This window comes from Ovis aries, chromosome 1 (genome assembly GCF_016772045.2).
Source record: "Ovis aries strain OAR_USU_Benz2616 breed Rambouillet chromosome 1, ARS-UI_Ramb_v3.0, whole genome shotgun sequence".
NCBI lineage: Eukaryota > Metazoa > Chordata > Mammalia > Artiodactyla > Bovidae > Ovis > Ovis aries.
Window position 1 is genome coordinate 27,760,157 of NC_056054.1, and position 125,902 is coordinate 27,886,058.

The 125,902-nt window shown below is 50.4% G+C and overlaps 3 protein-coding genes across 27 annotated transcripts; all 3 read right to left on the minus strand.

Moving 5' to 3' along the window:
* Positions 1-235: 235 nt before the first annotated feature.
* Positions 236-5,676, minus strand: CZIB (CXXC motif containing zinc binding protein). 4 transcript variants are annotated; one of them, XM_004001992.5, is made up of 8 exons: positions 5,614-5,676; positions 5,322-5,405; positions 4,248-4,304; positions 3,814-3,895; positions 3,575-3,606; positions 2,224-2,301; positions 1,420-1,485; positions 236-486 (listed from the first exon to the last, which is right to left on the minus strand). In XM_004001992.5, the coding sequence occupies exons 1-8, from the start codon at positions 5,617-5,619 to the stop codon at positions 409-411; spliced, it is 483 nt and encodes a 160-aa protein (XP_004002041.1). In that variant the 5' UTR covers positions 5,620-5,676; the 3' UTR covers positions 236-408. The 4 variants fall into 4 exon arrangements, with proteins under 4 accessions (XP_004002041.1, XP_014947475.1, XP_042104194.1 ...); XM_015091989.4 differs by having other exon boundaries at positions 4,209-4,304; XM_042248260.2 differs by lacking the exon at positions 2,224-2,301.
* Positions 5,677-8,097: 2,421 nt separating this feature from the next.
* Positions 8,098-16,947, minus strand: MAGOH (mago homolog, exon junction complex subunit). Its single transcript, XM_004001993.5, has 5 exons — positions 16,790-16,947; positions 14,161-14,219; positions 11,734-11,844; positions 9,435-9,517; positions 8,098-8,338 (listed from the first exon to the last, which is right to left on the minus strand). Exons 1-5 carry the CDS (start codon positions 16,875-16,877, stop codon positions 8,239-8,241), a joined length of 441 nt encoding a protein of 146 aa, XP_004002042.1. The 5' UTR covers positions 16,878-16,947; the 3' UTR covers positions 8,098-8,238.
* Positions 16,948-20,521: 3,574 nt separating this feature from the next.
* On the minus strand, positions 20,522-102,071 carry LRP8 (LDL receptor related protein 8). Of its 22 annotated transcripts, none has more exons than XM_042248265.2 (22): positions 101,814-102,071; positions 100,910-101,029; positions 66,951-67,073; positions 58,325-58,453; positions 54,489-54,872; positions 53,452-53,574; positions 52,539-52,661; positions 50,638-50,676; positions 49,364-49,483; positions 49,163-49,288; positions 45,816-45,990; positions 43,635-43,862; positions 41,174-41,292; positions 40,774-40,913; positions 39,137-39,278; positions 37,995-38,147; positions 36,866-37,090; positions 35,515-35,559; positions 34,731-34,799; positions 28,675-28,847; positions 27,534-27,594; positions 20,522-25,327 (listed from the first exon to the last, which is right to left on the minus strand). In XM_042248265.2, the coding sequence occupies exons 1-22, from the start codon at positions 101,917-101,919 to the stop codon at positions 25,308-25,310; spliced, it is 2,943 nt and encodes a 980-aa protein (XP_042104199.1). In that variant the 5' UTR covers positions 101,920-102,071; the 3' UTR covers positions 20,522-25,307. The 22 variants fall into 22 exon arrangements, with proteins under 22 accessions (XP_042104199.1, XP_042104195.1, XP_042104197.1 ...); XM_042248261.2 differs by having other exon boundaries at positions 27,534-27,710; XM_042248263.2 differs by lacking the exon at positions 35,515-35,559 and having other exon boundaries at positions 27,534-27,710.
* Between the last annotated feature and the right edge of the window lie 23,831 nt (positions 102,072-125,902).

The window sequence follows — 125,902 nt, forward strand, 5'->3', positions numbered from 1 at the left end:
GGTTCAGCATCATTCCACAGGCTCAGCTGCCCTCTGTAGCAATAACTTGACACCTTTGGTCCCTGGCTCGGCCTGCGCACTCCCCAGGCGGTTGAGAGCCCTTGGGAAGTCTGTGCGCCTGTTTTGCTAGCTGAATCAGGCTATGATTTGGTACTGCAGGAAGGTGTCAAGAGGCCATCAGAGCCCTCCAACATGGAGAGGGGTGGAAGGAGTGGAGTAGCCATGCACCCAGTGGTGTAGCACAAATGGGGACTTTATTGGTGGGGCTCGGGGAGCTGCGGCAGAGCCGAGTGTGCAGGCTGCGAGGGCCTGCACAACTGCCAGGAGATGAGGGACAAGGGGGCCAGCCTCTGCTTGGGGCACATTGTCCCTTTTCAGTTCTTAGAGGCAAGTGTACAGGAAGAGGGATCAGCACTTCACAAACTGGTGGGCGACCTCGTAGATTCCCACAGACTCCTGAGCCTTTTCGTCATAGTCAGTCCAGTCCTGTGGGGAAAAGGGCAGTGTTAGCCTCAGGCAGCCTGGGACAGCGTGGGGAGAAGAGAACTGGGACTTAAAGGCACAGCTCAGGCTCTAACTCAGACTTCAGGAGCATGTCTGACCCAGGACACGGAAAGACTGCTCAGGTCTGAATTCCTCCTCCTCTGGCTTTGTGATTTTTCAAGTCCCTAGCTTTCCTGAATCTTGGTTCTGTCCTGCTTTAAAAAAGGGAACGATAGATTTTATGGTGAACGTTGAAAGAAATGAGTTAACACATGTAAAAGTACTTGGCATGGTGACAGGCACATGAGAGCTCATTAAATCCAGTTACTGTCATTATGCAGATTGAATTTTTTGTCCTTCCTTCTTCTGAGGCCTGACCACAAGCCTTCCTCATCTGCAAGGCAGTAACCTTTCCAGTGGTCCAGTTGACTCTTGGTGTTCATAGTAGTTAATGTTCTATAAAGTCCCCACAAGCATTGAATTAGTGAATATTGAACTCACTGCTTCCAGGGGAAATACAGGTTAGGTTCCTGGGAGCATCTGATCACAATATTTTCCTCAACCAATCAATACATAACCTTGTTTCATGTATGTTTCTGTTTAAAAACACCTTATCTAAATAATATATATGTGTGTGTATGTATGTATGAATATAGTTGATTCATTAAGACTGGACTCATGGCCAACAGCACTGTATCTCACACCTAAACAAAGCTTATCTAAGATGTATTTTCTCCAAAAGGCACATCCCAGCCTTCCTGCATGTGATCACTAGGTAGCCCTTTAGCACCACAGGTTGGGTTATCGTAAAAACCAGAATCACCAACAAAAAGCACAAAGTGTGGAGCCAGCATCTCGCTGAAGAGCCTTGTTCACCAAAAGGATAATTCCCACCAGGTGCTGTATAGCTCCCCACAGCCCCGCCAAGTCCTGTACCTTCTCCTGTAGGTTAATGTCACTGAAGACTGTCCCCGATTCCACACCCTCGGCAGCAAACCCGGCCTGCAGGTGACAGGAAGGCAGCAGTTAATCGGAGGGGAAGGCACCAGTGTGGCAGGTGGGCCTGCCAGGGAGCCCACCCATCTCACAACCCTCTGGCACAGAAGGACACAGACGCAGTGTGGGATACTGTTCTGGAAGCATCCAGATCTTCTGGATACTGAGATCGCAGGGCCTAGCAGCTGCCCTGGGACTAAGACTGGTTTCTCCAAATTAAGAGTCCTGGCCTCGAAAGCAGGAGGTATAGGGTAAACCCTTTCATCACCCCTGGTTTCCTGAAAGACCCCAGGCATGTCACTTCCCTCTCTGGACCTGTTTTCTTATGAAATGCAGATAACAATATAATCTCTTTTGCCTACCTCAAAGGGTTGTGAGGTGAAAATGCTACACACATCTAGTGCCATGAGCACTGGCTCTGGAGTTGGATTGATGTGGGTTCAAATTACTGCTCCAGTGTTTACTAACTGCTTCCCCTGAGCAAGTCACAAAATCTCTGAAGTTCTTTCCTCACCTGAAAAACTGGATGAATAAACCTCACAAGGTTACTGTGAGGATGAAGTGAGGTAACATTAAAAGTAACAAGTCTGGTGTCCAACACAGACTAGCTGTTTAAGAGATGACAATGATTATTCTTACGAAGGCGAATTCCTGCTCCACGGTCTGCAGGAAGCACAGTTCTGTTGTCACTTCCTGCAGTATACACCTTCCCCAAATATACAGGTTCCCTGGGAAGACAGGTACCTGGGGCTGGAAATCCACTGGTTCAAGTCCTCGACACTCAAACTCGACTATTGTCTTGAACTTCTCGTTGTCTTCAGCCTATAAGGGAAGTTTGAGGAGGAGCCAGGATGATCCCACGGCCCCTGTGAGCCCAGAATGGGCCTCAGGAGCTACTCATCTCTCTCTGGAAGAAAGCCACCTTGGCACTGGCTCACCGTGAGGTCTTTCTGAATATGGACTTTCGGGTTGGGGCGCCTGGATGTGAGCTCACACACAGTTGTGCTTCTCTTCCTTTCTGGGCCTAAGATTGTCAGATGGAGCTGAGGAACCCACTACAGCTTTACCGTGAGACTGAACTAGGTGTAAAGTGCCCAGCATAGGACCTGACTCATTGGTCAATAAATGGTAGATAAAATTATCAAAGTAAAAACTATGAGAAGAATACTGAGGTAAAAGGTTTCCAGATCATCCAAAGGGCCTTGGTACACTTAGCTGTGGCCTTTTGGTAACCGTCTGCCATGCTGTCAAGGCGGGAGCTGACTTCAGGCCTTTGAAGTGGGATATGCATGTGGAGGATACTCACCGAGTGGAGTGCTATAACCGAAATTTGTGCCTACCTGACCCTTGGGTCCACACGCCCCAGGGACTACACCTACACATTCATTCTCGTTCACTCACTGTTCACTGTAGAAACACTTCCTGCATGCCAACCAAGTGCCTGTCCTCGGTGTAGTTCTGTTTCCTGGTCTGTCTCTTTCACTAGATTATGATTTACTTGAGGGCAAGTCCTTATGTGATTTTTTAGCTTCAGGACAAAGCTGAGAGTTTGGCATAAGGCAGGCATTTTTCAAAAACACCAAATAAGGAATGGATAAAGAAAGTAATTGCCCTTCTTTAAATACAGACCCAAAGCATACATTCCCTCCCCTCACTTCTGGACTAATACGCTATGCAGTAACATAAATAAATGTCTAATAAAATCAGATAGCAAGGATGGATGCACCATTCAAAGGACTATCCCACCCATGGATGCAGAGAAGGCTCACTAGTCCTAAGATATAGACAAGGCAAGTGTTCCCAGCATTGGAAACTGAGTGGCCAGGTTGGGTCAGAGGTCACGTGAGCTCCCACAGCCCAGCACTTTTAAGAAAGCCCTACAGTAGCCTGGTTATGAGTCTTTTTCCTCCCAGGCATTCAGGCAGTGTAAGGTGAATAAATGACTGACACAATGAATGAAGGAACAAGTTAGCATGTGAGTCAGTCAGTCCCGCAGCTCATCACTCTGGTGCAGATGTAACTCTGGAACACAGGCCTCCTGGTTCCCAGCTTCGATCTAATCCCACCATGCCTGCCACTGCAGCGGGAAACTTACGTTGTAAGACTTGATGGTGCTGCTCAAAATCTCTGAAATGTAAAAGAGAAGACAAAGTTGATTTGAGTCCACATCCTGGCCCTACCAGGTACCCAGATGGTGCTCTGTGCAAGAGTCTACTGTAGAGGCTTGGATACCTCAGGCCTGCGTCCACCCACAGGTAACACGAGCATGCTTTCAGTCTGGTACCAGAAAGCTGTGGGCCAGCCTGGCAGAGGCAGTATCCATGGCCTACCTACCAATGGAGTTTTCCCTCGAACACAGCTTGCACTTCTGGACCATAGAGGCACTGCCACGGCCTCCCTTCAGTGCCACACTGTCCTGGCAAGCAGGAAACAGAACCTCTAGTCACATATCAGTCAGGTGTAAGGGTCCTCAGGAGACCCAATCTTACCACTTATTATCCAGTTAAAGAGATGAAGACCCAGACAGGGTGAGGAACTTGCCAGGACAAGAATCCTGGGGAGGCTTCTTGAGACTGAGAAAAGGACGACCCCTTGATTTTGAACTCTTGCCTCACATCCCAGAGTCTATTGTTCCCAGTGCTGATCACACCAATGCCTGCCCTCCCAAACCACAGAAAGTGGGGTCCAAAGGCCAGAGAGCTTAGGGCCACAGACTCCTGCCCAGAGACCTGTGTTTGTGTGGATACAGTGGTGGGGGGAGCAGTTACCATCAGCCGAATGTACTGCCACTTCTCTGAAATCTCACCACAGTTGCCACATTTCATCTTGAGGAGAGGGAAAAAGAGTATTAGTAAAGTAGTTGGCTCAGCTGGGCAGATGCTGAGGGAAGGGCAAGAACGGGGTGAGGTGGGCAGGCTCACAATCTTATCAGCCATCCAAGGACACAACAGGACTAATCTCTGGGCAAAGTGTTTCTCACGGTGACGGGCCCATCCTCCTCTAAGAAGTGCTCAGTCTGGCTACGGAGTCAAAGCTCATGTGGTACAGAAATGGCTTCAAAGTCCCCACAACACTCACTGAGTTAGGAGCTTCCCCTGTGTTCTCACAGGCCCTGGAGGTTGCTGGTAGAAACACTTATCACTCTGTTGCTACTCTATTTCTTTGTCTCCTTCTCTAAATTTGCTTCTTGAAGCTAGAGACCATCAATTCCTCAAGTAAGACACGGCATTCGGGTTTCAAAAAATTTGAAAATAAACGTGGTCAGAAGGCTTCCTGAAAAAGGGATTTTTTTCCAGGTATTGAAGGATATTGGAATTTAGACAAGAAGGAAAACAGATGAGAAGCTCCGGAATGTGGGAAAGTGAAGGGCCTCAACTGCTCAAATGAGGCGAGGACCTCTGTAGACCATGCCACTAGGGTACCAGATTTACAAATATGGGTTGGGGAAGTAAGGATGGAGCCCTGCACAAAAATAAAACCTAATCAAGAAAAGAGGTGAAATTACTCTTACTAAATAATCACAAGATCCCTGCAAATAGTCTTTCATTTAGTGTCTGTTTACATAACATGAAACATTTAACGGAGACAAAAATTACAAAAGGAACTTCAAGACACTGCTAATTAAGAATTAATCAATAAACTTTTAAAAAGATAACATAAAATTCTACCCAGGAGAAAAGAGAACATTTAATAAGGATTTCTCATCTTGCCCGAGAGAAAGCTCCTGTTCACTACTGAGATCAGGATGGGAAAGTTTTACGCGAGCCGGGCCTTGGCGCCCCCACCAGAGCCCAGAAGTGCCTGCAGCCTAGACGTCTAGAGCCCCGCCCCTCCAGCCTCACCTTCAGGTACCACCGGAAGTCTTCGCCCACTGGCCGGAGGTTGGTGACATTTTCCAGCGTGGCTTTGAGCTGCAGCGCGATTTTCTGAGAGAAGGGGCGCCATGGCGACTGCGTCAACAGCGCCTGCGCAGCCCCTGCCCCGCCCCTGTCCTCCCTTCCCGCACGAGCTTTGCCTCCCGGCTCCTTCTCAGCACAAGCCCTCTCTCCTCCATCCCTCGTGGCGCGATCTCCTGCCTCCTAGGTTCTCGCCACCTGCCCGCTCCTGCCCTGTCGGCGGCTCGCTCCCACTTACCCCCATAGCAGCCCGGCCCACCCAGCGCTTGCTGCGGTCACTGCTTTGCGGCTCGTCGTAAACGGCGGGCGCTGCCTGCGCACCCTCGGTGCGGCTCTGGGCGGGGCCTGGAGGCGGGGGTACGCGGGCCGCTGCTTTCCCAGGGCACCCGGTCTTTTAGGCAAAGCCGTCTTGTGGAGGTAGTCTGAGACCGCAATTAGCCGGGGTTCAGACCCGCGGAAGGCCCCCTCCAGCAATCGGTAATTAGATATTTACTGAACGGCAAGTCAGTTTGAGGGACGTCGCACCAAACAAGACAGTTCTGCCCGAAACCTCTGCCGGGTCCTCACTATTCTGCCTTCCTTCACCCAACCTTGCCCCGGCTCTCCCTGCCTGCCCGCCGATGCATCTTAGATCACGTCAGTTCACGCTGCCCAGGGCCGGCTTCGCAGATTTGGGAGACGATTTTCTTTAAACTGCTCGTACCTCTTTACCCAGGGGACCTTTCGGAGGGTTGTCTCGTGTGCATGTCCTGCCGGTGGTCCGCAAGACTGGGCACTCCCCTTCAGCTTACTCTTCTCTGGGTTCCCGGTTTGCTCTAGCATACATTCACTCAACCTGTGCTTTTGTCCAGGGCTCCTCTGAGACCATACAGGAGCTGTAAGCATTACAAAGAACAGCCTGTTTGAGGCTTTTATAGCCTCCTGAGGTCTAGACTGTTTAAAATTTGGAGCGACTCTTTTGATGTCTACTTTGCCACAAACTTACCTGATTGCCGCCAGGTACCCTTCAATAGCAGAGGGTGCACTGCAGACAGAACCCCTACATCTCAGGTCCCAGATCGGCAGCTAACTTGCTGCCCTTTTTCCATTCCCCCCCCCGCCCCCCGTGATCTTTGGAGGAGGCAAAGTAGGGTGTGTGTGTGTGTGTATCTTTGGGACCCTGTGATCTTTTTTTCTCCCCGGTATTTATTTTTGGCTGTGCTGGGTCTTCATTGCTGCAGATGGGCTTTCTCTAGTTGCAGCAAACAGAAGCTAGTCTCTAGGACTCATTAGTTGTTGGCACATGCGCTTAGTTGCTCCGCAACATGTAGAAATCTTCCCAGATCAGAGATTTAACTCATGTCCCCTGCGGTGCCAGGTGCTAGACCACCAGGGAAGTCCTGGGACCCTGTGATCTTTGAAGGAGGCAAAGTAGGGGCATGTGTGTGTGTGTGAAGGAGGCAAAGTAGGGTGTGTGTATGAAGGAGGCAGAGTAGGGTGTGTGTGTCTGTGATCTTTGGAGTCAAAGTAGGGCATGTGTTGGGGAAACACTTGCTCAGGACTATTTGGGACCTGTCCCAAGTTGGCCACTGGAGAAATGTTGAGCTTAGCTTTATCACCTCCCCTCAATCAAATGAGATTTAGCAAGACGGTGCCCACTATCTGTTTAGTCAGCAGTTTGCCTAAGGAAGCCATGCAACCTAGTAGCAAGAAAAATTTCCTGCAGATCTACCTGCTGAACAAATCCCACTATCTATACCAACTAGGTGCTTCTTAAATGGCTGTTAGAATTCTGACTTTAAAATGAATTATTGGAAAGATTTTGAGACTAGCCACTTTAGAATATATTAAACCAAGTATACATCCCCATAGTGAAAGTTTCAGATGTATCTTTAAAAGTGATTTTTAAAACTCCAACTTCCAGCTTCCCTGGTGGCTCAGTGGTAAAGAATCCACCTGCTAATGCAGGAGACATGGGTTTGAACCCTGGTCTGGGGATCCAACATGCTGCAGAGCAACTAGGCCCATGCACCACCACTACTGAGCCTGTGCTCTAGAGCCCAGAAATCACAACTACTGAGCCCATGTGCCACAACTGCTAAGCCTGTGCCCTAGAGTTCATTCTCCACAAGAAAAACCAGCACAGTGAGAAGCCCAGCGATACAAGAGTAGCCCCTGCTCTCCACAACTACAGAAAAGCCCGAGCAGCAACGAAGACTAGCACAGCCAAAAATAAAAATAAGTGAAAAAACCAAAAAACCCTCCAACCTCAATTATACCTCAGTAAAGCTAGATGAAAAAAATCAAAATATCAACCATACCACTTTACTCCCTAAAAAATTAACATTTCATTAATACCAAATATGGAGTATTTAAATTTTCCTACTGATGGCAACTTTACATTTCCTGAATCATGATCCAAGCAGGGTTCGAACATTGTATTGATTATGTGATTATATGTCTCTCAAATCTTCTTTAACATTCCCACTCCATCTCCATTTATGTTTGCAGCTTATTTTTTTTTTAAGAAATCAGATCACTTATCCTGGAGTTTCCTCTGGTTACTGATTGGATTTCCAGTTATTTTTTAGCATGTTTCTCTAATCTTTTACTTCCTATAAACTGGTAGTTATATGTACAGAGTTGATTAGATTTTTGGCAATACTTCACATAAGAACCTAGTGTTAAAAAGTAATTTGAGACAAGTTCACATGTTCAGGTCTTTATAAAATTTAAAAAAAAATTGCTTTTTGTTATGTATTTATTAAAGACAATCATTTATAGTTTATAAAAAAAATACTGCCCTGATATACACAAAAATGTCTAGATAATGGTAATTAAAAGCAGCACTCCCACCCCCCTTGTGTCCACACCAATGTTCCATCTAGATTGGCTTAATCTTGAAGTGTAATCCAATAAGACTGAAGACCAAACACTTCAGGTCCTGGACAAGATAATAAAATACTCGTAAGCCTTCTGGATCCCTGTAATGCAAGAGGAAAAAGATGTTAAAAAAGCTGAAAAAACTCAGCAAAAATTACCATTTAATAACCCAGATTACTTACGTACCAGGATATTCCTCGTAAGAAGTATTTACAGAATTAAAACTTTGAAAACAACCAAATGTCCAAAAAGAAGAAAAATTCTATATACATTAAAATGGAATATTAAGAAGTAATTTAAAACATTAAGGTTTTTAAAGAAGGAAATGCTTATATTAAGTAGAAAAAAATCATGATTAAAGTAAGAGACTGTTGATCTCAATTCATTTTTTGTGCTTTAAAAGACTTTTTTAAAGCACAGGAAAAACACAGAAATACTTTAATATTAATGGTTATCTAACTGATAATTTTATGGGTGATTTTCACCTTTCTACATTTCTGTATTTCCTATATTTTCTACAGTAAGCACATATTACTTTCAGAATTAGGAAAACTTCCTTTTTAAGAGGTAGTGCTAAGCAGGACCAAGAGACTCACTCAACCTTACTATAGCATAAGTGGGTAAGAACAGGAGACTGTTCATAGGAAGACAACTATGCCCAACATGTACTGAAAGTGAACTATATCTAATCCCAAATCCTCAAAACACAAGAGACAAAGAGGCTGCCAAATTCTAATGATTCTGTGTATAGTGTATTCATGTCTCAATAATTTACCCTCGCAAAAACTAATTTTAAAATTTATATTCTAAATGATTTCAAGTTTCACTAAAGTCAGGCTTTAAGATGTGCAATCTGAATAACCAACACTGAGGAAGGTACCCAGACTCACTGATTTCATAGGTATTTCCAGCAGTTGCTTTTTGTTTTGGCCAGACTCTCCCACTTTGGCTGCCCCTATGGCATTACTCTGTGGGTGCATCACTGAGAAGCGCTCACTGACGACGACTGACTAAAACACCAAAAGCAAACAGAGCAAGCCCTTGAAGATAATCTGGGAGTCTCTCTATTGATGGGGACAAAGCTGGCCAGTTCTTAGATTTGTACCAGATTATTATCTTACCATAAGAGTCTCAATTTGATTATGGGTTTCATATCAGCATGCTCGAAAACAGACTATAAGGATCATGTGTACTTACTTGGATTGATTGACATCAATAAGGGAACCAATTTTTGATGTTGTGAAAGAAATGTGTTCGTCTCCAATGACAATTTCAAGCTCCTAGAAACATTGAAAGAAATATCAATCCGAATTGGTTTTCATCACACAAGAGAAGGGTTCATCATCTTCCAAATCACATGAACTCTAATACAGATGGCCACATTACCAAGACCAACCTGAGCCCTAGACTGTACTGGGTACTAGAAACAGATAAATGGTATGACCTAAATACTGGTTTAGTGCTTGAATAGCTTATACTTAGTTGTGTCTGTGAGGCTCCACATTTGGAAGAATTTACATTTGTGTTTCATATAGGAGTTTTCATTGTTAACAAGGTGGAGTAACATGTATAAATCTGTTTTACAAATACAAGAATCTAACATTTAAGGGCAACATTGGACAAGGAAAGGAATTCCAGACCTTGAGTTAATCCCAGCTTTTTCACTTACTAGTTGTATGCCCTTGGGCCTGAATTTCTAAAGAATGAAAGAAGTACCACAATCTTAAAAAGAAAAAAAAAATCTATTGGGCGGGGAATTGGGGGGGGTCTATGGGACAGATCAGCAAAACCAAAGATTTCTGCCCTTGTGGAACTTACAACCTATTGAGCTCTACTTCTTTTTAAAAAATAGTTATTTAATTTATTTGGCTGTGCTGGTCTTCATGCAGGATCTTTAGTTGAGGCATGTGGGATCTAGGTCCCTGAGCAGAGACCGAACCCGGGGCCCCCTGAATTGGGAGCATGGAGTGTTAGCCACTGGACCACAGGGGAAGTCCCCTGAGTTCTACTTCTTAACATTCAGACTTGAAATGTTAATATTTTGTACTTGTGTCAGTTTTTCAAGACAAATATTATAGTTTAGACCCACCTCCCACTCTATTCTCCTGCCTGCCCAGAAGTTGGAATGTATTTCCACTCATGGTTTTAGATTACATTGCAGTTTTTTGTTTTTAGCCACAGGGCATGGCTTGTGGGATCTCGGTAGTGAAAACGCCAAGTTCTAACCACTGATCACCAGGGAATCTCCATATTGAGTTAAAATTGGTTTGTTACATAAGTACAATATTCTATTTCTACTTCTGTATTATACTGGGCTAACCACCAAAAATTTAAGTTTCTGTCACCATACAGTTGATTCCCTTTACAAATTTTGTACACTCAGCCCCTTCCCTCTAATAACCACAACTCTGTTTTTTGTATCTATGTGGTTCCAGTTGGTTTGTTAATTTATTTTGGTTTTTGTTTATTTTCAACAAAGTTTTTATATGTAGATCAAGTTCATTATTTTTAGATGCTTGAGAATATTCATCATCACGCATAAGGGAAACCAAACAAGACAATTTCAGACAATGATGAATGCTATGAAGACAAAAGCCAGATCTTATTTAAGTGATAAGAAAAGGCATTTTAAATTAGATAGGCTCTTAAGACATCAGTGAAGAAGTGACATTTGAAGACCTCAATAATACAGACAGTCTCAGATAGAATGTTCCAGGCAATATGTAGCAGACACAAAGGTTCTAAACTGAAGAAGCACCTAGGTGAATCTGAGTAACAGAAATAAGACCAATGAGATTTAAATCCAGTGAGAGATGGCGAAAATGGTAGAAGGTAAGCTGGGAGTTCGGATTTTATTTTAAATGCAGTGGGAAGCCAGAGTTTAATATCAGTGGAATATATAAACAAATCTACATTTTAAAAGATTACTGTCACTCCAGGAAAGAAAAAATGGGCTCTACAGGACAAAAGAAGACACAGTGAAATCAATTAGAAGTTGGAAGGCAGCATTAAAGTAGAAAGAAGAATCTTTCCTATTAATTTGGTCAAATATGACAGTGGCTTTTATTTTTTAATTACCACAATGCTTGCAGAATAAATATCTAAGCCAGAAATTTACAGATAGACTTAGTTGCTGGCATGACTTTCCATTACATTGTTGACATGACTATGTTTTATTTATCTTGCTATCTTCACAGTGTTTTGTCCATAGTGGTTACTCAGTAAGAAACGTGGGTAGCAAATACTCTCAAGAAGCGGGAGGTGGACCAGAAGAAGAAATTCAGGGCTGGGCTCCAGGTGGTCCGCAGCTCCACCTGCTGTCCCTGGTCCTCCGTGTGGGCTTCGTGCCGCCTTAGACCAAGGTGCCAGTGACCTGCTCGGTGCAGGGCTCCAGAACACGCACACATACTGAGTACATTCAGTGTCATATGCAGAGCAGGAAGCTTTATCTTATTTGTAAGATTTCTGCACTGTGGGTAGCTGCTAAAACACTCACCTGCCGGCCCACTCGGTCAGGAGGAGGCCACAAAGCATCATCCTCTTTGGTAATTTCACTGTCATCAATTATTCTTTTCAGTTCCTCCATCACACTTTTATGTACATAAGCCTGAAAACAAGTTAAAAAACAGAATTTAAATTGTATCTCTAAGCAGCGTTCTGACTCAGATAGTGATGAAAGATTAAAAAAAAAAAAAAAAAGACTAATGAAGATTTATTTCTGGCACCTCTGTAAAAGTGAAGACATTCCAGCTTGACTTCAGCATGCTAAGAGGACGGCAGGGTCAGAAGAGCCCAATGACTACACCTCAATCCCACATCTAGTTGTTTGTTTCTTGGTATATCCTGTTCATATGGACCTACTCCTTACCTATTTGCACACCTGAGCCCCAAAGAAAGATCTGTGAGTAACTCAGGTTATTTTAAACTAAATGACATGCTTCTGAAGAGCAGACACGTCTTTTACATTTTACTTTTAAAAAAAAGTGAAGATGCTGACATGTATGGGTAAGCTTAATACTGATCGCTAATTAAATATTACAGTATGAAAATATACTATTAAGACATTTTCAAATGTGACAAAGCAATTAAAAGGAAAGAATGGCTTTAATGAAGTTCAATGGTGTGGCAGAAATCACACCAAACACGGACTTCACAAAGGCAGGCAGAGGTCTAAATTCCTGCTCAGTTTCTTACTAGGAAAAGTAACTTTGAACAAGCCCCATAATTGATATATAGGTCTTCAATGTCTTATCTGTAAAGGATATGTAACACCACCCATCATAGAGGCTTACAATAGGGGTTAAAATAGGACTACAGATGTGGTACCTAGTGTCATGACTAGAATCTAACATGCATTCAATGTTAAGTGCTTTCCCACACTCCCCTTTTGCCTACTCAAATGCAAATTAAAAGAGCTCTATTGAGTGCTAGGTACCAGGGAATGCAGATGATACCACCCTAATGGCAGAAAGTGAAGAGGAACCAAAGAGCCTCTTGATGAAGGTTAAAGAGGAGAGTGAAAAAGCTGGCTTAAAACTCAACATTCAAAAAACTAAGATCATGGCATCCGGTCCCCTCACTTCATGGCAAACAGATGGGAGAAAAATGGAAACAGTGACAGACTTTATTTTCTTGGACTCCAAAATCACTATAGACAGTGACTGCAGCCATGAAGTTAACAGACACTTGCTCCCCGGAAGAAATGCTATGACAAATCTAGCTCAGTGCCGTCGCTCAGTCGCTCTGACTCTTTTCGACCCCATGGACTGCAGCACACCAGGCGTCCCTGTCCATCACCAACTACCAGGGTCCACCCAAACTCATGTCCATTGAGTCGATGATGCCATCTGTCGTCCCCTTCTCCTCCCACCTAGACAGCATATTAAAAAGCAGAGACATCACTTTGCTGACAAAGGTCCGTATAAACAAAGCTATTTTTTTTTCCAGTAGTTATATACAGATGAGAGAGCTGAACTATAATGAAGGCTGAGCGCCAAAGAATTGATGATTTTGAACTGGGTGCTGGAGACTTGAGTCCCTTGGATAGCAAGAAGATCAAACCAGTCAATCATAAAGGAAATAAGTCCTGAATATTCATTGGCAGGACTGATCTTGAAGCTGAAGTTCCAATACTTTGGCCACCTGATGCAAAGAGCCAACTCATTGGTAAAGATTCTGATGCTGGGAAAGATTGAGGGCAGGAGGAGAAGAGGCCAACAGAGGATGAGATAGTTAGAGGACATCACCAACTAAATGGACATGACTTTGAGCAAACTCTGGGAGATACTGAAGGACAGGGAAGCCTGGTGTACTGCAGTCCATGGGGTTGCAAAGTCAGATATGACTTAGCAACTGAACAACCACCACCAAGGAATATATCAAACACTAAGTTAGTGACAGGTATGTTTCTCAGATGAAGCAACTGAGACTTATCAAGCTCAACCAGGAAATTTTCCCAAGGTCACATGTTAGTAAAAGATTCAAGGTTCAAAACCAAGATCTGCAAGACTTCAATGATTACCAGTTATTAACTCATCACTATTAAAGAAAAACTAAAAGAGGATTTGAGAAAAACTTTAGAAGCCGTCTACAGAGACATTTATACTTTCCTATTCTTTATCTTTCAGTATTACTCCCAGATTGGACTTCCCTGGTGGCTCAGACGGTAAAGTGTCTGCCCACAATTGCAATGCAGGAGGCCTGGGTTTGATCCCGGGTCAGGAAGATCCCCTGGAGGAGGAAATGGCAACCCACTCCAGTACTCTTGCCTGGAAAATCCCATGGATGGAGGAGCCTACAGTCCATGGGGTCGCAAAGAGTCGGACACGACTGAGCGCCTTCACTTTCATTACTCCCAGAAAGAATAAAAACAGGACACAAGGCTAAATGGTAGTGAATGAAAGGCCCTCAGAAGATTCATTACCTCTTTTCTGATCATGACATCATTTTTGTAATTGCTGTTGTTGGCATATCTCAATTTCCCTGTGAGGGACAAAAAACAAATTCAATATATAATAAAAACATAAAGAAAGCGTCATTAGCCTACCAAGACTATCAGCTATTGCTTAAAATGTATCCTAACTTACCCTTCAAAGTGTCTAATAGTTTTAGTATTTACCCCTCTGGTGTTTCAGCAACACTAGTCTTTTCAGTTTTTCACTTTAGGCTTTGGTGAACAAAAAAATGCCACCTGCCTTGTCAGTAAACAAAGGCTGTTGAAGCCATTAAGCCATCAGCCACTGCAGCCACACCACCCCCAGCCCCTTCCCCAAGGGTGCACTCTGAGGGGATTCAGGATGTTGAAAACAGGATGCTGGTCCTGGACAGTTAAGGTGAATATCAAAGGAATGATTTCAAAGAGCCCAGCATCCTCCCATACAAAGAAAAATGCTAACTTCATTAACTTTAGATGTCTGGTATTTTATTAACAGTAACCTTTAGATGTTCTACCTGTTTTTTGTTTGTTTTGGGTTTTTTTTCCCCTCTAAAACCTCCTATATATCCTGGCTCATCCCTCACCTCTTCAGAATAGTCCCTCAAAGCTATCTGAGAGCCTGTCTCCCAGGCTTATGTCCCCAGTGTTTCCACTAAATAAAACAATTCTCAAACTTTAAGTTATTTATTTTTTTTCCCCAGTGAACACTATTAAATAACCTTCTAGCCAAAACTACAGCTGACAATGATTTACAATTCTTGCAAAAGACAGCTCAGGTGTGATAAAAGAACAGACTCTTGTGACTGGCAAATTGTATCTCAGCTGGCTAATGTCCTCAGCTGAAAATAGGAGTGATTGATAACCTACCTACACACAGGGCCTTCAGAGGCTCAAAAGAATTGTGAAAGTTTCTGAAAACTATAAAATGGTTTTTACATATATTTACATATGACTGTGAAACACTGATCTATTCCTTTTCTAAACATGATAGAAAAGCTGTGGTTTTATTATTGAGCATTTTTGGTATACAAGGCCCTCTGTAACATTGTTCATCAAACAGGCTGATTTGGGTATATATGGTGGATATGAAGAAGATAAAAGGAAATAAAGGAGATAATTTTTTCCCTATAGAAGGCACACTAAAAAGAGTGAAAACAACTGATGCCTTACTGCACTGTGTCTCTGCCTCAAGTCTCTCTCCATTCAGTTCATTCTCCGTAGAGTGGACAGAGTGAAACAGTAACAGATGGATCCAATTGGGTCACTCTAATATTGACATTTTAATACTGACAACGGCTCCCCACTACCTTCTTGATAAAGTCCAAAATCCTCAATGTGGCTTCCGGCTAAGCTGAGCTCATTTCCAGCCTCATTCCTACAACAGGACTCTCACACAGAGCTGGAGTTAACCAAAATACAGTTCACCCGTAAACGATGTATGGGTTAGGTGCCTTCTTTCCACTCCCAGAGTCTTTTCTGTTTCTTTCTACAACACCTTATACACTGTCTTATCATTGTTAACATAACTTTCTCCACAATTTGGGCTTGTCAGTTCATTCATGGGGTCCCAAAGAGTCTTAGCAACTGAACTACAAGAAGCTCATTTTTTATGCCTTCATTTAGTGGAAGCTTTCTGCCATCTTTCACTCCTTTTCCTTCACCATATTGGTCCCTCACCAAATCCTATCAATTGGCAAAGTCCTATTGGTTCTGCCTCCAACTGTATCCTAAATCCTTCTCTACTTTTACTATCACTCTAGTTCTAACCAACATCCTTTTTCTCTTAACAATTGTAACCATCTCCTGTTATAGTTCTAACCAACATCCTTTTTCTCTTAACAACTGTAACCATCTCCTGTTAAGTAGTTTTCATTCTTGCCTATTCTGCACCTAATAATTACAATACTTTCTCAAAAATAGATTACACCTCTGCTTAAAACTTCCCAATTGCTTCCTGCTGCACTTAGAAAAAAAAATCCAAACTCACCAAGACTGTATGAGGTGGCCCCTGCCTACCTAATTGACATCATCTCCTACTATTCTCCCCGGAGTTTTCACTGCTCTTCAGCCACAATGGCCACCTGAAACATGCCTAGCTCATCTCTGCCTAGAATGTTCTTTTCCCGAGCTGGCTCCTTCTTTGTCAATCAGAGCTCAGCTCGAACACCGGCTCTTCAGCGAGTTCTCCAATAGCTATCCTTCCTTAAAGCGGCCCATCAGCAATTGTTCCATCATTTTATTTTCTGATCACTCAACACTATCTGGGATATTTTTTTGTTTACGACCTCCCAGTAAAAGAATACAAGCTCCACGAGAGAGGAAGCTTGTTTATCGTTCACTCCTACACCCCAGATTGTGGAAGTGAGACTGGCACAGATAGGTGCTCAAGAAAGGTTCGTTGAATAAAGCAATATGGTCAAAATCGTCACTAAACAGAAGCCCCAGCACACGGACAGGAAGAATCAGTGGGGCGGACAAGGATCGTTCCTTCCAAATCGGCGCCTCACACCCTTGGTCCCTTCCTCTAGTTTTTCGTACATTACGGATCCCCGGCCCCCCCACTCTCCCGCCCCCAGGCATAGTCCTCGCTCCCGGGGAGCCGGGAGGCTTCTCTCACCGTCGGGCCGGAACTCAAATTCCAGGAATTCGTGGCCGAATTTGCCTTTGTGCCCCACGTAGTAACGCAGGTAAAAGTCACTCTCCATGGCTCGCAAAACGGAGACAAGACCAAACTTTTAAGAGCAATCCGCACCGCCGCTAAAGGCGCCCAACACTGACGTTTACTGCGGCGCGAGGAAGTGACGTTAGGAAACGTCATCGTGCGTCGCGGAGCGACTCCCTCTCTCCTCCCACTTCCGGAGATGGGACCAGGCGACTTTTCCCTTCCCGCCGGAATAAAGCCCCTTTCCCCCGGAGGCGAAGTCTGTTCAGCTCCGCCCCCTCGGCCTGCGACTGGGAGAGGGTGAGGGCTGTTCGTCAGTATCCCCATTGGGCTTGAGGCCCAGGCTCCAGTTTCAATTAGGATACCCAACAGTGTGAGTCGAAATAGGCCCTTCACCGTCTCTGAACCTAGGTCGTCCCATCAGTAAAACAGGGTTAAAGGATCCGACCTCTTGGGAGAACGCAGCGCGGCGCGGCGCGTCTCTAACGTTGGCTCCGACTGAACTCTGCTGTTTAAAAATCAGTTCAAGAAACTTCTCAGCGACGCTTTCCCTAAATCCACAGTGGACCTTGCCATTTTTTTTTTTTTTTTTTTGCAACTAACTCTCCCGCACTTATTCTCCATTTTATCTCTTTCTACCTCACTTTTTCCCCTTTTTGCCTCACTGGTCTCTAGATGAGTTGTTGTGAGTAAGAGTTAAGTTTTGAATGTTTGATCTCCCACTCCATCCGCGCAATTGAATCGCCTCGGACGGAGCACCTAAAAAATACTGGTTCCAAACCAATAAAGCCAAAATCATCCACAGTGAACCTGTGTGTTGGTGTTTACTTTTTCTCCGCAGTTTGAATCAGGACTGTGAACTACTGTCCAGGAAGCTCGTGTGTTTTCAGGCCTAAGTGGTTGACTGCGAATGTTTTCTCGGCTGTGGAAAATTTTTTCCTCCTTGATTAGGCCAAGGGCAACTAAACTCTTATTAGAAACCTGCTTTAGCTCGTCTAAGTTCCAGCCAAATGGAAAACGGATTTGTTTCTAGAGACAGTGCTGAAATGGCATCATTTTGAGGGCCTGCGAAAGAGTCAGACGCGACTGAGCACGCGCGACTATAGCACTATTCTGTCTTCAGGCTGCTTGCCATTTCCTTCTCCAATGCATGAAAGTGAAGTTGCTCAGTAGTGTCCGACTCCTGGCGTCGTCCCTGAATCTCATTCCCAATCTTGCCGTTACTACTTTTCTCCCCGAAAAAGTATTGATAATAGAATGAAGAGTGGGTGCTGGGGTGGTGGGTGGGGGGAATGTCACTGGAGATTTGTGTTAAAATAATCCCTCGTGTGACAGTGATTCACTGTGACCAAAGGTGAACTGATTAAACTTTTTGGACCTCAGGTTTCTTATCTTTAAAGTGAGCATAGTAATGTTCACTTTTCATTTTCATGCATTGGAGAAGGAAATGGCAACCCACTCCAGTACTCTTGCCTGGAGAATCCCAGGGGCGGGGGAGTCTGGCAGGCTGCCGTTTATGGGGTCGCACAGAATCAGACACGACTGAAGCGACTTAGCAGCAGCAGCAGCAGTAATGTTACACATCTGGCAGAACTATTGCAAGAATAAAAAACAATGTCTTGGAAATTGAAAACTACTTTTCAAACTCCAAATTGCTATAAGGCATCTTATTAAAAAAACACTGGATGTGGGTGGTAACAAGGGACTTGTATAAAAAAGATAAGGGAATCACTTAATAAATGTCAGCCCCTAGGCTGAGTGTGTTTAATTTCTTTGAATTTTCTTTGAATTTTCACAACAGTCTTGAGGTGGTAATAGAGTTAAGTATTTAGAGACATTGGGTAATTACCACAGGGTTATTTTCCAAGAGTGAAATTATAAAAATTATAATGTAATTGATGAATCTGGGCATCTGGAGACATGGCAAATATCAAAAAGTGATGAGAAAATTTAAAGGACACCCAACTCCAATCATGCTGTAAGGTAATTTCAGGCTTGGGGGTATGAAACCACATAGTAAAGTATAGCTGAAAGAGCATGGTCTATGTGTCTAATGTGTCTGAAAGTGAAAGTGAAGTTGCTCAGTGGTGTCCCACTCTTAGCGACCCCGTGGACTGCAGCCTACCAGGCTCCTCCATCCATGGGATTTGAGGTTAGCATAATTTACTGAGCATCTACTGTGTGTCATGTGCTGGGAATACAGTGATGGCAGTCAAGGAGCATATAAGCAATTATAATGTAGGCATCAAATTTATAAATAGGGGAAGCACAGAATACTATGGCAGCTCATGCAGGGGCTCCTAATTCAGTCTAGGGGACAAAGTTAAGTCTTCCTGAAGAAAATGTTCCAGACAGAGGGCTCAGAACTTTTTGGTTATAATACAGAAAAAGAAAAAAAAAAAGTTGAGAATATAGTAATTCAGTTGGAGAAGAGGTACAAGACTAATCACAAAGGACCTTATAACCCATGTTAAGGAGTTTGGGTTAAAACCCAAGGCTGTTGGATTTAAATGCAAGGAAAACAGATGAAGGGCTTTAAGCAGGAAAGTGGAAAGGGGTGTTGGTGACAAGACCGGCTGCATTCTAGAAAGATCACTCTGTGCAATGTTGTAGACTGGATTGTAAAATGGAAAGATTAGAAGAAGGAAACTCACAATGGAGATTAAGATGAAGCCAGAAAGGTAGGGGAAAAATCAGGAGTATGGTATCATGGAAACCAAAATAAGAGTATTTTAAGACAGGAGAGCCAACAGTGTTATATGCTGCTTCTAGGTCAAGGAAGAAAAGGATTGAAAGTATTTCCAAGGTTTATAATTAAGGAGATCCTGGGTTACCTTGGTAAAAACAATCTCATTGGCATGGGAGTGAGAGGCAGAGCATTGGAATACAAGTAGGCAAAATTTGTTGTGGAAGCACAGAGTTACTTAACCTTACGAGTTAGGTCTGAGTCTGAGAGAACAGAGAAGGCTCCCTAAGCATAGTACTCAGGACAAATAGGAGTTAAGCCAGATGAAGAGAGAGAGAAGGAAAATTGAGGGAGAGAACACCACGTGTGCTATATGTATTTTGGGGGCACTAAACATAACTTTGCCAACAAAGGTCCATCTCGTCTAGGCTATAGTTTTTCCTGTGGTCATGTATGGATGTGAGAGTTGGACTGTTAAGAAAGCTGAACGCCGAAGAATTGATGCTTTTGAACTGTGGTGTTGGAGAAGACTCTTGAGAGTCCCTTGGACTGCAAGGAGATCCAACCAGTCCATCCTTAAGGAGATCAGTCCTGGGTGTTCATTGGAAGGACTGATGCTAAAGCTGAAACTCCAGTACTTTGGCCACCTCATGTGAAGAGTTGACTCACTGGAAAAGACCCTGATGCTCAGAGGGATTGAGGGCAGGAGGAGAAGGGGACGACAGAGGATGAGATGGTTGGATGGCATCACCGACTCAATGCACATGAGTTTGGGTGAACTCCAGGAGTTGGTGATGGACAGGGAGGCCTGTCATGCTGCAATTCATGGGATCACAGAGTCGGACACGACTGAGCGATTGAACTGAACTGAACTGAAACATAACTGTTGACTTTGGGCGGTGTCTTCATTCTTTTTCTCATCTCTAAAATAGGAATGATAATATTGAGAGTCTTTATCTCACAAGATTGCTCACTCCCCACTCATTAAAGCATCACAGTACTTTCAGATTTAATAAAAGGAATTTAATCTCTCTCTAGAAACAGTGCACCGAGTTTACAAATGTCCACATTTGGTTTTTAATTCACCAAGATGATGTCAGTACAACTAGTGAGATGCAGCACATCACCCCTTGCCTCTGGAAGAGAAACCAGGTTGCAAAAGGGACTGAGTATAGAAGCTAAGGGAACTCAGAAGGACAAGACAAAAAGCAGAATTGGTTAGTGTGACCCACCATTCTAACATGCCTGTTACATCAAATATGATCATTTAGGGGTGTTCAGGGGAGACAAACAAGGAAAATTTATTTGGGTACAATGGGATGGAGTCTGCAAACCAGTACTTCACCTCACATCAACAACAGCTTGTATAGAACAAAATGCTATTTAAAACACATGGTTTGTACAGATATTTTCTCTTGTAATTTTTGTAAAAAAGTATCAAAACCTTCATGTCTTTAAATATATATATATACACACACATATACAGGTGGCTTTTTAAAAATTACTTTTCATAGCACAAAGTATTTGCAAATGCGAGGATTTCTGCTGATTCTCAACTATGCACACGGTGCATAGCCTGAATGAACAAAGCTTCCTGATTTCTTATGTTAACTGAAAATATGAAGCTGTTAATTCCTCCATCTCAAAGTTGTCCACATCCTGAAAATCCTCAATACCCTAAAAATAGTGGGGAAATTCCAATACTCTTTGTGCATTGCCAGGAAAAGAAATGATTGACTCTGGAGCACTGAACTGATAACTCGGTTCTGTTTTGTGAAATGATGAGTGTGTAGCAGGATTGAGGGAGAGGAGTAGAGAGGCTCTCATTCCTGTGCTCTTTCCCCATTCCTTCCAGTACCTGACTGGAGGTCCCCTCTGCGGACACCACGTCTTTCAAAATTTCCAGTTTTCTTTTTCACAGTTGAGAAAGTCCCAGGGGCTCTTGACAACATGGAATGCTTCTGTGAAAATCCCACTGCCCTCATATCAGTCTTCATTGACCATGTCAAGAAACTCTGACACAAATACATGAAAAGCAGCCACTATTGCCCTTTGGCCACAGGAAAGCTTGAGGGTAAAGACTGTCATGTCTGCAAAGTGCTTGCAACACATCCTGATCAATTTTCCGTGATGTACTTGGTGCCTTACACACAATAAATGACCAAGAAAATTTGATTAATTGAATCAGAAATTAAATAGAAGTATTCTATAAAGTGCTTACATTGAACCTATCTTTCCATCCAGCCTCATTTCTTGCTACGTCTCCCTTGAGCCTTTTGCTCATTACAAATTACATCCAGTTCCTTAAAATCCTCATGCTGTTTCATGCTTCTGTGTCTCAGCTCAGTGTGTCCTCTGCCTGAAGCAGCCTGGACACCACTTCTTCATTTCTGAGACTTAGCTTCGGTCTACTTTTCCCACAATGCCTTTCTTGACCCCATTCTTTATCTCCTCAGGTAGAAATGACCTCTCTCTCCTTTGTAATCTAATAGTACTAAAAAAAAACAACAACAACAACAAGAAAAAACTACTCCTTTTTTTTTTGTTTGTTTCCACATATGTCTTCCTCTAATTGCTACTGTGAGTTCCACCAGGACAGAAAGCATTTGATTGACATCTGCAGTACCTGGCACTTTGTTGGTGCCTAGCAAATAGTTTCAGTGGATGAATATCCATATTGCAATCACACAGACAGCTGGAGGGATGGTTCATCCTTATTGCTATAAATTTAAATCCAATCTCATTCTGAGGTTACAGTTTACCTCAATCTGTTTTATAATCATGCTCTCAAGAGTAAATAAATAAAATTTTAGTTTTCTCTGTTTCTGGAAGACCATTTCTGTCAGGGCCTTCAAAATTCCACCAGAAAGATAGGCCCTAAGATAGGTAGCAGGTTTGATACAGTGTTCTGGCAGCCCAAAGTAGTCTCCTGGAAAAGGAAAGGGAGGAAAAGGGCTTGGAATAGTTTCTTTTATATAGATATATCTGATAAATTGTCTAACCTTTGGGCCTTATCTCTAAACGCCCTTCCAGCTCTACTGTCCAGTGACTCTGTGATCCATTATTGGCTGTAGATATATGATGACCCAGGAGCAAAAGGCAACAGAAGTGCAACTACACCTCAAAATGCCTCCACGAATAGGGAACGATGGCCCTGACTCCTCAGACTTCATCTTATTTACTGCCATCCAATACATGAGTATTCCACAATTCAGTGTTTGTTTGTTTGTTTGTTTTGTAGGTTGCGCCCATAACAGCCTCTTCCAAACCACAGCTGTAGCATAGTCAGGAAACATGGGCAGAGGAGCCTGGCGGGCTATAGTCCACGGGGCTGCAAAGAGTCAGACATGACTGAGCACATAGGTTCTTATGTCACAGGAAACATGGATGTCTCCCAGAGAGTTGTGTTTCATTGTCATTTTGAGATTTCAGGCTGAACCATCCTGACCCCACTCATTATTCGTTCTTCAAAGGCCAGGATCTGACTGAAAGTTTAGAAACTATGCATTAGTCACTATTATCATTTCCCCAGAAATTCTGTTTCTTTGGAGGCAGGTTACAGGGAAAGTTGCTTGTTTTGCGTAAATTTCTGTGTTTTTACTTTTGTCATTTTTCTTCAGTCAAAAATAATTTTACTTTCCATTTCTGAAAGAATACTAGTAAGTCATTAAGCTCCACAGGAGTTGCCCCTCTGTTCTTAAAATTCTGTTTGGTGCTGGTCATTCTATGTCAATTGCGTATACCCTCTTGATGAGTGTTTCAGGACTATCCACACATGTATATCATGAAGAAACTGCTTGTTTATGCAAAACTTAGTGCCCAGGTTCCAGGACACAGTTAGGAGACCAAGACCATGAATGATGTGGACAAAGGTCCTAGGAAGAGGGTGACAGAACTCCAAATCCAGAGGGTATCAAGCTGGTGAGACATCCAAGCTTCACTGAGCTGCAGGCAGCTCGCGTGGAGGGGAGGAATTTGCTTAAAAGCATCAAGCTCCAGGTGTGTTCAGGTTAGATACATGCCCTCTGCTCCTACTTATACCACACATTTCCATGTTACATCTTGTCCCTGGTTGTCCAGTGGGTGTGAAGTGGCAGAACATCTGAGTTAATAAAAGACCACACCTTGGATAAGAGTCGACGGGGACTGAATTCCTTCTGGGACTGTAAGATTATCTTTTCAATGGTAGACCCCACGAAAAGAAAAGTGCACTTCTCCCCGCATCCCCCAAGACCCAGGAAAAGCAAAGTAAGTGTCCACAATGAAAAAAAAATCTATACTTATACCCAGAGTTTTCCTTTTATTTACAAAGCAGTAAACCAAATTCCTGTGTGAACATATATATCCAATGTACTATAATATTGTGTATGCCATTTCCTCCTCAAATAGGACTTTAGGTTTGGCCACTTTTTCTGATTTAAGCCAAATAGCAGTTCATCTATATCGACACATGATGGTAACAAACCTATGTATCACCTTTAACTGTTTTCCCACCCTAAGGATGTGGCAGAGAGCAAGGGGAAGGGTGAAATAGAGATTAACAAAACCTATTCCTCCGTCCTTATCCTCACCCATAGGATACTCAGAGGTAAGTGCCTGAGCCAGTCCCTAAAGTAAACTTGGGTGGTTCTAAAAACATCTCCACTTAGCTCTTTCTAAGTAAGGATGGCACCCTCAGTATGCTTCAGAGAAAACAATGAATTCAATCCAAGTGTCCTGAAGGAAAATGAAATTACTTGAAATGCTGGACTTTAAAACAAGGAGTAGCCGAGGTTCAGGAATGTTCTCACCTGAGCTTGCGAGAGCTTTGTGTACTGTGTGAAGTCTGAACACTGGCTTTAGCCACAGAAGAGAAAGCCCAGGTGAGAGCTACGGCAGCCCCTCGTGAGCCGAGGGGCTCTTTTCTGACTGACTGGAGTCCCGGGAACAGCCAGAGGCAGAAAAGACCTGCCTCCTCCACTGCACGTTTGCACAAATCACGAAATCTCTTTTCTGAGCCAAATTTACAAAGGCTTCTCTGGAAACTACAGATACCCCTCTCTTGTGGATTGTTTTAAAATATACTTATCTTTACGTAAGTGAACAACAGCCACAGGTGTGCCTCTTCCCTACAGATTTTTCTCTCTCACTCGCATACATGCAGAAACATAAACGCACACAGAGACCACACAGTGGGCCAGTCACACCGAAAATAAATACTCTCACGTCTCTAAATTACTTACAGATCTAATCTTGGTTTTGAAATATGTTAATAAATAACCTAAATGGGAGAGGGAGTTGACGTGTCTTCTTTTTTTTTTTCTTTTTACTTATGTTGATGGATAGCCACAAAGCATTATCATTCTATTTACAAAAAACAAAACATAACTCTGAAACCTAAAAAAGACCCTCCAAACCAAAAGCCCTCTGTACATATAATTTTTAAATGATGAGTAAGCTACTGTACCATCAGCCCCATTTGGTTATGTACATCATGTTAGTCACTCAGCAGTAGCTAATCCATGAATTCTTCATGGGTAGTGCAACCAGTTAAAAAGTGTATAAAACATTATACATATAAAAATTCTCACATCCTTTGGATGTCTGCAGTTCATCATAACTTTGTGGTTACCTTTCTGCAACATAAATTAAAAAAATTACACACACACTCATACACACACACATACACACAGACTTAAGTACAGAAACCCTTCCATCCAGGCATACACCATCCAGAGTGTAGTGCATGGGACTGAATTCCATGAGGCACGAAGGGAGTGGTCCCATCCTCAGGGCAGTCCATCATCTTCAAGGCTTAATGCCACTCGCTGGGGGAGACAGAGCAAAGAAGTCATCATCAGATCCACTGGAGCTATTTATTGGATCACAACATAACAGAAATTCTATTACTTTATAGGCAGTAGCTCACATACTCTTCTAACTACCTCAGAAGACAGGTTTGTCATATTTATTTTACAGATGAGAAAACTGAGACGCAATGAGCTTAAACAGCATTTGTCCTGGGTCACACAGCAAGTGGGTGAACTCAGTTTGAACCCAGATCTGTATGACTCCAGAGCTGTAGTTTATTTCATCATTGTGTGTTGTCTCTGTAAAGAAGGGGGCTACAGAGATCTAAACTCTCTCCATGCTTCCTGATAGGATTTTAGGTTTGCTGAACTTCAGTGGGTTAGCTTTGCAAATGTTTAATCCCAGGCCTCCTCTAGACAGGAAGGTATTCAGCTGTACCCCTCCAACTAACTGTATAGAATTGGAAGGCAATGGAGGTCAATTATGTTAACCCCTCGTTCCCTTACCCCTACTTTCTAGTCACTAGATACTCGACTTCCCTCTGCCTCAAATGGGTGACCCTAGATGGTGAGACCACTAACCCCTGAGCCAGCCTATTCCACTGAGACAGTAGATTTACATTCTTTCCTATACTGACATGAGATCTGTTTCTTTATTTCTTCTGATGTTCCCTGATTCTCTCTCTTAGACTCAGAGAGTTCTACACAGACAACCCTTGAACTTTTCAGTTTGAATTCCCTTCCCTTTCTTCTGAGCGTCTTCTTCTCCAGGCACATCTAGCTCCCCCCACATGGTCCTGATGTTATCCTGTGCCCCACTCTTCCATTTCCTCAGTACCCTCCTTTGGATAGGCCCCATTGTTTTAAGATCTTTCTCATAGCTTTATGAATTTGGGCTAGCCACTTTATCTCTCTGAGCCTCGGTTTCATCACCTTTTAAATGGGAATAGTAGTAGGACCTATCAAATGAGATCATGTATGTAGAGTGTTTAATATAGTATCTAACACCTATGGGATCCAGAGTATTCCACATCAACCTAATCAGCATAAGATAGAACCAGACTAGCATTTTCCATTTCTGGACATTATACAAATCCACTGCCTTTCAAATCATCTTTGGGTTATTTGTGATTTTGCATGAATGTCATGGCCTTGCTCCACTAAACTTCTTCTAGTCTGTTACCCTCCTCCTCAAGTCAGATCTCCAGGCCAAAGGCAGGTCCCAGCAGCGATAGTGGAGCTACCCAAGAAGGGGCCAGGGGAGAGAACAGGTTCTTGAGAACACTGATTTCCACAGCTTCCAGGCTAGATACTCTGAGATATAGCAGAAAGAGCATAGACTTTTGTGTACATACAGACAAGAGTTTGAATTCTGGTTCTGCCACTTCCTAGTTGTGATCCTAGGTAAGTTATTCAATTTCTCTGAGTCTCAGTTTCCTCATCTGAAAAATGGGGCTAATAATGTCAAGTATGTAAGTTACTGTAAAGACTAAACAAGAAAATTTATGTAAAACACTGGGTAGTGTCTGAAACAGTAGATTCTTACTAAATGTCAATTTCCTCACTGTCCTACTCTATTGCTCTGCAGCTGGCAGGAGCTTATTCTTCAGGCCTTAGTTTCATCAGGAATAGCTCCTCCTGAGTGACTGTTTCCTTCTCTGGAAACAGTGACACGTCACATGTACAGGAAGCTTTATAATTCACAAAGCATTCTCACATGAGCTATCTCACTTGAACTTAGGCCGTAAAGGGAATGGGGGTTATCATTCCCATTTTACAAATAAAAGTGAGCACACAGAAAGGACAGAGGTCACAGGGCTGTGGAACAGTGAAACCGGGAGTCATCTCCTTACTCCAAGCTCAACATTCCTTCCACTGTGCCCTCTCTGATCTTTAAACACTGGTTAAGCAACTGTTTGCTTGGACTGGCCGAGGTTAAGGACCCTCAAGGCCTTCTGCTAACCCTCCTCACTTGTCAAGCTTATCTCCCACGTCTCCCCTTCACAGCTTTAGCAGCCATCCTGTCCGTCCTGCCCCATACTCAGCCATTTCTTCCGCATGCCACTCCCTTAGTCTGCAACTTGCCCATCTTTCCTGTTTGCCCCAGCACCCAGCTCACAGTCTGCAGCCTTCCAGAACCAGAAAGCCTTCAAGGATTGGCTGCACCTGTCTGGTTCATGCCCTCGCTCATCAGCCCCTCAGACTCGGAGTGGCACTGCCCTACCTTGCACTTGACGACAGGCAGCTCGGAAAGAGGGTTCTTCGGGAGTTGGTGCGGCTGTGACCTTGGTTCCCCCGGCAAGACAAAAAGCTCCTTGAGGGCAGGGGCTGGGTCTTCCAGTTCTCTGGTCTCCCCAAGACAGGGCTCTGCCCACAGTGGGTGATCAAAGCTGCTGATTGCCTGACAGGGGGATGGACTGGATGACCTATGAGGTCACACTCAGCCCCGACTCGGCTATACAACCACGACATCTGCTTCGGCCACTGTGTGGTCCTCGCTCCCCCAACAAGCCATGCCCTGTTGTGCCTCTCGGCCTCTGCATGTGCTTCTTTCTGAAATGTCATTTTCCCCCTTCTCTACATGGAAAACTACTATTAATCTTTTAAGGACATAGTTCATCTGTCATCTCCTCTGTGAGACATTCCTGCCTGATTTCTCAAACAGCATTAACAGCTCCTTTGTGGATATTTCCATAGCATTAGTACAACAAATATTTACTGGGAGCCAGCTCTGCTGTGCTAGGTACCAGGGAAATATTAATCAGACAATCCTGCCCTCAAGGAGCTCACAGTCTAGTGGGGAGACCAACGAGTATAAAGGCAAGTAGACTGCAGTGTGACATGTGTTGCGATGGAGAGAGGCAGTGGGAGAAAACGAAACCAGGGAAAGCTTCTTGGAAGAGGAGGCCCCTGGGCTGCCACCATGGCACTTAGCACACAGCTGTTCAATAACAAGTGACTCTCTAACTCCCCCACCAGCTCCCCGGAAGCAAGTACATCCCTTCTTAACTTTTGGACACTTGGCATCTAATGTGGTACTTGACACATAACTGGTGTACAGTGCTTACTGAAATGAATGTGTTTGAACTGAACGACCACAGTTACCTTTCTAGGCCACAGGTTCTGAAAACTTGCTCAGCACAAAGACAGGCCTCTTTACTCCAGGAAGAGCTTCTAGATACAAGGTGGTTCTGATACCCTTCTACCCCAACCACCTGCCCCAGCATTTCTGTGTCCCCAGGGCCTAGAACAATGCCTGGCACATGGTTGGTTCTTGATAAATGTCTAAAGGAGGGAGGGAGGGAGGGAGGGAGTGGGGAAGGGAGGAAAGGAAGGAAGGAATCCTTCCTGCAAGGAATACTTACTGCTGGGTAGACATGGCCAATCTGAGCAGTCCTCCCTATGTGCAGTTCATCCTCCTCCTCTTCTTCGGTTGTTTTCCTGTACACTGGATTGTCGAAATTCATGCTTTTGGTATTCTTCCGCTTCCAGTTTCTCCAGATCAGGTAGCCACTCATGCACAGCAGGGCTATGACCACTGGAGGAGGAGACACATCCCACTGGGTATGTCTGGCAGGCTCCAGCCCGCTGCCCGGACGTCAGTGCGTTTCATGTCACCACTCCTACCTGACTGCCCCTTGTTCCTCAGGCTCTGTTTCTGCATATTCTTTTTCTGCTTTTGGGAAGCCCTTCTCTTAGCTCTTCCTTCAGTAACTGCTCACCATTCAAGACCAGCTCAAATGCTCTCAGCCTCCCATGGTGCAGTCAGTTTCTCCCTCACGTGTGTTTCTAGACCACAGTGTTGTACTTTCCGTGCATCCTCAGCTAGACCGAGCTCCTTGAGGGCAGCGACTATGTCTTCTTTCTCTCTCTATGCCCAGTGCCCAGCACTGAGTAGGCGCTCAGTCACATGCTGAGTAACTGAGTTTCTTCACCCCATTCTTGCTGCTTCCCTAGATTTCTCTAAGAAAACCATTCTTTCCCAAAATTGGAGGGGGGAGGGTAGGGAGGGGTGGGGTGCTTTTTCCCAAAGCTGGGCCTCTGCAAGAAGAGGAGCATCTCTAGAAGGGGACACAGCAGGGAAACACAGGCTCTAAGGTAAAATAAATGGTATACTAACGAGTGAAGGAGGAAATTCTCAAACAGAGCTGGGCAAAAATGAGGCAAGCAGATTCATAAGATATAGTAAGCGCTTACCCTGAGTGAGCACTCAAGTGAGGCTGGATGACAGCCATCCAGGGTGCTAGAGAGGGATTTCCACTTTGGTAAGATTATTATAATCAATAATAATGATACCCATAAAGGAACAGGGCAAGGATGCCTGCTATCGCTGCTAGTATTTGTTATCCCAGTAAGACCAGAGAAAGAATTGAAAGGCACACACGGGAAACAGAGAAAGCAAACTATCATAAACAGATACTGAGGGTCTGGAAAATCTTAGAAAAGCAGATGAAAAACTAATAGAAATAATTTTAGCTCCTCAAGAATCAACATAAAAAACTGGGGCTTCCCTGCTGGTTCAGTGGTTAGGATTCTTTGCTTCCACTGCAGGGGCCATGGGTTCAATCCCAAGCTGGAGAAGTTCTAAATGACACATACTGTGGCCAAAAAAAAACCAACATAAAAAATCAATAGCTTTCTTATTAATCAGCAATAATCAATTAGAAAATGGATATAATAAGAACACATTCATAACAGCCCAACAAAAAACTATAAAATACTTGGGATAACCCAATAGGAAGGTGTAAGCCCTATGTGATCGATACAGTTCTACTGAAGCCCATAAAAGAAGGTTCAAATAAATAGGGAGATGTGTCATGCTCCTCGATGGGAAGGTTCAATGCTGAAAAAATGTAAATTCTCCCCATGTCAATCTACATACCCAAAGTGTAAGAGTTCATCATATTTTTTATAGAATTAACAAGATGATTCTAAAGTTTACCTAGAAGAAAAACGGAATAAAAATAGCTAAGAAAATGTTGTGAGAATCATAATGCCCTATTAGATATTAAAACATATCACAAATGTGCTTCTAGTAGCTAGGAACGGTATATAGAAATTGGTGGAGGAGAATAAGTAGCCTAGAAGCAGATGAAGGTATGTACACGCATACAGTTCATAATAAAGATGACAATTCAAGTCATAAGGGAAGGATGGACTATTCAATGATGGTCTTGAGAAAACCAGACAGGCATGAGAAAAAAACAGTCAAGTCTGTACCTCATGCTGCACTCTAAATTCTGAATAAATTAATAATCAAACACTAAAAATGCTTAAACTATTGATAGTAGAAAAATACATAGGGGGTATTTTAATAATTTAGGATGAGGCAGACCTTCCTAAGCAGGACACAAAACCCATGAGACTAGTGGTATGATATGATACTTAAAAATTTTAATTTATGCATGGCAAAAGAGGCCATCGACATATTTTAAAAATCAAGTCATGGTATGGGAGAAATGATTTATAACATATATTACAAAGGTTTAACATTTATTATATATCAATATTTCTATAAGTAAGAACAAGACAGAATCAATAGAAAAATAAGACCATGAATAGCCAATTCATAGCTGTGAAAAGAAGAGAGGCAAAAGCAAAGGAAAAAAGGAAAGATATAAGCATCTGAATGCAGAGTTCCAAAGAATAGCAAGGAGAGATAAGAAAGCCTTCCTCAGCGATCAATGCAAAGAAATAGAGGAAAACAACAGAATAGGAAAGACTAGAGATCTCTTCAAGAAAATTAGAGATACCAAGGGAACATTTTATGCAAAGATGGGCTCGATAAAGGACAGAAATGGTATGGACCTAACAGAAGCAGAAGATATTAAGAAGAGGTGGCAAGGTTACATAGAAGAACTGTACAAAAAAGATCTTCACGACCAAGATAATCACGATGGTGTGATCACACACCTAGAGCCAGACATCCGGGAACGTGAAGTCAAGTGGGCCTTAGAAAGCATCACTATGAACAAAGCTAGTGGAGGTGATGGAATTCCAGTTGAGCTATTTCAAATCCTGAAAGATGATGCTGTGAAAGTGCTGCACTCACTATGCCAGCAAATTTGGAAAACTCAGCAGTGGCCACAGGACTGGAAAAGGTCAGTTTTCATTCCAATCCCAAAGAAAGGCAATGTCAAAGAATGCTCAAACTACCGCACAATCGTACTCATCTCACACGCTAGTAAAGTAATGCTCAAAATTCTCCAAGCCAGGCTTCAGCAACACGTGAACCATGAATTTCCAGATATTCAAGCTGGTTTTAGAAAAGGCAGAGGAACCAGAGATCAAATTGCCAACATCTGCTGGATCATGGTAAAAGCAAAAGAGTTCCAGAAAAACATCTATTTCTGCTTTATTGACTATGCCAAAGCCTTTGTGTGGATCACAATAAACTGTGGAAAATTCTGAAAGAGATGGGAATACCAGACCACCTGACCTGCCTCTTGAGAAATCTATATGCAGAATTGGACATGGAACAACAGACTGGTTCCAAATAGGAAAAGGAGTACGTCAAGGCTGTATATTGTTACCCTGCTTATTTAACTTCTATGCAGAGTACATCATGAGAAATGCTGGGCTGGAAGAAGCACAAGCCGCAATCAAGATTGCCAGGAGAAATATCAGTAACCTCAGATATGCAAATGACACCACCCTTACGGCAGACAGTGAAGAGGAACTAAAAAGCCTCTTGATGAAAGTGAAAGAGGAGAGTGAAAAAGTTGGCTTAAAGCTCAATATTCAGAAAACTAAGATCATGGCATCTGGTCCCATCACTTCATGGGAAATAAATGGGGATACAGTGGAAACAGTATCAGACTTTATTTTTTGGGGCTCCAAAATCACTGCAGATGGTGATTGCAGCCATGAAATTAAAAGACGCTTACTCCTTTGAAGGAAAATTATGACCAACCTAGATAGCATATTCAAAAGCAGAGACATTACTTTGCCAACAAAGATCTGTCTAGTCAAGGCTATGGTTTTTCCAGTAGTCATGTATGGATGTGAGAGTTGGACTGTGAAGAAAGCTGAGCGCCAAAGAATTGATGCGTTTGAACTGTGGTGTTGGAGAAGACTCTTGAGAGTCCCTTGGAATGCAAGGAGATCCAACCAGTCCATTCTGAAGGAGATCAGTCCTGGGATTTCTTTGTAAGGAATGATGCTAAAGCTGAAACTCCAGTACTTTGGCCACCTCATGCGAAGAGTTGACTCACTGGAAAAAACTCTGATGCTGGGAGGGATTGGGGGCAGGAGGAGAAGGGGTCGACAGAGGATGAGATGGCTGGATGGCATCACAGACTTGATGGACGTGAATTTGGGTGAACTCCGGGAGTTCGTGATGGACAGGGAGGCCTGGCGTGCTGCAATTCATGGGGTTGCAAAGAGTCGGACACGACTGAGTGACTGAACTTAACTGAACTGAACTGAAAGGATGAAATGTAAATGGCCAATACGTTTATGAAAATATGCTCTACCTCACAGGGAAGTATCAGGGAAAGAATATTCCTCTTTCACCCCTCAGATTAGCAGAAATTGAAAATAATGATTGTATTAGGGAAGGTTACCTCTGGGAAACAGCACATGCATGTCCTTCTATAGACCAGAGGATGGCAGGAAAGGGGTTGATTTCTTTTTCACTACATAATGCTGAATATTTCCCACTCACTCCACTCAACATGACCCGGGGTCTCACCATCACCTTTACTGATGAACCTTTCAAGACCAATTCACATGCCACCTTCTCTAGAAGTGCCTACTCCCTACTCCCTCTCCTCCACAGAGCGTCATGCCTCTATCACAGCGCCTTATAATATGCAGTAACTCCTCTCCTGTATCACCTTTTTAATCATTAAGTCTGATTAAAGACTAAAGGCTCTTAAAAGTCGTTAATCTTTTCCTTCTCTGAATCCTTGGTACCTCGCACAGTCCCTTGAGTGTTGTTGAAGTTTTTAAAACATTCACTCGCTAACTCACCACAATATTGGGGATTGCCAGGATTAAAGGGCAAAGTCCTTATCCTTGAGATACTCATAGGCAAGTAGGGGAGATAAACCTACAAATGGACAATCACAGTGCAAAGATCCGACCAAGAGAAAAGACTGGCATGAGAGACAGGATGTGCAGCATACTAAGTGAACATCAGGGTAAGAGAGAATGAATCATCCCACAGGGCTCTCTGCGAGGTTTACACAAATGCTGCCTCCTGGCCATGCTCCACATCCACCCCCCTCCCGCCCTCCCATGCCATGTCCCATGGCTTTGCTTGCGCTGTCTTCACTTGCTTGGGTTGTGCTTGGCCCTTCATTTGGCTGATTTGGCTCAAATATCATTTCCACTAAGAACTCTCCCCTACCCATGTTCCTTCTCTCCCAGTTTCAGGATAAGCACCTCCTCAACATATCTACTGAACTGCCTATGGCTTCATTGTAGGACTTAGCATTTCAGAATCAAATTATCTGTGTTATGTGTCTCTCCAACAAGTCTATAAACTTTTGGAGGACAAGAACCATGTTGTACTTATTTTTAACCACCTTCCCTCCCCTTATCACAGAATCTGGTACATCATAGCTGCTTGATGTGAAAGGGAAAGTCGCTCAGTCATGTCCAACTCTTTGTGACCCCATGGACTATACAGTCCTTGGAATTCTCCAGGCCAGAATACTGCAGTGGACAGCTGTTCCCTTCTCCAGGGGATCTTCCCAACCCAGGAATCAAACTGGGGTCTCCTGCATTGCAGCTGGATTCTTTACCAGCTGAGCTACCAGGGAAGCCCTAGCTGCTTGATAGGCCTTTCCATGGGGCTCAGTGGTAAAGAATCCACCTGCCAGTACAGGAGACAGGGGTTCAATCGCTGGGTTGAGAAGATCCCCTAGAGAAGGAAATGGCAAACTATGCCAGTATTCTTGCCTGGAAAAATCCCATGAACACAGCTGTTTGATAATGTTTGTTGAAAACCAAACAGAAAGAAAGCAAGATAGCATGATCTACTAAAGGAATGGCAAGTAGCTCTACTAATAGTTTTCAATCTATTACTTTTGTCCTACTCATTAATTCAACAAATTTGTTATTTCCTCCCATGTGCCAGCTACGGCTAGGAGCTGGGGAGAGTGGGAGCAAGAGAGACACCAGGCCTGTCCTCATGGAGCCTACCATTTGGCTTCACATGGCTGGCATGTAGAGTGTCAGTGAGGGGTAATGGGGGAAATATCTGGACAGTTGTTTGGGGCGAGGTCCTAAAGGGCCTTGGGTGCCAAGCTAAGGAACCAGACTGCACCAGGACTGGGAGGTGAGCAGAAAGGCTTCCAGGGCAGAAAATTCAGCGAGAGGTCAGTGTGCCAAGTGCTCCGTTCTTCTAACGGTTTTCCCCCAAACTCTGGGCAGGGTTTCTCTTTTCTCCCCATGGATTTGGGGCCACACTCACCCATGGGCACAATGATCCCAATGACAGCAGCTGTGACTGTGGAGCCCATCTTTCCACCTTCATTCCCATCTGCAAAACACAGACATTTGCAGGATGATGCTCTATCACTGCGAGCCCAAGTCTTTCCTTGCTGACCTCATGCAGTAAAAACTACCCAACTGCTTCTTGATCCCGTTCCAAAATGATGGTCCTGCTCAATGCTTAATAATTTAGTCTTTCCAGATCTAATCAGGACAGAGGTCATCTCCATTTCACAGATGAGGAAATTGGGTCTTATTGGAGTTTGGGGGACTCTCAAAGTGGCAAAGCTGGGGCTCAAAGCCGGGACTTGTGACCTGAATCCCTTACCCCTTTCCACAGTGTTTGGGTGGCAGGAAGCTCGGGGCTGAACCCTTAGGTCTTTATGTTGCTGATGCTTGGGGCAACTGCCTCTTTCAGCCAATATCTGTTGCTTTATCTCTCCTTATTTCCACCCAAAATAGAAATACTCTCTGCAGTACTGTTTGCATTATCAGTTTACTTTCAAAAAGTAGTCAAAATGAGACACAATATAGCTTAGTGGAATCCAGAGTACAGGCTTCTCGGTTAGACTTCTAGGGTTCAAATCCTGGCTCTATTCACTCCTTCTGTGACCTTGGGCAAGTTGTTGTATGTCATAAATATCATATTTCTTTACCTTTAAAAGGAGGATAATTATATACCTACTTCCTAGAGATATTGTGAAGATTAAATAAGATAATTCATGTAAAATGCTTACTTAGCACAGTGCCTGACACCGCCTTACCAAGTTCAAAGAGGCCAGAGAGTGGGGTAGGAGTTCTTGTGAGGCCTAAATAGGGCAGATAAAAGCAGATTCTAAACTGAAAAGTGCTTGGAAATGGTACTACGTAGTTTTAAAAATAAGTTGTGCCATCTTTTCCATCTTACACTCATCTTCATTATAATGTCTGTATAGAATTTTTTAGCTTAAAAAGCAGTTTTCCCTTGGATGCTCGTGATAGCCCTCTGAGGTGTGAGACGAGCCATCACCTCCGTTTACTCCTAGACAGGAGACGACTGTCCCCTGGCAACGGCCAGATGCCATCCTCTCAGCATGTCTAGTTCTCCAAGTTACTCTAAGGGAGCCCAATTATTAAGGGGAGAAAGAGCTGCACTGTTTACAAAGTTTTCTGCGGAAATGCCGCTCTCTTCTCCCCCTGGGTCAAGAGAAAACACAGGACAGTGATATTAAAGCCTAGAGTGTGATGAAGCCAGTGGGGAGACCCCTTGGTCAGAGCTCTGCCCAGATAAGAGGAACTGGACTTTACACTGCTTCCATCTGCCTCTCTGAACTCCAGGGTAAGCAAGCGCTCAACTCTGAAAATCCCACTCTGGACCAAGATGGGCCCGATTAGAAAGGTGCTGCCAAGCTGCATAGTTTCTGGGCCATGCACATGTGGGAAAAAAATTTAAAAGATAGTTTATCCTCTTAAACGAACTTCCCCTAGCAGGTAACTCAATTTAAAAGGTATTCACTGGTTAATAAGACAGAGCATTTCTAGCAGTGACAATTACGGCTCCTAATGATTTAATAAGTGGTGAACTTATCCCAGGGTTTGCAGAGAGGCATGAGCAGACCATAGTTATGGATATGACTACCTGGGGAACCTACCTACCTGGGGAACCTTTCAGAACCTCAGTTCTCAAAGAACTGAGACCAGGGCTTTTGAAGTTTAAGTTTCTGAATCTGAGGGTCGCGCCCTCGTACTCGTCAATAGCGTGTAATGTAGACACACCACCAGAGTCAGCAGAGGCTGTGTGCACAAGCACTTCTGTTCACATGGCCTCCTCTGTCTCTCATCGTAACCTTGCAAAGCAGGTAGGGAAGGGTTATTATTTTCCCAGTTTGTAGGTGACAAAACAGGCTCAGAGATAAGTAGTAGCTTCCCTCAAGACCCTCTATGAGGCAGGAGCACCTGTGACTCCAAATTGCAGGCTGGTGCTCTACGTCCCCCTGCTTCCTCCCTGCTGATAACCCAACACTAAAGTCTGGTATGATCTCTTCTTCCCACAGATCCTCCCACCCTGGCTTCCCTAGGACCCCCTCCCCTGCCCCCACCCCACGTCATGCAAGAAGACAGAACTCTTTTCCTTACAGTGTTGGGAGTGGTTGCTGGTTGCAGGGCTTGGGGTAGACGGGCTGATGCTGGGAGCCCTGGGGACACTAACTGAGCTTGGGATCACGGTGGCCAGGCTCGGTGTCTCTGCGCTGTGGTTCTGGTAGGCGGGGCTGTGGATGGTGGTCCCAGGGGCTCTGGTGGTGTCGGCCAGCGTCCTCGCTGTGGTAGAGGCTAATGTCGTAGTTGAGGTAGACTGAGGTGCTGAAGGGGAAATACCATGAAGATCACTTGGACAGAGCACTTTGCTGTTTCAGTGCCTAAATTATTGCTCTATAAGGATACTCGGTGAAGTATAAACTCATCCTCATGGCTCAACTCAAATGCCCTCTCTGAATGGGCTAGTCCTCCTGAATGGGCTAGTCCTCCTGAATGGGCTACGATCTTTTCTTTAGCTGAATGACAAGCATCTTATCTGTTTATACTGTACCTTGATTTTACAAAGATGAGTTATTAAGACAGTGCTGCCAGATTAGGTGTGGGAAAGATCGCTATAAAAGAATGGGAGGAGTGGAAATCATGTACATTGAGAAGGATTTTTTTTTTAATACATGTATACTGTTATATTACTAGGTTCAAATTCTCACTCTACTATAAACAGTTGAACCTGGAAATCATAAATGATAGAGCAGACCTATGCTCAAACAAAAGGCCGTGTGTCTTCATTGAGACTGGGGAATGAATGTGAGTTACATGGTTGAAGTATTCACTGTTAGTCCCACTCATATCACAAAAGGACTTTTGGTAGTGTGTGAAGTTCTGGGTGAGAAACAGGCAGGATTGAAGTCACCTGCATACAAATAGTAACTGAAGCCATGGGGATAAAGGCTTCTTAATTTGAGGTCTTCAAGGGGCTCTGGATCCCCCTGAAGCTGAATTTAAAATGCTGTGTGTATATATGCATCTTTCTTGGAAGTGAGAAGAGACAGCCTTGGAGGGACCCTACAGGACACCAGCATTCAGTGTAGGTAAAGAAGAGCCTACAAAGGCAAAAAGCAGCCAGAGAAGATGGAGGAATCCAGGAACACAGTTTCCCAGAAATCAAGGCAGATTTCAGCAGATGGGTCTGACATTCCCAGGGACCAGCCCTCCCGGTAGCTCTGCTCACCTCGGTAGCACCTCCTCATGTCAGGGCCCAGCCACATTGTGTCAGGACAGGCACACGTGTACTTGGGGGAGTGGCTGGAGATCTGAGGAGCAGGAAGGCACAGGTACTCACAGCCCCCATTGGGCTGGGCACTCAGCTCACAGGCATCTGCAGCTACGGGCACAGAGAGAGATGGCGAGAGAGAGCGTCGGGGCACAGACAGGAAATGCCAGGTTCTCCCTCCTCCCAGGGACGAGGCCCTGCCCACTCAGCTCAATCAAAACACTTTCTCTGCTACTTCTTTCAAGCACCTTCCACCACTGGACTTGCTGTTTTATCCCCACATTTGTTTAATGCTGATGACAACTCTGAGGGCTGGGTGTTATGCCCAGACTGCCCAAAAGAAAAAAAAAAAAGAAAAGAAAAGAAAAAAAGACTGCTTAAAGGGAACAAACTTGTCAAAGCTATGCCTCTTGTAAGTTTGGAGACAATTTAAACTCGGGTCTGTTGGACTCCAGAGACCATGTTTTTTCTCCCTATGCCACATCTCTTTCCTCTTTAAATTTCTAGATCTAGAATCAGGCACCAACCTTATTTCCTTACCCCCCTTTCCCCACCTTCACCCTCTCTGTTGCAGTTAGACTGAGGACACCCTAGTGACAGAGGCGAGAACAACCTAATGGTAGGATTCCTGGCTTTTGTTCCCAACCAGCCAGCCGACTTACTGACAGCCCTAGGATACATTACTTTACACCACTGCCAGGCATGAACAAATGACAAATGAGAAGCAATGGGCTCCTTCACGGCCAAAGTTGCTCTGGAATCAGACAGATCTAAGTTTAGGCGTTAGCTCTACGATCTGCTGACATTATTTCACCTCTCCACTACAGTTTCTTCAGCTGTTAAATGAGAACAGTAATTGCCATACTTTGTAAGACTGACAAAAATGGGACATTTGTATGTTCATTTATTTACACCCAGCCTTAGTTCACCAAGAGTTTGAGGCAAATGAAATAAAATATGTGACAGCTAAGCAGTTCACCAATGAGAGGGATTGTCACCACTGCCTCTGGGGCTGCTGAGATGTGATATGAATGTGAACACAGCCTGCCTATTGGATGGAGAGGATGTGGGCAGGGGCCCTAGCACTGGGGAAGGCTCACCTCTGGGCTGCTTCAGCTCATGGAAGATGACGATATCATGCGGGTTGTTGAGGTTCTCAGCTAGGATGGAGATTTCCAGGCCATTGAGCCGATTTGCACTGAAAATGGCCTCATTCTCCAGGTCTGTCCAGAACACCTTGTCCTGTGGGGTACAGATACAGAGAATGGCCTAGAGCCTAAACCCATGACCTCTGTCTGAGGGCTCAGGCTCAAACCACAGCCACAAGAACTGCTCTGGCATTTCCCCTGAGCTCTCCTGTCCACGGATTCACGGTGGGACTCTCAGCTCTAACCTGTGGCATATGCTGTGGTTTCCTTCTGTCTCAGAGGGTTACTCAGTGATTCTGCACTTTGGCCTAAAGGCTGCTCATTAACGCTGAGCTAGGCCTGCTTCTTGGAGTTCAGCAGAACCAGGGTTGGGTTGGGTCTCTTTAGCTATTACCATCGCTAGGGCCCAGGACCAAGATTGGAGAGGATGTGTGGTTTAGTGAGTATTATCCAGACAGGGCCTCCTCCTGCAGCCTCTGGGTGTACACGCGTGTGGAATGGTTAGTCCACACAAGCCTAGATGCGCATACGTAGGCAAATTCACATTTACAGGTACAACCGTGCACCCTGTGCAGACCTAGACACAAACCCACATGCTCATCTCCATGCCCAAAGGCACACTTGCACCTAAATGAGCTCTTGTCTAGATACTGGTATACACGTTTACATTCACAAGCACTAGCACATACAGGGATGCACATATTTTAGCAGATGCATTCATGTTTACACATGCACACACACATACGTGCCACATATATGCACAAGTACAAACACATGTGTCTGAACACACCTGTCTTTTGAAGCAGAGGCTGGACGTGGGAAGTGGAGCTTTGCCCACAGTTTCAGAGCTGTGCTGGGTGATGTTGCTCCGAGCAAACACTGCCCACACCCACCACGGGCCAATGTTCCCTTGCTTCCCCTCCCCCTGATGGCAGAGCGAGTTATGGGGAAAAGGTATGTGTGTACAAGAACTTGATTGGTTCTGGCTTCCTTATTCCCCAAGGAGGAAGGTTGTCAGGGTCGGAACACAGGAAGGTCTTGGCTCTTCACTCTTCCATGAGCTTCTTTTTTGTTGCTGTGGGGTTTTGTGTTTGTTTTTTTTTTTGGCGGGGGGCGGGGGGCAGGGTCTTTTTTTCTTGAGGGTTAGGATGATGCCTGGTTCACCTCTATGACCCCAGGATCCAGCAAAAGTGAGTGAGAGTGTGTTGAATTGAATAGCATCTATCAGGCCATTTCTAATAGTAAATGAAACTAAGGAAATGAACATTCCTTCTCCTCCCTTTATTGGGCACCTTCTGTATATGTGGGTACAGTGCTGGGTGCTGAGGGTACAAGGTCTAGCAACTTACCTATGAGAAGTGCTCTGGGGGAGGGGCCTTGGGGAGGAAGCACAGGAAAGGCTGCCAGGTGGACAACGGACTGCAAAGCCTCTGTTTGCAGGCAGCTCACATATTGCGTACAAACGAGCCAGTTGGCTTCCCTGTCCCTTTGTTTCCACCTGGACGAGTCTCAGGGAGTCGTCCTGTGTGAACAGCCTTTCCTAGGCTCCAGCTTCCTGAAGGAGCCTTGCCTCCCCTCTCGGGGCTCACCTCAAACACAGCTATCCCAAAAGGGTGGCTCAAGAAGTCAGGGGAGGAAATCAGCATCTTCCTGTTGCCTCCATTGAAGTCAATGCTGGACAGCTGGTGCAGCTTGGAGTCCACCCAGTACAAGCGCTGGTTCAGCAAATCTTGGGGAGGAAAAGGACGAGGGGATCAGTTGCTGAGCCTGCGACTGCAGCCTGGATCTCGGCTCCTTTGTGCCTCTTCCCTGCCCACATCTCCAGGCCAGGCCTCAGGAGGAGGCCAGCCCAGGGAAACCATCAGGAAACAGAGGCACTGGCTCTAAGAGGGGACGTGGAGACAAGATCCATGGAGCTCCAGGCAGTGGTCAGCACCAGGTGCTAGAACAGCCCACTCCCCCGCCCCCATCCAGGAAGGCAGGGCTCACCCAGGGTGATTCCATTGGGCCACTCAATACCATCCGACACCAGTGTCTGCCGGCCCACACCGTTGAGCCCGGACTTCTCAATCTTGGCCTGGAACCCCCAGTCAGACCAATACATGAACCTAGAGGAGAGAAAACCCAACTGAGCTTCTTGACAGGGAACATGACTGGGGCAGTCTGGCTCACAAGGACTCAGTGGCCCTCTGGATCCTGCTTAGTGGGGACTGGAAGTTGACCTCTGAAGTTCAGAGGAGCATCAAATCTTGGAACTGACAGGTGAGCTAGTTTCAGGAGCATAACACAACGATTCAGCATTTGTATATATTGCAAAGTGATGGCCATAATAAGCCAGTTAGCATCCTGCACCACACACAGCTACAGTTGCTTTTCTCGCGATGAGGACTTTTGAGATCCACCACTCCCCAGTTTTGAGACTTTATGATGGCTTCTCCTATTGACCTTAAAACCAGATCCCACATCCTTACCACAGCTGACAAGGCTCTGCATGACCAGGGCCCTGCCTACCTCTCTGGCTATTTCTCCCAGCACCATCGCCCACCTCCCTTACAATCCTCACAGCTGCCCCACAGGGCTTCTCTTAGGTCCTTCAGGGCACCAAGGCCTCCACAGAGCCTTTGCTCCCACTCTTTTGCCATTTACAATGTCTTTTCAGTAGAGAATCTTCCTCTGTTAGGAAGTAGGTTCTTCCTTCCCCTCAATGTAAGCAGGTTCTCCCTGTTACCTTCTCTTAAAGCAGCCCGCTCTTCCCTTCTGTAGCGCTCACAGCATTGTTGACTTATGTTTGCTTTTGGGTGTGGTGTATTTGTTTACTGTCTGTTTTCCCCACTAGTCTACAAGCTCCACTAAGGGAAGGTTCCTCATCTGCGTTATTCCTCATTTTATGCCTGGCAGGTGGTTTGCGTGTGATATAGGTCTTCATTTACTATTTGTTGAACAAACTAGTGTTTTCATTCTAGTCTCACAATTACCCCAGAAGGGTATCATTACTAGTCCCATTTACAGATTAATAAATTGTGGCTCAGAGGGGCTGACTTTCCTAATATCATGATGTGAACAAGCAGCGAAACCAGGCTTCAAATTTAAGTTGAAATTCAAGCCTGCATGCTTAACCTTCCCCATAATGCCTCTGCTGAAGCCTGGTGTCCAGCCAAGCTGGCTCCAGGCTAAGGGGCCGAGTAATTGTTTTGGATCATTTCCATTTGCTGTCTGAATCCCATCGTCATTCTGCTCTGTACAGCAAAAGGCTGGTGCACGTGGGAACCACATCAATGGGCTTGACTCCCTAGCAATCTGGCTTCCAGTTGGATTCAGCAAAATATTGGAGTGGGAAGAGGACAGACTGAGGTCAGGATGTCTATTCCCGACTCTCCCACACAAAGCTGACTCCAACTGGCTCACGCTCTAAAGGTTTAACCGGCCTCAAATCATCTTCATCTGAGTGTGCAGTGGGTTTCCTGCTGGGACCCTGACAGATCCACAATGGACCAGGGATGGGCTGGGTGTAACCACATGGTTTGGGGGATGTGGCAGGTACAGCCCCAGGTCTGTATGACAGCAGATAGGGAACGGGGTTGAGGCAGGGGTTAAATGAGATGACTCAGCATCTGCAGAATGCCTAGGACTGTGCTTCGTGCACCTGTGTGTGCCGAGTAAATGGCAGCTGTCAGTCACTTCCCAGGGCTGCTTAACAATTAAGGAAACAGCAGAAGGAGGAAGCTGGTGATTCTGGTAAGCAATGTGATGCAGCTGCTTAAAATCCATGCCATCTCAGGACATCACTACTGAGGAAGGGAGGGAGTCCTGCTCTGTTCAGAATCCCTACCCCCAGTACAGAGGCATGGCCAGAGCAGGTCAGCCTGGGTGATGAGGGGCCCAGAGACTGTGGGCAACATGGGTGGGGATGGAGGCAGGCAGCCTGGAGCAGAGTAGACCCTGTAATTTTGTTCCTCAAATCTCTCTGTCTGTCTGGAAGGGCAGGGAGGAGACATGCCAGAGGTAACTCCAGAGGACAATCAGAGAGATCTGGGAATGTGAGGAACAAAGATCACTTTCCAATGAGCAGAGCTGCCCCCAGCTGAAACAGGCCGTGTGGGATGGAATGGGCTCCTGTCTCTGGGAGCCTGAGCACCTACCAGATGACCACCTGCAGCGTATGGCAACCTGAGGGAAGACATCCCGCCCCAGGAATATCTACAGTCCCCAGCACCCTGAGATGCTCGGTTCTGTGATATGATGAGTGAGTATTCCAGTCCTGGGAGTGCCCCGGCAGCCAGTGCACAAGGACCCCTGGTCAGGCGTTCATGGGCTGAGCGCCCCGCAGGGACTTTCTCCCCCATTGTCTATGTCTGGGTGGCCCATGGCCTTCTGAAGCCCTCGAGATAGCTCTGGTAACAGACACGTGCAGACTGAGTGCCCAGCACAGTCTGGGGGTGGGAACACTCACCCTCGCAGGGGGTCGACGGCAATGGCCCGGGGTTCGCTGAGGTTGCGGCTGAAGAGGGTACATCGGCGTTTGCCATCGACTGTGGCCACGGAGATGGTCTTGTTGCCAGAGTCGGTCCAGTAGATGTGCTTGTGGACCCAGTCCACCGCCAGGCCCTCGGGAGAGTGCAGCTGCTCGTCAATGAGGACATCCTGCTCCACGGGGTTGCTGGCTTTGTCCATGTAGGCACTAGGAGCAACCAGGGCTGGTGTGGGCAGGCGTGCCACCCCCGGGGCCTGTCTGCAGCTGCCCTTCCCCTCTCTTCCCTCTGGGCCATGGTGGTGCACCAGAGAGGAGCTTGGCTCATTTCCATGCAGTGTGTTCCCTCGGCCACCAGGGTAAGTACACAAGCTAGAGTCAGCCAGTCTCTGGCCTGAAGAAGCTCACTTTAGAAGGGACGGAAATTTACAGCCCAATAATTACACCAATACTCTGTGATTACGGAAAGTATCAGAGGCTGTACCAGCAGAGAAGTGGAAACTGCATCATCCTGGGGGGCTGGAGGAGGCCTTGTGGTTGAGCCCTGAAGGACCAATTCACCAGGAACACAAAGAACAGACAGGTCGGGTTAGAGTCAGCATGTGCAGATGCCAAAGCACGTGTTCTGAAACACTGAGCGAGCCAGTGGGCGAGGGTGGAGGGGGCCGGTGAGGGTGTGAGACGGAGTAGGTAGGAGGGACCACCTCCCGATGGCCCTCGCATATGCGCTAAGGGTAAAACTGAACAGGTCAGAGGACATGGCCAGACAGGGGAGTTAGATCACTGTGGCACCTGCCGAATACGCAAGGGTTTGGAGGGGGAGGGGATGAAGGCAGGGAGACCAGTTAGGAGGCTGTGAGCACGTCCAAGTGAGAGACGAAGAGGGTCTGCAGAAGGGCTGAGGCAGTGAGAAGAGAGAGAAGAGGCCAAAATACAGCAGGCACTCAGGCGGAAACACTAGCAGGGCTTTATGTCTCCCAAATGCCGTTTTCCCCAAGGCTTTCTTCTCCCAGACCCTCTCTTTGCTCTGTTAGTTCCACAGTGCCCACGGCCATCCTGACTCAAATTCTCTGATCTTGACAACTAAGTCTCAGACTATAAAGCAGACTGGCCCCCTTTGAATGTCTCATGGACGCCTTGAATGCAACACATCCCAAACTATTCACCCCATTCCCCTCTTCTCAGCCACACTCAGCCTGCCTAACCCACCACCATCTCTCCCCTCCCGGTCTCATCTCAGAGAACGGTACCCAAGTGCCAGGCAAGACACCGAAACTCTCAAAAATGAACTCTCAAAACGAAAGTGGGAATTCATTTCAACTCTTCCTCCTACAGCCCCATACCCAGTCTGTCATCAAATCCTGCCTCTTTCAGTCACAACTGTTGGACACACACTGCTTGAGCTGGTTCTGGGTGTGTGTGAGTTTGTCTATGTGCGCTAGGGTATGATAGGCACTGGGTTGTCAGTGAGTAGCCACTAGCGTTGCTCCCATCCATCCATCCCACCATCTGTTCAACAGTCCACCCAGGGCCTGGTCATCAGCAGTCCTGAGTCCAAGTGGACCTCAGGACAAAGAAAGGACATGACTACCAAAGGGGACTTGGGCACGCGGAAGCTCCCAGGAGAGAACTTCTTGTGTGTGTGAGGAGCCTTCCTGGGAGCCAGAGCCAAGAGACTGTGATGTGAAGGGCTGGTCTGGGCATAGTGCAGCCCCCAGACCGGGTCGGAGGTGTCCTCTACACTTTTCCTTCATGATCATCACAAGGGATATCACCGTGTTCTGAGTGGGATGCTCCATGCAGGACCAGGTCTGAGTCATCTTTCAGTCCTGAGCATCCAACACACATGTATGTGAGCGGCTCTGAAAGTCCCCGCCAAAGCCCCAGGCACCTTCCTGTGCCTTGCACCACCCGACTAGGCCGCCAGAGGTCAGTCAAAGCCCCCATGTGTGGGCTCTCCCAACAAAGCCCTCAGACTCCGCTGGCCCAGCAGGTGGGGAAGTCCCGGCAGTTCCATGTGCTCTGCGCTCCTGCATCCCCTCCTAAGCCCCAGCTCTGTCCTGGGGGAACCTAGGGGCAGAGGGGGTGCAGAGGCCACCCGTCCCCTCCGCCTTTGTCAGTCCCTCTCCACGCCTTGGCTGCAGGAGCCAGGCCTCTGCTCACCTGTAGATCTTGCGGTAGGAGAGGTCGCACCAGTAGATGCGATTGGTGGCAACTTCAACATCCAGCGCCACGACGTTCTTGAGCATGGGGATGAGCCGCGAGTAGTCCCGCTTTACCAGGTCTATCCTCCGCACTTCGTGCCGGTTGGTGAAGATCAGGGATGGGCTTCTGCCAGCTGCCATGCAGGGGGGGTTGAGAGGGCAAGGGTCAGCGCAACGGGTGGGGGGGTCTAGAGACCAAGGCTCTGCCGCCGGTTTGCTGCGGGACGCCTCATTTCCTGTAAAAAGTGGTGGCAACTCCTACCTCACAAGTTAGAGAAGTGAGATAATGGGCACAAAAAGCATAAGATGCAAAGCACCACACATAACAAGAGGGATTTTTTTATTAGACACAAACTCCCCCAAGTCTGAGATGACTCCATTTCCTCCGGCCTGTATGGGAGGCTTTCTGCAGTGACTCCAGCTCCCTGTTCAGCCTCATCACTCACCCCCCTAACACCTTGGTCCCAGCCACTAGGCTATCTGTCATCATCTCCCCACAGCAGAGCTTTGCTGCCTCAGGGCCTTTGCTCAAGCTGTCCTTCCACCTACAGTGCACTTCTCCCCAACAGCTGCCTCTTCCTCTGCTGGGCCCCACTGCAACATTCAAGAAGGGGCAACAGGAATGTTACATGATTTACAAAGATGGCTGAGGCTGCAGGATGGAGCACAGACCTCAGGGCTGGTGGTGAGGCTCAATGGAGGAGATTCAAGGAGGTCACTGTGAGTCTTCAATTTACACAGTGTGTTTGGGGACACGGCAAGAGATGAATCTGCAGATGCCGGCAGGGACCCAATCACAAAGGATCCTGTGATCTGGATTTGCCTTTTATTCTGAGCCAGTAGTTGGGGCAGGATGTGTATAATATGATACAAATTATTCACATGCAAAGGGACAACACACAACTGGTGTATATACAAACTCATTTTCAGACTTAGGATTAGATTTTGGGAAGAACATCAAAGGTTTAACACTCCTGGCTACTCCATGAGGAAGGTCACTGTCCCCCAGGCCTAGAAGGGTCTAGAACTTGGCACAGGCTGCCACTCCTCCAGCCTGTTTTCAGATGTAACGGGCCAGTCTCAGGTATATGCACTGTCTGAGCGGCAACACCTATCTCTGGAGCTGCCTGGGCCTTCTCCCAGTCTTGTTTTCCAGCTGACGCTTCTGCAGGGCCCCTGGTCCCTGTCACTGCACATCTCTGCCAGGGTAATGTGCTCCTTGGGGGTTGGGAGGGACCAGCACAGAGCCATGTGGGGCCTGGGGCTGAGGGTGTGACCTGTGTGTAGTGATAGAGATCATTTCAGAGCAGGGTGGGGGTGACAGGGAGGGTATGGGACAGAGAACATGGAAAAATACAGCTCCATGTGCAAGGAGAAAGGAGAAAGGCTGGGTTCAAGGCCAATTCTGCCATTGACAATCTGTGATTTTCCTTGCCTGGAGAGTGAAAGTCGCTCAGTCGTGTCCGACTCTTTGGGACCCCATGGACTATACAACCCATGGAATTCTCCAGGCCAGAATACTGGAGTGGGTAGCCTTTCCCTTCTCCAGGGGATCTTCCCAACCCAGGGATCGAACCCAGGTCTCCCACATTGCAGGCGGATTCTTTACCAGCTGAGCCACAAGGGATTCCCTCGCCTGGAAATGAGAGCAAAGATACCTTATCTTCCCGAGGGCAGGAGCTGGGTTAAAGGGTATCTTGAACTGATTTTTACCAAGAGTTGTGACTGTGACAGGTGCCCTGTTTGTTTACGACTGGAGTTTTTGTGGAACTGCATTTTAGATATTGATATGTGGGGGTTGTATATACGTGGGCCATTGTGCGTTGTCTCCACTGCAAGTATATAGTCTCTGTTACACGTCACACCTGTCCTAGGTGGAGGAAGGAACTGGTTGCAAGCTACATGTGATGTGCTAATGTATGTGCTGTACATTGTACAGTTTGGGTGCTGTGTGTTTCGGGTTTGCCGGCTATATATCAATTATTGTAGCTGCTGTATTGTTACAGCCTATAGAGTGGGTATTTGTGCATCTGAATTCCAGGTTCATATATCTAACAGCCTACACAATACTTCCACTGAGATGTCTAAACAGTTTTGTTAAATTTAACATGTCCAAATTAATCCAATATTCTCCCAAACCTGCTTTTACCATCTTTCCCAATGCCTTAAACAGCAATCCCATTTTTTCATTTGGTTAAAAACCTCATGGTCATCTTTGACTCCTTTTTTCAATTTCACACCCTACGTTCAATTCATAAGAAAATCCTGTTGCTTCAAAATAAATCCTGACGTTGAAAATATATTCACATTGTCTACTTTTCATTATCTCCATGCAACACCCTGGTTTAATCCACCATCCCCTCTCTCCAGGCTGACTGCAAAGACCTCTGCAGCAGTTACCCAGCTTCCTCCCCTGCCCCTGACAGTCTGTTCTCCACACAGCCACTAGAGGGAGCTGGTTAAAATGGAAGGCACCCTGTCCCTTTACTCTGAACGGACCAAAGCTTCCTTCCCCCTGACTGATGGTGAGAGTCAGCCCTTCATAATAGTCAAGAAGGCCTTTATGATCGCCCCAAGTCACCTTGTGGGCTTCATCTCCTCCTACTCGCTTCGCTCCAGCTGCACTGGCTTCCTCTTCGTTATCTCAACACAGCAGGCATGCTGCTATCTTTGGTTCCTGCAGGTCACGCATGGCTCACCCCTTCTCCTCCTTCAGGTCTTTATGCAAATGTCACCCTCTCAGTAAGGGCTTTCTTGAACACTCTATTTAAAACCATAAGCCACTGCCCCCTTGGACTGCTCTACTTTATATTTCTCCTGAACCCTAATCACTGTCTGCCATGCACTGAATTTTATTTCATTTTTTGATTTCCTGTCTCACCCACTAGAGTGTAAATCCTATAAGGACAGAGATTTGAATCTGTTTTGCTTACTGTTGAGTCTCTAGTGCCTACAACAATGTTAGGTGTTCAGTGTAAACAAATGAATAAAACAAGTGAATTCCATCGGCTGACCTGAAGATCAACGTCAGGTCTGCACACAGCTCTTTGTGTGGGTTGCCTATGCCATGTGTGGCCGGCATGGTCCAGCTTAGATCTGCCACGTGAGTGCAGTCTCTGGGTGGCTCTGTGCAGGGTCAGTGTTGTGTGCACAGTTGCACTGTGTGTGTGCTATATATTGCAACTTCCTATCTGAGTGTGTGAGGGGGTGTGTGTGCACACCCACTCCTCGCATGTGAAGCACGCTGCTTCCTGGACTCCCTCAGAGCTGCTCCCCTGCCCCCCACCTTGTAGTGTCCATACTGACCAACGGCCTTGCAGTTCTTGGTCAGTGTGTCCATCTCGTAGCCAGGGTGGCACTCGCATTTAAAGTAGCCCTTGTAATTGACACAGATCTGGCTGCAGGCATCTGGGTCCTCGCACTCATCGATGTCTGTGGGGAGGAGCAGAGGTCAGAACCAGCAGGAGGAGCTGCCTCTGCTTGAGGGGCTGGGGTGGGGGTGCTCACCGCCACAGGTCTTCTGGTCCAGGAGCTGGTAGCCTGCAGGGCACGTGCACTCAAAGCCAATCTTAAGGTCGGTACAGATGTGGGAACAGCCGCCATTGTTGTGCAGACACTCGTTCAGGCCTGGGAAGGGACATGGGCTCCTGAGGGTCCAGGAATTGAGACTGGGGTGGGGGAGGGACATGGATGGGCCTGGAGCTGAAGCAGAGACTCAGGGCAGCCTCAGCCTCCCCCAGAGCCTCATCGAGCCTCAGCCTCGTTAGCCAGGTGACTGGGCAAGAGGAGGTTCACAGAGGGTCCTTGCTTAAGGCCAGACACACAGACAGGACAGGGTGGAACCAGAACTCGGGTCCTTTGCCTCCCAGGCCAGGACTCTGTCCATCACCAGCCTGGAAGCAGCCAGGCTGCCTAAGGTCTTTCCTTTCACAAACACATTTCTTACATCTCCTTCCTCATGACCTCAGTAAGCATGTGCCATGTCCAACCCTCAAGTACCTTAAGAATCCCCCGTGAAATGCCCTTGCTTAACTACCTCCAGTCTCGGGAAGCCCACTTCCCCCCGAGGCAGCTGGTGCCACGCAGGGTTGGCCAGAGTCCAATGGCTCCCTCAGCATTTCCTTAAAGCACTGATTCCTGGTCCCCTGCCTTTCATGTGTCTTTCTCTGCATGCACTCCATCTGTCCATGCCCCTCTCTGGATGGGGCCCAGAGCTAGTCTGCCACCCAGAGGGGTCTGAACTACTACAAGGGCTGCCCATTACTGAGCTTGTGGTTATTTAAGACTGCCAGGCCTCTATCTCCATGGCACTGTTGCTAAGTCAGTTCTCTCCCACTGTGAACTATGGTGGACGTTTTCCCCCTCCTCCCCTCTCAGCACCTGTCCCTATTCCTACACTTGGTCACAAGTCTGGTCCCAAGATTACCGACTGCTGCGAGGGATGTAGGGATCTGGTTCCCCCATCCTCCACACCCTCACCACGTCTGGCAGGGTCCTAGTGGAGGTCAGAGAGGCCAGGACCAAGGCTCACCAAGTTCTCACAGCATCTTCTGGGCTTTAGAATCACAGAAGGTTAACTCTTCAAGCCAGGGGAAGGTGCCGTGCCACCCTCTGCCCATTAGACCCCTGCCCCGCCACTCCAGCCAAGCCAAGCAGAGCTGTGCCGAGCCAGCCAGGGCCATGCACACAGCCGGTCTGAGCTTCCCACCCCAGGCCATGCATAGCTGTGGGTGCCCCCCCCCCTCCAGCCTGAGCCATGCTGGCGGAATGTTCCCCTTTACCCCTGGGCCGCCTTCTGTTTCTCTGGGATGTTGGCAGAACTGAAAGAACAAGACCACGGCAACCCCATGACTGGTGGGCTGGGGGTGACTTGGCCAGGCCCACCACTGGGAAGCCCCAGCCCCTTGGGGTGGGCTGGTTTCTGGAGGGCACCACCTGCAGGAATCTCCCTGTCACTCCCAGCCCTCCCTGACCTCTCCCATAGCACACTGCACACTACTGCCTCAGCGCCGTCCCTCACTTGTTCACCTGCTCACTCATGGCCTCAGTCACCATCATTCACTTCCTCCCTCTCCTTCTGCAGGAGCTGCAGTTCAACCACTGTATTTACTGAGCACTGGGTGGACCGGGAGGTGCCGGATGGCTCTGATGGGGGAAGGGGAGAGTGCCATGTGACTTAGGCTTCCATGAAAGACAAAGGCGCAGAGGCCTCCAGGGTTGAGGTGAGTCAGGGTCAGAGAACGGGTAGAGGGTCCCTCAGCCCTGGAGAGCCAGCACGGAGGCAGAAGAGGGGAGTCCCTGGGCCTTCCCAGTTTGGTCTACCCTGGAGGTGAGTCTGCGGGGAGCCTGCAGTGGGGGGAGGGAGGGAAAGTGGTCCAGAGAGGCCCGAGGGGCATTTGGGGTCCCCACGGAAGGAAGGGGCAGTGCCCCAGCACCAGTGCACGCCTGCATGCACACACGCCAGCTCACATGCACAGGCGCATCCACACAGACATGGCAGCCACACAGAGACACGTGACGCCACTTCCTTGCCTTCCTCCGAGAAGGAGTCACGGATACAGACACTGGTCTCTCACCAGCACAGAGACACAAACACATGCGTACATACGTCTCTTTGGAGTGTCATGCAAAAGACAAGAGAGAAGAGGGTTCAGCAGGTTAGTCTCCGGTAGGGCGCCTAGGCTCGGATGTTCCTGCCGCCCTATCCTCTTTTCCATGACTTCCTTCTTCTGGGACTTTTCAGGGCAGAGGCTGGGGGGAGTCTGTCACCTGCAAGCTCAGACGAAGGCCCAGTGACCTTCTCCCAGCTTCTCTTCCTCTCCAAAATCAATTTCCCAATTCTCAACAGGGGCAAAAGTGTGCTGTTTCAGGAAGCTCAAGGGAATGATCTGCTCTGAAGGCCCAGGAGGGAGGGTGCTGGGTGGAAACGGGCCTGCCAAGAAGGCAGGGGAGGGAGGATCTGACCTAGGCTCTGTCCACTCAGGTGTTCTCTGTCCAAGCTGCTGACCTCAGAAATGAACCTTCCTAGAGCCCACCCTGAGTTTCCCACAAGCTCTTGGTGATGTCCGCCCACCTGCAATCCAGACTCTCCTGCCCCTTTTAGCTGGGCACCTGGCCCGACAGCTCTGGCCGTCAGGGCAGCCGCCTCCTTGCTTGTGTCCAGCCTGTGAGTCTGGTCTCCCAGAAAGTTCCTCAGGGCACAGGACGGTGCCACCCTCTGCTGCTGGGTCTGCCCTATCCTTACCCAGGCCTGGCTTGAGCCCAGTGACCTTCATTTGTGCCTCGTCTGGCCACCCGCTGGCTGTTCCCCACCTCTTCCACTGCAGGGTCCCCTGCTGTGGGGGCTGGAAGGCCTCAGAGGCCAGGGCCCTGGCTAGGACAGCAGGGCAGAAACAATGAGAAAGAGAGAAAAGTTCCCAAGTGAGCACACACTCAGAGGTCTGAATCTGAAACAACTGAAGAGAGGCTGTGTTTACGAGAGGAAGCACAATTTTGAGCATTTGGAAAGGAAAGGCCCTTAGATTTGCAGAAACACAGAACAAGAGGCCCCAAAGGCAAAGAGCCCCTTCTGAGACCACGGGACAGCACATGTGCAGAGGGGCGGGTGAGGGCTGTGGCCTGAGGGCCGGGAGGGGTGTCACGGGGGGTTGGTCCAGCAGCCGGACGGAGACAGGTACTGTACCACACTCTTTCAGAGGCTCATCCGACCAGTCCCGGCAGTCCCTCTGAGCATCACACACTTTCCTGCCGTCCACGCACTCGCCACTCTTACACTGAAATCTGCGGGGACCCTCACATGTTGACTCTGTCGGGCCGGACAAGAGAGTGGACAGCACCTGTGAGACCTTAGGCAGGGAGGGTTGGGGTGGGCTGGGCCTGTAGGAGGTGAGGAGAGCTCCAGACTCAGCCCCCACGGGCCTCCAAATGGTGGCCCAGGATTGACAGCTGAATACAGGGCTGGTGGGAGCTCTGTTCACAGGACAGGACCTCAAGGATAACCAGGATCATGGAGGTGGGCAGGGTGTGGGGGTCTACTTCTGAACTACCACCATTAGGGACCTTGGAGGGAAATGCAGCCCCTCTTCAGACACCCTGAGGGCTGCAGGGACCATCTCCCGAGGGGGCCTATGCTCCAGGGGTCCTAGACTGGGGAGGCCACCTCACTGCCCAATCCTTGACCCACTTCTCCAGATGACCAGGGGCTCAGGGTCCCTACTCCTGCAGGGTGATGACAGAGAGCTACCTGAGAATTAAGGGGGCCCCTGGAGAGCAGGATCCTGCCTCTGCCCAGCCCAGGAACCAGTTAGTGAAGCTGCTTGTAGGTGCAGATGGAGACAAAGGGTGGGGGCTGGATCTCCGCAGTGCCTTCACACCCCTCCCCCAGGCCTCTTTCAGCTTCTGCGAAGTCCTTAGGGCTCCAGTTCTAGTGCCACATGGACCCGCAGGGAGGGGCTCTGGGTGGTTTAGGGACAAGTAATACTCTGTGGGAAGAGGCATCATAAGAGCCCAGGGGTGGTGTCTCCCAACTCCGCTCTCTCCAGGGAGCCAGGGGAAAGCTCAGCTGGTGCCGTCCCCTTGCCGCTGACCACACTCACCCTGCAGGCAGCCAGTTTCGTCACTCCCGTCTGGACAGTCCTGCTCCTGGTTGCAGCGCTTGATGGCAGGCACACAAGTCCCGTCCCCACACTGGAACTCATCTCCATGGCAGGTGCCCAGTGCTGCCAGGGGAGGGTGAGCAGAGAGGGTCAGCGCCCTCAGGTGCTGGGAAAGCTCTGCTCCCCCACCTCCAGCCCCACCTCCACTCCACATCCACCCCGGGCAAGAACAGAACCAGTCGCTGAGCTTGGGAGTCTTCGGAGGACACCTGGCCAGGGCACAAGATGGGGAGACTGAAGCTCAGAGAGGGGGAAGGCCTCACCCAGGGTCACACAGCACTCTGGCAGGCAAAGCCAGCACTAAAACTCAGGTCTCCTATTTCCCTCTCTACCGGCTCTCCCCAGGGCCACCCCTCTGGAACAGACACGTGAACTTCTTTGGAATCTCAGTGCTTATTACTTAATGACCTCACCCTTTCAGCAAACCCTTCCTCAGTGCCCAGGATGTAGGGGTGGGGGGCACAGATTACTAAGAGCCTCCCCTTCCTCTAAGACCTCAAGGGTGCAGAGCAGGGCTGAGGGGCAAAGGAGATCATTGTGCGGATGTGTTGACAAGGTGGCCAGGAACCTGCAGGAGCTCAGGGGAACCCAGCCGAGCAGGGCCCATCAGAGGAATCTGAGAGAAGCCTTGAAGGATGAGCAGGCCCAGGAGGTAGGGAAGGGTCGGGTGGGGGCTCTTCTTTAGTGTACCAAGGTGTCTGGCATTGGAACCAGTGGGTGACTGCTTGGGCCAGGGAAGGCAGAGGTGGGAGGTATGACAGGGGCAGGGGCGCATCCCGGAGGGTCACAGGTACCTGTGAACACCCTGAGCTCCGCAGCTTAGCAGCCATGTGACCACACACACTTCACGTTTCCCCAGTTCTGTCGCCCCCGTTAAACCACGACTAGGGTCGGAGTAGGGCGAGAAGAGGCGGCCCCCTCTGCGGACCGTGGCGCACCCGCGGCCCTGGGCGATATGGGGGCGGGCGGGGGCTTACGGCAGTCGGCCTCGTCCGACTTGTCCTTGCAGTCGCGGTCACCGTCGCAGCGCCAGCCCAGGTGCACGCACTCGCCGCTGCGGCAGGCGAACTGGGCGGCGGCGGCGCAGGCGGCCGGCGCGGGCGTGGCCCGGGGGCCCGCGCGGCCGCACAGCTCGGGCGCCTCGTCCGAGCGGTCCTCGCAGTCGAACTGGCGGTCGCAGACCCAGCGCTCGGGGATGCAGGCGCCGCTGTCGCCGCTGCAGCGGAACTCGCGGGGCCCGCAGGCCGGGTCGGCGCAGCCGCGCTCGTCGCTGCCGTCGCCGCAGTCGTCGTCGCCGTCGCACACGAACACGGCGGCCAGGCACGAGCGGTTGCTGCACTGGAACTCGTGCGGGGCGCACACTGCGCGGGACAGAGAGCCAGTCGGCCCGCCAGACCCTATCCCCGGCGCCCCGGGCCCGCCGGTCCCGCTCCAGGGGCCCTGATCCTCACCCACCAGCCTGAATGAGCCCTGCTGGGGGCCCCAAATGTGGACGGCAGAGGGGGCCTCCAATCGGGGGTCCAACTAGGGTCATGCTGAACGACCCAGGGCAGCAGGCTCATCCCCTTAGCGTCACTGGGAGCGGGAATTCCTGTCCTGCTGCCTACAGGATGGTGGGACTAAGAGTCTCTAAAGCTGCAGAGTGTAACCTGTCTTGAAGGCCTCCCCCAGTGTTCCCAGGAAATGATATGTAGCATGACACCGACCCTTCCAGGAACAAGGCCCTCGACCTACTTCCGCAGCTCAGGCCCCTCCCCGCTCCCTGGTTTGCTTGCATATCCCCTCTAAGTCCCTTGGCCTGGCATCCAAGTCCACTGGCATGGAGCTACTGCTGTAGCTCCATCCTCTCACTCCACTCACACCTTGCTTCCCATCACACACTAGACCATTTGTGCACTTTCCCACTTCCCAGCCTTTGCCCAGGCTGTTTCATCTGCTGGACGCCCATCTCTTGTCTGCCACTGTCTCTCTTTATCACAGTGATGAGTTCAAGTCCTTCAAGGGTCCAAATTCTACCTCTTTCATAACACACTTCGTGTTCCCTGCTTGGGAAGTTTCCACACACCTCCAATCTTCTTTCAGGCGCCCTTCACAGCCTGCTCAGGGGTCTGGGTCTCCTGTCCTTCTCTGTCTGCCCCATGACCACAAACTGCATAGGGGTGGGCTCTGAGATTGACCCACTTTTTGCTGAAGGTCCAGCACAGAGCTCCCTGCAGTGAGTGCGTGTGGTGGAAATGGAGGCTGGACCAGCCCAGGTGTGAGGAATAATTTAGGGATTCACAATCATTATGGAGAAGGAAATGGCAACTCACTCCAGTATTCTTGCCTGGAGAATCCTATGGATGGAGGAGCTTGGTGGGCTACAGTCCACGGGTTGCAGAGTCGGACACAACTGAGTGACCTCACTTTCACTTAATCACTATGGGTACAGGTCATTGGCCCTGCCTAGGGCCCTGGGCTTCCCCTTCCTGGTGGGCTGCTCTGAGCTCAGAGGCTGGGAGAGCCTTAGAGACCAGTAGCCCCACTACCAATTTACAGATGGGGAAACTGAGGCCCAGGGAGAGGAGAAACGTGCCCAGGGTCACACAGTCAGTTTGCGGTGACGATGGGTCCAGAACTCAGGTTTGGGGCTCTTACTTCCTACTCTGACTCCTCTCGGCTTTCCAGTTTTATTCCCACCTGGAGTTTCTAGAGTAGCGACCTGGCTTCCTCCCTCCTTCTTTCCTTATACAGAGGCCAAGAAGAGGCCTGGAGCCCCAGGCCAGGCATGGATACAGAGGCTGCGCGTGCATGCATGCTAAGTCACTTCAGTCGTGTTCGACTCTTTGTGACCCAATAGCCTGTAGCCCACCAGGCTCCTGTGGGATTCTCCAGGCAAGAATACTGGAGTGGGTTGCCATGCCCTCCTTCTGGGGATCTTCCCCATTCAGGGATCAAACGCTCATCTTTCATGTCTTTGCTTTGGCAGAAGCGCCACCACTAGCGCCACCTGGGAAGCCCGGTAACTTGGTGGTGGCAGCACCCCATCTTTCCACGCGGGGGCGCCAAGAGTCCGTGTTTTTACTTTCTGTTGGAAGCCTGTCCTTTTTCATTGTTACTGAACATAAAATAGAAGGATGCCTTCAGTTTCACAATGTAGGCAGCTCGTGTCATGTGTTGCTGACGGCTCTATCAAGTTTCTGACAGATGAATTTTTTCCCCTTCTGGGCTTTTGGGATGTTGGGGCCTTGGTAGGAAAAATCACCCTACTCTGTGATGTCTGCCCTTCAAGATTAAGCTGATGCCTAGATGAGCTCTCCCTGTCTGGACAGGGAGGAGGAGTCACTATGATCAGAGTTCTAGGAGGAAGAGCCGCTTCATCGTGAGCTTGCTCCAAGGTTTCGAAGCTGACAGCACCTTTAAGATCTACATCACCAGGCCTGTGTTGAGGGACCCCTCCCAGCATTCATGAATGGAAGAAGCTTTGAAGGATGAGAGAAGGGAGAATTCTTTTTCCTTTGCCTTGGTGATTGGGAGCTGAAGCAGAGAAGCCCAATAGGACCTTTGAACATGACTATTTTCTATAATTAACAGGGAACAGCCCTGCCCCAACATGCCAGAGTTAGAGCTATTCCCACTCCTGGAAATAGTGGCTGATAGCCTTGATAACTGCGGAAACATTTGATTTTCAGGAGGTATGGAGGGGAGAGGATTCTCACTGGCCAGTGAGGCCCCACAGCATTATCACAACGCAAAAATGAGGCAGTGTACCACTGGGGCTTTGCAACTGCTGGTCCCAGCCGGGATCTGCCCCCATACCCAGACGCTTCCAGCTCCAGAGATATCCAAATTCCAGAGACTTACATTCTTAGAGTGCTGTGACCTAGAAGCCCCCAGAGGAGGCGGCACTTCCCCCGGGCCAGGAAGGATGGGTAAGATACAAGGACAGAAGCTGGCAGAGTGAGCAGGGCGGGAGATAGTGGTGGACAAGTCCTTGGCAAAAGCCCCCGAGCAATCGCCCGGATCTCTGCCCAGCCTCACAGCCCAGTTTCAACAGCCAGTCTGTCTCCCCCATTCATCATGAGCTCCCAGAAAGAGGCCTATAGGATTCACCTTCTTGTCCCTTCCAGAGTCTGGCACACAGTAGGCACCCATTGCATATGAGACATGCCCAGCCAGGCCGCCTTCCCCACTGGCCCAGGCCCTGCTCGCCTGCCCCTGGGAAGGAGATAATCCTGTGTTTGAAGCCCACTGATGTGGAACTGCCCCAGTGACCACTTCCATCTGTCCCTGCAGAAGCCTGCTGAGACTGTCTTCCTGCCCCGTGACATTGGTGCTCAGACCTGAGATTTCAGCAACAGTCCTCAGGAATCTGCTCCCTTCCTGCCGACTGCTGGTGTCCTCCCCCAGGCCACCACCATTTCTCACTGTGGCCCCCACTCTGGTCTCCTGCCCCTGCTCAGAGATCAGTGCAGACTTATGGAATGGATGAGCAGATGTCAGGCATGGTTAAAACACGCATGGACTTTGCTGTCCGGACCTGAAGTTGAAACTCACTCAGTCCCATCACTTAGCTGTGGGCATTTTTCCTCACTTGTCTGAGCCTCAGTTTCCTCACCCACAAATGGGGATGATAATGGCTGCTCGTGAGGTGGTTGTGAGGATGAAAAAGAATGTCTCTTCAAAGTGCCCGGCCATTACTAGTGTCCTGACCGTCCCCCTTTCCTCTCCACCTCCCAAGCCCCCTGCAGCATCTGGCCCTCCTTCCCCACGAATGGACACTGCTGCCCAAGGCTGCCTGACCGAGACCCTGGGGACCAGACCCTGGACTCACACGTGGCACATCCAGCCTCGTCCGCTCCGCTCTCACAGTCCTTCTCTCCATCGCAGCGCCACGAGGCTGGCACACACTTGTGGCTGGAGGGTCCACAGCTCAGCTTCTCTGCAGGACACACCTGCTTGGCTGCAGAGAGACACAAGTGCATGGCTTAGCCAAGGGGGACAAAGGGCATGGTGCCAGTGAGCCCTACTGCCTGACTCCAGCCACATGGCCTGAAGCCCTGGGAATCCACCAGGGCCTTCCTGTCTCAGTTTCTTCGTCTGAGAAGCTCCTCTGCCCTAAGGCTTTCTTATTCGTGTATTTGCTTTTGGCTGGGCTGGGTCTGTGTTGCTGTGTGCGGGCTCCTCTAGCTGTGGTGAGCGAGTCTGTCATGGCAGCGGCTGTTCCCGCTGTGGAGCACGGGCTCTAGGGGTGCGAGGGCGTCAGTCTTTGTGGCAGGAGGGCTCAATAGCTGTGGTTCTCAGGCTCTAGAGCATGGGCTCCATAGTTGTAGCACATGGGTTTAGCTGCTCTGCAGCAGGGAGAACCTTCCAGGACCAGGACTCGAGCCTGTGTCCCCTGCATTGCAAGGTAGATTCTTAACCACTGAACCACCAGGAAAGTCCTACCCCTAAAACGTTCTGAATCCTACAGTTGACCCTGTCACTGCCCTGCCTAACACCCTCTCATGGCCCCTGGTCTCTGGCCCTCAAGACCCTCTTCAGTTGAGCCAACCCCTGCACCTGCCTCACCAGCCTAACCTCCCAGCCTTCCCTTTAGGCTCCAGCAATATGGAGCCACCATGCCCTGCATGCACCTCTGCCATTTCCAGCTGTGTGCCCGTGGCAAGATACGCCCTGTTTGGGTCTCAGTTTGCCCTCCAGATCAGTGACTCTGTGATCCGAACCTGCAGATGGGAAGGGCTCACCACAGCCCCAACAGCTCCCTCCAAGCCTGCCTCCCCCCGTTAATGTGCCGAGCCTGCTGCTGAGAGCAGTCGCTGTGTGCCAGGGCCCAGCGGGACCACACAGCTATAATTACTGCAGCCGCAATCAGAGACTGACTCAATCAGGGGCCCGAAGCTCCAGGGCTGATTCTCAATTTGGAAGAAAGAATGAGAAGACTGATCCAGCCTGGGGATGGCTCTCGTCCTGAGCACCCCAGGACGACCCACGTGACAGACCCAGCCGAGGCAGAGACATCTCAGACCTCCATGCTGGCTTCCTCACCCTGCCTTCCAGGGTGTACACGGGCCGAACCCAGTGGTCTCTAGGATGTGCCAGGCGCAGTGCTAGACGCTTCCACTGTATCTTCATAGTACTCCAGCAAGTATAGGTTACACTGGGGCCTCCAGCATGAAGGTCGAGGGCACGGGCTCTGGGGCTTGGCGGCCTGGGTTCAGCTCAGTCACTTGTTGGCATCTCCCTTGGCCATCAATCCTTATCTCTGCGCCCATAAAGTGGGGATAATACTATTCCCAGTCCCAACGTACAACAACTACGTTAACGTCTGTAAAGCAATTAGAATGCCCAGCCAGTGCTCACTCATGATACCTACTATTATTCTCCGCACGTAGCAGCTGAGGACGTATCTATTTCCTCAGTGAGCATCCTGCTGTGGACCACACATGGCACCCAGTGCCAGGTCCTACTCAGTCCTGAAGACCCAGGATAGGGTGCAGTCAGCTGTGTCTCATGCCAGAGGCTGAGAACAGTCCACGGCATCCTGGAGGCAGTGGGTTACTGGTATCTTACCCTCAGTTCTTCTCTCTAATCTCAGACCAGTTTCCCCAACCTTTTGCTTCCATAGCTGGGATGAAAGCCCACAAGAGATGGAGAGAAGGACACAGATAAGATGAGTTGGGGGCAGGTGTCTGAGTCAAGACCCCAAGATACTACTACACCATGGGAAAGGAGTACCTTGTACCTCCCAACTGTGGACCCCAAAGTTATCCCTAGGAATACATTTCATAAATATGAGGCAACCTGTTGGGAATACAGGATTCAGGGGATTCATTTTACAGGAATTTCCCTTTACAAATACTGTCGGGCAGAGCCCTGGAAGCACTAACACTCAAACATCCTTTACACAGGCTTCCTTGGGAGGTGGCACAGGTGATGAGGGGCCTGGGAGTCAGGGGAGGGGCCCAGAGCACCTCCATCACCCACACACTGCAGGAACCAAGAAAGTACTTCCCGCTCTGGGCCCAGCTGAACACGAGGGGGCTGCAGCGACCAGCAATGTCCCAGATAAGGGGTGGGCTGGTGGGTGGTGGGTGCAGGTTCCTGGGCCCCAGCTCACACTAGACTGAATCCAGGCTTCCAGGGCAGAGCCCAGGCATGTTAGCAACTCTGCCCACCCCGGCTTGCCCTGGTGATTTTCAGCACCCCATTTGAGAAACCCTGGGTTACCATTCTGCAAATCCAAAAGATACAGGAGATTTCGTGTCTTTTAAATCCACTTCCAGAGAAGTGTTAGAGGAGGCGCTGTATGTCTGCAAGCCCCTGACACAGAGGGGACAGAGGGACGAGGCAGCATCTGTGCGCCAGGCCTCAGGAAACAGATGCTCACGGGGAGTTGTTAGGGAGCCGTGGTTACTGAGCACCTATTGTGGGGCAGGCTACTTCATGCTGAGTTGATATTTTCCCATGTCACCCTGACCCTCTCCCTGTCACATAAGCAGGCCCTGCAGGCTGTGAGTTGAAACTCCAGGAACACCATTCACAAAGACGATGTTATTAGGGGCACCCCTAGAACAGAGCAGACACTGGTCCTGCAGGTAAGCACTCCATTTTACAGCTAAGGAAACCAAAGCTCAGAGACCCGGACCAAAGCTCAGAGTAACTGGCCCCAAATGCACAGCAGTGAGAGTCAGAGTCGAGATTCCTTTGCCTAAACCCTGCCCTTTCCATCAAACCCCTCACTCTCCTGTGGGTAGGGTAGTGGCCCAATCATCATTGTTCAGTTGCTCAGTCATGTCCAAGTCTTTATGACACCATGGTCTGCAGCATGCCAGGCTTCCCTGTCCTTCACCATCTCCTGGAGTTTGTTCAAACTCATGTCCATTAAGTCAGTGATGCCATCCAACCATCTCATCCTCTGTCGTCCCCTCCTCCTCCAGCCTTCAATCTTTCCCAGTATCAGGGTCTTTTCCAATGAGTCAGCTCTTCACATCAGGTGGCCAAAGTATTGAAGCTTCAGCTTCAGCATCAGTCCTTCCAATGAATATTCAGGGTTGATTTCCCTTAGGATTGACTGGTTTGATCTCATCGCAATCCAAGGGACTCTCAAGAGTCTTCTCCAGCACCACAGGTCAAAGCATCAATTCTTCAGCATTCAGCCTTTTTTATGGTTCAACTCTCACATCCATACATGACATAGTGACCCAGAACCAACCCCAAACTCTCTGCTCAAAAGTCCAGGTGATTGAAACGGCCCTTGACCCATCTGTACCATCTCCGGGGGCCTGGTTCTGCATACCCCAGTGCAGCAGGCAGCTGCTTGAACTTTGAATGAATATTTATACAGTTAATTGCATAACCTTTCAGCAAGGACAATGATTAAACAATCCGTCTGCTTCCTTTCTTTATAATTAATAAGACATTTGCTGTGTCCCTAAATAGACAGCTCTAATTACAGGCTCTTGAGGATTCGGCAGTGCCTGACACCAGCCCTCCTACCCTCAAAGAGCCGAGGCACCTCCTTGGACTGTGGGGGACACAAGAGGCCTTGGAGGTCACACTGAGGAGCACCGGCTGGAGTGACAGGAGGTGGAGGTCCAGAGAGGGGAAGTGACCTGCCCGGGGTACTGGACGCTGGGCATGACAACCGCCGTCTCTCCCGGAACCTCGCTGTCTCTGTTGCGATGCAGCTCCTTCCCAAAGCAGGACCTGGACCTCGCCCTCTGGGCTCCTGGGTCAGACCTCTCACTGCCCAGCCCCGGAAGCTGGTCTGGGGGGTGTTGACGTGCAGCATCTCCTCAAGTGTGTGCGCTCAGTCGTGTCCAACTCTGAGACCCCATGGACTGTAGCCCACCAGACTCCTCTGTCCATGGGGTTCTCCAGGCAAGAGTACCAGACTGGACAGCCATCTCCCTCTCCAGGGGAATCTTCCTGACCCAGGGATCTGCGTCACTTGTGTCTCCTGCACTGCCATGCAGGTTCACTACCACCGCACCATCTCTTCATGAAGTGAAGGCTATTATCACCTTCATTTCACAGACGGGGAGAGTGAAGCCCAGAGAGCGTAAGTCGTTTGCTTAAAGTCTTGTGAAGAGCAGAGCTGCACATCTTCCCCAGGTCCTTCAACCCCAAACACTGTTAACTGATGGCACTTCACACTGCTTGGGGGGGAAAGTAGGCCCCTATGGTCTGGTGGTGACCCTGGAGAGGGTCACTGCAGGCAGGAGGCTCACTGGGCCTTGGCAAGTCTGCAAGATGGGAGGTGGCTGTCTAATGCCCACTTTCAGGATAACTGAAGCTAGAGGCCCCAGGCAGCATAGCCCGGGAGATAGAGCATGGGTTTGGAGTCAGACAGAGTATGGGTTTGGACTCCACATCAAATTTACTAACATGAAGGTCCTTCAACAAGTCACTTAACCTCTCTGCACCCTGGCTCCCCTCACCTGCACATGGGGTTACATCATCTCCCAGAGCTGATGGGTGGCTTATATGAAGAAACATGCAAATCCCTATACAGAACCCAGAGCAAACTTGGAACTCAGCAGACAGTTGTCCTTGTTTTATTTCATGAAATGCAAAGGGCTGGGAGGACCCAGGTCTCACCCCTGGGGATAGACATCACAGCTTATTAGAGTCCAGAGGGCCCTCCGTGATGCAGCCCCCACCATTGAACTGAACACTTCTCCTTCTCTCTCCATCTCTTTCCCTCTCCCGCTCTCTCTCTCTCAGAAACAGATGCCCCAGGGAATGCCTCTGGCTGGCTGTCCAAATATCTCCAGGTTCTCAGGGGCAGGAATGAGGAGCCCCACTTCCTCAGACATCAGGAATCCTCCAAGTCACCAAGGGCCTGCCACTGTACTCCAGAGTGGCTGCAGGCATTTAAAAATTCCCAAAGAATCTTGTCTTAGAAATCGAAATCCAACCATCCTTTCTCTAATTCAGAAGCTCACAAATTAATAAAGAGGGAAATGTCTGTTGACTGAAGGAAGGAAAGGGCCTAACGGCTTCTTATTGAGCAAGCACATCAGCAGAGCAGGTCACGGGAGGCGCAGGGCCAACAGCCTCCACTTAGGGACTGCCAGCTCCCAGAGGGCTCAGGCAGTGGTGACTGTGGGGTCCAGCTGCTGCCCAAGGAAGCATGGCATGGATGTTCCACTGCGCAGAAGGGGGCAGTCACACCAAGCTCCTTCTCACAGGGTCAGCTGGGTGGGCCCCTGACTTGCCGGATGAGCTCAGAAAATCTTTGATAGGAAGGTATGCTTGGTTAATCAGTGAGGTCCCCCTTCCAGATGGGAAGGCTCTAACATGCATGAATAAAACCTCATTTTCAATAAGCAGCACCCAGAATTGTAACTCACTCACCTTGAACCAGCTTCCCTACCCCCATGCCGCACACCTCCCAACAGATGCCTGAAGGTGGGTCACAAACATCTCCAATCAAGGGAGCTATAATTAGAGCTGAAATGCTACTTTCATTAGGCAAATGTCCGGGCGTTCCTGCTGTGATTCCTGGCTCAATGTGACAGCGACAGAATCCAGAACCAGAAGGAAAGAGATCTGGGAGGAACCCCAGCCAGTGAGATGCAGATTATATAGAGGGGAACACAGGAATGGGAACCTGCTCCCAAATCCCTCCCTACTCCACGCAAAGCGTCTTCACTTAGACTTCGAAGATCTTAAATCGGGGATAGGGCCTAACGTCAAAACATAATGATAAAAATCCCACTGCCATTTCCTCCATCATCGACACTGTGAGTGCACCTTTTTCATTTGGTCCTCACCACCCATGTAAGACAGGTACCACTGCCCCGTTTTGCAGATGAGTGAACTAAGGCTCAGGGAGATTGGGCAACTTGCCTGCGGTCTCACAGGTTAAAGGACCTGAACCCGAGTATATCAGACATCAAACCCACTACATTTGACTACTGCCTATAATCTTTCTTTGCAGGTGGGGAGGGGGCTCTATCCTAGAAGCTGGCACAGTCCCCAGGAACCTGGTAGGCTGTGGAGGTTGCTATGACAACGCCAATTAAATGGGCAGTGAATTGGCTGCTGGGTTCTCACTTGGTCAGGAGACTGTGAGCAAGCCTATTACCAGGTCCTGCTGCCCCCAATTCTGCCTGGCCCTCAAGGTCCTACACTGGCTGACCTTCTCCAGGCAGCCCTCCCCACACACAGGTCTTCTCACCTGTGACCAGTGTAACTGCACAGAAAGTGGGATCCTGGCCTTGTGCCCAGCTGGGTACAGGCAAGGGAGAAAAGGGCCTCAGACTCTTATGAGTCCAGGAGTCTTAGAATCATGGTCTCTGGAACTCTGGAATGTTACAGACTAGAGCAGAGAGGGGGCGGGAGAGCATGCAGGACTCACACAGCATCACTGGGAGAGCCCCCTGACTCCCAGGATGCAGAGAAGGGAGCTGGGAGCCCCGACTCCCATGGTGGCAGCTCCCACACAGTGCTCTGTCAAGCCCCAGAGAGACTTCAGAGCCTGCCTTTTGTCATGGAAGGCCGACCAGCCACGAACAACCTGTGTGTCTTAGAAGGAGGGCCCTCACCATCTCTAGGCTTCCAGTTACTCAACTACCTGATAACTGTGCTTTACAGCTGAGCCCAAAGAAGGCCTGGGGAAGCAGGGGGCGTGAGGCCAGAGACCCCCACCCCCACCCCCCTAGCCCAGCACAGCCCAGAAGATGGGAAGGCAGCAAGTGCTGGGAGGGGTGAGAGGCGGGAAGACAGAGAGAAACAGGCAGGATGAAGACAGAGGGCAAGGGGGAAGGGGAGGAGGGGGCAGGCAGCGAAGGGAGGCAGCCCAAGTGGAGGGCTGGGCAGGAGGGAGATGAAAAGGAGCACCATTGCAAACAGACAGAGATGTGGGGAGTTGCGGGAGCACAGTTCGTAGGCAGCAGGACAGACCCCAGTAATGACTGTGATGACGCTCCCTTCCCCTCCAGCCCCAGTGTCCAGGGTAACTGCAGGCACGGGGTCTGGATGGCTGAGCTGGCTGACTGCCAAGGCGGTCACAGCTCCCCTCCCCAAACACGCACTCCGGGCTGCACACGGCTCTGCCCTATGTTAGCTAGGCCGCCTTGGGCAAGCAGAGGAACCTGTCCCAGCCTCAGTTTCTTTCTCTCTAAACAGATCCACCCCTCGCCCAAGCTGGCCCTGAGAAGGAGTCACAAGTGGGCGTGGCTGGGCTTTGTTCCTCCGGAAGCGCAGGACAAAGCAGTGGGCTGCCCTCCCTCACCGTCCAGCACCTCCAGGAATGCATCGGGGTGCAGGGGCTGCTGGGTGGAGTGAGCGAAGGGCAGGGCCTGCGCTGTGGCTGGGAAGGCGAGGCAGCTGTGCAAGGAAACGAGGAGTCCCTTGTCTTGGGCAGGGGGGTGGCTCCTGCTCTCCCTTTCTCTCTCCTGTTCCCGGCTTCTCATGCGGAGACTGGTAGCTCTGTTGCTAGGAGACAAGGAAACCCAGTTATCACCAGCCACAGCCCTAGATAGGACGCTGGCCTCCATTGTCCCCACCTCTGCCTCTGGGGTGACTGTGACCCCTAAGGAAGATCCGGGGACGCTGACTAGCAGGTCCCCACCAGCCCTACCATCCTCCACGTGCTGCCCCTTTCCTGGCCTTTTGTCTCAGGCTCATTCTGCTGAAGCTCTGCCTCTGGGACCACTGGGTCCTTCCCTGCCCCCTTCTCTTCTCCTTTTTAATTTAACAAATGTCACGGAATGACCTGCCTGGTGTACGTTTGCTTTGAGGATTAGGGCTTGGAAAAGAAATCACAGAGAGACAAAGGCTGAGTGCGGGAGGCGGGCCTGGGGCTTGGCTTCGGCCCTCATCTTGCCCCTGTTGCCTGTCGCCATCTGGGCCGGGCTCCTAGGCTCCATCCGCCCAGAGCAGAGGACAGAGTCAGGGCCTTGAAGACCCCAGCTGGGTGGCCTTGGGCAAGTCACTCAACCTCTCTGAGCCTCAGCATCCACCTCTGCAAAAGTCAGAACGTTACAGTACCTGTCTCATGAGGCCACTATGGGAATCAGATGAATGAAAGTACAGACAGCGCTTCGCATACAGTGAATGCTAGATAAGTACCAACTGCCATTAGTGTTATTAGAATTATGATTAGACTCCTCAAAAAGAAAATACTAGTGGGGGAAACTGAGGGGAGGCCTGGAGCATGTGTGCTGGCTGCTTCTCACCATCAGGGTTCAAAGGGGCTGCTTTTAGCTCCTGGAACTCTAGGAGCAGGGCCTAACCTGCCAGGGAGCTGGGAGGAAAGCCCAGACACAGGTCACCAGACACCAATGACTCGAAGCTCCGGAGCTCATGAGTGCTCAGCACAAGGTGTGTATGGGGCTGTGCGAGACAGACCACCTCACCTGAGCCTCCAGCTTCCCCACCAGGAAGGCCTGGCAAGGAAACTGAGGCCCGGAGCCAGGCCCCACCCCCAGCCCAGGGGCAGGACTCACTGCACGTGGCCTCCGACTCGTCAGAGCCGTCTGGACAGTCCTCCTCGCCATCACACTTCCACCGCTCTCGGATGCAATGGCCGTCGTTACAGGTGAAGTCGCTGTCTGCACAGGTCTTCTTGGCTGCGGGGCAAGGAGAAGAGCATGAGGGGCCTGCTGGGCACAGGAGGCTTTTCCAGAACATACAGTCAGGTGGCTACAGGGCGACCAGAACATCCTCCGTCTGCAAACTGGACCATGTGACCTCCCACGGCTCCACGAGAGAAAGACTTATTCACTCCACACCAGGAGGAGACAGGCAGTCCCTGGCCCTGCTCTCCAGGTTCAACAAGGGTGACAGCATCCAACTCCCAAGGGACTGCCTCTTCCCATCACACCTCCTCTTCCCCACACAGTGGTTGCCTTGGCCCCTTCAGTCGGTTCCCCTTTACCTGCCTTTCCTCCTCCCCCCAGCCAGACTGAAGTCAAGGCCTCTTTTGCAAGCACCAGGGAGCTTATCATTTACGACAATAAATCACAAAAGTAAGTGATCACCTCGTGGCAAGATTAATGAGGTACGTTTTGTTCACAGTGAGGGAAAGAGACTCTAGACATCCAAATCAGTCTCTGTCCTGAAGGCCTTTACAGCCCAGAGGGAAGGCCTCCACATGGCGGGCTGGAATCCCAGCTCTGCCTCTTTCTATCTGTGTGACCTTGGGGATGTTACTGGACCTCTGAGCCTCTGTATTCTTATCTATGTGATGGGGAGAAAGACACAAAGGGCTCCGAGGAGAAGTAGCAAGAAGTTATAATGTATGAAGATAAGGCAACAGAGACCCTGGTACACAGCAGATGCTCAGTAAGCAGCAGCTATTGCTGTTTTTATGGTTCAAGTCTCAATTAGAAGCAAAGGAAGTGAGGTGTTCCACACTCTCACGGGGGATATACGTAACAGGCTGGGCTCTCACAGCTGGGAGCAGAACTGGGACCAACTCAGGGACCAACATGGTCTGCTTTTCTCCCTGTTCCTCCACTGGCCCGATGCTCCTCCAGTGTGGATATTACATTAGATTTGACACAGGACCCAACTCAGGGTAGATTTCAGTGGAGGCCATTGAACCCAAAGGTTTGAAACATGGCCGCTGCTCCCACACCTCCAGGCCAGGCTCCAGTTCTTCCCAGGAAGCGCCTTCCTAGCGACCAGCCTTGGGTTACGTAAATCCTCCCACAGGCCCTCTGGCCTCCTCTGGAGCCACAGGACTGCTCCCTCCCCCTGAGCAGCCCAACAAGGATTTGAGGACAGACACTAGGGCTCCTGAATCCATTCCATTTCTGCCTTCCTTTTCAATGAAATCTTTGCAGCGCATCTGCATTCTAGGCTGAGCTTTCACACTTTCCTTAGAAGAACATCTCTGCCTTTGCAGGGTGGGAAGAAACCAGAGGAATCAGAGTCTATCTACAGATGGGGGCCTGAGGCCTAGAGACAAAAAAGGGCTGGCCCAGGGAAACACACCACCACAGGGATCAGAACCAGCTCACTTGCCTCCCAATCCAGGACCCGGAAAGCCCTTCCTGAGCCCTGCACTGAGAACTCGACGTGGGTAATAGATACCAATGTTGTTGTTGTTCAGTTGCTAAGTCGTGTCTGGCTCTTTGTGACCCCTAAACTGCAGCATGGCGAGCTTCCCTGTCCTTCCCTTTCTCCCAGAATTTGCTCAGACATAACCACTGAGTCACCACCTTTTGGCAAATCACAGCCTATGACACATCAGAGAGTAAGCAGTTATGAGCCATGGCACCTGGACATTTCCAGAGTGCTCCCTTCACAGGAAGCTCTGCATCCAAAAGAGAAACATCTATTCCCGTGCTTTCTTTTTCCTGTTCTAACATTCTCCAAGTGCATCCCATGTGCCAGGCTCTGTGCTTAACACTTTACCAGGAAACCCCACGACAAAAGGCCTGTTGTGGCCCTCACTTGACACGTGGGGAAGTTCAGTCCCAGGGTGTTAAGCTACACACTCAAGGTCACAGCTCGGGGGCAGCAGATGTCACAATTTGACCTCACTGTCAGACAACCTTCTCCCCCACCAGGGCTCTCCAAACAAAGTGCCCAGTGGCATCAGATATGGAGCAAAAGATCTGGAGTAGATAGGGAAGTCCATGGAAGCTCCAACTCAGTGCTCGGTGAGCGTGTATCTGCGCCCTGAGCACACGGATTGGGAATCAGCCCGGCCTGTGAGTGCAAGCGCACAACCAGCAGACCCCAGGAGAGAAGGACCAGGCTGACCACGAAGGTGATGGAGGGGCTCCATTGCTGGGCCCGGGCCAGCCAGATGCTCACCAAGGACCCTCTCCTCCCTGGCATTCTGAGAGTGAGCTTGGCCTCCCACAGTGTGCCAAGTCCTGGTGGGCCCCAAGCAAGGAGGCCAGAGCAGCCGCAGGCACCATCACAGTCCTGAGGGTGGGAAATGGCAGCCTCAGGGTGCATGTCCTATGCGGTGTTTGAGGGAACTGATTCATTCACTGTCATGACCGGTTTGAACATTTTCTGCCCTGGCACCTCTCACTCAATATCCCAGTGACGACTTACAGCTATCCTGACAGCTGTTGTTAATCCCGTTTTGCAGAAGAGGAAATTGAGGCTCCAGAGGTAGACGTGGTAGGTGGCAGAAGTGGGATTTCAATCCCATGTGGCAGCTGCCAAAGCTTGGGCTCTCTGTGCTAAGTCCCTTAGCCGCCACGGTATTATCAGGCTAAGAATGAGGACCCCAGCGAGGCAGATGCAGCGGGACTAGGTCCCAGGGGCAGCAGGACAAGGCAATGTGGAAGATCAACCATAGCCCAGAGACACCTACACTGAAGGGCTCCCCTGGAATGTGCAGCAAACCTGGGCCTCGACGGCCTGTGCTCGGCTAACGCGCCACCCTGGGGAAACTGAGGCAGCATGGTCAGTTTCATGCTGGGAACTGGACTAATCTACCTGGGCAGGCCCTGTCTGAAGTGTAACCACATGGAAGGATTTGGAAGCAGAGCTGTCTAAATCCTGGCACAGCCACCTCCTCTCTGGATGATGCTGGGCAAGCTCCTTCCCTCTCTGGCAAGTGGCGAGGGTGGCTCCCCCAGGAAGCACTGCCACAAGGGCAGAAGGCAAAAAGGGATCTGAGCGAGCATCCTCATGTCGGGCGGATCAGTGTAGGGCTACATCACCCCTGCCAGGAGATGAGGGCTCAGCAGCCTTGTGAGGCTGTCAGAGCAAGCCAGGCCAGCCCCTACTCTCCTGGCCTTGGCAGCCTTGGCTCCAGCTCCCAGGGTGATTCCCAAGCTGGGCTCAGGGCCATAGTTCTCTATTTCCAGGGATTTATGTCCCTCTGTGCCAGTTGCCCCTTGGACAATGCCCACCTCTGTGAATCCCTGTCCTCCACGGCCCAGGAATGGTACACAGTCATCCAGGGTCTGCGACATCATAATCTGGTGCCATGGCAACAGATGGGCTGCCACAAAGGACTCGGGATTCCAAAGGGCAGTGGGGAGGGGCCAACCCCATGGCAGGGTGGGAGAGAGTGGGAAATCCAGGACAAAGGAAGTGAGAGCTGCTTTATAACAAGAACGCAGACCAAGGAAAGTGTCAGGCTGCTCACGGTTGATGGAACTCTGTTCTGCCACTTGTGGGCTGTGTGACCTTTTGCAAGTTACACAACTTCTCTGAGTCTCACCTTTTTCGTCCACATTCAGGGATCATATCCCTGCTTTACCGCACAGGGTTGCTGTGAGAAGCAGTCGGGCTAAATTGGATGGTGTCTGGACTTCATGAAAAGCAGAAAGGTGCGAGTCTGCGATGTGTGAAGTCGGCAGCCTCAGCTGCTGCATGTGTGGCACTGGCTCATCCACCTCCTCATCTGGAATGGAGGGGTGGTGCTGACTATATCTTCAGCCCCTCTCTGTGCCCAGAGCCCATGGTCTTGTGAAATTGTTATGATCACTCAGCACCTCCCAGCTCCTCCGCCCCTTCCCCGAGACAATGTGCATCCTTCGTGCTGTTATTCCCCGCCCACACTCATCCCGCGGCCCCAGTGCAGACAGGGGGCTCCAAAACAAAGATTAGTCAGGGCTGCCGGGCAAAGCTGCTCAGTGTGGCTTGTCTTGGCAGTCACAGTGCTCCCTCCTGTCAGAGCCCAGGGCCTTGAAGTCCCCTCTGCAGCTCTCCCATTCTAGAAGCAAAAGCCAAGCCCAGGGAGAGGCGGCAGATCGAAGGCATAGCACACGCGCACCTGAGCCCAGGTATTCTGTCTCCGGTAACACTGTGTGGCCAGGAAGTCAGGGGAGGGCTACCCAACCACCCCCGGGGTCAGGGAAGGCTCTCTGGAGGAAAGGACTGTGTTCAAAGAAAAGAGGTCAGCCAAGCTGTGGGAGTAAGGAAAGCAGAGGAGGGCATTCAAGGAGAGGGGTAACGGCACGGGGTGTGGAGGAGCCAGTGGAGTGGCCATTCGGGGTTCATTCGACACTTGAGGAGGCAAGTGGCAAGGGACCCGGCAGCTCTACTAGGCCACGGGCCAACTCACCCTGCCTGGCACCAGGCTGCCCCTCAGAGGCCCAGTGCAGCGGCCTGGCTTTCCCTGAGCGTATCCAGGGACTACCCCCCATCCCTGCTAATCACAGGACAGCCAACAAAACCCACAGCTCCTAGCTACCCGGGTCTCCTTCAGTATTTGGGGGTGGGGTTGGATACATGGACCATCAGGCCCTAGCAAGGGAGGAGAGAGGAGGGACCCCGACAGACAGCTGGGGGACCATCCGTTCAGATGTTTGGCATAAGCTTCCTTCTTTTCCCTTTGGGAGATGCTTGATGCCCATTGGCTCACCAAGGGCCCTGAGAGGCCTACAGGAAAGATATCAGATGGATTTTGTTTCCTGCAGTAATTTCCAAATTTGTTAAGCCAAAGACCATCTTTGTTGGATGCCATGTCTACTAATTTCCTAAGAAAAACCAGCGCAATGAGCCACACTTGATGAGACATTGCTGTAGGGCGAGCCCTGCGTCCTTCAGATCAGAAGATGAGGCCCAGAGGGGGGAGGACTGGCCTGTGGTCACACAGCAGAGGCTGGTACCCAGTCTTCTGTCTCTGGGCCACCTCCACCAAGCCATGAAAAGCACAAAAAGCTGCTCCCAGGGCATTTGGCCCTGAGCGAAGCTGAGAGTTTCAGTCCTAAGAGCAGGGACATGTCTAGAGGTGAGCCCAGGATGGCTGGGGGGTGGGGGGCACTGATACCAGGCCGCACAGGACAGGGAGATGAGAGAGACAAGGCCTGTGTTAGCCCTCAGGTTTCTGCAGACAGGTCGCGGGCCTCAGAGAACATTTTTTGATGGCAGAGCAGAGACCCACAAATGAGATGAATCCAACTGAGCACCGTTGCTGAGCCACCTGGGGCAGATCCCTTTCCTCCCAGGGCAGTTGAGAGTCTGGAGGAGCAAAGAGTAAACCCCTACCTTGGAGACTTGTGCACAGAGGGGACTCATCTGTTCCCATTTCCTCTCCCAGGCCTGGACCAGCCCCGAGTGTCCCGGCTCTGGCCCTGCAGCCCAGCCCGAAGGCAGCTGGGCCACTGGTACCCGGGTCGGGCAGATGAAAGAGCCGCTCCCCCCACGGTTACCCTTCTGCAGAGCTCGCCAGGCCCCGGCGTTGCCAAGACGACCGCTGCCAGCTGAAGGAAGATCCGGGGTGGGGGCAGGGGGCGTGCCAGCCCGCCCCTGGCCTACTAACCTGGCAGGCAGATTTAAATGACAGCCCAGGAAGCTACTATTAAACTGTCACCCCAGTCAACAGGACGACAGACCCGGAGCGTTCTCTGGCTGCAGCAACAACACAGCGGGAGTGAGAGGGGGAGGAGACGGTGGCCCAGAGCAACCTGCACCCCCTCCCGGGAGGCCCAGTCTGCCTGGCCGCTCACCCGCCGGCCAGAGCCGCCCTCTAAGGCTGTGGCGGGTTGTGGCACAGAGCTGCCGCACAGCCCAGGCCTGGAAAACTTGGTTTTCAAGCAGAGGGATGATTTGTCTAAGTGAAACCCCAGGGTATAAAGTAGAGTAAAATGGAGCTGCGCTACTGAAAGCAGGGTGAGAGGGGTCCACACCAGCCTTTGCCCCATCCCTCCCTTAGCAGCCCTGGTGGGGCCATAACACCCTGGGCTCACAGCCCCCCCAGCATTGGGCTCAAACCCAACCCTGATCCCATCTCGGACACATGATGTTCCCAAGAACCCTCAGTTTAAAGATCTCGTGAGCTGGGGGTGGGGGCAGATCCCATGAGTCTAATATAACGTTTAGAACAGCTTCTTCAGGTTCAAGGGGCTCACTCTCTAAGAACCAAAGGTTCTAAGACCGTGCCACCCTGATCCACACACCTCAGCCTCATGACGGGACTCCAAGATGGTCCCTGCATGAATCACATAATGTCGACAAGCTGTGAATGCCCCCTGACCCTGTCCTGTGAGGGACTGACTCTGAGTCCGCGCTGACAGTCAGACCCAAGGCTCCGGTGCTGCCAGAGAGGCAGGCCGTTCCCACAGTGTCCCGACACCCACGGAGCGCGGGGGGAGGGGCCCAGCTCGAGGCTTTGTGCTGCCCAGCGGGCTCCGGGGCGGAGGCCACCACCATCCATCAGCAGGTGACATCTGAGTCTGCTTTCTCGTCCACCCTCTCATCCCACCTGGGGAGACAGGAAACACAGTGGCAGATGCTGGGGGGCGGGGGGCAGGGAGGGGTGGGCATGTGAAGGGCCCGAGAGAGAAGATGAAAGAACGAAGCAGGCAGCGTGGGAGGACCACTCTTTGGGGAGGGCTCTTTGTTCTTAAATCGGACAATGTCCTCAGCAGGGTGTCCCCCTGGCCCCACACGCCAGCGCCTGCCAGCACTTCCTTCATCTTAGTGTCCCCCTCACACAGGATCTGGCGCCAAGCAGGTGCCCAAAGAGCGCCCGTGGCCCCACACCCCTGACAGACTGTGCGACCCCTCCCACTCAGCCTCAGGTGAGCACATCTGTGAGGACCCCTCCCGCTGACAGTCTGGGTCTGACACAGGTGGGCTGTGCTCCTCGGTGCTGCTCCAGGGGATCCCCTGTGGCTTCCGGCAGCCAAGTCCCTCTTCCAGGCCCCCGGCACATCCCAGCTGCTCTCCAACGCTGCCCCACCCTGGCCCCGCTGTCACCAAGGGAGGTCCAAGCCATCACTGGGGTATGTGGGACTCCCTGTCGCCACAGGGAAGATGCGTGTCTCCGAGGGACAGACGACAAAGGGGTCTTCCTGTCGTAGTGATTTGTGGATGCAGGGTATTGAGCCAGTGACAGCTGTGAGGGAACGGGGGGAGTGGGTGAGGGGAGAGTGGATGGGATCAGCAGGGGTCCCTGGCCGGTGTCCTAACAGGACCAAGCGCCACGCAAGGGGTGCCGCTCAGAGCAGCTGGTAGCACGGAGGGGACAGCCACTCCCTGCCCAATCTCCAGGCTCAGGACTGCCTGCCCTGTGTCTGGGACACCCCCTTGGCACTTGGATTTGAGGTCCCAAGGAAACAGCTAGAGGGAAACTTGCTCTACTTCAGAGTGGAATCCCTCAGAAAGCAGAAGGTATGGTCAGAAAACCCTCCGTGACCTCCAGCCAGGGCCCTGCCTGGTTCCTACCCACCCACACTGTCCCTCCACTCGGGAGAGCACGTAGCTAGCCCCAGCAGGGACTCAGCCTCCTCTGACCTGGGGACCGTCCCGGCTCACCCCATCAGTCATGGCTCCGCCTCCCACGGGCAAGCCTCAGAGCCTGCTGAGGATCCCACCTTCCAGCCCCTGCTCTCCATCACCAGCCCCAACAGGAGAGGGAGCTCTTCTGCCTCCTCTTCCACAGCTGAGGGAAAGGCTCTGGGTCTCATTGCAAGGGGCTCTGCCACCAACAAGCTGGGTGACGCCAGCGGGCCTCTCTGGGCTCTGTGGCTTCCACCCCACTGATTTGGACCATTCGGAAGCCCAGGGCTCCATGGACAGAGCTCTGCAGCAGAGGGCGAGGAGGCCAGACCAGAGGGGCCTGAGAAGTCACCAGGGGCAGATGCCACCTCAGTCAGCAGCCTGCGTCGGGTTTGCTAAGGGACTGGGAACCAGGAGAGACTTCCCGGTTGGTACTAGTGGTAAAGAACACCCCTGCTAGTGCAGGAGATGTAAGAAACACGGGTTCAATCCCTGGGTCAGGAAGATCCCCTGGAGGAGGGCATGGCAATCCACTCCAGTATTCTTACTGGGAGAATCCTATGGACAGAGGGGCCTGGAGGGCCCTAGTCCGTAAGGTCGCAAAGAGTTGGACATGACTGAAGCGATTTAGCATGCATGCAGGAACAAGGTGGCCAGCTGTTCCTATTCAGAGGCCACCAGGTGGCACAAGGAAGTGAATGATGGAGTGATGACCACCACCTGTCTCAACGCTGCCCCACCCCATTCACACAGGCACCCTCTGCCCATGAGGCAGCGGCTGGGAAACAGCCCTACCTGAGTGGAAAATGAACCGCTTTCACCAATTAGATGGTAGGAGAAGCATTTTGAGAGGAGCTTCACTGGGTTATGGGATTCCCAGATGGCTCAGCGGTAAAGAGTCTGCCTATAGTGCAGGAGACGCAGGTCCGAAGATCCCCTGAAGGAGGACATGGCAACACACGCCGGTGTTCTTGCCTGGAGAATCCCATGGACAGAGGAGCCTGGTGGCCTGTGGTCCACAGGATCGCCAGAGTTAGACAAGATTGAGCAGACACGCGCCACTGGGCTATCCTGGTGATAAATGGGCAAGAACGCCCTGTTATTGGGAAATCCATCTCCTGGGATTGGGTGGGCTGCAGCCTCTCTGGGGGTGTCCCTTCTGTGCTGGCCCAGAGTTTCTCACCCAGGAGGCTGGTACGAGCTCTCTGTCACCCTCAGCCCCTTGCTGGCAATCCAGGAAGCCTCTGCCCACTAGGAGGTGCCAGTAGGAGGCCTGAGGATTAGGACACTGCTCTGCCAAGTAGTTGAGGCCTGTGCCTGGATGGCTGCTGGCTTTTATCTAGAAAGAAGTTAAGACCATTTTACTGTGCATGGTGTTAGCACTAGGCTCTCTCCAACCCCTGGCCTGGGGGCCTGGCTCCACTGTGTGACCTTGGTAAGCTCTCTGCCTTCTTTGTGCCTGGCTCTTTTCCTCCATGACAGGACTGGATTAGACGAGACGATCTCTAACTTCCGTCTTTTTTTTTTTTAGGTATGATACCACTATCACCAGGTCCAGAGTGAGGCTGGCAAAGGAGGGGACCCGTGGCTAGGTCCCCAGGCCCTCCCATCTGCCTCCATGGCTCCAGGTGGGGGCTGGAGATCCACAGTAGTCACTGACCTGTTGAAGGCCCCTCCATCATCAGAAAGCCACCTTTTCTGGTCTTTTTGGGTTCCCATCTCCCCTAGAACCTGACCAAGGATCTTAGCAGGTGCTCAGGGACACTTCAAGCTGCTCTGCTAACTGCTCTTGCCCACCCCTAGCTACCACTGCCCCACATCCACCCAATGGTCATGGATGAACCGTGGGCTTGCCTACCTGATGTCTATACTTGTGTAGCTCCACCTGCAGGAGACGCTTCCTCATCTCCACCTGGCAGAACCTCCCCACTCCTCAAGGCCAGCTCAAGCATCAGCCCTTGACAGCGTCTGATGATACCCTCTACCTCCAACAAGGCCCAAAGGAGTGGAACTCCAGCCCAGGGCCCAGAGCACCGAGGGTAGAACATTAGCCAGCTCAAGTCTCCACAGGCTGCTTACTTTGCTGCCATATTTTTGGCAGGCCAGACCTACCGGGACAGTGTTCTCAGCCAGCCTTCCAGGCTGTGCCCACCCTGGCCATCAGTGCCAAGGTGAAGCTCTGCAGCCCAGCCAGACAGCACTCATCCTGTTGACAGCCTGGAGGCTCCAGGAGGCTCCACCCGACCAGAGCGGGCTCAGGGAGTCATCCCAAGGCCCAGCCAGACTGTGGAGCCGGCCTCAGGGAGGGGCAACCTTCCTCTCCCATTGTAGCTGGGCCCCTGGGCCCTTGGCTGCAGGAAAGCCCTTCACAGGATTATTGGGAGGGAGTTCTGCAAACCCAGGCCCTGGTTGGGGGTGTGGGAGAGCCTCTGACTGGTCTGAGCCTTAGAGCCTTAGCACTACTCCAGGTTGCCCCCAAGCCCTTTGCTTTCCCCATGCCTCAATCTCATCAGAGGAGAAAAGAGTCAGGCCTTCCATGTGCACGATTCATGGACCTCCAGCCTTCAGGTGGAGAGCGGAAGGGACAGAAGGAGGGCACGCCAGGCATGCAGGCAGGGCTGCGTGCTGCCAGCCTGCGCAGTCAGCACCCGCCTCTAGAGGGGAGGCAGGTGTGCAGCTGGGTGGTGAGGATGGCAGAGCACTTGCGTTGCTCAGGGTGGACGCTCCATGAAGAGAGGGCAAGGGCCCTAGAGCAGGGGCCACCCAGGAGCGGCAGCTCAGCCGTGGGGAACTATGGGGCTGTTCTGGGGACAAGGAGTGTCTCTGGCTGGAAACTCAGCAAAGGCTGAAGGAAATCTGGCAGAAGTGGGATTCTGAATGAATGTGGTGCCGAGTAATAGATCCGGTGAGCCCCCTACCTCCCACTCTTCAGCAGGGGTCTTCATAGCAGCTCTGTGAGGCAGGGGAGGGAGGCATCACTTCCTTTGAGAGATGATGAAGCAAAAGCCCTTGAAAGGCAACGGACTGTCCTAAGGTCACAGAGCTCAAGGCAGGACCAGAATCTAGGTCCTTTTATCCCTAACGCTCAACAGGAAAGAAAAAGGTGAGAGGTGGACCTTCGCTCACAGAAATTACAGCCAGGGTGAGGAGACAAGAATTCAGATATAACCGTCCCAACCCAGAACAAGATTAGATGGTCCTGATCAGAATCAAGGATGGTAATGATGCTGTGTGGCCTCAGGCAGTCATCTCCCTCTCTGGGCCTCAGCTGAAAACAAGGATGCTGAACTCAGCCCTGACGAAGCTCTCACCAGCGCCTCTCCCCTCTGTGGGTGAGGCATGGTTGGGGGACAAGGGGGATGAGATAGGAGCCTTTTGAGTAGGATCTCAAAGAAGGGCTGATTTTGCACCAATGGGGAAGCAGTGGGGGCTGAGGAAGCCCACCCTGAGAAATCTTATTTGATCCAGAAGGAAAAGGTAGATTCTAAAAGCAGATCAAGGAGGCAGTTTCTTTTCTGGCTTCTTGGCGAGTTGGGAAGGAAACGAGGTCCATTCTCTGAAGCCTTTCAACATCTCAGCGGGAAGTGTGAGCGCATGGGTGGCAACCCCACCCAGCAGCAGATTCCGGTGAGAGATGCCCCCAGGCTCCCTCATCACACTAACCACCTGGAGCTGCTCATGACTCGTTCAATCCATCCTGCATGTGGCTGGTAGCTGTGCAGGCAGCAAGCGATTCAGGGTCCTGGAACTACAGGTGAGTTAACATCTCAGAGCCTCAGTTTGCTCACCTACAAAATGGGGATAACAATCAATAGTTATACCCTTCAGGGGCAAGATGTACAGGAGATGATAGATGTTGAAATTATATAGTGAATTGTATATACTTTGGCCACCTGATGTGAAGGGCCAACTCATTGGAAAAGACGCTGAAGGGAAGAAAGAGGAGAAGAGGATGACAGAGGATGAGATGGTTGGGTGGCATCACTGATACAATGGACATGAGTTTGAGCAAGCTCCAGAAGATGATGAAGGACAGGGAAGACTGGCGTGCAGCAGTCCATGGGGTCGCAAGGAGTCAGACAGGGCTTAGTGACTGAACAACAATATCAACAATAGCCCACAAGGGCGATGGAGCTCTTGTCAACAATATGGTTAATTTCTTCTTATTACTCCCAGCGGCTTTCCTGCTAGGACTTTGGAGGAGAGCTGAGTTGCCTTCCTGCTGGAATGGGAGAGGGCTACAGGCAAGTGGACAAAGGATGTGGCTCAGATGGAAAGGCTCCTGGGTCCCCCGAGGTGCTGTGGGGTGGCCAGTGCTGATGGCCTATGTGGAGAAGGCACGGAAGGGGGCAAGGGGCTGCAGGCAGAACACACCTGCAGGGCGTGTTCTCAACCCTTGCATTTCATAAATGTACAAACTCAGGCCAGAGAAGGCCTGGGCCTTTCATACTTCCAAAGCAGCCTCAGCAAAGCTTACACTCCCTCCTGAGACCCAGTCACAGAGCAGAATTGCAGCTTAAGACGCTCATGGGATCATAAAATAGCCTTAGAATCACGGAACACAATCTCCAGTTCCAGGAGAGTATCTTATTAGAATCTTAAAACACACAATTTAAAAGTACTTAGGCCCAGGCAGCTTAGTCAGGACCATGGATTCACAGATTCTTTCCAACTTTGAGATCAGAAAAAATCTTAAACTTACAAACAACAGAACCCTAGAAGCTTCCAATCACAGCATCTAATTTAGGCACCAGGAGTGGCAAAGCCCTATCCCTTCCCCCAACCCCTCCCCTGAGCAGTGCAGGAATCCTCTGTTCCCACCACTGACATATGGCCATTCCGCCCTCTTGAATGCTCTCTGCGACAGGGGACTCAGTCAGCTGTGCCGGCTGGAGGCTGGACACGTTCCTTCCTCTTGAACAGGGAGGGAAATAAGTTCTCAACAGGAGATCTCCACTTTGTACAAATGGATTTTTCACCCCTCCTTGTTCTTTGGCTCTGGTCGGAAAGATTCCCAGGGAAATGGCAAGGAGCCAAGAGCTGCCACAAAATGACTCTAACCAGCAGACAGGCTGGTAATGGGTTTCAGTGGGAAAAAGGAAGGAGAGGGGCGATTAATTCCAACTTGCTATGCGATAAAGGAAATTAAGGCATAATACGGAAAGGCAGCAGTTCTATTAACCTGTGTGGAATACCAATTACTCAGCCTCCTCAAAATTGCTGGAAATAAGAAAGAAAACCCCCAAAGAGAATGTGATTGTGGCCCAGGGCTCATCTGGATTAGGCTATTTGTTTGCCCTGGCACCCTAATGATGGGAATGAGGGGAAATTCCCCGTTTCCTGGGAGATGGCTACACCAGAGTCAGGGAGAAAAGGCAGGCCCACGTGTTGCCACGGGACCACTTGGCAAGTTTTCTGGGCAGAGGGGGGTCCTCGGCCCACTTGAGGGAGAGTTGGGTGCATTCAGGCCCCAGCGTACACCCTAAGTCCTGTGTTCTGGGAGGGACCCTGGGAGGGACCCTGGTAGGGTCAAGCGTCTGATGACCCTTGTTCCAACTGGAAAATCTCAAGTCTCTGCTGCGGGAAGCTGAAAGAATCAAGCAGGGGCCCTTGGGTGCTGAGTACCCAGCTAGGTGCTGGCATGTCCTGCTGTGAAGCCAGACCTTCAAAGGTGCCACATCTCAGGTTCCGGTCCTGCCGGGCTGGGACCCTGGGCTCTGGCCAAGGCTGCCCACCTCTCTGCAGCTGGCCGAGGGGCAGACAGCATGGGCAGAGTTAACAGCCACAGGCCGCAGCTCAGTGCCTCCAGCCAGGGGCCCAGCAGGACTTCCGTGATGGCCCCCGACCAGACCTGGGCAGAAGGAGGCAGTCGTGGCTGTGGGAGGTGAGCTGAGGGTGGGGATGGGCAGGTGCCCAGCAGAACCTTGGTTCCACCGCCATCCTGGCTGAGACCCCTGCCACTGCACAGAGCCCTCAGACAGGGGGCCGTCACTCAGGGGTTCTGAGCCGGCATGGTCCCCCACCAGATAGGTCCCACCACAGCTTGGATGAAAGGGAAGCTGCCTCTTAAAGAGCCTGCTCTGTGGGCATGCCCACCGCCCACGACAATTCCACCCTCCTCAGCCTTTTCTTCACGTGGACGTCATCTCCCAGTACAGAGATTTGGAAGATGCCAGTCTGCAGCCCTCTGTGGCCCTCCTCCCACAAGGAGCAAGTTAGGGAACCAGTGTTCACATCCTGGCGTGGCCCCTTACTGGCTCTGTGACCTCAGGCAGGTTACTTGACCTCTCGGAGCTTCAGTTTTCCTTATCTAAAACTGTGAGGCTGAATCCTGACTTGCAGGGTGGTTGGTTGTGAGATAATGTATCAGTGCCTGACATAGTGATGCAAAGTCCTCTCGACTTTTTTTTTTCCCACACTCCCACCCCCTGGCTCTGTACTAGTAGGCCCTCAGGAAGTTTTTGTTAGAATTGTCAGTCCAGCCACCAGCACACCCTGCCATTCTCCACCCATGGCCCCACACTGGTCTCTCCTGAGCCCCAGAGAGCCAGAGTTCTGCAGGCCAGCGGTGTACTTGTCAAGCCCACCACTGTCCCACCCGTGCATGCCCCCACCCCACCCCCCTGCCCCGTGAACAGCACTCTGTAAAGAGGGGTGGGGAGGCTGAGCCGTCTCTGCACACAGCCCAGCTTGACCCTCCGCCCTAACAGCCAGGCCTGGTCACAGGCGCGTGCTCAGGCAGACACGCAGACCCAGGGGTGCAGGCACACAGCACATGCACGTGCAGACAGGCACATATGCACACAAATGCACACTGCCCGCTTGCACACTCGGATGTGCACCACACACTGAACACAGACAAGCGTGCCTCCCTGTGCACACACCGCAGCACACAGGCCACACACTCACACATGCACAGGTGGCTTCATATGACGCTCACACACTCCAGACAAATATGCATAGATTTTCCTGCCTCTCCTGTGACAGCCAGATGGTGGGATTCTCCCAGAGGGCTACCATTTAATGCTCTAATTAATTTTTTAAAATTCTGTGTACCCAGAGCCTGGGTTTGTTCCAAATGTCCCAGGCATGGTCCCAGTCTGAAATCAAGGAAGGAGATCTTAGGGAGGAGGATGGTGGGGCTTCCACGGCCCCCAGGAGAGCCTGAGAGCCTGCATCCTCACTGGAAGGCTATGATACCTAGCCTAGTAAGGGGTCTGGGCTCAAAGTCCTCTTCCCTGGTTCCAAGAGCACTCTTAAACCCAGGACCAGGAGAGAGCCCTCGCAGCATCCCTGGCAGGTTGTCTGGCCCTACCTGCACTTGGTCCCTGCACAGGGCACTGGGCTCCTGTTCAGACTGCACTGCGTGGGAAGGTGTTTACAGACACCAGGGTGGGCTCTGGGGCTCACGTCTAGATCCAAACTCGCCCTTTACAAGCCCTACTGTGTGACTCCGGGGCACCGTCAGTGGAAACGTGGCACAGAGCCAGTGCAGTCTGCCAGGCGAAAGGGATGAGGTGGAAAGATGATGGGCCAGAGGGACTTGCGATGCTCCCTGCCTTCCCGCTTGCATGCCTCCAGTGAGGGGGAGCTCACTCCATCTCCAGGCAGCTCTGACTGGACCAGAGCGCATCCTCACCAGGTTCCCTGGTGAACCCTGCCTGTTCTCTGGGCCACGGTCCCCGGTGGTTCAGGCTGGCAGGAACCACACAGCACTCACCCTCCAGGCCTTTCCTCCACCTTTCCCGGGGGCACGTTCTTTGCTGCTGAGTGTTTGGGAAAACGCAGCAATAAATTTACCGCCTCACTTATGAGTAATTTGCTGTCAGGAGCTCTGTGTAAGCAGAGGGCTGAATTAACGAGGCTTAATTAACATTAATGTTGTGACAGATCTCAACCGAGTCGGGAAATCCCCCATCCTCGCAGCCTAGGCCCTTGCCTGCCGCTTCTGGGCTCATGTGGGAGGTGAGAGGCCCGGGGAGGCTGCTTAGAGCTGCTGATGGACGTGACCGAGGGCCGCCTCTTTCCCAGGATTAGAGGGATTTGGGATCTGGGGGCTGGAGGTTTGCAGATCAGCACAGGAAGCCAGGAGCCTCTGCATCACCAGTTCCAGAGGAGCTTTCAGGCTAAGCCCTTCGTTCCCTTTGCCTGGCTCAGGGACACCTGCATGGGCCTCCGAGCCTGAGAGCCCAGGGTTTGGATCTGCCACTCCCAAGCTGAGTCACCCCACCTCTCTGCCTCACCATCCCCGTCAGCAAAGCAACAAGACACACCCCCGCTCACAGGGCTGTCAGAGGACTCTCGAGGTCACGCGTGGAGAGCAGAGGGGCTCTGACATCTGCATCTCCTCCTCCCACATCATGCGCGGAAGAGGAAACATTACTGAGAGACTACAATGCACTAGGCTCATCACCTCATTCGATTCTCCTAACAGTTCTTTGAGGAAGAATACCATAAGCCCATTGTATGGATGAGGAAACCAAGGCACTGAGGGGAGCTGATCTGCCCAAGGTCACATGAATAGCCATGGGGGGCAGTGAGGGGACCACAGTCACTCACTACGCTCATTGAGCGCCTCTGGAAGGATCTAAAGGGCCAAGGCAAGGGGTGAAGTCAGGCAGCGGGGGCCATGAGGGGTGGGTACAGGGCCTGGGCCAGGGGTGGAATCATTCTGCGGATGGCAGAGAAGTGTGTCCCACCACACAGGTGCCTGGTTCTCAACCACCAGGACTTCATTAAGCTGCCCCCCAAGGGTCCAGCCATGACAGGCTATGGCGAGAAGAAAAGGCGACAGGAGGTGCACACGCTGCTCTCGGGACTGGCCCCCTCTTCTGCTTCTCTCGGCTTTCCCCAGGGCGCCCACCAGCTCTGGTGGGGGCAGGCACGCCGTCATTTACCGTTAATGACTGCCATTATTAATATTAATGTGGTGGACAGCTCCAACCAGGACCAACTCTAAGGAGCAGCAGAAGGAGGCCCAGCTCCCACTTACCCATCCAGACACCTCGGGCTCTCAGCCATCATCCTGCACACTTCTTAGATCACCGAGCAGGACAGGCCATGTCAAGGGCCTGGGGCTCCTCAAGGGGGACAGGAGGGACTCTGGGCCCCAGGTCCCTGGGGCTCACCTGAGAGACGACCCAGTTGGGGTCTTAGTGTCATGGATGTGTCTGGGAACCGTGTAGGAAGGAGGGAAGGGACAGCATGTGGTGCGGGGTCAGATCTACCTCCAGGGAATAAGGCTCCCCCGCCCTGCCAAGCAAGTCCTGCCCCAGGAAGCCTTCCCCTCCCGCAGCCCTCCCCCTACCTCCTGACTCAGGCACTGGCCACATGACCTTGGGGAAGCCTCTCCTTAGCTATGCCTCATCTCTCCCCTGCATGATCAGGGATAAAAACAGTGCTATCTTATGGGGCTGACAAGACGGTCAAGTGGCAGCAGCTCAGTAAATGATGGCTATGATTACTGACCCTCAGAGGTTAGTGGATGCCAGCCCAGTCAGGTACCACCAAGGAGTGGGGTGGGTTCAGGGGTTTTCCAGTCTCTACAGGGCCACTCTCAGGCAGCAGGATCAGCTGGGGGGCTCTGTACAGCCCCTGTGACAGGCCAGGGACCCAGAGTGCCTCCAGGGGACTCTGTACAGCTCCCATCACAGGCCAGGGACCCAGGGTGCCTCTCAGGACAGAATCAGAAAAAGCTCTGCTTTTGGAAATAGAACTGCCTTATAAGGAAGTGAGACCTCCATTCCAGCAGGTTTGTGCAAGCAAGAGACCCATTCATTTATTCAACTAGCATTCACTGGGGCCTTCCTTCTCGGTGCTGGGCCCTGTGCTGGGCACCAGGAGTTGGGAGAGACAGAAAGAGACCCAACCCCACCGGGGAAATAAGAAAGCAAGAGATACTGAAGGTGCCAAACCGATCCCAGGCCAGGTCTGCCCAGTCCTGTAGATGAGTCAGAGGCTAGAGAAAAAGCAAGAGGCCCTTTGGCATGAAGGGGGCTTGGGGACCACTCAGGGTGGCTTAATGAATGTGCTTTGGCCCTGCAGACATAAGGCCAGGCTCCACCTGCTCTGAGCCCTTCAAGGCCCGCATCATCACAAGGGCCTCCTGGTGCCCACACTCTCCCTGCCCTTGTCCACCTTGACCACAGCTCAGTGCTGGTCCCCAGAGCCCCCACCCAGCCTGATACCCAGTGAGGGAAGGACAGGAAGTATCCTTGGAGGGAAGGTCCTGCTGGCAGCAGGGAATGCAGGAGAGAGGGGTGGCTGTCTCTGCTGGGACAGGGACAAGGGCATGGCTGGCCCCAGGCAGGGGGTGGGTTCACCCCTTGCCCACTTTCCCGCGGTTCACCCCTTGCCCACTTTCCCGCCCCACAGCATCCATGACTCCCCCACACCCCCACCCTCCCACCCCAGTCATGGTTCCCCAGGGAGCGGGCTCCAAGGAGGCCCAGCAGCCAGACCACCAGCTGCTGCCCCCTCCCCATACAAACCCTGGCCACAAAGCACCCTCCCCCAGCTCTGCCCGCCTGCGGTGACAGCCTCTTGGCACCAGCTTTCCCCTTCCCTCCATCTGTCAGGAGCCGGTGCAGACAGACTGTGAGAACCATCAGAGGAAGTAGCAGCACTGCTTGGACCCGCCCCCGCCCCCGCTGCCCCAGGACCAGCCCCACCCCACGTCCTTTCTCTCCCCACGCCTGTGTCTACCTTTCCCTTGCATGAAGACGCTGACAAGGTGGGAGTGGGGAGGGGAAGAACAGCCAGCCAGGGACCCCCACTTCCTGGTAACCACCACACATCACGGCCACCATCCTTGACCTTCTCCTCAGTCATTAAGGAGTTGAAATCCTGTGTGCTTGTGGGCTCAGTGTCCCCATCTGAACAACTGGCATAGCAAATCCTGCTGAGCCCACCTCTCAAGGGATAGGAGGAAAATGCCAAGAAGAACATAAAGGGCAGCAGGAACGCATAGGCAGGGCCGTCGAGGTAACGACCCTCACCTTACTGATGTGATGTTATTGATGTTATTGACATGAGGTGAGAAGGGCAGGGCTGGGGGAAACCAAGTCTCAGAGAGAGCTGTCACTCAGCTGCGTCAGAGGCAGGGTCAGATCAAAGGCCAGGTGTCCTGGCTGTGTCCACACCAGCACCCCAACCAGGATGCTCAGCCCTGGCTCCTTTAGACCTTCCAAGGAGCTCTATGTCTCCTTGAATTCTGCCAAAAGGTGGGGAAGAAATCAGCTTTTTTTCTTTATTTAGAGTGAGCCCTGCCCAACTAGCAGCAGAATCCACAGGTAACGGAGAAGCCCTGTTGCAGAGCCGGGGGGAGTGGTTGCGGGAGTTGACAGAGTGCAGGCTGGCAGGCCAAGTGTCCCATTGGACATGAGCTTTTGTTTTAAAACTGGGGCGGTTCCAAGCAAACGAGGACAAGCTGGTCACCCCGCGTGGGAGCAGGCTCTTGGTAATGCCAAAGTGCTGGCCAACGCGGGGGCGGGCCTTTTCAACCAACAGAGAGCAAAACCCCTGTCCCCCTTGATCCCAGCAAAGCTTGGCCCGAGGCCCCAGAGGCCCCAGGATGGGGGGCAGGGAGGGAAGTTCTGGTCTAGCTGCCATCTTAGGACCCTGTGGGGCCATGTGTGACCCCGACTGCAGCTCAGATGTGCCCAGGGAACAGGGGAAGGAGACTTGGGTCCTCTACCATGTTCACCTCCAAGGAAGCTTAAGGTTCAGAGAAGCCAACTGCCCAAGGCCACATACTGAGTTAGGTGACCAAGGCTTGCTTTTCCATCTGCAGATCCTTCCTAGGTCCTGGCCCAGAGCAGGCCTGCAGTGAATGCTGGAGCTCAGTCTTGAAGACTCCAGTCCATGCCAGGTGCTTCTCTAGGGCTCACACGTGGCTCAGGAGGACGCAGCACAAGGAGCAGAAACACGGCCTGCGAGAGGGGACCTGGGCCCTTGCCAGAGATCCCCACCCACTCTCCTCCCCTCCCCCTCCTTGGCAGGCCCTGGCCAGGTCCCCTGCCCCAGCCTCCTGAAGCCTGAGTCTGAACCACAGACTCTTAATCGGACCATCTCGGTACAAGGTGGCAAGGATGGAGGGAAACACAGGGACAGGCGAGTCCAGAGCAGGCCCTGACCCAACCAGGGTGTGAAGGCTCCCTGGAAGTGGAGACTATTGAGGCAAAGGGGGACTGAACAAGCAGAGGAAGGGTCTTCCAGGCACGTGAGAGTGTGAAGATGCCTCTGCGACATCACTCACATCGGGGGGTGGGGGTGGGGCTGGAGCACAGAGCTGATGGTTTTGTGGGGCAAGAAGATGGTGAGGTCTGGGGCTGGAGAGATGCCAGGTGCGTGCTGGGTCTTGAAGGACCCTGAAGGCCAGCCAGCAGACTGTCCTGTGAGTGGTGGACCTCCCTGCAGCGCGCCGAGCGCGGGCACAACAGTGCTTTGAGTGTATGAGCAGAGGACAGGAGGGAGGGAACAAAGGCGAGGTTGGGGCTGCTGCCCTGGTCCAGGAGGCCGCAGTGGGATGGAGTAAGGGCCTGGGCCATGAGTGGGATAAGGACCAGGCCATGGAAGCTATTAGTGGTAAGGGAGAAAGGGGCTACAACGACTCCCAGATTCCTAACCAAGACACGGCGGTGTCTGCACTGTGCACTGGTCTCGGGCAGAAAAGGTCCAAGCACCAGCCTCCAGCACCCAACCACAGGTTCTTGCAGGATCCAGGCACTGTCGCCTTGCTGACCAGGAGACAAGCTGTCTGTAGAGATGTCATCATTACCTCTGGACACAGCACATCTGTCTTCAGCCCCCACTTCATAGGGAGGTAGGTCACAGTTACAGAAGGCAGCCAGTGTTTATAGAACCTGAGAGTGTGTAGCCTACCAGGCCCCAAGAAACAGTGGCCTGAGAGGGAACAGGCCTTACTCGAGGTTACATAGCATGTCAGCTGTCACAGGCCAAGAAGGAATACTAAGCAGGCTTGAGATGAAGGTAAGGGGCACAGTCTGTGCACAGAGGCCCCAGAAACAGAGGCGGGACCAGGACAGGGCAGAGTGTCACAGGAGGCAGATTTGAGGTTGAAAGGAAGACAGATTCTCTAACAGGAAGAACTGTCCAGGGACAGAAAAAGCTCTCAGTTGCTAAGTTAGCTCCCTGTCCCTGAAGGTATTCAAGCAGACACCTCCCCCACCCCCACATCCAGCCCCTGGAGTTGCTGGAGGAAATTCCCACATTGGGATGAGTGTGGAAGCCTGCTTTGGCCAAATGAAGATGCTTCTCCCAAGAGCCACAGCTCACTCAACTCATTCACTCAACACAGAGTCACCAAGACTTGCTCTGTGCCAGTCTGGGGACATCAAGGGCAGGTGGAACAGAACAAGAGAAACCTTCTCAGTCAGTCTTCCTCGTGCTCATCCAGGGAGATGAGGCCAAAGCTGGGCAGGGGGCACAGGGTGGAGGTCCTGGCTGCCCAGGCTCCATGTCACAGGTCTAAGGGACTGGGCACATGTGGGGCACAGGGTCAAGGGCTGGACAGGGTCAGACACAATACAAACTCCTCCTACACCCCATCCCTCCTCGAGGTCCCCAAGGCTCTGGGCTCATTTCCTAATGAGGTCCCTGGAAGGACTCTTCCTAATTAAATTAGGACAGTAAGTTATGGCCTGGGGCCACCAGGAAGAAGCAGGGATAAAGGAGACTTCTGGGCGGGGGCTCCCCTGCCCTTCCTATTCCACCCAGCAGTGAGCATCCCTGCATGGGAGGGGACACCTAAAGGACAGGTGGGAGACAGAGGTTCAGAGGAAGAGGTCAAAAGAAGCCGAGCAAATCATGTGCAGGCTTACTGCTCTCAGGGCTTTTCTTAAATAAACTTACATACTCATCCAGCCACTTAGAGGGTTAGGTGTTGGCTCCATTTTAGAGACAAGTGAAGTAACTTGCCTAGGGCCCACCGCTAGGAAGTGGGGAAGCATGGACTTGCTCCCAGGCAGCCTGGGTAGAGGCCCTGCTATTCTCTGTGCCGCAGTGGGGTTACTCAAGGATGAGGTGATGCAGGAGCAGTCAAGAGGAAGGGGACCTGGGGGGTCTTTATGTCTATGGCTCCCACCTGGCCACAGAGCAAGCAAAGGTTTGGTATTAGACCTGGACGAGGGTCAGGGTATACGAATTTCAAAAGCTGCCCAAAGTGACTTAAGCTCCTGATGCAATCCTCACAGGTGGGAAAACTCAGGCTCAGGACAGGTCAGAGACTCACTCAGGTCCCTCAATAAGTCGGTGACAAGGGGAGGCCCCCTGGCTCCCGGTGTGGTGGCACTGAGAGCCTGGGGGGACTGGCTCTCAACAGGAGAAAAGTGACAAGGGCTCAGGCCTCTGCTCCCGGGGGGAAAACTCGGTGCAGAACCACATAGCCACCAACCTCTGGGCCCTGGTGTGGACCTGCGCCCAGTGCAGGAAGAGCTGACTGGTTCTGCGGGACCCAGTGAGCTTCAGCTACTATACCAAAACCAGGAATTGCTCATTGTCCATGTGCATGGGCCTCCCCGGCGGTTTACATGGTAAAGAATCTGCCTTCAATGCAAGAGACCTAGGTTCGATCCCTGGGTCAGGAAGATCCCCTGGAGAAGGGAATGTCCACCCTCTCCAGTATTCTTGCCTGGAGAATTCCATGGACAGAGGAGCCTGGTGGGCTATAGTCCACAGGGTTGCAAAGAGTCAGACATGACTGAGCGACTAACACTTGCACTTTTTCACACAGTGCAGGAGTCTGAGCTTCCGGTTTGAGGGACTTGTCCCAGGCCTGCAGCTAGGACACGGAAAGACTGCAGCGGAAACTGAAGTCCAGCTGACACTGGCAGGCCATACGAGCCCCTGTCAATCACCTCTGAGAAGCAGGCAGTTGTTCAGGTAGGGGAAGGAGAGCGTGGAGGCATGAGAGCATCACGTGTGCAGCAGATAGAAAGCCTGGGGCTGCAGGTATTAAAGAATCGGCCTGGTCAGACTCAGCGAAAAAATAAACAGGCACAAACTCCCAAGTGGAGGCATGTTCTGCTAATAAACAGTTGGTTCCAGCTTTGCATGTTTGGTTTAGGCCACATCCCCTGGGTTGGGGTTGTGAAGGGTTGGATTTCACACCCTTTACTCTGGGCCTCCTGAGCCACAGAGAACAGGGGCAGCTCCTTGGACCCCCACACCTGGGGCCTGCCCATAGCAGAGGTCCTGTGAACTCCCTGGTTCTCAGGGGAAAAAGAGAATCCCAGAGAATTAGAACTGAGAGGGGGTGGGAGATGCCCCACTCCTAGTGAGTAGAGACCCAACAGGGTCAGGAACCTGCCGATGGCCAGTTGGTGAGGTAGGAGCAGGGGTGGAGCTGAGGTGGGCCTGGAGTCCGGGCCACGACGTTTCTATCAAGCTCAGCCCTCTAGGTGGGGGGTGGGTGGGTGCAGACAGTGGGCTGCAGGCTGAGACTTGGAGGTGGAGAGAGGCTGCCATGGCAGGGGGCAGGCTGGGAACAGAGACTGCTGGCACCTCGCCAGCTACAGATAATTCCCCGCCACAAACAGCCCAGCGGGGGGCTTTGGCTTCGGCTTGGCTGGGCGGCCTTGGCCGGTGTGGAAGGAAGGGCGTCACCGTGTCCCTGCCGCCTCCGTGTGTCCAGGACGGTCACCTCCCTCCTGGTGCACACCCCCTCTCTGAGATGCACACCCTGTTCACATGCCCATGTACTGGGACACATGGCGGAGAGGAGGCTGAGGGTGACGGGGGCAGCAGATGGCAGCTCAGAGTCTAGGAAGCAGAGAGGGCAGGCGGCGGGAGGAGCGCTGGCCTGAATATCCCTGGATTCGCGCCACCAGGATAGCCCACCCTGGGCCTCCAGCTATTCAGTCCTGCAGCTTAACCTGGGCCGATGGGCCCTTCTTGCCTCTCATCAGCTTCCAACTCTCTGATGTTAAACGGACCCACTGGGGAACCAAGGCCCCCTCCTAGACAACTATGCCAGGCGCAGCTGGTTAACCAGCTCTCCTTGTTTCTCTCTGCTTAACCAACTCCCCCAGGCCACCCAGGAAGCAGCCACTATGAGGCCTCCAGTGCAGATGGCAGTGGATGAGATGATTCTTACAGTCCCTCCCAGCCCAAGAAGCTGCTGTTCTCCCAGGCAGCCAAGTCCTCCCAACTGGCCAGTTGACCTACATCTCTCCTGCTGCTATTTCAGCAGTTGCCCTCTTGTCCTGTCCTTGGTGGAGGAGGAGGAGGAGGAAAGCTGCTGATGGTCCCTTCTACTTAGCTGTTCCCTGTGCGGGGATCATGGGCTTGGGAGGGGAAGTGGGGTGCTCATTTCAGGGCCAGGTCTGGGCAGAACACTTTATATCAGCCTGCGTACCTCTGAGAGGTAGGCTCATCATCCCCATTTCAGAGACCAGAGATCTAAAGCTCAGAGCATAAGACCCATACCAGGAACCCTGGCTAGTGGGTCACAGGACTAGTGGTCTGACTCCATTTTTCTCCATCACTCCACAGCATCCAATCCAATCACAGGCACAGGAAGAAGGCAGAAGGGAAAGCAGCCCAAGGAACCTGAGCCCTAGGGCTAAGTTCTGGAAATGGACCCTAAATAGTCCAGCTACCCTCCATCAACCTGCCTGGAATCCACCCACAAAGCCAGCTACACTCCCACCAACCCTCACCAGGCATCAAGGAGCTTGAGGGCCACAAGTCCCCTTCCCCCAGGCCAGGACTGGCCCTGAGCCCAGCTCCAGGGAGAAGAAAACTGCTCAGAGTGCTGGTTACAGTGTAGGCGGAGTATGGACCAATGGGTGAAGGGGAGATGAAGTTCAGAGAGGGAGAGCCCCTCACCCAGGGTCACACAGCAAGTTAGGGGCAGGGGCAGAATCACTTTCATAATGCTGTGGAGGAGATAGATTCTACAAACATCCTGAGAAAAATGAAGACTGGTTGTGTTCCCTCTTGTGTTCTCTGGTGGGGGTGTTCTCGTTGGGGCCAGAATACAGTTGGTCTTTCTCCTCACTTTGCTTTGTGTGGCCTGGATCTGGCTGCTTTGTCTGCCCCCTGGGACTGGGGTGAGGTGGCCCTGTGCTCACGGGAAAGGGAGGTCCTGTGGACTGCCCGCCTGGCTGGGAGGGGCCGCAGCGAGTCGGGGTGTCGTGAGATAGGAAACTGTCTCCTTGAGGGAGAGCGGCAAGGTGAGGAGGAAAACACACGCTCAGCCCTGTCTTTCCCAGGGCTTTCTTCTTCTTAGGAGAAGAACCAGAAAAGGGCACAAAGGTGTAATCCTGATATTTACCCCAGCACTGTGTAGACAGGAAAAAAAGATAGAACCAACTAAATACAAGTGTATCCATAGGAGACTATATCGTTAAATCAGGGAAGATTCATGCAGCGGAATGCTATCTAGCCCTTTAAAACGATGATCGGCATCTACTGTGCCGGACACAGAAAGATGCACATGTTGTAGGGAGAAAACAACTGGCATAACACATGCTCATTTTGCTAAAAAAAAAAAAAAAAAAAACAAACCCAGCACATGAACTCGCATGCAGAGAATACAAGAACATCTCTGGGAGGACAGGCAGCTCCCACAGTGGTATAACCACATGGGAAACTCCTGCCTTCCTCTTTGCACTTTTCTGAATTGTCTGGGTGTTTTCACTTTTTTTAAACAAGTATGAAACTATCTTTATATAATCAGAAAAACTTTCTTCCATTGGAAAAAATAAATGAAATTAACTGAAGTGAGTTTTGGCTTGAGCACCACCAGTAACAGGCTGTGTAGCCCCAGGCAAGCCCCGCACCCTCCCTGAGCCTCAGTTTCCTCAAGAAAATGGGGATGATAATGAACTTCTGCACCACCTTCCCCACAGAGCAGCTGTGAGGCACAAACTGGAAAAAGCCATATTGTGGTTCTAACAGGCTGAGAGGGCCAGAAACTGAATCATCTGCGGAGTGGCTGGTGTAAAGTCCCTTGTGGAACTCAGAGCCAGTGACCAGAGGAGGGTGGTGGCCACATGACCATTCCCGTGGACTCCCAGACTGGCAGACCTCAGGGAGGCTTTGGGCTGCCATATCCAAGGGGCGGGTGTGTGGAGGCTGAGAGGGATCATGGGAATTGTGTGGACCTAGGAGCCCCATGGCCCTGCTTCTCCGGGTGACTCTTCCAGTCACTAGAGGGTATTGATAATAAGCTGGGCTCTGCACCCCCAAAGCACTTGGCTTGTGGGCACCTGCCAGGGACAGAGAGGTCCGACCTGGTGCAGGGGGATGGGTGAGGTCACAGTTGGGGCCCCTCCTGAGCCACTCCAGCCAAGGGGCTATTCCTGGGGCCTATGACATACACGGAGGAGCCAGGGCCACACGACTGGTGATGGAAACTGCTGCTTCGGGCTCAGCTCATGCCCAGGGGCACCAAGGGGCCAGAGCTGCTCAGGAGGAAGTCCATACGCCCACTGGCAGGGGTTGGCAAAGACAGATGCCTGGGGTACCCAGAAAGGAAGAGGGGCCACAGCACACCCCCACATCACTCCCACTGCAGCTGTGACTGGGATGTGTGAACATGTATCTCCTCCCTTACCTGCGTCACACTGTAGCTAGACAGGCATGGCCCAGCCTGTCGCTGACCGACCAACCCACCCAGGGCAAGTGACTTGGCTCCTCAGAGCCTTGGCCTCAGGTGACCCAGCTCACAAGAGAGGACCTGACTATGGTCCCTAAAGGACAACCAGCTCCCTTTTCCGGCCTCAAGGACCCCTCAGGGGCTTCTCAGAGGCCCCTGGGTCCCCCTCACCTGACTGATACTAGCTTCCCACTCTCAAAGGTGGGGGGCATTTCCTCAGTCCATTCATTCATTCACATACCACTCCTCAAACACCTCGGCTCTGGGCCAGGCCCTGTGGTCCCCCACCTCAGATACTCCCCAGCAACCACAAGATCCTACAATGGGCTATGACAAGGGTCTGCAAAGCCATGGCATCCAAATATAGGAGAGGTTAGATCACACCAGGAAGACAGGGAAGGCTTCGTGGCAGAGGTAATGAGCTAGGTTTTGAAGGATTAGTAGGAGACAGGGCAGGACAATCCAAGCAGAAGGAAAGTATTTAGGAAGACCCACAGTCGACGAATTGCGTGGGAGCCAGAGAACCAAGAGCTTTCCTGGTAGCTCAGCTGGTAAAGAATCTGTCTGCAGTGCAGGAAACCCTGGTTCAATTCCTGGGTCAGGGAGATCCCCTGGAGAAGAGATAGGCTACTCATCCCAGTATTCTTGGGCTTCCCTGGTGGCTCAGATGGTAAAGAATCTGCCTGCAATGCAGGAGATTTGGGTTCAATCCCTGGGTTGGGAAGATCCCCTGGAGGAGGGAATGGCCACCCACTCCAGTATTCTTGCCTGGAGAATCCCCGTGGACAGAGGAGCCTGGCGGGCTACAGTCCTTGGGGTCGCAGAGTCAGACACGACTGAGCAACTAAGCACAGCACAGCACAGAGAGCCAAAGTCAACATTTTGGATGGCTTGGGTTCTTGGCCTTTTCTGGAGGAAAGACGGTGAATTGGAAATGACACTCTTTGAGGTTACCTGCATCAGTGACATATCGCTGGGGCCCTAGTTTCCCTATCTGTATAACGAGAACAGTAACCACCATCCCCAGGCAATGGCCAAGGAATACCCTTGGAAACTATGGAGGTTCACATTCATGGGGGGCTATGTGAGGAGAGGACCTTACGTTGGGGCTCTGTGCTGTCTCCAGAGAAGAGGGTCCCTCCCAGACAGAAATCTGTAGTCCAAGGAGGCATCACTGGACCCTGCAAGCCCTCACCCACTTCTTCCACACCCTCTGAGCCCCAGGCCCTCTGACCTCTACAGGGTAATCAGAGCTTGGAAAGGAAGGGTCTGAGGAAAAGTCCAGGCTCCAGAGTGGACAGGCCTGGGTCAAGTCCCAGCTCTAGCACTCAAACATCATGACACTGGCCAAGTCACTTCTCTTTGAGCCACGGTTTCATCATCTTTGAAAAGGCAATAATAAAACAGCCCTCAAAGGGTTGTGAGTAGCAAAGCTACTGAATGCAGACTTCCAACATGATACTAAGCACGGGGTAAATAGCCTGTATTGATTGTTAGTAATTCCCTCGAGCGAGCTATTTTGGCATATTCCTTGCTCAGCACAAGGTTGGCAGGACAACTTGGAGAAGAAGGATCTGGGACCAAAGGAAGAACAGGGACAGATTATGGGAGCTCAGGGACCAGGGAGCAAGAGGACAAGAGGTCAGGGAGGGCCACCTGGGGGAAGTGGCATCTCCACCAGACCTTCAAAGACTGGGCTATCGGGGCATGTGGGCAGGTGTTATCAGTGCTGCTTAGATCCAGGGCCCTGAGACTTGGCTGCACGGCCCCCACAGCAGGGCCCCACACCCTCCCCTCAGCCCAGGGCTGGCTTCCTGGGGGTGGCACTGGCCTAGGGGTCTGACCTGGGCCAGAACACTTACTTCCATTTGCTTACAGCCCTGAAGGGCAGCACAAACAAATCGGTCCTCTCCTGCTCCATCAGCCCTCTGCTTCCTCCCTCTCTTCACCCTCTCCCTGGGAGCATCTCTCTGGCCTCACCTGCTGCTGCTATTTCCCCAAGGAGGGAAAGCTGTCAAGTCAGTTTCGTGCAGACAGCTGAGAGGACTGAGAGGCCTACTGCACTCAGAACCCTCAGCAGGCCTGAGTGAGCCCAGGGGGTTTCCGGAGGGGAACTTGGTCCCAGGAGAGCCCGCAGGAAGGCCCATGGGAGAGTCTTCAGCAAACGCTCCCGAGGCCTGCTGGGACCAAGCCATGGAGGCACCATCCTGGCCCTGGGGAAGGGAGAAGCTTGGGGTCTGCTGGGGGCCACAGGGCTTCCTCCGCTTTCCAGGCACAGAGAGCTCATAAACCAGCCTTGGGACAATCATCTTGCCTCAGGGAAGGCTTCCTCTGCCCCTCCCAGGGCCCCAGACACTCCACTGAGACCAACCAGGCTGGTTTGGTTCACTTCTTCTCTCAGGCCCTCCCTGGGTGACTTTCTCTATTTCCAGGTTCAGCTCAGGGCTGAATGGCCTTGGGGCTACCTCCACTGGGGCTCAGCAACCCTGCGGCTGGGGCAAGTCTCAGATGTGGGAGCCTTCAGACCTCTGGCTAAGCAAATAGGAGCAGGAGAAGTAGGGACATCTTGGCAGACAGATACGTAGAGTCTTCAGTGAACTCCTCCAGAGCAGACAGACCATTGCCATTCACTGGACACCTATTGCTTATCAGGCACATTATCTCACTGAATCCTCACAGCACCTCTGGGAGAGGGAGACTAATCCCACCTCCAAGGCCATTCAGCCAGAGGTCACAGTGGGGATAGAAAACCAAGAGTGTCTAATTGAGGGCCACATTGAGTTATTCCAACACCAAGTCTCTAACTCCCCGCTCTTGACTCACGTATCTCAGCCCAGGAGAGAGACGGTAGCAGGGGAGGCTTTCTGAAGGAGGTGAAACCTGCACTAACAATTCGAGGATGACAAGGAGGAGGAGGAGGCTGCCAGATGAGGCAGCAGAAAGCGTCCCACACAGATGTGTGCAAAGGCCTCGCCGTGAGAAGCAGCAGGAAAGCTAGAACGTGACAGAAGTCTGGGGTCACGGGTTCGTTCACAGGAAGAGCAGGAAGGGTTTGGAGGGCAGCGGCCATTAGGAGCTGATCACAGAGACCCAGATGCAGAGGCGTCTCAGCTGAACTTATGCTGTGGGGACATGGGAGCTTCAGGAGGACTCTGAATGGTGGAACCGGCAGCTCAGATGAGGAAACCGAGGTTCAGAGAGAGCAGCACTGTCTGGCAGATGACTCCATCCAAAAAAGGACACGAAGCTGGGCCTGGGGTCAGGGGTGTTAGAATGGCTTAGGTCAGGTGGCACACCGAATACCAAATGCAATGTGGAGCCCCAGCTGGAAGTGGTGGCCAAGCTTTAATTATTTACGAGGCCACTGCCCAGCAGGCCTCAGCGCTCCTGCAGCCAGGCCTCGCCCAGCCAATGAGCTCTTGGCCAGGGGAGACCTCACTGCAGCCACTGCTTGTTAAACTTGAAGTGGAGGGGTGATGAAGGCTAGGAGAACAGGGCAGCCTAAAAGAGCCTGAATAGGGAGAGAAAACTGAACATACAACCGGGCCACCTGTCTACACAGCCCATCCACACAGAGAAGCTGGAGGGGGATGTGAGGGAGAGGCTGATGTCCCCTCAAAATGAGGAAACAGAGGCCTGGGAGGACTTGCCTGAAGTTACCAGCTAGTGCTTGACGTGGCACACATTCCATAGTCGGGTGCCTGCATTCAAACCCAGCAGCTTCAGTTTTACCGAAAAATCATACCCCCTTGAGAGTGTTCCTTAACCCCTCTGTGCCTTTGTAAAACGAGGATGTGCGCAGGGACTTCATAGAGTCACCCCGTTTTGTAGAATCCCAGCACAGCTCCTGGTCCACAGCAAGGGCTCAGTAAATGTGCACTGTTCTTGCTGTTGCTGCTCTGGGAGCAAAGGGCTGGCTGGAGACCAGAAACCCTGTCTCTGCCCCAGACACTAAGGAGCAACAGGAAACTGAGGCCAATACGCCGGCTGGTCTATGTGGCCCAGGTGCAGCCAGGAACCCCACCCCTTCCCTTGGCTGGGCCGCCCCTGAGCTTCCAGCCCCTTCCTCCACTTTGAAGGCCCTTTGAGTTGAGAACTGACGCCCCATGAGCCTTTCCCTTTCCCATCCTGCCAGCTCTATTCAAAAAGCCAAGTCCCATCCATTGTGGGTTAAGTTTCAGCACTTAGAAGGTCCAGTTCCAGCTCCAACCATGAGGAGCTGTGTGACTTTGGGGGCATCATGTCACCTCTCTGAACTCCAGTTCTTCCTCTATAATGTGGGGCCCGTATCATTTATTTCTAATCGCTAAGTCCTAATGAAAGTGAAAGTGTTAGTCACTCAGTCGTGTCTGACTCTGCGGCTCTATGGACTGTAGCCTGCCAGGCTCCTCTGTCCATGGGATTCTCCAGGCAAGAATACAGGAGTGGGTTAGCATTCTCTTCTCCAGGGTATCTTCCCGACCCAGGGATTGAATCCAGGTCTCCTGCATTGCAGGCAGATTCTTTACCACCTGAGCCACCAGGAAGGCATCAAGTCCTGAGGGAATGCCATTAATTACCATCTTTCAAGGCCTGGCTCAGCTGTCTCTTCCTCCAGAAAGCCCTCCTTGGCTTCCTCCAAAGACAAGCTCCCTCCCCCCAACCTCCATCATCTCACGGAATTCATGGTCCGCATTCTAGCCCCTTTGGGAGCTTGAACTCATTTTGCTGCACACAGACTTCACTTACAAATTGCAATCCCCAGTTTACAAGCTAAGAGGTACAGAGGGGGAGTGGCTGAGGCCCTCTCACAGGGCGGAAGGGGCAGAATGATTAAATATACGGCAGGGAGGATAGTTCCAAGCAGAGCAGTTTGGGCAGGTGGCCCAGAATGGAGGGAGCTTCCCAAATGGGGAAGGAAGAGGTGGCAAAATACCGGTTTCCAACACCTGGCCCCATAGAGCCACTGAAGCTTGCAGCCCTTTCTTCACTACTTCTCACTGTGACCCTAGGAGTCCCTTTCTAAAGACCTTGGTGGTGTGAACTCACATCCATTCCCTTCTCTTCACCAGCCCCATGTGAAGACTCTCTATGTGTACAATCTGTAGTAAAGGAATGGCTACCCTCATTTGGCAGATGATGAAACAAGTCTAGCAAAGTCCAGTGCGTAGGATCAATACTCGATACTAACAGCCAAGCCCTCAATGTCAGTTGTTTTTGTTCACTACCCTTAGTGAACAACAACAACAACAACAAAACCCTTAGTGAACCCTTTTGTTCACTAACCCTTTTGTTCACTAACCTCTGACCCCACCCCAGCCATCTCAGAATGAAAGCAGGAGCCCATCAGATTGGCCCTCACCCCGCCACCAGCTACTTCCCTCTCATCTTGCCCAGAGCCTTGCATGGACATGAGAAGCACTGGGATCCCCCTCCTGGGTCCTTCCTCACCACACTCCCACCACCACCACAGACAATGCCCCTGAGCTAGCAGGCAGGCGGGCACCCTGGCCAAGTCCTGTCACTCTCAGCTGTGTGGCCTTGGGCAAATCACTCAACTTGTCGGAGCCAGAATTCTTACCAACAAGTGAGAATGACAAGGAACACTTTTGCTCTTCACAGCCATCCTCACAAAACTGTTGCTATGCAGACTCAGGGAGATAAAGTAAAACCAGCCCAGAAATGTAGTGTCTATTTCCCCACCCCATCCTCAGCACTCCTCCTAAAAGGAACCACAGAAGAACAACTCCCAGCGAGGAGATTCGCTGTCATTTTACCCTCACCTAGGCATTTTCAGAATTTCAACAGAACTGGGAAATGGTCAGGATCATAATTAGGCTAAGAACTCTGGAGTCAGATGCTTAAATTTAAGCTCCTACTTAACAGCTCAATAGCTGTGGGGTAAGTAACTTAATCTCTCTCCAGTGCCTCTTTTTTTGTGTGGGTTTTTTTTTTTTTTTTTTTGGGTCTGTAAAATAGGACTGTTCTGAAGATTAAAGGAATTTATATAAGACACAGTGGTGGACTTGACACAGTGGTAGACTTCCCACAGTGGTGGACACACAGCTAACAGCACATGTTAGTCGCATCCCTTTAAATGACATTTCTAGAACTGGTCCTCAAAAACAGGGCAGGAATCATTAGCCCAAGTGGTCAGGAGAGGAAAGACGGGAGGGAAAGATGTACCCATGTCACACAGCCAAATCTGGGATCAGTTCAGTTCAGTTTGGTCGCTCAGTTGTGTTCACCTCTTTGCAGTCCCAAGGGCTGCAGCACACCAGGCTTCCCTGTCCATTACCAACTCCAGGAGCTTGCTCAAACTCATGTTCATCGAGTTGAGTCAGTGATGGTCTGAGAGTGAACCTGGAGGCTGACTGGCTGGCAAACCAAGGAAAATCAAAACAAAAACAAAAACTAGAACTCAACAGACAATGCCAGCCCAGGTGGTCCCCCTACCCCTTGCCACTGTGTGGAGCTGTGGGCCAGTTGCCCTCATCCCGCAGAAGCCGTGCTCCCTGGCCTGGGCAGGGTGGGGGTGGGGGGTTGTGGGAGGTCGGGGAGGATTGTAGGGGGTGAGGGGGGGGGTTGTAGGGGGTTGGGGGGTGGGTCTGCTCTCCAAAGTGCCCCAGTGCCTGGCAGACGGCAGGCGCTCAGTAACAATGGATGAATGACTACCTGTGTCTGTGTTTATAGAGTCGTTTTTCTGTTCCTGGAACTACATTCCTTCCACAGTGACAACTGCTTGCTAACTCGCTTCAGGTTCCGCAGACATCAGAAACCGCGCGCATTTCAAGAAAGAACTTCCAAAGCTGCTGCGCCCGGGTGCCGGCGAACACCATAGTCAGCAGAGGCGGTGCGCCACCTCATGTAGCCCGCGGTTCACGCACGGCCTTGGGGTCCTCACGCCCCTTCCAGGAAACAAACTCTTCCTTCTGGTCCGCTTCTTCCTGCTCTGCCATGACTCACTCCTGGGCCTGGCTGGCAGGAGACCGCAGTCGGCCAACCAGGGTGGCACAAGAAAGGTTTTCACCGTGACTAGGCAGAAAAGCAGCGGGCGCCAGCGCCCGCCCTGCACCTACTACCCAGGGGATGAGCGGGGGTGTGGCCAGGGCAGGGCCCCACCGCCCGGAGCGCCAGAAAACTGCACACCCGTTCGCTCCACGATTGGCCCGCTCAGACCACAGAGACCTATGGGGTGGTCCTCCCACAGCCAATCAGGGGCCCCGGGGAGCCCATTCATTCACACAACGCGGCAGGAAAAGAAGCAACGCTAGGCCCAGAGTTGCGTGGAACTTTGAAACACGAGCGCGTTCTGTGGTGCCGAGGCTAGAGTTCCGGAGGGCCCGATCGCAGAAAGGTAGGCGCGCGTAGGGGCTGTCGCTTCGCCGCCTACAGATCCTTCCCAGCAATCTGGGCGTGGCGCACCATCCTCCCCGGCCCCGCAGTGCCGGGTTCCGCTCCGGCCCCAGCGGGACCCGCGGGCCGCCGGGAACCGGCCGGGTTCCTAAGTGCCCAGAAGGAAGCGGCTCCCGGGCGGACTCCTGGCGGCAGCCTCCGGCAGTAAAAGCCCAAACAGGTGGCCCCGCGGAGGCTGCAGCCACGTGGGCGCTGAGCAAAGCGTCCCCCCACCGTTCCCTCCTTCCCCGGCCAACCACTCACGGCAGTCGTCCTCGTCACTGTTATCGGAGCAGTCGTCGTCCTCGTCGCACCTCCACACGGAGGGGATGCAGCGCTCGTTCCGGCACCGGAACTGGTTCTCTTCGCACTCCTTGACCGACCCTGCGCGGGGGGAGAGGAGGCGTGAACCGGATCCCCAGAGCATAGCGGTCCCGGCCGCGGGGAGGGGTCTACTGAGTGCAGGATAGGGGGCGACGCTGAAGCCAAAGCCTTGGAGGCCTCTGGCACCCTCGACCAGGAAGGAGGGCAGGATGATAAGAGTTCCAGGGATGACGGGCTGCTCTGTGGCACGACGAGGCCAGGCACACACAGTCGGTGTCACACCATTTTGATACACTCCCCATTCAGAACACTCACCCGCCCACAAGGCCCATAATGAGAGATCCACACAGACAGCCCACAGGGAGCCCCCCGAACACGCCGCGACACGCGCACTAGGCGCTGCGGGCACATCCCCCTCGCACGCAGCCCCTCTTTCTCTGCAACACGCAGGGGTCGCCGGAAACGCATTGTCAGCCGGGGTAGTCTCCTGGCTCTGCTCATCGCCGCCGCGAAGCGCGCGTGTCAAATTAACCCCAACGGCGAGAATCACACAGCCCTCGCGAAACCATCAGTGACCAACCCAGCAAAGTTCCTGGCCCCCACGGCGCCCATCCCCCAAGAACGGGTGCCGGGGGACAGAGCCCACTACACAAGAGAGCCGCGAGGGTGGGGGTCGAGGGCGAATTAACGGAGACCTGGGTCCGCAGGAGTAGATCCCGCACAGGCGCCCCCCTGTCTGGCCCGGGCTCAGGGACCCCGGCGCAACCCGCCGGTCGGCCGCCGGGCAGTGCTTTGTCGGCCGCTCCAGCGGCTCAAAGCCGGGCCGGGCATCGGCCTCACGCACCTTGGCCGCCGCTCAGTGGATCCGCTGCCGCCGCCGCGAGATGCTGGAGCTGCAGCAGCAGCAGCAGCGCCAGCGGCCGGAGCGCGCCCCGCTCGGGGCGGCCCATGGCGGGCCCCGGGCTCCGGCCGCCGCGCCCCGCGCACCCTGTGCCGCCGCCTCGCCTCAGCCCACCGAGTCCTTGCCGCGGCGCCGGGGCTGCCGCTGCCCCCGCCGCCGCCGCCGCCGCTGCCGCCCGCCCCGGCTCCTCGGCTGCATTTCAAGCAGGTTTCGTGACGCTCGGCGGCGGGGCGGGCTCAGGCTGGGCGCGCGGCCCCGGGCCTGGGCTGCTGCCGCCGGCGCGCGCGCCCCCTCCCGCTGCCGTCTCCGCCCCACGCTCCTCCCTCTGACGCCTCCTCTCCCTCCTCCCTCCAGCTCTTGGTCTGCTTCTCGGTTGGTACATTCTCAGTGACCCTACTCAGGGTCTCCCTCGTGCTGGCCGTTGCAGACGCTGGGATGAGCCAGGCAAGACCTCTACCCGCAGAGGTAGCAGATGGCCTAAGGGAAGCAGCACAGGCTGCCTGGAGGAGGTGACAGGACGATAGGAGGCTGAGGAATGCCAAGGAGTGAACCTGGGCGGGAGGGGGGACAATGTTCCCTGGTGCACAGGCCTGTGAACGCGCACATGGAGTAGGGATGATAGTGGGTAGGGCTGGGGTACCAGGATTCATGTGATCTGGGAGAAACCCGGGGAGCAAGAGTAGACCTCTGCACCTCTCCAAGGCTCCAGCCCAGACATCACACATCCTTGTAGCTGGTTAACGTGCCCATGCTGCATTCTCACAAGAATGCAGTTTGTGAGGCCAAGGATGAGAGGCAGGTGGCTTGGGCCTGGTGCACAGACTTGATTCATTCATTCTCACTGGGTCATCCTGTTGGGCCAGGCAGACATCAGGGGACCAGCAGGGACAACGGGGTTGTGTTCACTGTGATAGTGAAAGGCAGAGACTGTGGGGCCCCCCAGAAGGGATGTCTCATCCCTGCTAATGGAGGACTCACACCCAGGGCTGCTGTCCTCCCTGCTGGCATGAGTAAGACCCCTCCTCTGAAGTCTCAGCCCCACTTCACTCAGTCCAGGGTGCAGGTGACTGGATTTAAGTTACTTACTGGTAAGCAAGCCCCAACCAGCACAGCCTTTTTGGACAAAGAGTTTTGAGTGCACTGGCCACTAAAAGAACCAGACTTGAAGGTGGTTAGGCCCAGTGTGGGTCCACCTTCCCCTCCTTTCTTGCTGTCTCACCTCCATGGCAGGAATATAGAAGAAAGGGCCTCAGGAGTTGTTAGCCTCAGGCCTAGAAGTCACTGTCTCATCAGCAGTCCTATTACTGAGCTGTGTGTCTTCCCACAAAGAGCAGCCCATTGGCAGTGTTTGTGGCCACCCCATGAGAGAGGGTTGCAGACCCCAGGGAGCCCAGCAGGTGCTGCTGCCGTCACCTCTTCTATCTTTTGTTCATTCAGTCATCCAACAAACGCATTCCAGCCTTGCTCTAGGAGTACCAAGGTGAATCAGACACTCTACCAGCTTCACTGGTGGGGAGACAGACCACCAGCCGACACACGATAAAATGCAGGCATACTTTCAGCACAAAATTATGGAGCACCTACTATGCGCCTGACATTGCCCAGGGATACAGTATGGAAACAGATGACATTCCTCCTTTCTCTCCTGCACCTTAAATCTTAGTCGAGAGAGAGACACACACAAAAACAAGAAAACAGAAACAAACAAAAAAAATGATCGTAATTTCAGATCATCATAACTTCTATAGAAAAAATAAAGTAGGATGATGTGAGAGTAATATGAGGTAACTTTAGAGAGGTGATCAGAGAAGGCATCTCTGAGGAAGTGACATTTCACTGAATGGCCAAGGATGAAACCCCTGTAGATCGAATGTATCTTCCCAGAATTACATTAAAACCTAATCTTCAGTGTGAAGGTATTTGAAAGTGGTGTCTCTGGGAGTCAATTAGGATGTACATGAAATTAGTGCCCTTAGGAAAGAGGCTCCAGAGACATCTCTGGCCCCCTCTACCAAATGAGGACATAGCAAGAAGATAGTCATCTACGACACAGAAAGTGGGATCTCAAATCTGCGGGCATCTTGACCTTTCATTGCCTTGACCTTGAACTTCTCAGGCTCCCAACAAATGTCTGTTGTTTTCAGGCCACTCAATCCATGAGATTTTGTTATGGCATCCCCAGTGGACTGAGACAGAATCCAACCCTCGGAAGGTCAGCTGCAGAGGCATTCCTGGCCAGGAGAGCAGCAGACAGACTCCTCCAGGCGGGCTGGAATCTGAGGATAAGGAGAAGCTGGGTGAGCAAGTGAGGTCAGAGAGAGCAGCAAGGTTCTGATCACATGAGGGCTTTGTAGGCCTCGGCAAGAGGGTTGGATTTTGTTCCAAGCACAACGATGCCCAGTGTGACAGCGGGATGCGTAGGACTGGAGCCCCTCTTGCAGCCAAGACTGACCACTTCAGCTTAGCACCTCCTTCACTCTGTGGTCTCAGGAAAGTCATTCCCCATCTGTGAGCTTCAGTTGCTCATCTGTGAAGCAGAAATGGGGAATTTCATAGGCTCGTTTTAGTTTTCAGATTGTGTGGATTGAAGTTCAGAGGCAGCAAGGTAAAGAGATTAAAAGCATAGGCTCTGGGTTAGACTGCCTGGGTTTAAGTCTGTTCCTTCTCTTTCTAGCTACGTGATGTTGGGCAACTCACTTAACCTCTATGGCACGATTTCTTTACCTGTGAAATGGAAATGATGACTATCTCACAGGGTTGTGAGGATTGCGTTAAAGGAGATTATTTATGCAGAGCATGCAGTGTACAGTAGGCACATAATAGCTACTAGTTTAGTTGTGAAGTGAAAGTTGCTCAGTCGTGTCTGATTCTATGCATCCCCATGGACTATAGTCCATGGGATTCTCCAGGCCAGAATACTGGAGTGGGTAGCCGTTCCCTTCTCCAGGGGATCTTCCCAAACGAAGGGATCAAACCCAGGTCTCCCACATTGCAGGTGGATTCTTTACCAGTTGAGCCACCAGGGAAGCCCAACTAGTTTAGTTCAGTCAGTTCAGTCACTCAGTCGTGTCCAACTCTTTGCGACCCCATGGGCTGCAGCACGCCAGGCTTCCCTGTCCATCACCAACTACTGGAGCCTACTAAAACTCATGTCCATTGAGTCAGTGATGCCATCCAACCATCTCATCCTCTGTCATCCCTTCTCCCACCTTCAATCTTTCCTAGCATCAGGGTCTTTTCCAATGGGTCAGTTCTTCTCATCAGGTGGCCAGAGTATTGGAGTTTCAGCTTCAGCATCAGTCCTTCCAATGAATATTCAGGACTAGTTTCCTTTAGGATTGACTAGTTTGATCTCCTTGCAATCCAAGGAACTCTCAAGAATCTTCTCCAACACAATTATTCAAATATAATTCCTCATCAAAAACTTCTGATAACTTCCTAGCACTCAAAGAATAAAAACTGAGCCTTCCTTGACCTCCTCTCCAAGAGGGTCTTTACTCCTACTCTCTGACACACATCCAGCTGCCAAAGCGGGCAACTCATCTCTTGAAAAAGCCCCTACCAGAGGTTCTCCAGGCTCCTCTCAGCCCCCACCCAATCTGGCCCACTTCTCTCTCTCCCTAGTCAGCCTGTGACCTTCCCAAGGACAGGAACCAGCTCTCAGGCATGTCTGGGTTTCTGGCACAGGGCACATTTGATCCGTGTTTGTTTGTTCTTGCCTTTATTCATGATTTCTGTATCTTTAGGAGGACTATGTCATATTCACCCCTATTTTCAGAGGATAAGTACAAGCCTTGGTATACAACAAGCATTAGATAAATGATGTTTAAATCCTTCAAAAGATTAGAAAGAAAACCATGTCAAGTAATAATGATAGCTAATGCTTATTGTACACTTGCTGGGAGGGAGGTGTTTAGGCACTGTTTGTGTGTTTTAAATGCTTTAACTCATTTGGTCCCTACAGCATCTCTATGAAGCAGGTTTTATGTTGATCCCATTTTACAGATGAGCAAGGTAAAGGGTGGGGAGATCATACAGATAATAAATGACAGGGCTAACAGTTGAACCTAGAGGACAGATCTGGGAGTTTTTCAGGGCACCTAAGTTGGACTCCAAGGAGATCCAACCAGTCCATTCTGAAAGAGATCAGTCCTGGGTGTTCTTTGGAAGGACTGATGCTAAAGCTGAAACTCCAATACTTTGGCCACTTCATGCGAAGAGTTGACTCATTGGAAAAGACTCTGATGCTGGGAGGGATTGGGGGCAGGAGGAGAAGGGGACGACAGAGGATGAGATGGCTGGCTGGCATCACTGACTTGATGGAAATGAGTTTGAGTGAACTCTGGGAGTTGATGATGGACAGGGAGGGCTGGCATGCTGCAATTCATGGGGTCACAAAGAGTCAGACACGATTGAACTGAACTGAACTGAAGTTGGTTAATTCCCGTGAGGAACAAATGGAGAAAGCCAGCCGTTGCCATACACCAGACACCAAATGGACACTGAGCTTCTGGTACAATTTGTGCCCAAGTGGCTTCTTGTCCTCTCCTGTCCTCTCTCTCCATCCTGGGCAGACTCAAGCATACTGGCCTCACCCAGTCCTGGGTTTCCAAAGAAAACCCTCAAACCCAACCCCAAGTACAGTGAGTTTTCTGTGAAACAGAAACAGGTGACATTCCACCTGCTGTCAGCATGTCCCTCCCAAGTCCCTGCGTCCTGCCTTCAGAGCTATCAGAGGCCCAGTGGCCCACCCATTGCACATTCTACTCCCGCGCTCTGTCCCCTAAGACAGCCTCAGTCCTCTGCCAGGCTATAGTGTCTGCTGAGAATACCCTTGCCCTGGCTGACTTCTGTGCATACTTTGGGCCTCACCTCACAATCCTCCTCCTCTAGGAAACCCTCCAGCCTCCTCTAGAGAGGTTCCCCCCCCCCGCTTCTCTAGACTCCCACAAGACTGTGTGTCCCAGTCTCTCTGATCACACTGGGATATCATTGTTGGATTCCCCATCCAATGAGGAGTTGCTCAAGTCAGAAACGGGGTCGTCCTGGTCCTTGCTGTGTCCCCAGTGATGATTTGTTAAAGGGTAGTGCGATATGAATTCTCTCCAGGGCCAGGGCCAGAGAGCCTTCTGCATATGCACCTCCCCCAGCTGCTCCAGCTGGCTTTGTGCTAGGCAAGGAGCACAGATGGGCCAGACTTCATCCCTGTCCTTGAGGATCTTGGATCTAGGGGCAGACAGTGACAGTGCAGGCTGATAAGAGCCCAGAGAGGGGGTGCCCATGGCATCACATCCCCACCCTCAGATACCCAAGGCTGTGCCACCCATCCAGCCAGGGTCAGAGACCAGTGGCCCCGAGCTAATCACAGCTGAGCGGCAAGGGCAGCAGAACTCTCCCACTGTCCGCTGCCTTCACTTTACAGAAGTCTAGCCTAGTCTGTCATGTGTGCTAGAAATGAATTGCCATTTTCTCTTTGCCACTGTCCTTACATATTTATCTCTCTTTCCCGCCCCCTTCTCTTTTCTAGCAGAGTATCTTCATTTCCCATAATAGAAGAATTCTCATTTATTACATGAACTTTATACAGATCCAGACTGCCATGATTTAAATCATATGTTAGCTGTGTAACCTGGGACAAGTTACTTGAACTCTCTGTGCTGCATCCTCATCTACAACCTGAGGATGACAATGTTACCTAATAGTATTAATTACCTGCATAGCAAAATAACCTAAAACTTAGCAACGCAAAGCGACAACAAATATTTACTATCCCTTATGGTGTCTATGGGTCAGGAATGTGGAAACAACTTAGCTGGGTCGTGATGTTGGCCAGGCTCTAGTCTTCTGAAGGTTTAACTGGGGCTGGAGGGTCGTGTGCGCCTGGCAATTTCATGTTGGCTGTTGGCAGGATGACTCAGCGTTTCACCAGACAGACTTCTCCATAGGACTGCTTGAGTGTCCTTACAACATGGCAGCCAGCTCCCCACATCCAAGAGGGAGAAGGAGAAAACAAGGAGGAAGTCACAATGTCTTTTATGGCCCTAGTAGGGAGGTCACTCCATCATTCTGGCAATATCCTTTTGATTTCACAGGTCAGCCCTATTCCTTGTGGGAAGAGACTATGTAGAATAATGACAGTCAGGAGGCAAAAACCACTGGGCCATCTTGGAGACTAGCTGCCACATATCTCATAGGATTAGCAAGGATGAAATATGTTAATATAAGCAAAGTGTTCAGAAGGGTTTTCTGTATATAGTACATCTTATATATGTGTTTGTTGTTGCAATGATTGCTGTCCTTACATAGTAAGGACTCCATAAGGGTTATTTACAAATACCATAAACATTATTGCTATTATCTACAGAACCCTATTCATCATATAGAGGAAGACACCCAGGAACTGAGAGTATAAAAGCATTTCAGGGTTTCAAAACTGACCAGAGCAGAGCAAGACAAACCCAGCCTTGGTTTCTTGCCTCTTGGCTGTGTACCCCCAGGAGAGTCATATCTGCTTCCTTCACTGCCTTGCTGGAGGACACTGGGCAAGTCCCTTTTCCTCTCTGACCTTGGGGTTCCCATCCCTAACATGAGGGTTGGACTAGTTCAGTATTTCCTATGACAGATCAGTCACTCTCACCCACTGGGAGAGACCTTCTCCATTTCCACCTACCTCCTCTACTGTCATCCTAGAATTTTCCTTTAAGTCCTTTCACTTAATAATAAACTTCACTTCATCCTAAGCAATCCTAAGCAATAATCTCCATAAAATCACAGGTTTGATATGTTAATCGTATTTTCCAATACACATTAAAATAAATGTGTGCTTGTTCAAATAAGCAATACCCTTCCGTCCAGCCAGATGTGTCTTGCTTCTCTCGAGGCCACCAGCTCCTTGCCCCGCTTAATCTGAAGAGGATGGAGTACAGGAGCCCTGAACATTCTAGGTGACCGAGAGGCCACCCGGGTGCTGGTCACCTGAGTCAGAGGACCTGCTAGCAGAGACTCAGCAATTTTCCATTTGCTTTGTTTTGGTTTAGTTTTCATTTCTTTCTTTCTTATTAGAGTTTCACCTCCCATACTTTAAAGAATCAAATACTTCCGCACGCTTGTCATGAGAAACTTAAGTCGTTCACTCCCCACCTCTATTTCCTTCTCCCCAAAGGCAAACACTTTTCTGTTTCTGTTTCTTGACCTTTCAATTTCAGGCACTATCTTTTGACTTCCAGGAAGACAAGGATTTAGCTCTCTTATCACCACTACTACCACCCCCGGCCCCCAGAAACATAAACACATAGACATCCACACAGTCACTCTCTGAGTCAACCGTTACCCATCCTTCCAATATGATTGTGATTATTTAACTTTAAAAGGTGTTTAAATTTTTTTTAATTTTTAATTGTGGTAAGAAACACAAAATAACATAAAATTTACCATCATAACCACTTTTAAGTGTACAGTTCGGTGGCATTAATTACATCCACATCGTTGCATAACCATCACCCCCAGCCAGCTCCAGAACTCTTTTCATCTTGCAAACTGCAACTCTGTACCCATCAAATAACTCCCCATTCTCCTTTGTTCCCAGCTCCTGGCAACCACATTATAACTTCTGTCTCTATGAATGTGACTACTCTAGGTACCTCATGTAAGTGAAGTTGTACAGTATTTTCCCTTTTACAATTGGTTTATTTCACTAGCATAATGTCCCCAGTGTTCACCCACGTTGTAGTGTACTGCAGAATTTTCTTCCTTTTAAGGATGAATGCAAAGAAATAGACAAAAACAATAGAATGGGAAAGACTAGAGATCTCTTCAAGAAAGTTAGAGATACCAAGGGAACATTTCATGCAAAGGTGGGCACAACTAAGGACAGAAACAGGATGGACCTAACAGAAGCAGAAGATATTAAGAGGCAGTGGCCAGAGTGCACAGAACTGTACAAAAAAGATCTTAGACTCAGATAACCACGATGGTGTGATCACTCACCTAGAGTCAGACATCCTGGAGTATGAAGTCAAGAGGAACTGAGGAAACATCACTACGAACAAAGCTAGTAGAGGTGGTGAAATTCAAGCTGAGCTATTTCAAATCCTAAAAGATGATGCTGTGAAAGTGCTGCACTCGATATGCTAATAAATTTGGAAAACTCAGCAGTGGCCACAGGACTGGAAAATGGCAGTTTTCATTCCAATCCCAAAGACCATGCCAAAGAATGTTCAAACTACCACACAATTGTACTCATCTCACAAGCTAGCAAAGGAATGCTCAAAATTCTCTAATCAAGGCTTCAACCTTGCATGAACCAAGAACTTCTAGATGTTCAAACTGTATTTAGAAAAGGCAGAGGAACCAGAGATCAAATTGCCAACATCTGTTGGATCATAGAAAAAGCAAGAGAATTCCAGAAGAACATCTACTTCTGCTTCATTGACTATGCTAAAGCCTTTGACTGTGTGGATCATAACAAACTGTGGAAAATTCTTAAAGAGATGGGAATACCAGATCTCTTTACCTGCCTCCTGTGAAATCTGTATGCAGGTCAAAGAGCAACAGTTAGAACTGGACATGGAACAACAGACGGGTTCCAAATTGGGAAAGGAGTACATCAGAGCTGGATATTGTCACCCTGCTTATTTAACTTATATGCAGAGTTCAGTTCAGTTCAGTCACTCAGTCGTGTTCGACTCTGTAACCCCATGAATCACAGCACGCCAGGCCTCCCTGTCCATCACCAACTCCAGGAGTTCACTCAAACTCACGTCCATCGAGTTGGTGATGCCATCCAGCCATCTCATCCTCTGTCATCCCCTTCTCCTCCTGCCCCCAATCCCTCCCAGCATCAGAGTCTTTTCCAATGAGTCAGCTCTTCACATGAGGTGGCCAAAGTATTGGAGTTTCAGCTTTAGCATCAGTCCTTCCAAAGAACACCCAGGACTGATCTCCTTTAGAATGGACTGGTTGGATATCCTTGAAGTCCAAGGGACTCTCAGGAATCTTCTCCAACACCACAGTTCAAAAGCATCAATTCTTCAGCGCTCAGCTTTCTTCACAGTCCAACTCTCACATCCATACATGACCACTGGAAAACCATAGCCTTGACTAGACGGAACTTTGTTGGCAAAGTAATGTCTCTGCTTTTGAATATGCTGTCTAGGTTGGTCATAACTTTTCTTCCAAGGAGTAAGTGTCTTTTAATTTCATGGCTGCAGTCACCATCTGCAGTGATTTTGGAGCCCCTCAAAATAAAGTCTGACACTGTTTCCACTGTTTCCCCATCTATTTCCCGTGAAGTGAGTACATCATTCAAAATGCTTGGTGGATGAAGCACAAGCTAGAATCAATATTGCCGGGAGAAATATGAATAACCTCAGATATGCAGATGACACCACCCTCAGGGCAGAAAGTGAAAAGGAACTAAAGAACCTGTTAATAGTGAAAGAAGAAAGTGAAAAAACTGGCTTAAAACTCAACATTCAAAAAACTGAGATTATGGCATCTGGTCCCATCAATTCATGGCAAATAGATGGAGAAACAATGGAAACAGTGAGAGACTTTATTTTCTTGGGCTCCAAAATCACTGCAGCTGGTGACTGCAGCCATGAAATTAAAAGACATTTGCTCCTTGGAAGAAAAGCTATGACAAATCTAAACAGCATATTGAAAAGCAGAGACATCACTTTACTGACAAAGATTCACCTAGTCAAAGCTATGGTTTTTTCAATAAGACATGTACTGATGTGAAAGTGGACCATAAAGAAAGTTGAGGGCCTAAGAATTGATGCTTTTCAAATGTGGTGTTGGAGAAGACTCTTGAGAGTCTTTTGGACTGAAAGGAGATCCAACCAGTCAATCCTAAAAGGAATCAGTCTTGAGTATTCATTGGAAGGACTGATGCTGAAGGTGAAGTTCCATCACTTTGGCCAACTGATGCAAAGAACTGACTCTTTGGGGAAGACCCTGATGCTGGGAAAGATTGAAGGCAGGAGGAGAAGGGGACAACAGAGGATAAGATGGTTGGATGGCATGATCAGCTCAATGGACATGAGTTTGAAAAAGCTCTGGAAGTTGGTGATGGACAGAAAAGCCTGGCGTGCTGTAGTCCATGGGGTAGCAAAGTGGGACATGACTGAGCAACTGAACTGAATTGAACTAATAAGGATGAATGATATTCATTGTGTGTATATTCCATATTTTGCTTATCCATTCATCTGACAATGGTCACATGGGGTTGCTTCCACCTCTTGGCTTTTGTGAATAATGCTTCTATGAACATGGGTGTACAAATATCACTTCAAATCCCTGTTTTCAATTCTTTTGGGTATATACCAAAAGTGAAATTGCTGGGTGATATGGTAATCTTATTTTTATTTTTTGAGAAACTGTTGTACCATTTTTCATAGTGGTTGCACTGTTTTACATTCCACCAGTGGTTCGCAAAGGATCGTACCCTTTATAGCATTTGTTATTTTCTGTTTTGTGTTTTATAGTAGCTATCCCAACAGGTATCTCATTGTTGTTTTGATTTGCATTTCCTTAATGGTGATATTGTGAGTCATTTCATGTGTTTACTGGCTATTTGTGTATTTTCTTAGGAGACATGTCTATTCTAGCCCTTTGCCCATTTTAAAATTAATTCATCTGTTTTCTTGTTGTTGTTGGGTTATAGGAATTCTTTATATATTCTGGATGTTAATTCCTTATTGGATACATGATTTACAAATATTTTCTCCCACTGTGTAGGTAGTCTATTCACTGTCGATTGTGTCTTTTGATACACAGTTTTTACTTTTGATGTAGTCTAACTCATCTATTTTTTCTTTTGTTGCCTGTGCTTTGGTGTCTTATATTGAAAGGATTTTTATGTGATCATAATAAAATAAATGCTATACACAGTGTGCCATGATAGTATTTTTTCCTGAATTATTATGTTGTTCCTGGAATTGGTAATGGACATTTATTTATTTGTCACTTTATTTTTTCCTTCATTTCTAAGTATTCACTCATTATTCTCAAACTCTCCATCATTTGTGTAAACTTCTCTTAATGCAATCACCCATGATAGCCTTTTACCCACTTACCTGTCTGGGAAGTCCCTGCAAAGTTCTGATGAGTTGACAGCAAGGTCAGCTGCTCAGATCTCATTGTGGGTTTTCCCTTCCCCATCATCTGGAGGTTTCTCTGCACATTTCTCCTGTGTTGAATCTCTTGCTTCCTACATCCCATGTCTTCCTTTTTCGATACTCACTATCTTATTTGGGGGAACATCTGCTCATAGCTTTTTTTTATTATTGAAATATAGTTGATTTACAATATTGTGTTAGTTTCAGATATACAGCAAAGTGACTCAGATATATATGTGTGTGTGTGTGTGTGTATGTATATATATATATGTATACATATATATACATGTACATACTTTCTTCAGATTATTTTCCATTACAGGTTACTGTAAAATACTGAATATACTTCCTTATGTTATACAGTAAATCCTTGTTGCTTATCTATTTTATGTATAATAGTTTATATCTGTTAATATCATGTGCCTAATTTATCCCCCCTGTCTCCCCTTCCCCTTTGGTAATCTCAGATCATGAAAACAACTCAAGTACCCATCGATAGACCACTGGTTTAAGAAGACCATATATAATGGAATATTAGCCTTTAAAACAATGAAATAATACCATTTGCAGCAACATGGATGGACCTAGAGATTATCATATTAAGTGAAGTAAGTAAGACAGAGGAAGACAAATGTCATATAATATCACTTATATATGGAATCTAATATATTATACAAGTGAACTTATTTATAGAGCAAATAGATTCACAGACATAGAAAACTTATGTTCATAGCTTTCTAAGAGGAGGTATTTGAGGTAAACTTTTTGAGAGCTTGCCTAAAAGTGCCTCTCATTTAACTGGTAGTTTGATAAGATATAGAGTTCTAAGTTGGAAATAGTTTTCTTTCTGAATCTTGAAGTCTTGCTCCATTGTCTTCTGTTTATCAGGAAAGGCTGTATTTTGTCACCCTGCTTATTTAACTTATATGCAGAGTACATCATGCGAAATGTCAGGCTGGATGAAACACAAGCTAGAATCAAGATTGCTGGGAGAAATATCAATAACCTCAGATATACAGATGACACCACACTTATGGCAGAAAGAGAAGAAGAACTAAAGAGCCTCTTGATGAAAGTGGAAGAGGAGAGTGAAAAAGTTGGCTTAAAACTCAACATTCAGAAAACTAAGATCATGGCATCTGGTCCCATCACTTCATGGGAAATAGATGGGGAAACAATGGAAACAGTGACAGACTTTATTTTCTTGGGCTCCAAAATCACTGCAGATGGTGACTGCAGCTATGAAATTAAAAGACACTTGCTCCTTGGGAGAAAAGTTATGACCAAACTAGACAGCAGAGACATTACTTTGTCAACAAAGGTCCATCTAGTCAAAGCTATTTTTTTTTCCAGTAGTCATGTATAGATATGAGAGTTGGACTATAAAGAAATCTGAGTGCCGAAGAATTGAAGCTTTTGAACTGTGGTATTGGAGAAGACTCTTGAGAGTCCCTTGGACTGCAAAGAGATCTAACCAGTCCATCCTAAAGTAAATCAATCCTGAATATTTTATTGGAAGGACTGATGCTGAAGCTGAAACTCCAATACTTTGGCCACCTGATGTGAAGAACTGACTCATTTGAAAAGACCCTGATGCTGGGAAAGATTGAAGGCAGGAGGAGAAGGGGACAACAGAGGATGAGAAGGTTGGATGGCATCATCGACTCAATGGACATGAGTTTTAGTAGGCTCTGGGAGCTGGTGATGGACAGGGAAGCCTGGCGCACTGCAGTCCATGGGGTCACAAAGAGTTGGACACGACTGAGCGACTGAACTGAACTAAACTGATTTATTTATTTATTTGGCTGTACCAGGACTAGTTGCAGCATGCAAGATCTTTCGTTGTGGCATGTGGGATCTAGTTCCCTGACCAGGGATCGAACCTGGATTCCCTGCACTGGGGGCATGGAGCCTTAGCCCCTGGACCACCAAGGGAGTGCCTCCGCTATCTTCTATTGATAGTTCCTATTGAAAAGTCCAATGCCATTTAGTTTCCTGTTTATAGGACCCTGTTCTTTCTCTCTAGAAGCATTTAGACATCTGTGTCCTCAGAGTGTCTTTGAGTAAATGTGTTTCCATTCAGTGTGTTGGACCCATGCTGAGTCCTCTCATCCTGGAAATTCATCTTCAGTGTGGAGAAAGTTTCCTAGAGTGATCTCTATAAAATAACAATTACCTCACATCCATTTTCTGTGTTTTTTACTTTCTGGATCTCCTTAATTATTCCAATATTGGCCCTTCTGAACTAATGTTCTATGTTTCATATATATATATATATATATTTCACCTCTTTTTGTGCTCTATCTGGAAAATTTTTTCAACCTTCTGCAGAGGTTTTTGTTTCTATTTTTCCTCTGATCATATTTCCAAGAGCTCCTCGTTTTTTCACTGACTATTCCTTTTTTATATTACCTTCTTCTTTTTTTCATAATGCAATATTTTCTTTTATTTCTTTAAAGATGTACATAACATTTTGTTGTTGCTTCTGTTAAAGTGTTTATCAACCTGCAGAAGTCTCTGCTTCCTCCAAGTTAACTTTTCTCTCGTCGTTTAAAACACTAGCCACAAACTGGGAAAATATATTATAGCGCAAATAATGAACAAGGCATTCTACCCGGAATACATAAAGAACCCTTACAAACCAACGGGAAGAAGACAGACAGCTCAATTAAAAAATAGCAAAAGGGACTTCCCCGGTGGTCCAGTGGCTAAGACTCTGTGCTCCCAATGCAGGGTTCCCAGGTTGGATCCCTGGCAAGTATCTCGCATGCCACAGCTAAAGACGGGAGATCCCTTGTGCCACAGCCAAAACCCGGCACAGCCAAATAAATAAATAAAATATGTATTTTTAAAATAGCAAAAGCTATGGACAAGCATTCTAGAGGAAATATGAATGAAAAATAAGCCCGAAGAAAAGATGCTGAACCTTACAGAAAATCAGGAAAAAGTAAGTGAAGATCACAATGAGGTTTTCTACGGAAGAGGAATCTGACAGTGACAAGTATTGGTGAGAATGTGAAGCAACAAGAATTCTCCTACGCACCTAATACAGTGAAAATTGCTGCAACCACTTTGGAACTTGTGATTTCATTACTAAGGGTAAACACTAAAGATAGGCATTCACACAAGTATTAGGAGACCCATACAAAAATGTTCATAGTAACGCCATTTATAATGGCAAAAACCTGGAAACCAAGCTAATGTCCTTAGAAGAAAAATGGATTAATAAATTATGCCATCTCCATATAATGAAATCCTGTATGGCAGTGGAAATGAAGCAGATAATGACTGCAGTCAACTATACAAGGGAATCTTAGGAACATAATGGAAGCTTAGAAACATAACGCTGAGGGAGAACAGCTTATTGCAGAAGACTTCAGACAACACAATCCAACGTTTAGAGGGCTCAAAACAAGCAAAAACAAGCTATATTGTTTAGGTTTTCATACATATGTGATACAAGTTTTACTGAGGAAATGACTCAACAAAATTCGAGATAATGGTTACTTTTATAAGGAAGGCAGATTGGAAATGGGATAAGGAAGAGGCCCACAGTGTTAATCATGTTCTCACATTTAAGTTAGGTTCAAAGGTGTTCATTATGATCCCTTATTCCCAGGGTTGCCATACATCCGGTGTTTCCAGGATAGTCCGGGTTTATACCTGTTTTCTCATGTAATTATTCACTGCAATTCCTTTCTCAGAAAGTTCTGATTTGGATAATAATGTATATGACTACTCTATTTGTTTCTTATAAAATGCAACTTGCATCTCTTTTGTATATAACTTTTATTACATCATACATGTAATGTTTAATGCCAGGGCCATAGCCTGGCCACGATTGAAGGGGTTGTTTGTGGTTTGGCCCTGGTATCCTTCTGAACCAGCCTGGGTATCTGTCCTCAGGGCCTCAGATGACCCCTGCAGCCGTTTGGATTCCCCAGTGCCTGAGTCCTTATACCCCACCCCACCCAGGGTCCCATTCCCCACTCCCATTCACTTGTCACTCTGTGTAGGACCATCCTCCAGTGTCCCTAAAACCTCACCTGCAATCAAGGGTCACTGACATCCCCTTGGTACCAGGCCCTGCGCTGGGCAACGTCGGGCTCCCAGTCCAGGCCCTGCCCTAGAAGAGCTGTCAAGGTTCAGATGGAGATGGAGCTGTGATAATTCAGGGGGCCAGAGGAGAAACACGGCTCCAGGCTATATACGGTACTGCAGGAAACATGGGCCAACCTGGAGACCCTGGGATGGCTGCCTGGAGCTGATCGAGCTCACGGGAAAGGTGGGGAGAGAGCTCCAAGCAGTTAGAAAGAACACGGAGAGAGCCATGCTGTGGGGATGGGCTGGCTGGGCTCAGGGAAGGCAGTTCACATCCTTCAGTCTAAGTAGAGCAGAGGGCACTGGACAACGGGGCAGTGCAGCAGCCGGAAGCAGGATTGGAAAGGGCACCTCCTGGGGGCCCTGGATGCAGAGCCTCAGATCTCGAACTGCATCCCAAGGGCAGCAGAATTAAAGTGAGGCAAAGAAAACTGAGAAGTCAGGGAGAGAGGTATCAAATGAAATTAAGTAGGAAATTGGGGGAGAAAGTCAGACAGAAGGGGACCAAGCAACAGAGAAGTGGAACTATTCTGCTTAGTCTTGGAAACCCACCCCGACAGCCTCCCCTCCTCCATCCTGCATCCACCTCCCGCATACCATGCCACACACATGCTTAGAGATCTGAACAGCTCAGGGGTCTGTTTTCAGATTGCTGTAGGGCTTCCCGACTGGATAACTCAGTAAAGCATCAGACTTAATCTGCGGGTCCAGAGTTCCTGTCCCTGTTCAGGCACTCTGATTGGGGGGCTTCCCAGGTAGGACTTCCTGGGTTCAAATTCCAGCATCGCCTGCGTCCTTCCTGTGTAACCTACCGGCATCCTACCTGTGTACCCTTGGCGTGTGGCTCAGTCTCGCTGTGCCCCTGTTTCCTGCTCTGTAAAAGGAGACTGGGGAAAGTCCCCACCCCAGTGAGGCTTCACTGAATCATTAAGGGCCAGGAACCTCTTCATGAGCCATCACTGTGATTAGGGTAGACACCATCCCTTCCTCCAAGACAGAGGAGATACAGCTGAAAAGAGAGACGATGTCTCTGCAGAGCCTCGACTGTGGCCCAGGACCCCACACAGGGCTGGACCTGTCCCCTCCCTGAATGAATGAAGCCTCATGCCTCTTGAAGTCTCTTTCCCCTGACCTTGCCTGTATTGGGTATGGAAGGTGGAATGACCATAATGATAAAAAACATTTATTGAGTCAGTGCCTTCCCTGAAGCAAATATCTCCCACTTTACAGTTCCTCATGGATCCTCAGGTGAAGCATCTTGGCCTCTACTTTTATAGGTGAAGATACTGAGGCTCAGAAAAGTGTGAAGCCTGCCCAAGATCACACAGTCAGGGTATATGACCAAGTTCAAGCCACAGCCAACAGCTGTCTAAACACAGAATCTCAGGATATCAGAGCTGGGAGACCATCAGAGGGGGCATCTTGGAAGTGAGATTTTAGTCACAGAGTTCTTTCCTCAATAAAAATATATGCGCAAACTCAAGATATAAAATTCATCCAAGAGGAATATATTAGCCATGCGAGTCCAGGCTCTGCTGAGGTGACAGATAAGCTCTGAAATCTCAGTGGGGGTAACACAATAAAAGTTTATTACTCACACAAATATAGTGGGTTAGTGGCTCTCCTGAGCATCTCTCCTCCACCTGATGACTCAAAGGTCTAAGTTGCTTCCATCTTGCATGTGTGCTGAGTTGCTTCCTTTGTGTCTAACTCTTTGCAACCCCACGGACTGTAGCCCGCCAGGCTCCTCTGTCCATGGGATTCTCCAGGCAAGAATACTGGAGTGGGTTGCCATGCCCTCCTCCAGGGGATCTTCTTGACCCAGGGGTGGAACCCACGCCTCTTAAGTCTCCTGCATTGGCAGGCAGGTTCTTTACCACCAGCGCCACCTAGGAAGCCCTGTTTCCATCTTACAATACCCCTATAAGTAAGTGTAAGTAAGTGAAGTCCCTCAGCCGTATCTGACTCTTTGCAACTCCATGGACTGTAGCCTACCAGGCTCCTCTGTCCATGGGATTCTCCAGGAAAGGGTACTGGAGTGGGTTGCCATTTCCTTCTCCAGGGGATCTTCCCAACCCAGGGATCGAACCTGGGTCTCCCTCATTGCAGGCAGTCACTTTACCATCTGAGCCACCAGGGAAGCCATACCCTATAGATAATGTAATTTCAATATATTGTCACTATGGGAAAAAAGGAAAGAGCCCACAGTGTCACACTGGGGATTTAAAGCTGGGCCTGTACCTTGCTTCTGCTCACACTCCTTCCAAAGAACCCAGTTACTGGCCTTTGTCACCTTGGCAAGTTAGGTGAGAAATCCACCTTCCTGTGGATCCAGAAAGAAAAAATAAGACTGGTGAGCCTGCAGTCACACTGAGTGCTTCTGCTGAAGGGTGGTGAGGAATCCTAGAACCTCAAAGCTGGCAGCACTCCACGTAGGCCCCTTCGCCAAGTGGGGAACATAGTTTGAAAATCTCCACTGGAGCCCAGCAGCCGAGGAGGCTCAGGCCAGGAGCAGCTTCATGCTTCCACTAAACATGATTTCTATCTGCTCCTGGCTGTCTTGCCTAATTTTTAAAGGCAATCAGCTGGCATGGAGATCTCGTGTGTGTGTGTGTGTGTGTGTGTGTGTGTGTGTGTGTGTGTGTGTGTTAGTCACTCAGTCATGTCCAACTCTTTGCGACCCCAGGGACTGTAGCTGGCCATGTTCTGTCCATGGGATTCTCCAGGCAAGAATAGTGGAATGGGTTGCCATGCCCTCCTCCAGGGGATCTTCCCAACCTGGGGATCGAACCCAGGTCTCCTGCACTGCAGGCAGACTCTACCATCTGAGCCACCAGGGAAGCCCCATGGAGGTCTCTTAGCTCCAAGCATTTCTGAAACCCTTGGCACCAGCTCCAGCTGTTCCCTTGCTATGCCCACAGTAGCCTTAGATGCTCAATCCCTTCAGGGATGAGGGGCTTCATGTTCCACAGGAACCTGCATGGATGCTGGCTCTACCTGGTAACTGGATGACAGTCTGTTCAGACCCAGAAATGGGGCTGGGAGTATAGGCCTGAAGCCCCTCTGCTGATATGTCAAGGAGTTGACCTCCCAGAGGCAGAAAGGCCAGGCTGCATCCCAGCAAAATCAATCTCACCGCCTCCCCAGACCCCCCAAAAAGACTCCACCCTGGCCTGGGGTCTCCTAGCTCCTGCTTCTTCCCTTGAGAGTAGGTGAGGGTGACCCGGGGCTATCCTGGGAGCCCAGGGACCAGGAGCTCCCTTTGGGAAAGCTGGTCCATTTCTGCCCCACCACTCCCTGGCTGTGTTACTTTGGGGAAGTTCCTTCACCTCTCTGAGCTGCCATTTTCACGTTTATTTAAAATGGGCAGAATAATCCTGTATGTCGGGTGTCCCAAGAATCCCTCCCACTGGCGTCAGTGCTGTGAGAGCCGGGACCAGTGTGATCCCTGTGAGGCCGCTGGGGTGGTGTTCTCCCAGTTCGGCCCTGTGGTAAGCAAATGCTGATAAATCCTGGTTCTTTTCATTTAAGGAAAAGGCTACTACGGGCACCTGGAAAACAGCTTGGGGCCTAGCTAGAGGGCAGGGGCTTGCTGGTCTGAAAGCACAAGTGGCAAAAAGGAAACAGGAGCCAGGGATCAGCCCAAGAGCACCCCTCTCACATGGCAGCCTCCACCCAGGAGCCCAATAGGCATGTCATTATCTTCCCCTCCAGGCGAGAGCTCCAGCAGGAGGTGGTGGCCTGGTTTCCCAGCCCCCGCTACCCGGGCTCCAGGTTGTCTCTGAGGAGACGTCCTTCAAGCCTCAGATCGGAGCCGGCCAGCCCACCCGGGGAGTGACTCCAGTGCGGATGCAATTCGGCATTTCCACGTGTGGCTGGTGTTGTGTGTTTCTGCATGATTGGAACTTCATGTCTATGTTCGGGAGTGAAAAAGCCATTTCTGCAGTATGTGATTCTCTGCGGGTAGCTTGGCCCTGTGTGCTTGGATTGTGTGCTGTAAGTGTGTTTGTGCCTCTGTGCGTGTGTACCTGTATGGGCGTAAAGTCACAGATATTGCCTTGTTGCTTGCTTGAGTGTAAGCACGTATATGGGTGTCTCATAGTATGTGCATGGGCCTTTGGCTGTGTGGATGCCCCCTATGAGAAGAGTGTATATTTCTATGCACTCGCATGTTTCTGAGTCTGCCGTAGTGTGTTTGGAAGGGATCGTGTGCTTATGTAAAACTATCAGGTGAACAGGCCAGGGACTGAAGCAGACACGTACACCATCACAGCGGTGTGTGATGAGGCATGAAAGGGGCCGTGGAGGCCATAGGGTTTCAGAGGAATGTGGGATACACTGCTTACAGGGAAAAGGAGGTCTTTCCAGAGGGTTGTGAGGGAGCCCTCAGGCAGAGGGAGTAGCCAAGCAAAGGCCCAGGAATCGGAAAGGGCAGAGTGAAACCATGCCGTAAGTGTCCTCACTCAGGAGGAGCTGGAGGGTGGGGTACAGGACAGAGGGCAGTGCGGTCATGGCTCCCAGCCGTGGGGCCTCCTGCTGACTCTGCTGTCTAAGCTCAGGAACCGAGAGCCTGGAGCCCGAGGATGGAGGACAGGAGGAATCACGGGGCCCCCTCCCTGCATCAGCTGGGCCAGCGCCGACTTGGTTTCTAGGGAGATAGATGTCCAGGCTTCTGCATTGCTCTTGGGCTGTTCTCTGTCCTGGTGGTTATGGCCTGTGTACCTGACTAGACCCTGGGGTGGGGCTGGAGTGATGAGGGTGGGGAGCAGCCTGGGACAGGAACCCCAGGGGCCTGCATCTTCATTGCTAGCTCTGCAGCTGACATAATGAAGATGGAGCTGATGGGAAGGATCCCTGTGGGCTTGGGATTCAGAACCCCCTTTACGCACGGTGCCCTCTGTTCACAGCATAGTGGGTTAAAGCAAGGGCTCTGGAGCTGGAAGGCTTGGAATCAACTCCTGGCTCTACTGCTCACTAGCTTGTGGCCTCGGGCGTGTTACTTAATTTTGGTGTGCCTCAGGTCCCTGATCTGTGCCGGAGAGACGACAATAGGAGGACTGTCTGGTACTGTTGATGGGAGGGTGAAACCACTTAACTTGGGCAAAATACTTAGGACAGCCCTGACATGGTAATTAAAAGCTACAGAAACTTTAACTACTATATATTTTTTTATTCTATGTTCTCGCAATGACCAAATGAGTACTCATCACTTTCTTCATTTCAAGAATTCAGGCTGTGAACTCTCCCATACCTGGCTCTGAATCCACCCTGAGCTGTGTGACCTGGGGAAAGACTGAGCTTCCATCCTCTAAGCTGTGAATCAGAGCTGTTGTCAGGAACATACGGAGGGATGCATGGAAGTTCTGAGCCCCACCATGAGAAGTCATGTGTCTACGCATCCAAGAATCTTCTCCAAGCCACTTGCCCTGTGATCTTGGGCAAGTCCCAAGCCCTCTCAGCTTGGGGGGCTCATCTGTTCACCAACGTGAGATCACTGCTGTGAAAATGCCTGGCTTGTGTGTTGATGGCCAGTGCTTATTGAGCACCTGCTGTATGCCAGGCTCTTTTCCAGCCACTTTAGCTTCATTAATTCAGTTAATCCTCCCACCAACCCTGGGAGCAGCGTACTGTTCCGTTACCCTGTCCTCCCCAGGATGGAGAAGTCCCACCTCATAGGCCATGGCAAGGGGCAAATGAGATAATGGAAGAAGATTACTTTGGCCAGGGCAACCTGGTGGGCTTCCTAGGTGGCTCAGAGGTAAAGAATCCACCTGCCAAGTAGAAGACGCAGGTTGGATTTCTGGGTCAGGAAGATCCCTTGGAGAAGGAAATGACAACCCACTCTAGTATTTTTGCCTGGAGAATCCCATAGACAGAGGAGCCTTACAGGCTACAGTCTGTGGGGTCACAAAGAGTCAGACACGACTAAGCAACTGAGCACGCACGTGCACACACACACACACACACACACACACACACAGGCACTTGGTGAATGCTACACATATATTTGTTGTTATTCCTGGAACTTTGAAATTTATAAAATACAAGTACCTCCTTGGACTCCTCTGGGAAAGTGTGGGACAGGGAGCAAGCATTATTGTTATCATTTTTGCTGTGTTCACTTATTTATTCATTCATTCATTCATCAACCCAGCACCCATCCAATGACCAGGGCTGAGCCAGGAGCTCTGAGGACCCTGAGGTATGGAGGCTGGGGACTCCCAGCTTGACTCAAAGGTAGAAAATCCACCAGCTTCTAAGGGTTCCCTGGCCTGTAAGGACTGGAGAATGACTCACTCTAGTGGACTATTACCTGGCAGGAATGGGAACCCAGTGAGCCCAGATCTTTTGATTCTTAAAGAAAACCTGAAAACCTATATATATATATATTTTTTTTTTTTGATGAACTTTCCTAATCTTTTGTGTTTTAAATGTTGACAACCAATTTGCTTAAAAAAAAAAAACCATAACTATAGTACATGCTGTGTCCTGCCCTGGGAATATTTGAACCCTCAGGAAATTGAGGCCTAGAGACGCAAGGGAACCTGCCCAAGGTCACACAGCTTGGGGAGAGCTAGGACTCAGACCCCGGACTCTTGAGTCTGCATCCCCTTCATTGGGCCTGGAACAGGTAGAGTTGGTGGAGGACTTGGGTCATTAGCCCTCCAATAGCGATTGGCCACCTGAGAGATGCCGCTGAGACCAAAAGGGAAGCTGCGTATTAGATGGAACCTGAGGCAGTGGGGACGGACAGGCAGCCCTCAAGGCACGTTAAGAAATAAGATGCCATGGCCCCACTCATACTTCCAGCTTGAACACCTGTGCAGGTGTGTGCAGAGTTCCCAAAGCCAGTATTGGAGCCAGCGCTGGGAGTCATAGGAATTCCAGATCCCTGGTTCCCTGAGAAACTCTGGCCACAGGCATGTGTATAATAGCTGGGGCAATCATGGTGGCCGAGACAGGGCTGGGCCCAGCCAACTAGACAGTGGCCAGGGCCCTTGGACACCGCTGAACAATGTGTTTGGTCCAATCCTCCAATGGCACAAATGTGACTTGGGCCAGCCCCATTTCCTCTCTGGGCCTGTGTTGTTTCCACCGTGTGATACAGAGCAAGAAAACGTGGCAGCCCCATGACTTTTCAGAGTAATGCGTCCATTCTGAGGAAGGGGACTTTGCTTCTGGGAAGGGCGTCTGTGGGGACCTGGGGCAGGGACAAAGCCACCCCTCAGCTCAGACTGTCCATTCCTGTGAGATGCCTGGCTGGGGAAGGGGAACCAGAAGATAGCTCACCATTTCCTCCCCTCCGCAGAGACACTGTCAAGCATTCCCTGGGTCTCTAATTGCCTGGGGCAGGCCATTCACCCCTCCCAAGCAGCCCCTCCATTGCTGGGCTGCTGTGTTGAACATAAATTCCTTTTCTGTATGCCTTCTGTCTGGCTTCCTTTCAGAAGGCAGCATGGTAGAGTAGAAAGAACTCTGCTGCCAGATGACTCCAGCAAGCTACTTAGCTTCTCTGGGTCTCAGTTTCCCTGTCTGTAAATTGAGGGTGCAGACCTGCCTTGCTGTTTGTAAGGGTCAAATGCATATAAAGCATCCATCCCACGCCTGGCACAGAGTAGGTGCTCAGTCAGTGACAGTTCCCTTCTCCCACAAGGCTGCACGCCTGAAGCCTCAGGAGCCAGGCATGTGGCATCGGCTGAGCTCCCCTCACCGGGGAGTTCCACACGCCACACGGCAGCACTCGGTGGGCAATGCTGGCTGCAGTCTCCTGCCACTAATGGAAGGCATTGTGCCTCCCTGGAGTCCAGAGAGGCAGGGCCAGGCTGGGTCCCCTGGCTCCCGGCCCCTCACGGGGCAGCCCTGTGGGGTGAGACTGACCAGGCAGAGCCGGCCGCAGGGGATGCTCACCTCCGCTGCACCCTTCTCCCAGTCAGTGCCTGCCCGGTCCAGGCCTCCTGCGCACCCTCCAGGCCCCACCACAGCCCTCCCCTGGTACCTGCCCTGTCTCGCCTAATTTCATGTGCCCCCACTGTTCTCTCCGATCCCACTCATCCCCGCTACCCCACTATCCTTCCTCTCACCCAGCCAGAAGGGTCTTTCTAAGCCCACATGTGATCCTATTGTTCCCCCATCTAACATCCTACCAAGCTCTCACTCTCCTCTAACCTTCAGTCTAGCATTCAAGATCCTTCTCAGTTTAGGCCTTACTACCTTTTCTTACCTCACCTGCAGGAATTCTGCATTTGAATTCCTTTCCAAACCCTTCCACACCTCTTCCTTTTCAAACCCTTTTCACACCTCAGGCCTGGGCATGTGCTGTGCACGCCTCCTTCTAGTCATTCTTTGTTTAATTAGCATTTGAGACTATTGGACACAGGCACTGCTTAGAGACAGAAAGGCAAACAGAAAGGACAAAGGCCCTCCCTCAGAGAGCTTACTTCTACTAGGACAGCCAGAAAATAAGTCAGCCAATTTAAAGCACATCAGATGGCAATAAGGGCCATGCTCAAAGAACAAGGCAGAGAAAGGGGCCTAGAAGAGCTGAGGTGAGGATGGCGCTGGCATTTTACACAGGCTGGCCAGGGATGATCCTGCTGGGCCCAGCCCAGGACCTTCCCACCTTGGGAGAAACCTGTGTGCCTAGGAGTTAGAGGGCTGCATTTGAGCCATTCTAGTAGGGCTTCATGGAGTCCTGGTGCTGACCTTGAAGCTTGGGTGGTTACTACACGATATGAGAACCCCATTAGGAGGCATTCCTGCTGGAGACTGGGGGTTGATTGGCTCCTGACCCATTGAAAGGGTCAATGCCCC

What these genes read in the sequence shown, in the direction of transcription:
- CZIB (XM_015091989.4), bottom strand. An exon ending in ACTTCCGGTGGTACCTGAAG is followed by an intron (nt 4,305 to 5,321) that starts GTGAGGCTGGAG and finishes CCTCTCCTCAAG; the next exon opens with ATGAAATGTGGCAACTGTGG. An exon ending in ACATTAACCTACAGGAGAAG is followed by an intron (nt 487 to 1,419) that starts GTACAGGACTTG and finishes TTTTCCCCACAG; the next exon opens with GACTGGACTGACTATGACGA.
- MAGOH (XM_004001993.5), bottom strand. Translation starts at nt 16,877, where the DNA reads ATGGAGAGTGACTTTTACCTGCGTTACTACGTGGGGCACAAAGGCAAA. An exon ending in ATGTCATGATCAGAAAAGAG is followed by an intron (nt 11,845 to 14,160) that starts GTAATGAATCTT and finishes ACTTGTTTTCAG; the next exon opens with GCTTATGTACATAAAAGTGT. An exon ending in ATTGATGTCAATCAATCCAA is followed by an intron (nt 8,339 to 9,434) that starts GTAAGTACACAT and finishes CTTGCATTACAG; the next exon opens with GGATCCAGAAGGCTTACGAG.
- LRP8 (XM_060409378.1), bottom strand. Translation starts at nt 101,919, where the DNA reads ATGGGCCGCCCCGAGCGGGGCGCGCTCCGGCCGCTGGCGCTGCTGCTG. An exon ending in CGAAACTGGCTGCCTGCAGG is followed by an intron (nt 52,662 to 53,451) that starts GTGAGTGTGGTC and finishes CCGGCCCGACAG; the next exon opens with AGTCAACATGTGAGGGTCCC. An exon ending in GCCGTCGACCCCCTGCGAGG is followed by an intron (nt 41,293 to 43,634) that starts GTGAGTGTTCCC and finishes TCTCTCCTCTAG; the next exon opens with GTTCATGTATTGGTCTGACT.